The sequence below is a fragment of the Vulpes lagopus genome, chromosome 7, assembly GCF_018345385.1.
Source record: "Vulpes lagopus strain Blue_001 chromosome 7, ASM1834538v1, whole genome shotgun sequence".
NCBI lineage: Eukaryota > Metazoa > Chordata > Mammalia > Carnivora > Canidae > Vulpes > Vulpes lagopus.
In genome coordinates, this window is record NC_054830.1 from 78,256,595 (window position 1) to 78,399,383 (window position 142,789).

Below are 142,789 nucleotides of genomic sequence, written 5' to 3' on the forward strand. Positions count from 1 at the left end.
ACCAAAGTCACTTTTGACTGTGAAATATATCAGGGTTTTAGTAGCATTCAGGGGAGGAAACCAAATAACGCTGCATTGTTTGTAGAAGCCCCCTTTCCGAGACAGTAAGGGGCGGGGACACTACGGGAACTACTATGGATGGAAAAACCAAGTGCAGAGTAACATGCAGGCCACGCCACCGTGTGTGTGCGGGTGTGGGAGCGGAAGGGGGGGCTTCACGGCCGTACGTGCTTTAATGGGCTACGAAATTTCTGCAAACACGCAAGAACCTGATAACGAGTGGCCTCTTGAGGCTGGGCTGGGACACTGGGTCACAGGGTGCAAGGGAAACTCTTTTCACCATTACGCCCATTCGTAAAAACTCTGACGTTTTAAACCTTACAGGCGCTTTTCAAAAACACGACACTTGAAAACTCCTAAATGCAAACTAAAATTACGAAGCGCATCCTGTTGGGAGCGTCAATGGACCTGGAGCCCGCACGCCCAGGCCCGGCGCTACGGCGGCGACCTCGGGCGACCTCGGGCGAGCTCCCGCCGCAGGGCCCCGGGCCTAGGGGCGCGGGCTCGGGGCGCCGCTCCGCCGAGCCCACCCGCCGCGCGGGTCCCGGGCCCCGAGGCCGGCGGCGGCGCCCCGCGGCGGGGGCCCGGCCCATCAGCGGCCCATCAGCGGCCAATCAGCGGCCGCGAGGCGGGCGGGGGGCGGGGGGCGGCGCGGCGCGCGCCGGGCGCAGCGCGAGCAGAGGCGCCGCGGCCGTCCCGAAGCCGACCATGGCTCGCCGCCGCCCGCTCGGCCCGCTGCTGCTCCCGCTGCTGCTCCCGCTGCTGCTGCCGCCGCTGGCCCGGGGCCTGGGGCTCCGCGCGGCCGGCGGCCGGCTCCCCGCGTGCGGCCCGTGCCGGCCGGAGCGCTGCCCCGCGCCCGCCAGCTGCCCGGCGCCCGGGATCGCGGCGCGCGACGAGTGCGGCTGCTGCGCGCGCTGCCTGGGCGCCGAGGGCGCGAGCTGCGGGGGGCGGGCGGGCGCGCGCTGCGGCCCCGGCCTGGTGTGCGCCAGCCGCGCCGCGGGGGCGGCGCCCGAGGGCACCGGGCTCTGCGTGTGCGCGCAGCGCGGCGCCGTCTGCGGCTCCGACGGCCGCTCCTACCCCAGCATCTGCGCGCTGCGCCTGCGCGCCCGGCACGCGCCCCGCCCGCACCCCGGCCACCTGCACAAGGCGCGCGACGGCCCCTGCGAATTCGGTGAGTCCCGCCTCTGTGCCGCGGTGCTGGGGCAGGAGGAGAAATAGGGACCCCAGCCCCCGCCCCCCGCCCCCCGGAATGTGGAGCAGAGGATCCCTGCACGCACCGTGATCCGTAGAGCCTCGGTTCTCCCTTCAGAAGCAGTGTTTCCTACCTGGCCAGGTGCTCCAGGAGACTTGGGACAGGAATCCACATCCTGCCCCCTTCCTTGCCAGGCTCATGGAGATACAAGCCCCTGCGCTGGTCAGAATTTTGGTGAGCCTGCTGTCCCTTTTGGTACTTGCCTGCCGAAAGGCCTGCAGTTAGTGCCGCCTGCCATGGATGCCTCCAGCTGACCCGGGGGGGGGGGGGGGGGGGCGGGTAGTGTCCTACTGGGTGGAAGCTCCCCGAACTGGCACTGGGCCGTGCACGGTGGGGTTGATGAATGAAGAGGGAGGGAAGGTGAAGATGCTGGAGGAGGAGGCACTCCAGACAGGGGACTTGGGAATCACTGGGCCAGAACCCCAGGGTTGGGACCCTGCTAGGAGGACCTGAGGGATCTCCCACCCAGGACAGTTAAGACCTTTGAGGACCTAAGCTCTGAAAAGAGGATGGTGCCATCAGGGCCAGATCTGGATTTCGCAGGTCCAAGGCTCATATGATTTGAAGGGTAAAGGAATGGAAATGTTTTCATTGCTGGGTACCTAGAAACTTAAGGTTTATTAACATCCCAGTAAAGTCATCTATGGGTGCCGTTGTTGCCCAACTCTATATGGAATTTTTAAAACTCAAACAAAAATAGATTGAAAACATCAGTATAGGGATGCCCAGTGAAGCACCCTGATGGCCCATTAGGTTTTGGAGAACTGCCCCCGTCTACACTGCCTGGAGGGGGCAGTGGAGAGTTGGTGAGTGAGCTGGTGGCCAGGAAGTTCCAAGGAGTCTGGTTGGGGGTCTGGCCTGGGCCTCCAGACCCAAGTCTAGACCTAAATGCCCAAATCAGTGTAATGACTTTAGCTCCAACAGGAAAGCCTTAGGGGTAGGGGTCCACCTTTTCCAGGCCCTGGGTAATTTTTAGTATTATTTCCCACCCCCTAAGCATTCCAGGTACGTGCACTCAAGTACAGGAGACCCAGAGGGTTGTTGGGGATGGGGTGGGAAGGTTCCTATCTCTGGAAACACAAAAACAATGTGCTGCCCAATGAGGGGGCTGCAGCAGCCCCGGAGCACAGGAGAGTCACCGTTGGCTATTCCTGGCCAGGGCTCCCAGGAAAAAGAAGGGAGGAAAGAGCTGGCAGGTGCTTCCCGAGTTGCTGCTGGTTCCCTGAGCAACCTTGGGCTGGTCCCTGACCCTCTCTGGGCCCCGACAGCCCGGTGGAGCCACTGTTGAGGTCCCTTCCACTTTGAACCTTTGTCTCTGCCCCGTGGCATTTAAACAGTCCTGCCTCCTTCCTTCTTCTAGCTCCCATCACTGGAGCTAGAATTTTTTTTTTTTTTTTTTTTTTTTTTTTTTTTTTTTTTTTTTTTTTTTTTTTGCAATCTGCTTTCCTTAGCAGTTAATTCACAGGCAGTTCTCTTTGTCTCCAGACAGGCCACACTTTCACTCCACACGCTGGAGACACAAGAAATGCTGACCAAGTCCCCAGAATCTAGCCGGTGCTGATGGTCTCAGATTATTTCTCCCTGGAGTGATATTTTGTTCCTAAAACAGAGCCACCTTGAAGACACATAGACCAAATCTGCTATTGTGCAGAGGAGACTAAGACCTGGAGTGGGGGTGGGGGTGCAGGGGACACAGCCAGGATGACCAGTAAAGCCTGACGGGCATCCGGGACCCCGACACCCTGTGTAGTGCTCTTTCGGGACAGGACTTGATAGTGTTAAGTCAGGCAGGTGGTGGTTGCCATGGTTACCAGAGTGCGGCCAGATGGCAGATGGAAACCCCATACCCCTAATTCACTGAAAATTACCAAATGACAAGTAAATGTGACAGCCCCTCCACTCTGATCTATGGGCTCTGAGGCCCACCCCGGGCACAGGCCCCGAGAGTAAAGATGTTCAAGGGACTAAAAGGAAGGAAAGTCAGAAACTGCTTTTAATGATCTCGTTAGTGACAGGCATCAGGCCTCCCCAGAATTTAGCTCTCCTTCCCCACCAGCAACGATGTCATCTGCCACAGACTCAGGCACTCTTGTTCCATCTCTTTTCGTCCCGAAATGTGCTTGTGGCCCCTGCCTTCGTGTCCTGGTGAAGCATGAAGGTGTGGATAGGGACCTCTTTCCCAGCCAGTGAAGGGGGCATCTCCTTGTGTGCGTCCCTAAAGCCATCCTTTATTCAGACGACACAGCAGGGGTACTTTTTAACAATGCCCCTAGGGACCCCGGTGGAAGGGAAACAGGCTGAGTCATAGTGGCAGCTGTTCTGCTTCAATATTGTTAATAAAATCACCCCTCCTCGGCGCTCACCTATCGTTCTGCAAGCGAGCACCTGACTTTAATGGAATGAGACCCCCGTAAATATTTATCAGGTTCCAAAAGGTGCGGGAAGTGTTCTTACACATGCCTCTGTGGGGCATTTGGAAACCATTTGCAGGCTTAAATTCTGACCTTTTCCTATGCTCTGAAACTCCCCTGAACACCTAACAATAAGAGCAATCCTCTGATTAACACATTTAAGGAAGACTCACCCTGTTCGCTTAGATGAGGAATTCTTGACTGTTGAAAATCGCTCTTGCATCTCTTCTTACGCAGTTTTCAGAACACCAACCCCTGGGCCAGATCTTACTCCTCTTTTCTTTTTTTTAAGGATTTTATTTATTTATTCATGAGAGATACGCAGAGAGAGAGAGAGGCAGAGATGTAGGCAGGGGGAGAAGCAGGCTCCATGTAGGGAGCCCGATGCGGGACTTGATCCCAGGACCCCGGGATCACGACCTGAACTGAAGGCGGATGCTCAACCACTGAGCCACCCAGGTGCCCTCACTCCTCTTTAATAGAAAGGAGAATGGAGGCACACAGAGGGGGTTCCATGGAGCTGCTTGGCTAGCTCCTAGCTGAGGTGGGGCCTCAGCCTGGCTTTGCCCGGCTCTCTTCACACGGAGCCAGGCACGTCTAGCCTACTGGCCTCCTGATCAGGATGGGGCTGCAAATTGGCTACCCTTGAATCTTGAGGGTTTCTGGGTCTGGATCCACCTTCTGCGTTTCCCTCAAGGCTTGTTGCTGGCTCCTCTCTTCAGGGATAGCTTCACGAGGGGAAAATATCCGAGAGGAACCTTGAAGGACTTTTAGAAAATTCTTGGGGAGAGAGGGGAATGGGGAGGTCCTTAGGTGGGTGCAAACCTTGGCTGCTGGGCAGGTATGGGGGAGGGTGTGTGCCTGGGGCCGGGGGTGAGGCCCATAGAGGTTTGGGGCCGGGACATTGCCAGCCTTGAGCACCAGGCTGAGGGATGAAGCTTCGTTCTGTACTGAGTTAGTGGTTTTGTTGTGAGCTGTAAAGTGGCATGGTGTCGTTGCTGCTGTCATTACTTTAAAAGGCTGTGTCGTTCCCTGCGTGCTCCCTGGCCATTTGCTGACACGGGGAGGGGACTGGGATCCTGCAGGCAGCAGGTTGCTAGCCGGTTCTGAATGCTAAATCAGATAGGATCAGGGTCCCCGGCCAGTACCCACCAGAGTCCTGGGCCCCCGAAGCTTCACTGAGCTCTTGAGATCCTGAATCTTAGAAAATCCACCTCCGTTGACATTCCAGCTCCACTTAGAAATCGCAGCCTGAGCGAGACGCGTGTTACCAGGTAACCAGGAGAGGCTGCAAGCGCCACTTTGTGAGAGGGACAAAGACGGGGGCCTCGTGCTCAACTGCCTTTCATGCCGAGGGAGGGGGTGTGTGGCACGGGCTGCGGGGAGCCGGATTAAGCTGTTTCTCCTTCCACATCCTAACATGACTATTAGCATAAATTATCAGGGCTGTTCAATGCGTTGATGATTAAACTCTTTGGTTGTGCACTTCTTTGTACAAGCAGATGGGGTCCTGGAGGACGACTTTTGATATTCTTTCTTTCCTCGGCACCATTGACTTGAAAGGAACCTCAGAGGCTTTTGGGAAGATCTTTCATTCTAGCCTTCAAGGACAGATCTAGTTGACAGTGTGGGGGGGACAGATCACCACACACTAGAAAAATACTGTCGACCCCTCTCACTCGTATAGACCCACATGGTTAATAATTCAGTCACATCCATCCTCTCCCTTTACCCCAGAGCAGACTCGAGTAGCAGTGACTGTCTTCATTTGCAGACAAGGAGGAAATGGTTGATGACTTGCCCAAGCTGCCATGGTTGGCACCGGGACCCTGGGGCATTTGAGTTTCCCTCTATGCATGCCCAGCGCTACCTCTGTAGGTGCACATGTGGGTGACTATTCTATTACCTGATGGGTGGATCTGTGCCATCCCAGCTTTTCTAGAGCTGTTGCTGGCATGGACAGAAGGAAGCAAGTATTTAGCCAGAAAGAGCTAGAGATACAAAGCTGGCACATTCACAGACTGGGCCCACCAGGCACCATCCTTCCTCCTGAAATCCACATCACTTTCGTCAAACGCAGGTAGAAAGGAAAGCGCTGGCTCTTCCAGGAGTGTGGCAGCCCTGGCAATCGCTAGGTGAGAGGCTGTGCCTCAGGCTGGCCAGAAAGAAGGCTGTGGGCATGGGGTCTGGAACCTCTGGGCAAGGGCCCACCCAGAGGCCTGCTCTCCCGGAGGCCAGGAGGCGGTCTGGAGGAGGAGATTCCCCATGGGGCAGCACAGCCTGCCGTGTCCAGTTGCCTTTTATGGTTTGCAAGGGTTCTTAGAGCTCTTCCTCCTAGGGGGAGGGAAGGAGAGGAGAGAGGAAGGAGAGTAGACACCACAGAAGAAATTGAGACCAAGTCACAGCATTGCAGGTGTAGCAGAGGCAGGATTTGAACCTAGGTCTACTCTGCCTGTAGGAGTCATGATGTTGGGAGCACCCCAGCACCACACTCGAATGAGCCCTTGGCGACAGCAGGATTGGGAATGTCCTGCTAGTGTAAAAGACACATCACCCATTTAATAGTGTCTTCACAAGAGCTGTTCCCTGGGGTGGTTTGGAGGGATTTTCCCCCTTCCACCACCACCACCACCACCACCATGCAGAAGAGAGTAAACAGAGCAGGCCTGGGACTTATCCTTACCTTAGAAAGGCCTCTGGTCAGGTTGACCATGGCTGGTGTCCGGGAACTTGGATTTCAAGAAGGTTCCTGCCATTTTCACACTGATGCCTAAACCGTACAAACAACCCGCTTTATGCTGCACGCCTGCTCTTCTTCTGGGACCCTGGAATTTTGGTCAAGCAGAGGGTGCCCAGGTGACCTGCCCCCAACAAAATTCCCGGGCATGGAGTCTCTAGGGAGCCTCCCTGGCAGATGGCATTTCACATGTGCTGTCACCATTCACTATCGGGGGATTAGTTGTGTCCTGTGTGATCCACCAGGAGAGGCTCCGGGAAGCTCATGCCTGGTTTTCCCTCTTGACCCTGTGAGCTCCTTTTCCCTTTGCTGTTTGCTTTGTCTCCTTTCGCTGTAACAAATTATAGCCGTGTGTAAAACTGCTGAGGCCTGTAAGTCGTCCTAGCAAATCACCTGAACCTGGGGATTGTCTTAGGGATCCTCAATGCAGTCCCTAAGGAGCTCTTTCATATTCTGGAATGGAGTCCATACAGACCACATATGTTTCACTTTAAAACTCAGTGGAGAGTTGATGGGATCAGGGTGCCTGGGTTTGAGTCCCTGTTCCTCCAGGCCCTTCACCTTGCTGAGCCTTGGTTTATCTCATCTGTAGAATGGGGATAGAAGCACCTGCTTAGAAGAGTAGGTTTAAGGATAAAAGGAGTAGTGTACAGGGAAGTGTCATCCAAGTAGAGGACAAGACTCTGTGGGGCAAAGCTCAGAACCAGAGCCCTGGGCTCAAAGTCTCACCCAACCATTTAAACCTGGGTAGCCCTTGCTAGCTCCACAGCTGATGAAATTTCTGCAAAGATGGAGTGAGTTAATCCCTGGGAGCAGACTAGAGTGCCTAGCACACAGCAAGCTCTCTGAGTTAGATGGTGGCATTATTACCATTATTACTATGATGATGGTGGTGGCTGATTATGAGAAGCTATGATGGATAAAAATATTTTAAATTAAAAATCAGATAGGTTAATATTAAAACCAGATTCCTGTGACAAAGAGCAACATGAGGGAATTTTTTGCAGTAACTGGACTCTTCTAAATCTTGGTTGTGGTGGTGGTTACACGACCGTAGGCATTTGTCAAAACTCGAGAGTTGCACTCCACAAGGAATAAATGTGCTGTATGTAAATTTTAAAATCAATAAAAATGTGAACCTTACTTTATCATCAAAAGCCGGGGGCTCTTTTGTCAAGGAAGTGATATTTTCTGCCACAAGATCAGTAGCAAAGACACTGTTTCCACGACAGTCTTCAAAAGAGGGAGAGGGAAAATTTGAGGCACGAGAACATCGAAATGTGATTTACTGGTTTATTCGTTTAGGCCTGAGAGAGATTGATGAAATCTCATTTAAAATTTATGACTTTACATGAATGAAAGTAAAACATGTTGATTGAGTGTCCCTTTGGAATCCATTGAGGGCTTTGGAATAAGATAGGGTTCTGATTGTTCCCCCAGCGAGCTATTTGAGGAGTGTTGGGCTCCAGGGGAGGGGATGTTGGTGGGAGGGTGCGGATAAATTAGACTCTCTTTGTCATGTTGCAGATGGGGCCCCTGCTGGAGAGGGGGGTGTTGTGGTTCTTTGTGGCAGTTTGCAGGTGGCTGAGATGCTTCTGACAATGTTAGAAGCCTAGGGCCTTGGTTCAACAAGGGCACTTTGGCTGCACTCAGCGTTGTGGGTAGAGCCATGGTGCTTGGAAAGCAAACAAATGGGCACAACTGAGGAAGCTGGCTGATGAGGCTGAGGGAGGAGAAAGCAGTCCCCCCCCAGTGAACAGTGGGGATGTTCACTAACATCCCCAATCCAGGGATGTTAGTGTCTGGATTCCATAGAGGCCCATGGGGCACCCAGGAAGCTATAGGGCTCCAGTGAAGCAGCCCTACGATCAACATGTGGGATTTACAAGCAGGTGAGTTTTAGCTCCAGGTGAAGACAAACTTTCTTACCAGCAGGGCTCTCCTAGGATGGAAAGGCCTGGCTCTATAGGTAGTGAGCTCTCTGTCACTGGAGGCATGCAAGTGGATGGTAAACTGAACACATCATAGATGGTTAGGCACAGGATCTTGGGGGAGTTGGGGCCCTCCGGTTTGAAACTCTGGTTCTAAGACAATTTTCCGGAGGTTTTTTTTTTTTTTTTTTTTTTTTTTGTACCAGCTTGACAAGTCTGTGTGCAGGGGCCAGACCAGTCTTATTTCTGTGCCCTTTCACTTCTGGCCCTCCCCCTGCTCCTGCGGCCTTCTCCCTCCCTCCCCTGGCTCTCCTTTTTTATTGCAGCTGCACCCAGACAGGCAAGGGCCCCGTCCCTCTCCAGGAGAACACATGAGTCACAAGGCAAAGCCCCGGGAGCATAAACCCTGCAGTTTGTTTGCTCCTTCTTTGCCATGTGTTTCTTCATCTAGTCATCTGTTTACCAGACCTGCTCCTGATGCCCACTTATACGTCCTGGTAACTTAAACCACTACTCTCACACTCATCCCAGGGTAAGATCAGCTCAACAGCCCTGCGAGCAGGGGGTATGATCCCCATCTTACAGATGCCGAGCAGGGAGCATTGTCCTCACCAGGCCTCCGCACTGCATCTTGTCCTAGACGCTGCTGGGCCGGATGCAGGGGTGAGTCCCGCTGCTGTCAAGGCCAGGTGAGGCCAGGGGAAGCACCTGGACTGCCTGCCGGCTGTCATCCAGCAGGTCAGAGGGGTACAGACACCCTGGTCCTGGATTCAGACACACACCCTCCAGGTCCTGCGGGATGGGGAGCTGTCCCCTATGGACTTGGGGGGTCATGCATGCCAAGCAGAGGGGAGGCAGGCAGTGCGGGCAGGTCCGTCGAGGGCCTGGGTGCAGGGCCTGGAAGCTGAGGTGGCCGGACTTGATTCTTTTAGCGCCATTGCGAGCAGAGCACGTGGAGGGCACTGAGAGGAGGGCAGTGTGGAGTGCCAGCTGAGTACTTCCGACTCGGATACCCCATGGTCTCGGGCCCAGCCAGCCAGCACCGCCCCCCCTTTTCTGTAATGTTCTGGCAGCCTAGAGTGGCACTGCCTGGGTAGGGTGGTCCCAGGAGGTCGCCCCTCTCGGGGTGTCCTCAGACCCTGTGCAGGGGCTTCGGTGCCTGAGCTCTGCCCCAGGAGGCCAGGAGGCTGTGGGGAGGGGAGGCCCGTGGAGTCTGGAGTCTGTGATATGCAAACGAGCGTCTGGAAGGGCCCGCAGGGGGTCTCAGCTCGGGAGTGCAGCTGTTCCGCGGCCTAGTCTTTGAACCGCCCTCCACGTGCAAGGAGAAAAGCCCATCTGTCAGAAGGCTTGGCGTTGGTGAGGTGACACCAGCCCCTCCGTGAGCAGATGGCAGCCGGTCCCGGAAGGGGCCCTGGGCACGGGGGTGACGAGCCCCAAGCTCTGCCGCGACGTGGTGGCGGATTTGGGAAGTCGCCTTTCCTCTCCAGATCCCTGTGTTGCTGTTGGTAGAACAAAGGCGATGGGCGAGGAAGCACGCAGGCGGCCCCCCAGGTCTGAGGGAACCGGGGTTGGCCTGCGAGCCAGCTCTTTGTGGCAGCTCCTTGCTGCCGCTCCCCTCACGCGGGGCTGCGGGCAGGGTAAAGGTCGTGACCCCTTGTCATCCCTTGTCTTCTTCCTCCAGCTCCTGTGGTCATCATTCCACCCCGGAGTGTTCACAACGTCACCGGGGCACAGGTGTACCTGTCCTGTGAGGTGAGGGCTGTGCCCACCCCTGTCATCACGTGGAGGAAGGTATTTATGTCCAGGAATTCTGTGTGTGTGTGTGTGTGTGTGTGTGTGTGTGTGTGAGAGAGAGAGAGAGAGAGAGAGGAGATCCGTGTGCTTGTATGTCTGTATCTGTGGAACGGATGGTTTAAAAAAAGATATCGCACGTGTCACTCTTCTACCTCCAAGTGTATATGCCTCAGAACTTTTACCCCGGAGCTGTCCCCAGAGAGGGGGACTAGCCAGCTTTTCCTTGTGCCATTTGCTCCCTCGGCCCCTCAGCTGTCCAGAAAGTTCGCCGTTTATCTAGCCTAGATGCACTGGAATGAAGTTAGAGCCTACTTCACGGGGTCTGGGTTTTAGAAAGACTCTCCAAATCCTATTCCAAAACTAGATCTTCCTGCAGATCAATTTGTGAGAGGCTGGCGTGGGTCATAGCGTAGCTTGTGCACCCAGCTCAACAGCCCCGGAAGGGTCACGAAACTCTGAACCACTTCTGTGGGATAACGGTGGTGTCGGCATCGTTACTGTCCAGCAGGGGGTGCTGTCTGCACAGCACTTAGGTTTATAAAGCCACTGACGTGTTTTTACTGGGAATAAGAGGTGCTAGGATATGGCCTTTGAGTCAGTCGGAAGATGATGACAGTAAGGATGCTTTTTCTAAACCACCCATGGTTTTTCTGTCCTCTGCAGGTCACACAGTCTCCTGAGGGTACCCGGGTGCTGGAGGACCTGCCTGGGGACCACGTCAATATAGCCGTGCAGGTGCGAGGGGGCCCTTCTGACCACGAGGCCACAGCCTGGATTTTGGTGAGTATCTCATTTGTTTAGGATTATTGGCTATTATTGACTGGCCCTTATAAAGTACTGCTTATATTTCTATAGCACATTACACATTTCAAAGCTGGTTTTTTTTTTTTAAGATTTTTATCCATTTATTCATGAAAGACACAGAAACATAGGCAGAGAGATAGCAGGGAGCCGGTTGTGGAACCCGATCCCAAGACCCCAGGATCATGACCTGAGCCAAAGGCAGATGCTCAACCACTGAGCCACCCAGGCGTCCCCTCAGAGCTGTTCTTATCATTTTCTCGTTGGACCCTGCAATAACTATGAAGGAAGTTTAACCCCTGAGAACATAAGTGACCTTCATGGTGTTCAGAATTATGGCCCCGGAAAGCTATCCACATCCCAGTCCCCAGAATCTGAGGATCTGTTATATGCAAGAGGGGCTTAAGGTTGCAGATGGAATTAAGGGTGTTCATGACCCAACTTTAATAAGGGAATTATCCTGGATGATCTGGGTGGGCCTAGGATAATTACAAGAGCCCTTTAAATGCTGAAGAGGGGGACGCCTGGGCGGCTCAGTGGTTGAACGTCTGCCTTTGGCTTAGGGCGTGATCCCAGAATGCTGGGATTGAGTCCCACATCAGGCTCCCAGCATGGAGGCTGCTTCTCCCTCTGCCTATGTCTCTGCCTCTGTGTGTCTCTCGTGAATAAATAAATAAAATCGTAAAAAATAATAATAAAAAAATAAATGCTGAAGAGGGAGGCAGGAGGGAAGGAGCCAGAGTGATGCCAGCATAGGGGAGATATGAGCCACCATCTCCTGCTTCAGAGATGGAAGAGGAGAGCCATAAGCCAAGGAATGCCGGCAACCTCTAGGATGGGAAAGGCAAGAAATGGATTTTCCCCTAGGACCCCTTAGAAGAAGGCAGTTCTGGTGATACCTTCTATCCTCAAGAACTAAATATAGGGGCACCTGGCTGGCTCAGTTGGTGGAGTGTGTGACTCTCCATCTCTTGGGGTTGCGAGCTCAAGCCTCACATTGAGCAAAGAGATTGCTTAAAAATAAAATCTTTAGGGGCACCTGGGTGATTCAGTGGGTTGAGCATCTGCCTTTGGTTCAGGTCACGATCCCAAGGTCCTGCTTAGCAGGGAATCTGCCTCTCCTTCTCCCCTCCCCACCGCTTATGTGTGCTCTCTCTAATAAATGAATAAAATCTTAAAAAAAATAATATCTGTAATAAGATTTTTTTAAAAAAGAACTAAATATAATAAATTTGTGTTGTTTTAAGCCATGAAGTATGTGGTGATTAGTTACAGCAGCCACAGGAGACTAATAACACTCGCCCAAGACCATGTGGCCGATAAAGAGGGAAGTCAGCACACTGGTGCCCCACCCCCACCCACACCCCCACTGGGCTCTCCTATGCCACTTGCAAGCAGTTTCGCTAAGTCACAGGAACACACTGTATTTGAAAGAGTGAGGGAGTGACGGGACAGGGATGGGTGTAGGGCTAGTCACTCTACCCTTGAGCTTCAGGTTCACAATTGTACGAGGAGGGCTTTGGACTACAGACGATCCAGGGGCCCTGTGACCCAGTAGTCTGTGACTTACCTGCCAATCTCCTGCAATATCAGGATGATGATGCCCCCCTTCCCCCACGATAGGCGTGAGTTCAAAACGAAGTGCTGTGCGTAACGCCTGCCCAGTCTGCAGAGTGACCCGTGGTGGACAGAGGTGGTTCTACCAAGAGAAAGCAAGAGAGTAGAGAGCCAGTGTGGGCCTGCTCTTCCGGGGCGCGAGGACGGGCTGCTCTCGGACAGTGCCCACCTCATTTCACTCCCATCTCTGCAATGTTTGGTGACTCCTCCACCCGGCCCAGACACTCAGAGTGCCGTCGTGCCCATGGCTTTTTCAAATCAAGCACATTCCCGTTTATCACATGAACGGGTAGAGGAAAATATTATCCCTCTTGTTATTTTGTAAGTCTGTCTCCACTGAAAGCACTTACGAGTCATTCTTTGGTCAGTAGAGTTTTCTTTTAACTTGCTATATTTTCCTTGTGATGTATACCTATCACCTTCAATAAAAGGGCCGGGTAGCCCACAGTTAAAGGTGGGAATGCAAAGGAACCATTAAAATGAGAGCCCCAAGAGAGAAGGTACAGAGAATAAAATTTAACTCTTTAGGGTTAGGGTTAGGGTTACCCAAGACAAGAAGAGGAATAGCGAGCTCTAGCTGATTTTGAAAAATCAGTGTTCAGACATATCATTAGGAACTAAATAAGCCATATGTAACTACAGAAACTTGCCTGTTTTGTTTCTAGATCAACCCACTGAGAAAGGAAGACGAGGGTGTGTACCTGTGCCATTCAGCCAACGCGGTTGGGGAGGCCCAGTCCCAGGGCACGGTGACAGTTATAGATCTGAGTAAATACAACGCGCCCCGCCTCCCAGCTCCAGACGACCGCATGTGATGGAGTAATGTACGTGGTCTAAGTCATTTCTGGTATTTATACACCTGTCTCACAAGAGATCGAGGTGGCGTACAGTAACGAGGTGCCTGGGTGGCTCAGGGGTTGAGCTTCCGCCTTCAGCTCAGGGCGTGACCCCTGGGTCCTAGGATCGAGTTCTGCATCGGGCTCCTGCAGGGAGCCTGCTTCTCCCTCTGCCTGTGTCTCTGCCTCTCTCTCTGTGTCTCTCATGAATACACTTTTTAAAAATAATAAACTCTTTTATAAAATAAGATGTATAATAACAAAGAGGAAAACATACATAAATCAAGGAAACCAGAGGAATACCAAACGGAAGTAGGAACATATTGCAATTAGCAGATAGACTCTAGTTCAACACACCTACCACCCTGGGCTTCTCACACAGTGTGCAAACTCAAGAGCTGTGAACTCTGTGGGTGTCCATAGGTGGGGAAGACCAGGGTTGGTTTTTTTTTTTCCTGTTTCTGAAGCAGAAGAGAATATTTCCTTCAAGTCCTGCACAGAGAGCAGTGTGACGACGTGCCCACAGCGGAGACAGTCTGAGCATCATTTGTCTGTCCCCAGGTTCTTGCTGGCGGGCAGCTCTGCTGTCTCCAGGCCGTACCTCCCTGTCCTCAACACCGAACGTGCTCAGCAGCGCGTCCAGGAAAATCTGCATCTCCCCTGGCCCCAGGACTCTCAGTCCTTATTGCGCCCCTGGGTGAGAGCTGGGGTTGCATCTGTCCCCTGCCGACAGGTGGGCCATGAACCTAGGAAATCAGCCCCTTAATTAGCCGGCTTTTGCTGCATAACAACCCCAGAGCCCGCTGGTGCACAGCCACCAACGTGTATGTCTTGCTCACGTTCCTTGTCATGGCTGCCACTCGGCTGGCTGTGGCTCTGCGCCATGTGTCTTGTCATCCTGGCACCCAGCGGGAGGAGCAGCCCCAGCGTGGACTATGTCCATTCTTGTGGTGGAGGGAGTGTGCGAGACACTGAGCCAGGTACACAATCTCAGATTGTGAGATTCTGCTCAGGGCAGCCTGGGTGGCTCAGTGGTTTAGAGCCGCCTTCAGCCCAGGGCATGATCCTGGAGACCCGGGATCGAGTCCCACGTCGGGCTCCCTGCGAGGAGCCTGCTTCTCCCTCTGCCTGTGTCTCTGCCTCTCTCTCTCTCTCTCTCTCTCTCTCTCTCTCTCTCTCTCTCTCTCTCTCTGTCTCTCTGTCTCTCATGAATAAATAAAATTTTTAAAAAATAAAATAAATAAATAAAGATTCTGCTCGGATGTGGCGTATGTCACGTCTGCTTACGTCCCGCCACGCCCAGCATCAGTGGGGTAGAGGACCCTGCTCCTGTCACTGGAGCCCCGGGGCCAGGCACGCAGGACTTTGCTGTGCTTGTCATCCATATTCTTTCATATTTAGCCACTGTCGGTGTGTACCTTCTGTGCACAAGGCCGTACATCGAGTCTGCAGGGATGCACAGAAAAGCAAAACAGTGAACGTCACTAAGATACAAGAAGTGCAGTGTTAAGGAAGCGAGGGGTGTGCACGAGTTTGAGGCGAGAGAATCGGCTTAGAACCGGGTAGAACAAAATCACAAGGGGATCCCTGGGTGGCTCAGTGGTTTAACACCTGCCTTCGGCCCAGGGTATAATCCTGGAGTCCCAGGATCGAGTCCCGCATCGGGCTCCCTGCATGGAGCCTGCTTCTCCCTCTGTCCGTGTCTCTGCCTCTCTCTCTCTCTCTCTCTCTCTCTCTCTCATGAATAAGTAAAATCTTAAAAAAAAAAGAACCCGGGAGAGTAGGGGTGAGTGGCACCAAGGAAGTGCTGTGGATGAGGTAGTTAGAGCTGCTGGAAACGAGAGGGAAATAGAAGGTGGGAAATCGTCAAGTAGGAATTCAGGCAGGAGATGGTTCTTTGTTTTCTATGGATGCGTATTGTTATATGTTATTATGTTGCATATCAGGACTTTGGTCCTGCACACTTGTATGCATATATATATGTGTGTACATCTGTGTGTGTGCCTCTCTATATATTTCATGTTTTAAATATATATACAATTTTTGGGATCCCTGGGTGGTGCAGCGGTTTAGCGCCTGCCTTTGGCCCAGGGCGCGATCCTGGAGACCCGGGATCGAATCCCACTCGGGCTCCGGGTTCATGGAGCCTGCTTCTCCCTCTGCCTATGTCTCTGCCTCTCTCTCTCTCTGTGTGTGACTATCATAAATAAAAATTTTAAAAAATAAAAAATAAAAAAGTAAAAAATATATATACAAATTTTTAATGTATATATTTTTCAAAAACACACACACACCATGGTACCAGGCTATGAATGTAGTCTATTACAGATGAGTTTTCAAAAGGGAGCTACAAAGCACTATGGAACTTTAAGACCATCGCCACGCAGTTCTTCATTTTCCCCTGCAACATGCAGTATTTGCCAGCTCTTGCTTGCATACCTCCAGTAATGTGGAGCTCACTACCACCGACATCCATCTTTGGATTTTCCAGTAGTTGAAAGTTCTTCTTCGTGTTCAGCTGCATCCTGCCTCCCTGCAGTGTCCACCCAGTGGTCCCACGTGCACTTTTGCATGCCCCCAGTGCCCCTCTGGTCCTCACCAGCACTACCCCTTGCCAGGATGATTTAGAGTTCAGGATCATTTCCCCCATCTTCCATTTACCACGTAGTTGATTATGACAAAGCAGCTTCTTTCATCTCATGCTTTTCTCTCTTTCCTTCCAGGGTCTTAGAAACATTGATGACAGGATGTTGGAAAAGTCGTCATGGATCGTTTTCTTTGTGAAGATTTGGAGAAACCTGTGTTTGTAGATGACCCCTTTTATATGTTTTTACAAACTAGATGCCAACTAGATTCGTATGCAGATGTAGTTTTTAGCAGGACAGGCATTGGGAAACCAGACTGCATGTGGCTTTTTTATACTTTTGAAACGAATTGCTCTGTGAGAATTCTTTTGTAACTAATCCCTCCCAGGGAAGGTCACCTGGTGGTGTATTCGTAATTCTAAAGGGCTGGAACCAGGCCTGTGTCATCCATGAGTCTTTACTTCATTTGTCTGTGACTGATTAGCGTGAGTTGTAGGAGGAGGGGGTAGGGTAGTGTCCTCTGCCTTTCTCTGACATGCTGTGTGGCCTGGACAGGCCCTTCCCCTCTCTGGGCCTTTTCTTCTTCACCTGGGAACCTGGTGTTTGGACTAAATGTTCCTGGGTCCCTTCGAGCCGTGTCATTCTAGTGAAGTGGTCCTGTGGAAAAATACGAGAGGCAGAGTCTTCGCATTCCTTTTACGTGGCAGTCCCTCAAAAAACAGCTGCAAGGCTGTGGAGCTGGCCTCGGCGCTCCCTTTCCTGCCATTTCCCGCCTTAAAGAGATGAAGCCCTGGGTAGGACACGTTCCCTAACTCGGGAGCTCCTTGGCTGGATGTTTGGGGACCAAGATGTCCCCTTGTCCACAAGCCCAGCACTTTCTAACCAGGTGGCAGTGGCTTCTGGACATCAAGCGGAGGAAAGGGGGTCAGATGCTTCTTTCTCTGGGATTAGAGTGTAACAAAATAATTTTACTTGGAGATGTTTTCACCTTACCTCGGAATAAGGCGGGCTGGCTTGCTTTCTTACTTTTCCTTTCTTTTCTTTCTTTCTTTCTTTTTTTAATGGGAAGAGTATTTAATATCTGGGTGAAAAAATAGATCCCTTAAGTGATCAAAATTTTTTTAAGTCAGGACTGGGATCTCCCTTGTGTCTAGTCCTTCAAGCTCCTGAGCGCTTCTCTGTCTGTGGTCCATCCATCTCCAGGAAAGCAGGCAGGGCTGCGCCCCCTCTTTGCAGATGAAGGAACCAGGCTCAGAGAGGGAGGTACCGACCTAAGGACTGAAGGCCTCCAAGAAGGACCAGAACTCAGGGCACTTGGCCCTCCTGGGCCCCCTCCCCTGCCATGGTGCTGCTTCTCGGGCAATCTCATAGCTACATAATGGAAGGTTCTGGGGGGTTCCAGGGATTCTTAGCACTGTCCCACTCAGCTTTTATAGCACACTCCCATGCCACTCCCGCTGGGCATTACATTCTGGAATCCTTTTTGGAATTAAGTTTTCTGCCTTTGAGCCTGGCCATTCCATCTCTGAAACACTGGGGTGGCATCACCCTGATGTACAACATGGCAGGAGCATGGCCTGGGAATCCAGAAACATGAGCTCCATTTGGGAATTCATCCCTGGCTTGCTGCCCAACTGCAAGCAAGTCCCCTTCACCTCTGGACCCAGGTTTCCTCATTTCAATAAGAAGGAAATGACACTAGATGGGTGGTTTGCAAACTTTAAAACATCAGAACCCCTTTCTTTGAATAAGATCAGAGCTGAAACAGATTAACTGGAAGCTGTGCATGTCTGTTGGAGGTCGGGGCTGCAGGGGAACCCGCTCACATCCTCCCTACTCTGCACCCCCTCCTCTCTCCCCACCCCACCTTGGGGGTTTCTTATCCAAGGTCTGCAGCTAAGTCTTCTGTGATTTGAATAGTGAGAAGAATTGGTAAGGCACTTAGCGAAACTGTCAGGAGAAGTAGGGATGCTTTGGCCCTGGAGAAGGTACTAGAACAATCGCACATCTGCTGATAAATGCATTCAGCGAGATCGCTTGACTCCCCTCCCATTTGCCCAGTCACAGTTGGAGAGCTGGGTCTAGATGCCAAGAGCAGGGGGGCAGACGGAACGCTTGGTTGGCAGAGCTAAACATCAAAACCGCAGGAGGCTGGGTGAATGTTGTAATGATGTGCAAAATAATAGTGATCATCTCGCACTCTCTGAAATTTTCACCAAAACCAAAAAGACAGATTAACAGGATTGTTCCAACCTAATGACTTTTCAACTAGGAGAGTCCAGAGACATTCCCCCCTCCGTCCCCAAGGCCGAGAGGACTATGCGATGGCTGTTGCCCTTCAGAAATATGATGCCCCCAGAACCTGTGTCTTCTGCTCTGTTTTTATAAATGGTATGATGTCACATGACCCCTGCACCTAAAAATAAATGTTTTTAAGGACAGTCTTGGTGGTCTCTTTGTTCTTAGAATACTGCTGTGGGTGGGAGCAGGTCCCTCAGATACGTCTCCAACACCCCTGACACCCCTTGCCCTTTTCTTGCCCACATCAGCTACTTTGATCCGAATCCTCCTCTCCCCTCACACCTGGGCGGCCTTGCTCACAGTGTTTAACTAGTGCTAATTGCCTCCTGCCGGCCTGATCCTTCTAACTCCCTCAGAACTTGTATCTCCCACTGAATACTCATCCAAGTATTTCAGTCACTCAGAGACCTGTGCCCTCTGTCATCTCCCACATGCACACAGGGTGGTGTTTTCGAGAGGCCAGAAAGATGCAGACACTGGCAATATGAAGGTGGGTGGCAGGACGCCTGGGTGGCTCAGTGGCTGAGCATCTGCCTTTGGCTCAGAGAGTGATACCGGAGTCCTGGGATCGAGTCCCACATCAGGCTCCCGGCATGGAGCCTGCTTCTCCCACTGCCTAGGTCTCTGCCTCTCTCTCTGTCTCTGTGTGTGTTTCTCACGAATAAATAAATAAAATGTTTTTTAAAAAAAAAGGTGGGTGGGACCTGGGCCCTCAGATGAGACTCAAGTGGGGAGGGGTGGGATGAGGTTACAGTCCTGCCAGGCAACACAAGGTGTCTGCTTTGTGATCAGCTCAGGGGGAAGTCAGAGAAGACTTCCTGGAAGAGGAGGCATCTGAGCTGGGGATTGGAGTAGGTATGGGGAACTCTGAGCTAGGGCAAGAGCATGTGAAAGGAGCAGGGGTGGAGAAGTGAAGGGTAGCTTGTGAAGGGGAGTAGTGACCTGTGGTAGATGCCTGGAGCTGTAGTGGCAGGTGGGGGACAGTGGTTTTCGGCCACACCCCTCACTGCCATCCAAGGAGGTTGGACCTGAAGCTGCAGGAGGTCGGCAGCCTGAATCTCAGTCTCCTATTGCTAAATGAGTTATAACTGGGCTTAAGGGAGATCATTCGAAAGACAATGTTCAATCCCAAATGTACCCACTTCCCACCTTATACAAAACGCCTGATTTTTAGTCAAAATGGATTTTTTTTTCCTTCAGATTTTATGGTAAAATTAATTCTATGTCTTTAAAAAACATTGCCCTCCCTTCTCCCCCAGGGATGGATGACACAGGAAAATTTAATAAGAACGAGCAAATCAATCGACAGTGAACAGTCTCCTCTAATGAATTTCCTCGTTCCCAGCCTTTGCCAGGGTCTCCTGAACATTAAATCAGAGAATTTTTATTATGTGATATTTTAATTAATTGAGGGAGGCTAAAGTGGCCTGGCGTCTGGAGCTGAATCATGACTTTGAGACGTGGAGCCTGTCACCTAGGGCAGGACCGGAGAGCGTGGTTACCCAGCCTTGGCAGGGTGGGACTGGCCTCTGTCCTCTGGAGTGTGGACTTTATGAGTCCAGGCTACCTCTGAGTTCAGGCGCAACTGCGTCCAAAGGCTGAGGACAGTGTGCCTGGTGGCAGGGGCACAGGAACACAGAGCAGACATGCTGGGGGTCTGTGGAAGACACAGTCCAGTAGGACCAAAAAATCAGACCCAGGGGCGCCAGAGTGGCTCAGTCAGTTGAGTGTCTGCCTTCAGCTCAGGTCATGGTCCCAGGGTCTTGGGATCGAGCCCTGTGTCCAGTTCTGAGTGGGGAGCCTGTTTGTCTCCCTCTCTCTGCCTCTCCCCCTGCTTGTGCTCTCTCTCTCTCTCTCTCAAATAAATAAATATCTTTTAAAAAAAATCAGACCCTTTTCATTATATGCTAACAAAAAAGAGCCATCACAGAACGACACTAAATGAAAGGTGGGCATTATAAGCCCCAAGGGGCCAGAGATGGCAGATTAAAACAGCCAGAGAAAGCATCCCGGGGGAGCCAGGCCTTCAGCAGGGCTCTCAGAAATCGGGCTGACTTCAGAGGGCAAAGAAGTAAGGAGGAAGGAAGAGCAGGAGCGAGGCTGGAAGGGAGTGAGCGAATGGTCCATGAAAGGACTAAAGTCTAAAACTACGTACGTGAGGAACACCGTAATCCTAGTGCAGACCCGCCTGATAGCGCGATGTGTCAGGGCGAGCTGCCCGCTGCACGTCGTGGCCCTCTCCACGGTGCCAGCGGGTCCCTGTAACTACAGCTCCCTGCCTCCCCTGGCACCTCAGTTGGGTCAGGTCATTTTGGCCAGTGGACTGAATGGAAGCCAGGGCTTTAAAAAGTAAGTGGGGGGCATCTCGGTGGCTCAGTTAAACATCCAACCCTTGATTTGGGCTCAGGCCATGATCTCAGGGTCATGAGCTTGAGCCCCAAGACAGGCCCTGCCCTCCATGGGGAGTCCACTTGAGAGTCTCTCTCTCCCTCTTTGCTCACACATTCTCTCTTTCTCAAAAAAACTAAAATTAAAAAAAAAAGTAGGTGGGCCTCTTTCACACTTTCGTCCCCATTACCACCTGACAGGGAGGCCTCTGAGGCCCCACACAAAGGTTTTCACTTGGGTCTGTGGACCCCCTAGATGGTTTCATGGGGTCTATGAGCCCCTTGAAAGTGTGCAAAATTTTGTGTGGATGGGCATAGGTGCAGTTTTTTCTAGTAGCTTTCATTAGCTTCCCAAAGGAATATAGGACATAAAAATGGTTAAGAACCATTGTTGACAGGGGAGCCACCAGCTGCAAGGAACCTGTGCTTCTGAATCTCCATGTGGAAGACAAGGGCCAATTAACTAGGCACCTGCACTAGATTAGTGTAAGAGATTAACCAATTGGCCATCATTAATCATTAACCCTGGTTGACCATTGGTTAATTGCCTAACCAAGATTAAGCAAGAAATAAACAGTTGTTGCTTTGACCCCCTCGACTTGGGGGCTTGTTTGTTGCGGCACTCGTGTCACACTGGGACCCGTGGGAAGAGTACATGGCTGGGGGCCAGGAGACCTGTATCCAGGCCACACTCAGGCACCGCAGAGCCCTGTGGTCTAGCACTGGTTACTCGGTCCACCCTCTGCTTAAGTGAGTGGGAAGACCAGAGCTTCTCCGAGGCCCTCATAATGTGCCTTCTTGCTTTCCTTCCAAGGTCTTCCAACTCTGGGATCAATGTACAGACCTTTGGGGCTTAGGGGGATTTAGTGGTGCTCTCAACCTACAGTGGTCTGGCTTCTGTCCCTACCCTTCCACATGAACTACCCTTTCCAAGTCTCCAGGGACCCATGGCTTCAGCCAGGGGACGCTTCCGAGTCCTCTTACCTGACTTCTCGGAACCACTTGACTCTGCCTATGGCTCCCGCCTTTTGCAAACTCCTGCCTTCCTAGGCTTCTTGACTTCGGTCTCTCAGGTCTTCCTTCTTGGCTTCTCAGCTGCTTCTCCTTGGCATCCTTTATGGAATTCTCATTCTCCATGCACTCTCATCAGAATGGAGCTATGTTGTCCTCCCTGCAATTTGCTGTCAACAAGGCAGCTCCAGTGATCCTTTTAAAATGTGTCAGATCATGTCACTGCTCTGTTCACAACCCTCCGATGGCTCCTTCATCATTCAGAGTAAAGGCCCCAATTGGCACAGTGACCTTCAAAGCTCCATGTGCCCCTACCCCAGACCCTCTACCTCTCTACCTCCATCTCTAGCCCTTGCTTACTCCACTCTGGCTCCTTGGCTTTGTGTTCCCAGAATCTCCAGATGTGCTCCAGTCTCAGGCCCTTTGCACCTGCCACTTCCATACCTCTTCAGTTCTTTGTCATCTCTTCAGTAAAACCATCTCTGAGCACTTTATTGAAAACTACAGTTCCTTCCCCACCCCACCCCCCTCACTCATGTTCCCTATTCTCCTTCCCAGTAGGACTTTTCTCCACAAGAACCTTATCTACCCGATGGACTAAATGTTTCACTTATCTTACTTGTGGTCAGTGTTCCCCATCAGGGAGAGTGCACAGGACTCATGTTTTGCTCCCTGCCGTGTCCCAGCACCTGGAATAGCTCACCTCTGGGCTGGAGGATCTACTGCCCATCCTCACACCAGGCTCAGGTCAGCATCACTTTGGCATTGGCAGTAGCAACCAGCTCCAGGTCGACCCCTCAACCCATCCTCCCACTGAAGCATAACTAGCTTTAAAAACCAAAATACAATCTTATCACTTTCCTTGGGAAGCCCTCCTGGCTTCCCATTACTGGACAGCTTGTGACTTCCTTGCAGGGCCTCCAGCCCCTTTACAATGCAGCATCTGCCTCCTCCCAGGTTTCTGTTTTCCTCACACCATTCCTACACCCCCCCCCCACACACACACACACTTCCTCTCTCTCTGCTTGCTTACCTCCTTCTCCTCCAGCAGATCCCACGTCCCTCCCTCTGGGCCTGTCCCTTGGGCTGAGCTGGGTGCAGGAGAGAGTCAGGAGCCCTGAGCTGGAACCCTGGCTCCACTCACTGGCTGAACACCTCTGGGCCTCCACATTTACTTAGCAAGTGGAATGTCAATAACAAGTACCTTGAAGGTGGTTAGAAGCACTACATGAGATCATAGATATTGGAGGTGCCTTATAAATATAGTGTGGGCTTCACATTATTCCTTTCTTTCTGTGACCTCATGGTCTCTGTGCTTCTACTTATCACAGACTTTTCTCCTCTTCTGAGAATGGCCTCTCTGCCAGGCTGTGAGCTCCTGCAGGGCAGGGACTGTTTCATTCAATTCTCTTTTTCTCTTTCCCCACAATCTGCCCAGAACTGGCACCTGAGCCTTTTTTTTTTTTTTTTTTTTTAATCAATGACTAACCTGAGCAAATTGACTAACAGAGTGGCCACCAGAGGTCAGCCTCACACCCAGAATAGAACCAACCCAAACTAGAGCTCTCAAAAGGCCCAGGATCTGGGATCTGGGATCTGATCTAGAGAAGCCCTGGTGGATCCAGCAGAGAAGTAGGGTGTTTGCACTTGTTCAGCAGCTGCTGAACTGCTCTGGGCTCCTGAGACTTCCTGAGGTGTGATTAGATGCTCTGTCAGTTTGGCCCCCTTTCTGGGCCCTAGTGTATGCACAGAAGAACCTGAGTCCAAATGAGCCTCATGCTAAACCCCTCAGCTTCCACTTCCTCATCTAAAAAGAGGGTCACCCCACGGCCTCCTTTATGGGATTGTGAGGCTTCGGTGGCACGTAAAGAAAACTGGTAGAGATCGTGTTGACAGAGTAAGCGCTTGGTGTAAGCTTGTGGAATGGGTGCTGGCCCAGAGTCGCATCTATGACCAGGTGCAATTGTGTACTTAATGAGACCTGGTTCAACCTCCTGCTCACACCTCCTGCAGTGACAGCAACGAAGGAGGACAGAGGGGCCTTGGGGCTCAGCTGACTAGGAATCTGACCTGACTAGTCAAGCTCAGAATTTCAGGGATGAAGTGAAGGACCTAGAAGGAACCCCCACACATTGGGACACTCTCTAACAGTTCCTCTTGGCTTGGAAGTACCAAGAAGCAGATGACGATGTTGCTTGTTAGTTTGGGAAACCCCTGTTTCCTTCTTCCTCCCGCCTTCCCAGGCTGTTGCTCACTATGTAAATGTGCCAACAGCCTCCAGAGAAAAAGATAAAAGGTGCGCTTTGGGGGACAGTCAGGGTCACCCCAGGCTTAGACAAATGGTGCAGAAAGGAGGCCCTAGGAAAGGGAGACTAGGGACCTGAACAGACCCCGAGTTCACAGGAAGCAGGGTCGGGCCCACTCCTAAAGACACAGAACAAAGTCATCCCGATGCCTCAGTGAGGTAACAGGACATTAAAGGGATGACCAGGGCTGCGCATTCCCATGACTGGGTCTACTTGAGTGAACCAAGAAGTGTAATGAGCAACCTGGTCTAGAAAGATGGAAGACAAGGAGAGAGAGGATCGACATTGTTGTGGACCGTGGTCTGGCTGGCTTGGATTCACTCCCTTCTGATAGGGAATGAAGTTGGAAGACTAACAACAAATACACTCAACTCTGAAGTTTAAAAATCTGGAAACCAGGGCTCCTGGGTGCCTCAGTCAGCTGAGCATCCAACTCTTGATTTCGGCTCAGGTCGTGATCTCAGGGTCCTGGGATCAGCAGGTGTCAGGCTCTGTGCTCCAGAGGGAGACTACTTCTCTCTCTCCCTCTGCCCACCTCCACCCCTCCCTCACATGCACAAGTACTCATGCATGCTCTCCCTCTCTCTCTCTCTCTCTCTCAAATCTTTAAAAAATAAAAATAAATAAAATTCTGGAAACCCCTAGCATGTCAGAATGGCTGTGATGCAGGGCTCTGCTTGAGGGGTGGTGTGCCTGGTTAGGGGCTGGGGGAGAGTGTGGAACCCTAAAATGGGGACCCAAATGGACTTGTTCTAGGCAGGAACCAGGACTTTTCTCTGTGGGCTTTCAGACTGCACTTTGTCACCCAGCCAAGGGAAAACAAAAATGCAACTAGAAATATTGGGGAGGGAACTTTTGCACCTGGCTGGGGTTGACTACATGACTACTTGTGTCCCTTCTGTTACCTCAACTCTAAAATTTTCAGTTAGAAGAGAATATTGGCACCCAATGGACTAGATTGGCAAACAACGTATGAATATCTTTTATTTGATTTTTAATTGAAATTAATTCACATATCATAAAAATCATCCTTTTATGTGAATCACCGTGCAATTCAGTACTTTTTAGTATATTCACAAAGTTGTGTGACCATCACTACTATCCATTTTCAGAACCCTTCGAAACTTCCCAAAAAGAAATCCTATACCCATTAGCAATTACTCCCCATTCCCTCCTCCCGCAACACCTGGCAATCACTCATATACTTTTTTGTCTCTGGATTTGCCTATCCTGGACATTTCATGTAAATGGAATCATACAATATGTGGCCTTGTATGTATGTCTGGCTTCTTTCATTCCGCCTAATGGTTTCAAGGTTCATCCATACTATAATGAATGTCAGTACATCATTCCTTTTTTTATGGCTGAATGGCACAAGGAATATTCCATGGAAACATTTCATTTATCCACTCACTAGCTGATGGACACTTGGGTTATTTATTTTAAAGGAATGGTTTATATAAATGCATTCTTTGCTCACTTGTCCCTCAAATTAAAGAAAATCAGCAGCAAAATGAAGGGTAAGCAAGCAAAATAGCCAGCAACTGGTACTTAAAGGAAAAGCATTCTTGATTTTTTAGGTTAAGTCATTGAAAAATGGGGCCAAGATTTGGCACCCACTTAGTTTGACACTCCTAATGCTTTCAAATCCTATGTCTGAACTGAGTCCATCTACTAAGCCATTAGGTTAATCCATTGGGAAGTCCTCGGATCAGAAGCAAGAACTAAAAGCCACTGCCCAGATCAGTAGTTTTACATCTATTTTCCAGACACTCCCAAGATTTCATGGAAATAACTCCGGGCCACCAAGGTGGCTGGGGCTGAGGCGCTATTAGATAGGACTCCAGGTCTGGCCCCCGGCCCTGCTTTACCAAGAGCAATTCTCATTTTAATTGTTTTATTTGTTGTGCTTCCCTATTAGAGTTCATATGGAACAAATAAAGTGGGGACTGAGGCTAAAAAAACTATTTGGCAACCATGGTCTAGGTGATTATGGAACCTGTGGACTGGAGGGGGGGTCCCTGTGGTAGCTTCTCTTACGAGTTCTTTTGCGGAATCTTGATGGTAACTGTCTTCACCTCCGTGTAAGCCTTAAGCCCATCCTCCCCCAGTTCCCGCCCATTGCCAGATTCCTTAAACCCTCCGAAGGGCGTGTGGCAGGTGATAATGTTGTAGGTGTTTACCCACACCGTGCCAGCCTGGAGCGCCTGCGTGAAGTACATGGCCTTGTCCAGGTCCTGGGTGAACACGGCAGCAGCCAAGCCGTACCTGGTGTTGTTGGCCCTCTCGATCACCTCCTCTATCTTCTTGAATTTAAATAAGGGCTGCACGGGCCCAAAGATCTCCTCTCTGGCGATCTTCATGTCATCCTGCACATCACCAAAGACTGTGGGCTTGATGAAAAAACCGCGATCCCCAAAACGCTCCCCGCCGCACAGCAGTCTGGCCCCCTCCTTCTGGCCGAGCGAGATGTAGTTCAGGATTCGTTCAAACTGCTCCTTGTCCACCTGGGGCCCCTGCTGGGTGTCCAGCTCAAAGGGGTTCCCGACTCTTCTCTGCTTAGCCTTCTCCACGGTTCGCTCCAGAAATTCATCATAGATGGATTCTTGGACGAAGGTCCGGGAGCCGGCACAGCAGCACTGGCCCATGTTGAAGAACAGGGCTTCGTGGCACTGCGCCACGGCGTGCTCCATGTCAGCGTCGGCCAACACGACGCTGGGGCTCTTCCCGCCCAGCTCCAGGGTGACCCTCTTCAGGTTGGAGTCGCCGGCCGCCTTCTGGATCAGGTGGCCCACCTCCGTAGAGCCGGTGAAGGCAACTTTGTCGATATCCATGTGCCGGGCGATGGCTGCACCTGCCGTGGGGCCGTAGCCGGTGACGATGTTGACCACCCCCGGGGGAAAGCCCGCCTCTTTGATGAGGGAGGCCAGGTACAGGGCGGAAAGGGGGGTCTGCTCCGCCACTTTCATGACCACGGTGTTGCCAGTGGCGAGCGCTGGGGCGAGCTTCCAGCCCTGCATGACCAAGGGGAAGTTCCAGGGGATTATCTGGCCACAGACACCAACCGGCTCATGCCGGGTGAAGCAGAAGTGCTCGCCATCCATGGGGATGGTCTTGCCGTGCCACTTGTCGGCCCAGCCAGCAAAGTACCGGTACACCTTGATGACCTCATCCAGGTCCAAGGCGTAAGACTCCTGGAAAGGCTTCCCGTTGTCCAAAGTCTCCAGTGAGGCCAGGTAGACGCGATCCCGCTCCACGAGGTCGGCCAGGCGGTTCAGCAGGCGGCCCCGCTCTGAGGCATCCATCCGGCGCCACGGAGACCCCAGGCGGAAGGCCTCGCGGGCTGCTTTCACTGCCCGGTCCACGTCAGCCCGGTCCCCTTCAGCCACATGGCCAATGACCTCTCCTGTGGTGGGGTTGACTGTCGGGAAGGTCTTCTTGCTGGCTGCGTCTTGCCACTCATTGTTGATGAACAGCTGGTTGTAGCGGATGTCCGGGTTCAGGATGGGGCTTGGAAGGGCTGCTGCGGAAGAGTAGGGGGCGGTCCTGCCACGGAGGCAAAGCAACCGGGGCGCCAGGAAGCGCAGCATGCTCTTGACTCTGCAGGGGGACAGGAGGAAGCAGAGGGAACAGGTGAGAGATGGCCAGGTGGTCACACAAAGGCCCACCAGCCCGGACGTTCTAAGATGCCAGCGTAAAGGTGCCACCTCTAAAAAAATGGATTGTCAAGGGTATAAAGGCCCTATGGAACCTCTGGTCCAACGCCCTCATGTCCCATCTATCCTCCAGCTCACTCTCTCACCTCTTCTGGGTCTTGGATCAAATGTCACCTGCTCAGCAAGGCCTTCCCTGATTGCCCTTTACAAAATTTATAAAACTGCCACCCTACTCACCGTCAGCGCCCTGTCTCCCCCATGCTTTATCTCTCCCCACCTGTGACACCAAATAGTATATTTACACACTTATGTGTACTTATGTGTTTATTGTCTGCCTCACCCCAGTAAAACATCAACTCTGAGAGGTCAGGCATTTTTTTTCCTGGTTCATTCACTGCTGTGTCCCTGATGCCTCAAAGTATGCCTGCCACAGAGCAGCTGCTCCACAGCTAGTTGCTCAGTGATACGCATCAAAATTTCCACAAACACTGTTCATAGTTTGACCTAACAATGGGGAAGAAACCAAAGGGGTTGAGAGACAGACTTGTTCTCTGAGACAAGGGCTTGCTTCACTTCACCCCCGTGCCTCAGTTTCCTCTTATGTGAAAGGCCTCATGGGGCTACACTGAATGGGGCTGTGCACTTAAAAAGCTTGCCAGCCCTCGACCCCAACACATCAGAGCCAGCAGCACCCTCAGGAACCAGCCTAGCCTGGCCCTCCGGGGCACAGGTCTCAGCTTCTCAGGAGGGTAGCAAGTCTCAGAGCTGCTGGAAAGAAGGGCCTGTTTATTCTTGCCTAAAACTCTGAAACATGCAGACTTTATTAAAAACAACAGCTATAACATTTAAACAGTATATAAAATGTATTCAATGAAATGCATTTCATACATATGTATGAATACAAATTCATGTATGAATTTCATACATAGGTGTATGAAATTCCTAGATTCATTGAAACAGTTACTCTTCAGCCATATCAACCCCTCCACCTTCTCTGTCTCACTTGAGTCTTGACCCATCCAGCAGCCAAGAGGAATTGCACCTGGCTTCTCCACCCCAACCCTCTGCCACGGGGCATCCTGGAAAGCAAAGCCCAGCCAGGTGCCTCAGCTTCATACAGAGCAGTGCTGCCCCAAGAAAGCCCTCCCTTGAAGGATAGTTGAGCCAGCAGACCTGTCAAGGGTGCATGCAAGTTCCATTCTGCTCAGTGCTCTGTCCCATGCTGGGACAGAAGCAGCTTTGTCTGAATCTGGGTCTGAGGCCGGGAGGGGACCCAAGGGAGGTTAAGTGGAGGTAACCAATCCATGGGGAGGTGGGGGTGGAGGGGCTAAACAGAGACACAGTCATAGACCAAGGTTGGCAAATCTTTCATGCTAAAAGCAAAGGCTGTTCCTCTTCTAGGGGCTTAAATGGGGTCCATGGTTGGAGCCTTCACTTGCATTTGGAAGATCACTGCTCGCAGCATACCTCGCTTGACAGTCTGCAGGCCATTTTCTTAGCACCTAAGTCCAGGAGACTCCCAGTAAACCCTGGAGTGATCTGGGCAGAGGATCATGACCCCCATTCTGGAAGAAGACTGGGATCAGAGAGAGAGGTCAGGGACTCACCGAGAACACACAGCAAGTAAGAACAGGAGCCTCAGCCTGGATTCCCACAGTCCTAGTTTTGTTTCCTCCTGACTGTGGGCGATTTCTTCCGGTTCCCAGCACTAGTGCCCACCGCGCCAAGCACCAGAGCTCTGGACCACCCTGTACGAGTGGCACCAACGGCAAGAGCGGCTCCTCCAATGAGGTGAATTAATAAGTGACCTGCAGTAACACTGGCTGTTAGCAAGGTTACACCCTTTCTGCGGGGAGGGTGCCTTGGCCTCCAGCAAGAGTGGGGTGGATGCGGCTCTAGGCCAGATTGGGCTGGATGCGCGGGAGCCCTGAGGTTGAGCTAAGGGGGGAAGGTTTGCTGGGATCTGCGTCCTGCGAGCCCCACAGCAACCACCCGGCGACCCGGGTGCAGGCGCAGGGGTGTTAGCGTCCAGGGGGTCCCACAGTGCACGCCTTGGGGTCCCTGGGGGTCCCCCCTCCAGGGCGGGCGGGGCGGGGCGCGGCGTGGGGCCCGAGGGGAGGGCGCTGGGTACCTGCGGCCGCCGGCTGGTCAGCCCCCGTGCGCTCCACTCCGGTGCGCTCCGCTCCGCCGCTGCTCGCTGCTCGCCCGGGCCGCCTCCGCGCTGGGCTCAGCCGCCGACCCGGCCGAGGCCGCTCCTCCCGCTGGCGGTGGGGGCAGGGCCCCCCTCCTCGCTCCCGGCTCCCCCCACCCGCGGAGACTCCCCGCGCGGGCTGCGGCCCCCAGGCGCTCGCGGGGGAGCGGAGAGACCCCGGGGCAGACCCTCGCCGCCACAGGTAGGCTGCAGCCGGGCGTGTGCTTCTACAGCCCCTGGGGACCCCTCGGTGCCGCCCCCTCTCGTTCCCCCCCCCACCCCGCCGCTCTACCCCCTGCCCTGCCCCGTACCTCTGAGATGTTCTTTGTGTGCTTTTTAAAAATGCATTTTCTGGGGCCTGGGACAAAAAGAATATATGCACAACCTAGAAAACTTGGAAAAGACGGAAAAGATTGCAAGAATTTTTTTTTTTTTTGATTGCAAGAATTTTAAGGAATACCTTCCATTGACAGTTTTTCTGTCAATTTCTGAGAAGACTGTTAAAATGCGTAAGGATTGTGCAGAGCTACTTCTTTGCATTCCGTCATTCCTTGCTTCATGTATTAGGTACATAATATGTTTATGATCATTAAGACTTACGTATTGACCTTACATCATTATGAAATTACATTTTTGACCTCTGGGGGAAAAAACAGCTTCAATCCTTTCACCCAAAAGGTGCCATTTATCTTGCAGGTATTTTTAACTGTATTTTTTTTTCAAAAATTCATTTAATACAAAAGAAATTATATGGTGACCTCTATTCTGCTGCCTGCTTTTTTTCCTTTGCTTTCTTTCTATCGTTCTTCCTGTCTTTTTACTTATTATGACTTATTGTGAACCTTTTCTCATGTCATGTTAACTAAAAGGCAACACTGGCCTCTCCCAAGTGGCACAGAATTCTGTGATAGGGTAGACAGTCCATGGACACTTAGCTTGTGGCCATCTTGTTGCCATAAAGCCTGAATGCACATCTCTGACTCACTCGGCCTCCACTGCGCCTTCCCTCTGGTTGGAGAGGGTGGTGGGAACCTAAGAGCTGTGTTCCCACCCTTGTTTGCAGCTAGAGTCCTGTGCTAATAACTAGGTGCTTCTGATTTAGCGACACCCCTGCCAAATGTGGAAGGGGGAGGGTACTGTCCCGCCCCTTTGAGGGCATCGCTGACATGATGGCAGGTTTGAGGATTTTCTGCATTAGCCTTCCTGGTCCCTTCTCCAGCTTCCTGGATACAGGGTGGCAGCTGTGGGTGCCACCCCTAGACTCGGATCACCTGCTCTTTGAATCATGGCTGCAGGGCTGTGCCTGCAGCTAACCAGCTCCAGAGGTGGCCTCACACAGTAATGACACTGGTGGGCCACATCCATCTGGTGCTGGGACTCTGTCCTGGAGGTCTGGCTCTCCCTCCAGCCCTTCCAGCAATTCGGTCATCACCTGAATCAGTAGTTTCAAATCCCTGCTTCTGCACATATTGAGTATTCCTGTTTTCCTGCTTGAACCTGACTGACTCACATTATTGTTTCCTTAAGCTACATCTCTTTGGAATCTTTTGTTACCATGTCACCCTTAGCATGTTTACATCCTTGGACGCAAAATGTAGTTCTTTGCTCAAAGCAGCCCATCCCGCGTCTTGCCACGGCTATGTTCATGGCTTCCTCCGGCTCCCCCAGCAATGGTGTAGTCCCTTGCAGAGCCCTTCCGCCTCCCCCACAGCACATGGCCAACCCTGTACCCCTTGGGCACTTGGCACTCCATGATGGACTGACTTAATAATAATTCAGTCAATTATTAACAGCCTCATTGACAGAAGCAGTGAGTCCACAACAAGAGAAGTATCACTTTTCATGCTGCTAAGAAAGCTGTGGCAGGTGAGAGGCCAGTGGCAGACAGGAAGTGGCCCCATAGGGAGAGGTTGAAGGCTGTGTCCTGCGAAGAACAGCCGAGAAAGAACTGGTGTGTCCATTCCTTAGAACCCACGGGACAAGTTTGCACCCTCCAGATCTCCAAAGGACAAAAACAGGCATCTGTGGAGTGAGGGGCAGTTACAGGGAGCAGAGGAAGAACTTCCTGCCGGGCGCCTGGGTGGTTGAGCATCTGCCTTCGGCTCAGGTTGTGATCCCGGGGTCCTGGGATCAAGTCCCACATCAGGCTCCTTGCAGGGAACCTGCTTCTCCCTCAGTCTGTGTCTGTCTCTGCTTCTCTGTCTGTGTCTCTCATTAATAAATAATAAATAAAATCTTTTTTAAAAAAGAACTTCTTGACAAAGTAGAGCCAGCTAAGGAAGGATAGGAGGGGCTGCTTTGAAAGGCAGGGAACCAAAAAGAAAAAAAAAAAATAAAGGCAGTGAACCGCAACCCCCCACCCCCCATCACTGGAGGAATACAAGAGGAGATTGACAACCATTTGGCAAAACCCTATACAAGGGAGCACTAAATAAGGACTGAAGAAGACAGGTCTCTTCCAGACTTAGATGTGCATCAGAATTGCCTAAAAAGTATCCCCCCAAAAAATCCTAAAACCAAAAAAAACCCAACCTCACAATCTCTCTAGGTCTTACCTTCAGAGATTTTAAATTTTTAGGTGTTGGTTGAGACCCAGGATTTTTTTTTTTTAAGTTCTCCATATGCTCTTGGTATACAACTATATTTGGGGAGGACCGACCTATCTGCTCTTTGGGGATTCTGTGACTACCATGGATGGTTTTCAGAAAGGCACTAATCCAGTGAATGCTTTGTCTCTATCTATAGAGTCCATTCAGCATGCCCACCCTTGACATTTCATAAGCTGTGGCTGTCATCAGAACTCACCAAAGTTGTCCCATTGAAAGGCATTTGTAAAAGCATCCAAAAAGTTAAAAAGCAAAAACCTTCCACAATGCTTGACATTTATAGTTTAGAGACAAGGACACATGTGCCGTGGTTCAGGGTAAAAGGCATAAATTATTTTTGCGGAGAGTTGACTATTGTTCAGGAATGTTTTCGATTCAGCTTCCTAATTGGCAAAAAAAGATCCAGGCCTCTATAACGGATGTTGGGCCTGGAGCCACTGTGAGTGTTTGGACTAAAAGGATTGGAGGGGAAATAGTGAGATAACACAAGCCACAGCCAGGTCATTGTCAGCAAGGAATGTCACCCAGGGATGTGTTTACACTGGCCTGGTGGGAGAAGAGAAGCTATTTCTATCCTTCAGCATTTTGGGGCCTTATATGTCTAGGAAGTTACTAGAGAAGATTCCTGGCTCTGAGACAATGAACAGATGAGACAGATTCCGAACAAAAAGACATGCAAGCTGCACGGGGCATTTATTCTCCACGAGCCCGACAGGTGCCCCTGCTCTCTGCCTTTGAACTGGAGATGGAAACTGGGTCAAGATAGTGAGGGAGCTGCAGGGAATGAAAATTTAAAAATAAAAGTGGATGTAAAAGCAAACGAGAATAAACCCTTTGCCTCCCTGTCCTTTTCTCCTGAGTGAACCTCTATACTCTGTGAAGTTTACATTGTGTGAACACGACCAAAGTCTGAATGTTGTCAAACCAAACAACCAGCCCTGAGTACTGACCACTAATTCCATTTCCCTTCCACCTGCCTGCCTTCCTTCCTCCTACCCTCCCTCTGCACCTCAGGTTATAGTTGAGTAAACTGTGAGCCAAAAAGGGAGAGGGACTTGCCCAAGGACCCACAGGAGGTGTGTGGCCAGAGTTCAAGCTAAATCCCGGCTCTCGCACAAACACACAAATCACAGGGACATGGAAGTAGAATGTGGGGCAGCGCAGGGCATCTGTCGTTAAGGATCATGAGGTAGGGAGATTATACCGGATGAGAGGGGTGGGTGCAATGGAGTCACAAGGATCCTTATCGAAGAGGGATGGGGATATTAGCATCAGAGGAGATGTGATAGAGGCAGAGGGTGGAGTCATGCAGCCGTGAGCCAAAGCACGCAAGCAGCTGGAAAAGGCAAGGGAACAATTTTCCCACAGTGTCTCCAGAAGGAACACAGCTCTGCCAACACCTCCATTTTAGTCCAGTGACACACATTTCAGAGCCCACAGAACTGTAAGATAAGCTAGTATTGTTTTAAGCCATTAAGTTTGTGATAATTTATAATAGCTAACAAATGGAAAACAAATACATTGGCTCACTCATTTATAGCCCTTGTAGTCATTCGAGTTCATGGGCTCTGGTCTAGCTGGAGCAGGCCTAGTGGTCAACAGCCTTCCACTGTACAGATGCCACAATTACAGCGGACGTTGTTTCTTTTGCTCACCCAGCATTCCTCTGTTCTGAAAAGGGACCTTCTTCTGCCTCCACCCCAATCATATTTTTGAGTCAGAACTGCCCGTCATAGCATAGTCCATATCCTGGGGAGCTCATTAATCCCTGTTAACTATAAATGCCTTCTATTCTGCATTTCTAACAAGTTACTCAGGGATGCCAGTGCTCCTAGTGCCAAGACCAGGCCTCATACAGCAAGGGTAGAGTGTGAAGGACGAGCAAGGGGTAATGAAGAAGCAGGTGAAAGTTGCAGGTAACAGGGACAGGCATAGGCATAGCATAGGCCTTGAGATGGGAGAGAGGTCAAGTGCATTCAAGGAACTGGGAGAAGACAGACAAGAGAGGTGAAGGGGCAAATAGCTCTGGAAGAGGCTGGAGGTGTGGGGAAGGGGCCAGACTCTTCTGGAGGCCCAAGTAAGATCTCTGACCCCTGGGCCAGGCCCCGGGGATAAACCTAATGTGGTTCTATCCTGGAGTTCCTCTGCGCTTGACCCGACCACACTGCTGGCATAAACTACCATACACCTCTGGTAGAGAGTAGCTCCAAGCTCTGTGGAAGAACAGAGGAGGGACCCTGAGTTCCTCCCACCTGGGACCTCTCGGGAGATTACTTTTCAGCTGAAGTCTGTGTCAGTTAGAACTAGTTCAGACACAGGGGCACCTGGGTGGCTCAGTAGTTGAGCGTCTGCCTTTGCCTCAGGTCATGATCCCGGGATCCTGGGATCGAGTCCTGCATCGGTTCCCCGCAGGGAGCCTGCTTCTCCCTCTGCCTGTGTCTCTGCCTCTCTCTGTGTGTCTTTCATGAATAAATAAATAAAATCTGTTTTTTAACGATTTTATTTATTTATTCATGATAGACATAGAGAGAGAGAGAGAGAGAGGCCGAGACACAGGCAGAGGGAGAAGCAGGCTCCATGCCAGAAGCCCGATGTGGGACTTGATTCCGAGACTCCAGGATCACGCCCTGGGCCAAAGGCAGGTGCTGAACCACTGAGTCACCCAGGGATCCCAAATAAATAAAATCTTAAAAAAAAAAAAAAAGAAATAGTTCAGACACAGATCATTAAACAGTGGTTCTCAACTGTGACTACATGGTAGTAGCATCACCTGGACAGCTCTTTACAGCATCAATGCCTGAGCAACACTTCTGATCCCCAGTCAGAATCCTTTGGTGTTGTACAAGGTTGTCTAATTTTCCTCATTGTCATTTGGGTTTTTTTAAAGATTTTATTTATTTATTCATGAGAGACACAGAGAGAGAGAGAGAGGCAGAGACACAGGCAGAGGGAGAAGCAGGCTCCATGCAGGGAGCCGGAAGTGGGACTCAATCCCAGGTCTCCAGGATCATGCCCTGGGCTGAAGGTGGTGCTAAACTGCTGGGCCACCAGAGCTGCTCTTGATTTTGTTTTTTAGCTCCTCTACTGACTCCAGTATGTAGCTTTTTGTGGACTCCTGAAATTAGAGACAACCCAAAATAAAAGTGGCTTAAGAGAGAAGCAAACTTTTCCTCTCACTTCAAAGAAGTGCAGAGATGGGCTGTCTGGGGTGGATGGAGCTCTGCTTTGCCTTCCTTCCTACGGCACAGAATTCCACTAGAGTTTTGAGGAAGAAGGAGGCAAGTTGAAAGGATCCAGTTTGCAATTTAAAGATTATTCTGGTTGTAGTGTGTGTCTCTTCTAGATTCCTAGGGGGTAGAGATGATTCCAAGTTATACTACCCAAAACAGCAGGTGTCAAGAACTACTTAAGCTGGCTGCTGATGGGCACAGAGAGGTCATTATATTTATTTCTGTGTATACTTAAACTGGTTCATAATAAAAAGTCAAAAAACGTGATAGGATTATGTCACCAGATCATTAGAATCTGTCCTCCTGGATCAAAGGCTCTGCAATGGATCTGTCCCTTCGTGCCCCTCATGGGTGGGCCTGAGGGGTCTATGTCTTTATCTAAACGCACAGTTAATTATTGGACAGCAATCACAGAACAGGGCCAGGGTGGCACCAGGGGCAAGGGGATGGGTGTGTGTGACCTTGGGTAGCTTCCTTCTCCCAGCCCCAGTCCTCCCCACTGTCAAAGGAGGGGCTACAAGCTATGAGATGCACAGAAGGGCCATTGGAGGATCAGGGCCCAGGAGGTTATGGTTTGGCTGATAAATTGTTAGCAGAGTCCTTGGACCACAAACTTCGGCCCCACACATGTGCTAGTTGTAAAACCGTCAGTTGACTTTCCCATCCTGTTATCACCGCTGGTTCTAGGCTGTAATGAGGCAATGACTGAAGTACAAAATGTTGGCAGACGCCAAGGGTATTTTTACACACTTGCTGGCCTGAGATGCTGCCCTGCCGTTAGTGACACTTGGGGCAGATTTGCCAATGAATGTGCAAGGAAGGGCTTCCTAGCTCCAGGAACACCGGACCAGAGCAGGGGAGTGGGGACGAGCCACTGCTCAGGATACCCTTGCCTTTCTCCTCCTGCTTCCAAGACTGTTTCCACACTAATAAGCATCTGCTTCCATCTTTCCTCTCTTCACTCAGCATCTATTAGGGATGACCCTGGTGCAGAGACCCTGGCAGTGCAGAGATGAACCAGGCACTATCCCCGTCCTCAGGCCTTTGAGGCAGATTGGGAGGCACACAGATGTGGAAACTGGTGCATTTCTCTTACACAGTGTCTCTGTGAGAAAGCCCCAGGGTGCCAAGAGAGCAAAAAGAAACAAGAAATAGAACACGATAAAGCCTGGGAAGGTCTTGGGAGACTTCCTGGAGGAGGTAATACTTGATCTGAATATTGAAAGCTGAAGAGGGCCAGGGGAGAGATGGCATTTCTGGAAAGCTGAGTTATAGGTGCAAAAGACCAGAAACGAGGGGTGGCCTGGGTGGCGTGGGGAGCTGTGAGTAGTTCCTGCTCGCAGGTATTTAGGATGGGATGGGCAAGGTGGGGTGCAGTAAGAGAGCCAAGGCTGGATTGGGGAGGGTGACATACCAGGAGGGGTCTGAAGTATCATATCATGCTAAGGAGTTTCAATGTTATCCCGAGGAGACACAGGAGGACTTGTGACTTGGTTAGGTGAGAACCATTTCATTTCATTGGATCCTGTGATAGTGAGTGAGGATTAGGGTGAGTAGAGACATGCCAGTAGCAGTGACTTGTATAAAATGGGAGTTGATTTCTCTAAATAAGAAAAATAATAAAAAAAAGAAAAAGAAAAGAAAAATAAGCCCAGGGGGAAGCCCGGGTGGCTCAGCGGTTTAGCGCTGCCTGCAGCCCAGGATGTGATCCTGGAGACCCGGGATGGAATCCCACGTCGGGCTCCCTGCATGGAGCCTGCTTCTCCCTCTGCCTGTGTCTCTGCCTCTTTCTCTCTCTGAATAAATAAATAAATAAATAAAATATTAAAAAAAAAGAAAAAAGAAAAAGAAAAATAAGCCCAGAGGTAAGCAGTGCAGGGAGGCGATAAATGATCCTCAAGTATATGCATCCCCCCAACTCACCAATTGGTCATCCTTAGCAGTAAGCATTGCCTTTGTGGTTTGAAATAGCAGCTACTACATCCACATTTCAGGTGGCAGGAGGGAGGGAGGGAAGGATGAGGACATTTTAAAAGGCTCTGCTTTTTAGGAAAAGTCCCCAAAACTGCCACCATTTGCATTCTTTTGGCCAGAACTTCATCACATGGTACAGCTAATTATAACGAGGCTGGGACGTGCAGGCTTAATCCTGGTGGTCATTTGGAGAGATCCCATTTCTGTGGTTCTATGGGAAGACAGATACTGGGGCATAACCAGGAAGCTCTGCAACAGACCCTCCTAACTCTGCTTCAAAAACAAGCATTATCAGCTCCGGTGGACAGATAAGGACACTGAAGCTCAGAGAGTGAAAATGATTCACTCGTTAGTGGTGCACCTGAATTGCAAAACTTGGCTTTGATTGCCACAGTCTTAAGCACTAGGCAAGCTACTGGAGGTGACTGACCTGGGCTGAGCCTCCCCTCTCTGAATCTGGTTTCAAAGATCCTGCCACGCCTGCCTGAGTGGGTTATCCGGGAGAAGCAGCCCCTACCTGGGAGGACTACCATGATGGCTGATACTACGCTTCACCTTACAGAATCAGGGACAGAGCAGGGAGCAAGGGGGCCCTTGAGTTTCTGGTCCAATGTTGCCATTTTACATATGGGGAGACTGTGGCCCAGGGAAGGACTTCTCCAGGTCCTTCAGGGAGTCCATGGTAGGGAAGGAGGCTTGGACTAGCATTCATAGCAAGTCTTATTTATTATTCACCTGGTATCTAGTGTGGTGTTTACACAACCTTTTCATATAGGCTGCATCCTGGTTAAGGCCACAGATGCAAGTTGGGGAAATTGCCGTAGGGTGGAATAAGAAAGGTGTTTCCCATTGTACCTCTGTTCATAAGAATTATGGGGCATGGAATATTCCTTCCCCAGGACAGAGCAGTTATGTCTGCAACAATGGGGAGGATGGAACCACAGATGAGAGAGGACGCAAGATGTAGTGGGCAGAGACCTGGGCTTGGGGCCAGAGGCCTGGGTTCCATACTACCTGCCTCACTGTGGGCCCTCTGGGCCTAAATGTCCATATAGTGAGGGGACTGGGCTAGACCACAGACCCAAATGAAGTCTTACACAGAAGGTCAATGTCAGGGTGCCTGGGTGGCTCACTCAGTTAAGAGTCTGCCTTTGGATCTATACCCTAAAAACCACAGAACACTTCTGAAAGAAATTGAGGAAGACACAAAGAGTTGGAAAAATATTCCATGTTCATGGATTGGAAGAATTAACATTGTGAAAATGTCTATGCTACCCAGGGCAATTTACACGTTCAGTGCAATCCCTATCAAAATACCATGGACTTTCTTCAGAGAGTTGGAACAAATCATCTTAAGATTTGTGTGAAATCAGAAAAGACTCTGAATAGCCAAGGGAATATTGAAAAAGAAAACCAGAGCCGGGGGCATCACAATGCTGGATTTCAGGTTTTCCTACTACAAAGCTGTGATCATCAAGACAGTGTGGTACTGGCACAAAAACAGACACAAAGATCAATGGAACAGAACAGAGAACCCAGAAATGGGCCCTGAACTCTATGGTCAACTAATATTCGACAAAGCAGGAAAGACTATCCACTGGAAAAAGGACAGTCTCTTCAATAAATGGTGCTGGGGAAATTGGACATCCACATGCAGAAGAATGAAACTAGACCACTCTCTTACACCACACACAAAGATAAACTCAAAATGGATGAAAGATCTAAATGTGAGACAAGAATCCATCAAAATCCTAGAGGAGAACACAGGCAACTCCTTTTTGGAACTTGGCCACAGCAACTTCTTGCAAGATACATCCATGAAGGCAAGGGACACAAAAGCAAAAATGAACTATTGGGACTTGATCAAGATAAAAAGCTTCTGCACAGCAAAAGAAACAGTCAACAAAACTAAAAGACAACCTACAGAATGGGAGAAGATATTTGCAAGTGACCCATCAGATGAAGGGCTAGTACCCAAGATCTAGAAAGAACTTATGAAACTCAACAGCAAAGAAACGAACAGTCCAATCATGAAATGGGCAGAAATTTCACCAGAGAAGACATAGACAAGGCCAACAAGCACATGAGAAAATGCTCCGCATCACTTGCCATCAGGGAAAAACAAATCAAAACCACAATGAGATACCACCTCACACTAGTGAGAAGGGGGAAAATTAACAAGACAGGAAACAACAAATGTTGGAGAGGATGTGGAGAAAGGGGAACCCTCTTGCACTGTTGGTGGGAATGTGAACTGGTGCAGCCACTCTGGAAAACTGTGTGGAGGTTCCTCAAAGAGTTAAAAATAGACCTGCCCTATGACCCAGCAATTGCACAGCTGGGGATTTACTCCAAAGATACAGAGGCAGTGAAACAACGGGACACCTGCACCCCGATGTTTCTAGCAGCAATGTCCACAATAGTCAAGCTGTGGAAGGAGCCTCGGTGTCCATCGAAAGATGAATGGATAAAGAAGATGTGGTCTATGTATACAATGGAATATTCCTCAGCCATTAGACACGACAAATACCCACCATTTGCTTCAACGTGGATGGAACTGGAGGGTATTATGCTGAGTAAAGTAAATCACTCAATCGGTGTCCTTCAATCGGAGAAGGACAAACATTATATGGTTTCATTCATTCAGAGAATATAAAAAATAGTGAAAGGGATTATAAGGGAAAGGAGAGAAAATGAGTGGAAAATATCAGAGAGGGTGACAAACTATGAGAGACACCTAACTCTGGGAAACGAACAAGGGGTAGTGAAAGGGGAGGTGGGCGGGGGGATGGGGTAACTGGGTGAGGGGCATTGAGTGGGGGCACTTGGCAGGATGAGCACTGGGTGTTATACTATATGTTGGCAAATTGAATTCCAATTTAAAAAAATACAAAAAAAAAAAAAAAAAAAAGAGTCTGCCTTTGGCTCGGGTCATGATCCCAGGGTCCTGGGACTGAGCCCCAGGTTGGGCTCCCTGCTCAGTGGAGAGTCTGCTCCTCCCTCTCCCTCTAACCCTCCTCCCTACTTGTGTTCTCTCTCTCTCTCTCTCTCTCTCTCTCTTTCTCTCTCCCTCCCTCCCTCCCTCCCTCCCTCGTAGATAAATAAAATCTTAAAGAAAAAAAAAGGTCAGTGTCAATCCAGGTGAAAAGGAGCTGCTCCCTGGACCTCCCCACCCCCAGAGGACCCCTGAGGCAGCTCCAGGGGTCTCTGTGGCTCCATCATCCCTCCCAGCTCTGTTCCTGGGCTGAGGTGTCTAGGAATGTTCAGAGGAGAGGCAGCATAAAGCGACTCAGGGGCAGGAACCAGGGCGTGTGGCCTCCACCTGGCCTGGTGAGAATCCTTCACAGGATATAGAGGACAGCTGGCCAGGTCTGTCCTCCCAGGACCAACTTTTTGGACCAAATGACCTGCTACAAAGGAGGGTGGGTGGACAGATCAGGGATCCCTTTCTGGGCAGTGACTTCCCAGGGCTGTGAGTTTGTCCCTTACCCCACTCTGGTGTGTAAAGGGTGGGAGAGGCTCCTCAGGCAGACAATACTGTACCAGGTGGTGCTTGAGCCTATGGAGGAGCTAGGTGTGCCATTCAAAACCTGAACACCAGAAGTCCACACGGACTAGGAACATAGAGCCTGCTGGGCCAGGCAGGACTCCTTTGGATGCTGAGTCATGAGGAGGTTTGGGGGGGTCTCAGGGCAGTGGTTAGGAGGCCAGAGTAGATACAGGTAGGCTCTTGGGGGCTCAGACACTGGCTGCTTACAAATTGGTTGGTGATCATTTCATATGAAAGCACCCATATGGCAGTACTAGCACTTTTCACCTGGGAAAATGAATCCTGCAATGTCATTTATGACTTGAGCCAAAGGGGTTATCACTGTGACAGGAAGAATATGAACTAGGAGTGTTGTTACCCTGATTGTACAGGACAGGAGATTGAATCCCAAGCAGGGACAGAGACTTGCCCCAGGCCAGGCAGAGAGACCCTGGCAGTCAGGGCAGGGCATGATGGAGGAGAACCCCAAGTCTCTGTCTCTGCACCCTGAAGCCACCACACTATGCTGGTGGCCTTGGAGGTGTAATTACTGCCTGCTGGGGACAGATCAGTGCCTTTAATAGGCATGTTTATTTAAAGGGCTTCCAGACTCTCAACACCTAGAAGGAAAGAAGAGATAATTCAATCTTGTTTTCAAGCAAAAAGAAAAGCAAAGAGGAGGGGTATGAGGGCGCCGAATCATCCCCCAGTTGAGGGGGCCAGAGTCTCAGACTGCATCCCACCAAAGCCATCTCTGCCGGGGACAAAGGAGCTGCTGTACTGAGCGGGGCTGTTTCTTCTCCAAACCACATTTGCAAGCCTGTTTAATCATTGTCTTCTAATCAGCGCCACCATTCTGCGCTTCACAGAGCAGCGGGGGCTGGCAGAGAGGGCCCTCCTGCTCCAGATGTACAGGCTTCAGGCCCCACCAACAGGGGTCTGCCCCTGCTTCTTGTCTCCACTCCTGCTCCCGGGGCTTGCAGTCCCTGGGCTCCATTCCAAAGTGATCTCGAGCTGGGAAACTATTCCTGCCTCCAGCTGAAGAGCATTGAGGAGCATAGTAGAGGAAAAGCAATTATTTTTGAAAACTCGAGGTCACCCCCTCAGGGAGCCCTCAAGTCCATAGTAAACCGAACTCCTGGTTTTAAAACCTGAAGGATTTTTAAAATCTTCCTCTGCCTGCCAAATAGGCTCTACCCTTTCTGAGTATGCGTAAATGGGTAATTTCTTACAACCTTAAGGCATGCTGGGAGCAAGATACTCACGCAGGTGACACTGAACCAGGTGCTTGGCCTGTGCTTTGAGTGGCATGGGAATCCCATGAAGCCAGAGAGATGTCTGATTAGATCCTGCCTTATGTCTCCCTGGAATTTGAAATGCTTGATTTAGGGACACCTGGGTGGTTCAGTGGTTGAGTGTCTGCCTTCGGCTCAGGGTATGATCCCGGGGTCCTGGGATCAAGTCCTGCATAGGCTCCCTACAGGGAGCCTGCTTCTCCCTCTGCCTATGTCTCTGCCTCTCTCTGTGTCTCTCATGAATAAATAAATACAATCTTTTAAAAAATGAAATGTTTGATTTAAGTATACCTGAAAATGTCACCATATTAGTGATCTACTGAACCTTTCTATTTATCCTGAAAATTTTAGAAGTGGATAAGGTAGAGGGTGCTGAAAGATATCTGTCAGATTATTGAAGTATAATATTACTTAACATTTGTTGAGGGCTTATCCTGTGCCAGGCACTTTACACATGTTGCCTGGTCAAGGCTCATCACACCCACATATAGGTAACCGACCTCTGATTTCTATCTCCAAGGAGGAACAGATTTAGAGGGGTGTTGCCTGGCCACACGTTAGAATCACCAGGGGGTTTATAAAAACACCGATGCCCAAGTTCCACCCCAGACCACCTGAGTCAATCTTCAGGGATGGAGCCTGATCACGGGTATGATTTGAAGTGTTCTGGGTGATTCTAATGTGTGAGCAGAGTTGAGAAGATGGTGTTGTATAATCTGCTCAAAGTCGCCCAGCTAAAGAGTGGTGGACTCTAACCCAGCATGTCTAACTCCCCAGGCCTCATCTGAATATACCGCTAATCAGTGTCATCCGTTACCTTCTCAGAGGAACTAGGGATTTAGTTTCTTTTCCCCTTAACAACAAAGGCATATGTGAGCCTGAAACCTCTAGCAGCTCTGGAAGCAGATGTGTTTATTTCCTGCTCTAAATCTTCCTGATTGTACCAAATGAACGTGACACAGTGTATTAATTTGCTATTGTCCCCTGATACAAATGGCCACAAACTTATGGTTTGAAACAATGCAGGTTTATTCCCTTACAGTTCTGGAAGTCAGAAGTCTGAAATCAGTTTCACTGACCAAGTCAAGGTGTCAGGGCCAAACTCCCTCTGTTCTCCCTCTAAGGGAGAATCCATCTCCTTGCTATTTTCAGGGTTGTTTTGTTTTATTTTGTTTTAAGGATTTTATTTATTTATTCATGAGAGACAGAGAGAGAGAGAGAGAGGCAGAGAGAGGCACAGGCAGAAGGAGAAGCAGGCTCCATGCAAGCAGCCCGATGCGGGACTCGATCCCAGGACCCCAGGATCATGACCTAAGCCAAAGGCAGATGCTCAACCACTGAGCCACCCAGGCGCCCCGTTTTCAGTTTCAAAACTGTTTTTTTTTTTTTTTTGGCTCCTTGGCTCATGGCCTCTTCCTTGATCTTCAAAGTGAGCAGCACAGTATCTGCCTATTTCTCTCTCTCTTTTTAAAATATTTTATTTACTTATTTGAGACAGAGGGAGAGAGAGAGACAGAGACAGAGCAGGAGCAGAGAAGGGGGGGAAAGGGAGAGGGAGAAGCAGACTTCCTGCAGAGCAGGGAGCCTGACAGGGAGCTCGATCCCAGTACTCCGGGATCATGACCTAAGCTGAAAGCTTGACCGACTGAGCCGCTCAGGTGCCCCCTTTTATAAGGATCTGCCTTTTATAAGGACCCTTGTGACTGCTTTTAGGGTCCACTTAGATAATCCAAAAAGTCTCCCCATTTTAAGATCTTTGGCTTACTCACATCTGCAAAGACCCTCTTCCATTTTACAGTCAGCCCCAGGGGCATGGTATGCGACTTTATAATCTGTCCTTGCCCCTGCATTAATCAGCCCACGGCTACAAGGCAGCTGACTTAAGTGAAACCAGAAAAAATCCATCATAAAGGAAAGAGACGGGTCAAAAATCAGGGAAAAACAAAGCATTCCGCTGACAATAAAATGATGGAAAGGGGGCCCATCAAGGTCTCTCACAAACAACTGTGGTAAGATCTAATATTATCGGGGCACCTGGGTGGCTCAGTGGCTAAGTGTCTGCCTTTGGCTCAAGTCCTGGTCCTGGGATTGAGCCCCATGTGGGCCTCCCTGCTGGGTGGGGAGTCTGTTTCCCCCTCTACCCCCCCCCCCACTTATGCTCTGTCTCTGTCTCTCTCAAATAAACAAATAAAGTCTTTTTTTTTTTTTTAAAGGATCTAATATTATCTGGGACCTCTAGAGAAAATAGAGACAAGCTCCTCAATTTGTTTTTTTTAATTTGTTTTTATTGCAGTTCGATTTGCCAACATATAGTATAACACCCAGTGCTCATCCCGTCAAGTGCCCCACTCAGTGCCCGTCACCCAGTCACTCCATTCCCCCACCCACCTCCCCTTCCGCAACCCTTTGTTCGTTTCCCAGAGTTAGGAGTCTCTCATGGTTTATCTCCCTCATTTTTCCCACTCAGTTCCCTCCTTTCCCTTATAACCTCTTTCACTATTTCTCATATTCCCCATATGAATGAGACCATATAATGTTTGTCCTTTTCTGATTGACTTACTTCACTCAGCATAATACCCTCCAGTTCCATCCACGTCAAAGCAAGTGGTGGGTATTTGTCGTGTCTAATGGCTGAGTAATATTCCATTGTATACATAGACCACATCTTCCTTATCCATTCATCTTTCAGTGGACACCGAGGCTCCTTCCACAGTTGGGCTATTGTGGACATTGCTGCTAGAAACATCGGGGTGCAGGTGTCCCGTTGTTTCACTGCCTCTGTATCTTTGGGGTAAATTCCCAACAGTGTAATTGCTGGGTCGTAGGGCAGGTCTGTTTTTAACTCTTTGAGGAACCTCCACACAGTTTTCCAGAGTGGCTGCACCAGTTCACATTTCCACCAACAGGGCAGGAGGGTTCCCCTTTCTCCGCATCCTCTCCAACATTTGTGGTTTCCGGTCTTGTTAATTTTCCCCATTCTCACTGGTGTGAGGTGGTATCTCATTGTGGTTTTGATTTATTTTTCCCTGATGGCAAGTGATGTGGAGCATTTTCTCCTGTCAAGCTCCCCAGTATGGTCTTCTTAGCCTAATGAAGGTGTTGCCTCAGGTAAAGCTGTTTATTCCTTTGAAGGAAGGCTCAGAAAAGCCAGGTGTGGGGGCAGCCCCGGTGGCTCAGTGGTTTAGCGCTGCTTTTGGCCCAGGGCGTGATCCTGGAAACCCAGGATTGAGTCCCAGGTCTGGCTTCCTGCACGGAGCCTGCTTCTCCATCTGCCTGTGTCTCTGCCTCTCTCTTTCTCTCTCTCTCTCTCTCTCTGTCTCTCATGAATAAATAATAATAAAATCTTAAAAAAAAAAAAAAGAGCCAGATGTGTTGTCAAGTGCTCTTCTGCTAACAGAGGAATTTGAGGGGTGGATCCCCTCACCTCTAGAGATTAGGGGTTAGGCTAATGTTGCCCTCTAGTGTCTACAATAGGGGGCGACCAGAGGTCCCATGTTGAACTAACCGATCATTGGTCCTACACTAACAAATACGCTGTCTCGCTCTAACAGCTTCTGGAGCTGCATGCATACTTATCTATGGAAACCTCTTGAAATCTGGTGGAGAAACAAAAAATAAATAACAAATTGGTGGTAAATTTCAGGCAAAGACCCTCACGGGGAGATACCCTCATTCATACTTCTATTCGGGTTCAAAGCCATCTGTGATTCGGCTGACGGCAACAGGAGTGAAATCATGTTGGTTGATATTAGTTTGGTCTGAATGAAAATTTGGTTAAGAAAAAAAAAATGCTGTAGCATGCTACCCAAGAGAGCCCCCGAAGAGCCCTGGCTCATGGCACCCACACCCTGCCCACCTTGCGTAGCCCCATCCCGCACACGTGAGCGATGGTGAGTGATGGTGCCGTGTCACACCCGAGATTAGATCATGGAAGACTGAGGCGTCTGTCTTGGGCTTTTTCTCTCTGATCTCCTCCTCCAGGGAAGCACGCTGCCATATGAGCTTTGGGGACACGCACCTCTGACAAGCTGTGGCGTCCTTTCAGGCTGTCAACATCCCATAAGCGCACTTGGAAGTGGATCCACCAGCGCAGGCAAGTCGTCAGGGGGCTGCCAATGGCTTGGTCACAACCCCATGAGAGACTTGGAGCCAGAACCAGCCAGCTAAATCATTCCTGGATTCCTGCCCCTCAGTAACTTGTTTAAAAGTGCTAAGTCTGGGTACGCCTGGGTGGCTCAGCAGTTGAATGTCTGCTTTTGGCTCAGGTCCCGATCCCATGCAGGATGAAGTCCCGCATTGGGCTTTCTGCGTGGAGCCTGCTTCTCCCTCCGCCTATGTCTCTGCCTCTCTCTGTGTGTCTCTTATGAATAAATAAATATTTTCAAGTGCTGAGTTTATTTTCTTTTTAAGATTTTATTTATCCATGAGAGACCAGAGAGAGCAAGGCAGAGACACAGGCAGAGGGAGAAGCAGGCTCCATGCAGGGAGCCTGATGTGGGAACTCGATCCCGAGACTCCAGGATCACGCCCTGGGCCGAAGGCAGGTGCTTAACCGCTGAACCACCCAGGGATTCCCAAGTGCTAAGTTTAGGGGCAATCTGTTATGCAACAATAGAGAATGAATACAGCTGACTGTTCTGTCTCTGTTCTAGAACTGGCAATTTTTAGTTCCTCCAATGGGACATTTTGCAAAATTCCAGGTAACTTGAAGCATTTTGTCTATCTTTCAGAAGTGTGCAGTGACTGATTTTTCTCTTTTATAAATGTTCAGCCATTGACCTCTGTGTTCCCAGATTTTAATATGAAAAAAAGGCAAAGAGAAGATGACTTGGAATGACCTAATACCAAAAAATGGGGATTGGCTGGTCAAGGCACACAGCTTATCATCACTGGTGCTTCCCTGACACAGGGGCAGTGGAAAGTGGCTAGAACCTCCTTTATCAGGACAGACCATTATATCCCAGGTGACTTTCTTTCTCTCTTTCTGAAAACCTGCATCTTCCCCTCCACTCCTCACCCCCCACCTCACCTTTGCCTTGACCTTCACCAGGAGCCTTCAGTTTGAAGAACTTACTGTAGTGTTGGGAATCATCTTTTCTATTCCTGACCTGGGGTCTCGCTCTATCTGCTCTCCTAACTTGGCTTCTGGATACCTCTCTTCCTTGCTCCTGACCTCCTTTTCTCAACTGCACATTGACTGCAGTGAAGTGACCCTGACTCTCTTTCCTTAACATTTCCACCTCTCCAAGTCAAGGGAGCCTCAGCTGGAGGTCAGAATCAGAAGGAAAGCAAAGGGATTGGAGTAATTCACACCAGGGGGTGAATGGCTGATAGCTCCATAACTGTAACTGTAGCCCACCCCCAGGACTTAGCCTTAAAAACAAAAACAAATAAGAGTGAATCATGCTGGTGACATTTTACATGAACTGAAGAAGAAAAAAAAAGGAATTACTCTGGTACTGAGAAAGATAAAGGGACCAAAAACCTTCCCCATAGCCTGAGATAGACTTAAAGCTCTGGGACCAGAGCTGAGGCTGAATCAGCTCTGCCACTGACAGGCTTTGTGGCCTTAGCAACTTAGCAATCTCTCTGAGCTTCAGTTTCTACACCTGTAAAAGGCTGTGATGACCTCTGTATCTCATTTGTAATAAGCTACAAGCAAGCCAGCACAGGTGATGTGTCCAGCCAAGTGGGTGACCAGGTGCTAGATTTCCTTTCTTCTTTTCCTCTTTCCACCACCGAATGTGGACTTCTTCCACCGCCGGCCCCAGCCCTAGGATCTGGTGTGTGGGCCACGAGCGAAGTGGACTGCAGGAGGAAAGCCAGATCTGTGCTGGCCACCAGGATGGGGAAGGTAGCAGATGACCTTCTTCCCAGAAGCCCCTGGCCCCACATGCCCTGACTGGGTACAGATGGTGGAAGCTGAGGGTTGGCTGCAGGACAGGGCTGGCGGCTCCCAAGTATCACGCAGGGTGGAGGGGGAAACAGCTTTCCTTTAAGGCAAGTTGGCTCAGCCCACTGCTTTGTTTAGCTTCAAACATTCAACTTCTCATTTCTATTTGAAAATCTGCATCTGATGTGACGTCCTGGCAGCTGGCGAGAAATGTGGGGAGCTGCATCTGTGTGTACGTGACAGCCTAGTCTTCTCTGTGCCTGGGATCACATTCAATCACTCATTCATCAAATATCCAGTAGGTGCTTACTATCTGTGCTAAATGCTGGGATCCAGTTGATGAACAAGACAGACATGGTCCCTGCCCTCAGACTGTAGGTTCATGGAGGGGAGGGGCCACCAGTAGCTCATTACCCAAACAAAGCACACAGGTTGGTGTATGGTTGGGGGCGATGGGTGTTCTCAAGGACTGGAATATGCTACCATCAAGGTGGGTAATGGCCTTTAACCAGGTAGAAGGGGCTGGTGAATGTGTTTCTGTTAATCCATTCATCCAACAATTATTTACATCTACTCTGCCCTAGGCATGTGTCAAAGCCCTCAAGGGAACGTCGCCTTGCCTACCAGGAGCTCCTTGAGGGATATGCAGACGTGTGATCATTCTCCTCTGTACCCTCCATGCTAGACTCAGGCTTGGTGATGCAATAGGGACTCAGATACTGAGCCTGGGATGGAAAGCTATGCAGAAAAGCAGAGAATCCTTCCTGGCTGAACAGAGATTTGAGGAAGGGGGAGGGCCCAGATTATCACTAGTATTACTGTGAACTTGAGGACCTGAGAGATTCAGGTTCTAGCTCTGGTTGTCTTACTCAAGAGCTGTGTGACTTCAGCCAAGCCCTCTCCCTTGCTGCTCTTCAGTTTCCCCTACTGTACAAGAAAGGGGTTGGAACAGTTCAACATCTGGGTGAAAGCCACAGAGCCCAGGACAATATCTGGGACAGAGCAAGAACGATTATGTCGTTTGTCAGAGGGGCCAGATGCAACCAGAGTTGGAGACGTGAGTCCTGCTTATGACAAACAGTACTAAGCAGTGCTGTGACACTCTCATCCTACCTGTTCATAATCAGGGTGATTTTGTAATCGGAGGAACACAGCATAGTTCAGTTTATAGTGATTCTTGGATCATTGAGTCTGACAGGCAAATTTCCCCTTAAAGCTTGAGGTTAAGTATATTTTCAAGTGATCATAGTTCATTGGTTTGTTTTAAAGAACAATTACAGTAGGGTGATAGGTACTATGGGACCTATAAAATAAGATCCTAGACTCTATCCTTGCTTCCAAAGACTAGAATGTAGAAAGGAAAAAGTAGTTAACTTTCCATCAGAGACACCTGGCAAATACCACCTCGAATGAGTAATCAAGGAGAACCACACCAGTGATGGCAGATGTCACCTGGTATGTCGTGATAAGAAGAGCACTTCACCTCTGTTATATTCTTCCCATAAATCTATAACCTCAGTCTAAGCATGAGAATAACATTAGCCAGGGACACCTGGGTGGCTCAGCAGTTGGGCAGCTGCCTTCAGCTCAGGTCATGATCCCAGGATCTGGGATCCAGTCCCTCATCGGGCTCCCTGCATGGAGCCTGCTTCTCCTTCTGCCTATGTCTCTGCTTCTCTCTCTCTCTCTCTCTCTCTCTCTGTCTCTCATGAATGAATAAATAAATCTTTAAAAAAAAAAGAGAATAACATTAGCCAAGCCCAGATTAGAGAACATTCTCTACTGGGCCAGAACTTCTTGAAACTGTCAGGCTCATGAAAAAATAAAGAAAGATTGAGAAACTATCATAGCCTAGAGGTGACCACGAGGAGACAGGACAGCTAAGTGTAACACAGTGCCCTGCATTGGGTCATGTCGCAGTAAGAGGACATTAATGGAAAAACCGGTGAAATCCAAGTAGAGTCTGGGACTTACTTACTAGGTCTGTACCAATGCCAAATGTCCTTGTTTTGACATATGTACCATGGCAACATGAGAGGGTCACAAAGGGGAAAACTGGACAAGGGCTATTTGTGAGCTCTTTGTACTATCTACACAATTTATTTTTTCTGTAAAACTAAATTTATTCCAAAATAAAAACTTTATTTTTAAAAAAGGAAATAGATGGGATCCCTGGGTGGCGCAGCGGTTTAACGCCTGCCTTTGGCCCAGGGCGCGATCCTGGAGACCCAGGATTGAATCCCACGTCGGGCTCCCGGGGCATGGAGCCTCCTTCTCCCTCTGCCTGTGTCTCTGCCTCTCTCTCTCTCTGTGTGACTATCATAAATAAATAAAAATTTAAAAAATAAATAAATAAATAAGGAAATAGAAACATTTTAAGACTAAAATAAAAGCATTTGGTAAAATGGAGGGAAGGATGATTAATAGACAAAATACTTTCCTTCTTAGAAAATACCATACTGGGGTGCCTGGGTGCCTCCATCAATTAAGTGTCTGCCTTTGGCTCAGGTCATGATCTCAGGGTCCTGGGATGGAGTCCCTTCTCGGGTTCTCCACTCAGTGGGGAGTCTGCTTTCTCTCTCCACCCGCCCATCCCTCCCCTTCCTTGTGCTCTCTCTTTCTCTCTCAAATAAATAAAAAATCTTTTAAAAAAGAAAATGCCATAGAATAATTTGTTTCGTCCTAGTTGATGGGGTTAGGGTTTTTGATAGTTAACAAAATTCCTAAGGGAATGAAACCAAACTACAAGGATTTATGTAAGGTGCTGCCTTATAACCTCATGCTTCGGCTTGGTGCTGATATAGAGGGTTGCACAAGATGAACTAAAAGCATAGGAGGAATCACTAACTCTGGAAGGGTCGCAGAAGACTTCCTGGAGGAAGGGGCATTTTGAATAGTATCTTAAAGGATGTATAGGGGCTATCAAGCTAATGAGAAGGAGTAAGGATAAGAATCTCTATAACTATATTTAATAAATATTTATTGGTTACCTACTAAGTGCCAGCCACTAGGCTAGGCTCTGGGGGTATAGCTTAAACAAAACCAAGAAATGTTCTCTGTCCTCATGGTGTTTTGTTTCCTGTTACCCTCTGCAACCTAGGTAATTACATGGCTGTAATTATGGAGTGGATGTGGATCTTTAGGTATGTGTGTTCTAGAAATATCAGCTACTGGGGCCTGCCCTGTCACCATCCTGGCTTCTAAGGGACACCACTCCATGTTAGGCTTCTGCTGCACACAGCACCATGTTTTTACCAGACTGGTTTGCCAGGTATGTGATCTGTGCAATTACACAGGACACTTGGGGTTTTTTCTGCTGTTATCATCTGGAAATGCTGAGTAATTTTACCTTTGAACTTGCGTTTTGTAAGTGAAGTCCAATGAGATAATGGAGCATGCATGTGAGTGGGAAGAGATATACGAGGTAGCAAGGCTTGCACGTGTGGGCTTGGCCCCACGGGGACGGTGAGCAGTGCACACAGCAAGCAGATGGCCTGGCCACTGCGTGTGCATACGCAGTACACCTGGGGTGGTCTCCGGTAACAGTAGGACCTGAGGGGGCAGCCAGGGCTGGGACATGAGTTCAGATTGCTGACAGTGAGGGTAGTAGCAACAGCAGAAGCAGCAGTGCTGGCAACAGCTGAGCCTCACCAGAAAGGAGACTTCAACTCTGAGATATCAACCTTTGCTTGATTAGTCCTTGCATTTATTGAGAGGCTACTGAGTGTTAGCTTCCGTGTTTGATAGAAACTCTAGTTATGCCCCACAAGAAGTAGAAGGAATAACGGGTTTTTTTCGTTAATTTTTTGTCTCAATAAAAAATATTATATAGCAAATTTGGAAGAAATAAAAAAGAGAGGAAAAAAAAAGACTCAGACTCAAAACCTCAACAAATAACTACTACCATTATGGTGTACTTTTTTCTAGACTTAGCTATGCACATTTTTACAGTGTTTAAACAATATATAATATATATTTTAGCAAGTGAATATACCACATTAACTTTCTTTGACATTTATGTGGTTTCCAATTTTTTGATAAGACTTTGCTTTACATCTTTGTGTATAATTGTACTTTTTAATAAACTCACTCATTTCAAAAGAACATGAAGTTCTTCATGAATATCAGATTATTTCCTAACCCAGAATTTCTGTTCTTTGTTGGCTGTGGTTGCTTTAGGCGAGTCATTCACTCATATGTTTGGTTATTTCAGCACTGACTTGTCTCTAGCTTTATAACAATACATTTAATAACTCTGATGAGATGGACAAATCCCTTGGAAGACACGACTACCAAAGCTTCACTCAGGAAGGAATAGATAACAAGAATGGCCCTGTGTCTGTTAAACAAATTGAATTCATAATTGAAAATCTTCCAACAAAGGAAACTCCAGACCCAGATGGCTTCACTCGTGAATTCGAATACCACCTTATTCGAGCAATGAAGAATACCAACTCTGCACAAATTCTTACAGAAACTAGAAGAGGAGGAAACACTTCCCAGTAATTTTATAAGGCCAACATTTCCCCAACACCCAAAGCAGACAAAGACATTTCCCTCCCCTGCGCCCATGAAAAAAAAAAATGAAAAACTATAGTCCAATATTCCTTATGAATATAAATGCAAACAGCTTCAACAAAATGTTATCAAAGCAAATCCAGCAGAACATACGAAGAATAATTCATAATGCCACATGGGGAAATAACCTGCATGTCTTTCAACTGATGAGTGGATAAACACGCTTAGGTGCATTCGTACGATGGAATACTGCTCAGCGGCAAAGAAATGAACTACGGATACACACAACATGGATAAATGTCAAATGCATTACAGTTAGAGAAGGTGCACGCAGAAGCTATATACATTACGTTTCTATTAATATGGCTTTCTGGAAAAGACAAAATTATAGGAACAAAAAACAGATCACTGACTGCCAGTATGAGGACAAAGGGTGACCAAAGAAGCTCAGCACAGGGGAATATCTGGGGTGAGAGAATAGCTCTGTGTCTTGATTATGGTGGTGATTATAGCACCATGTGTTTTTTGTCAAAACTTGGAATTCTCCACGAAAAAGCATACATTTTACTCCATGTAAATAATATCCTAATTAAAAAAAATAAGAAGGCCAATATCTGCTTCCATTTATGACATTCTGGAAAAAGCAAAAAAAACAAAACAACAACAACCATAGGGACAGAGGCACTTGGGTGGCTTTTGTTCAGGTCATGATCCTCAGATCCTGGGATTGAGTTCTGCATCAGGCTGTCTGCAGAGAGCCTGCCTCTCCCTCTGCCTTGCTAGGCCTCAATAATAGTTATAATAATAGCACTTACTTCATAGGAATGTTGGAAGAATCAAATGAGATGGTCCATAAAGAGTGTAGCACAATGTCAGACACACAGCAAACATTCCACAAATGGCACCTATACGCTCAAGTCCTATCTGTCCTGACCTATGCAGAACTGTACAGGGAGATGAAGGGTTTTGGGGCGGGCATCTGTGACAGGACAAATAATGGGTCCCCAAAGATGTCCATGTCTATGGCCAGAGACCTTGCAAATGTGACAAGGATCTTGACATGGGAAGATTATCCTGGAATATTTGGGTGGGCCCAATGTAATCACAAGAGTCCAGAAAAGAAGGAGGCAGGAGAGCCAAAGTAAGAGACAGAGATGTGACAACAGATGCAGACGTTGGGCTGGTGTGGGGCCATGAGCCAAGAAAAGCAGACAGCCTGTAGTCTCTGGAAAATGTAAGCCAACAGATTCTCCCCTAGAGCCTCCAGAAGAAATGTAGTCCCGCCTACTATTTAGATGTCTGACTTCCAGAACTCTAAGAATACATTGTTGGCTTTTTAAGCCACTAAGTTTGAAGTAATTTGTTATAATAGCGAGAGGAAACAGCATCTCAGGTAAAAGGATCCTGTTTCCCAGATCACTGGGACTGAGGGTGATACACTGAACAAGTTCTTACAATTAGGCCTGGCTAGGACCATAGAGAATGCAAGGCCCCAGCAAATGAGGAAGCTTAGAGTAAGGTTTCTCCCCATCATGATCTGATCATGGGCAGGCTGCCTCCCTCCTGGCCCATGGAGCCACCGAGTGGAAGCTCAGTGACCTTGCCTCCGTACCAGAGGATGAGTCTCTCACCCCGCACTATGAAACTACTTGCTGCCTAGGGGCTGGCCCCTGAACAGAGTTCCTGGCTGAGTAGATGCCTGACCTCTCCTGCTCTCTCAAAGTCCATCCTGGAAACTTTGCCCTGTCTGTTGCCATAGGACCAGTCTGGAATTGGAGATGATCCAGATTCTGCTTTCTTTGAGGGAGCTTTGGGGTGCTTTCTTTTGATGTCCACTAGAGGGTACTGTGTACATGTATATAGGAGACTCTGAACACAAATTTGGGCATCCTCTCCTGCAAACACTCTAGTAGAGAAACATGGACAAAGACATCCCCACACATGTCCCTACAGTCACACACATGGACACATATAAACCCACAAATCATCACACACATAGCACTCACTCACACAGAGGGATAGATGTGTATATATATACCAGCATATGTGCATGAAAATATATACTCATGAACACAGTTACATGGCCATAAAACACAGAGACACACAATGTACGTGACCACATATATTCAGAATCATACGGATTCTTCTATGCATACACACACACACACACACACACACACAGGATCAATCTAGACATCCATGTAGCCAATTTTGTATTGGCAGACGACACACAGTCATGTATGCAGCATCATAAATACATATTCAGACACACAGACCTAATCATGATCACAGACAGGCACACACATTTAAATACCAACACATATGCACATACATGCACACCTAGTCTGGGCCTTTGTTATCTTACTTTTGTGGAAAATTAAGTCCCTAGAGGGATGATTACCGTTGTGATGTTTTCTAAGGAAAACAGTGAAAATGCCAACTTCATGATCCCAATGGAACTGTTTTATTCGCTAAATGTTAATGAAAGGCAGTTCAGATAACAATCAGTTTTTACACCGAGACACCCTAAAACACACTGGTTAAAAAAATACTAGAGAAATTTCAATAGAAAAATCAGGATAAACCAAAATATCATGTTAAGGTAAATAAGTCCAAACAAGTCCTTCCTTCTCAGAGCAATAAAGAAGCATGGAGCCTTTGCAAATGATTATCAGATGGCCAGGCCTGGAAATTTGCCTTCCATAAAACAAAGGCATTAAAATAAAGGAAAAGATAAAAGAAGGAGAAAGGGGGGAAAAGCCTATAAAAGGAGCTGATTTGCTAACAACGTTGTATAGCTGAGAGAAGTCAGCTGTCAGAAATGCACACCACTCCGGCAGCCAAGCCCTGGCACAAAACAGGTGAATGCTCTCTGGGCAATGGGCAGAGGATCAAGCGGAGGTGTGAATGGCTTTGCACAGACATACGCTGTCCATCTCTGTGTCTTTTTCCACAGAAGCCTTGTAGGCAGGGGAGACAGGCTCAGCTTCCAGGTCAGGACACCCAGGCCAAGTCCTCTTCTGCTGTCCCCTTGTTGTATGATACTGGCAGGTCCAGCCCATCCCTTGGCCTCAGCCTCCCCAGGTGCACAGTGAAGAAACTGGCTTCTCTGATCTCTGCAGGTCCTTCCTCTTGGGACACCTTACCATTACAGGTCCCCAGTGCTATCTTTCTGAGACCCCTAATCTTTCTGATTCCCTTGGCCAGAATCTTTGCGAGTAGCTTGATTTGTGCATTTAACAAAGTGCCCGTTCCAGCCCATCAGTGCGATCCCAGTGAACAATAGCTCAGGAATAGATAAAAGGCATTCATCAGGCAGCCAGGCCCAATTATCATGTCACACTGAATGAATGTATTTTAAAATCTTTTCTGACAAGAAAATGTTCCAAGTAGATACCTTCAAATTAGCTGGAAAATCCAGAAAATTCGCTATTAGACCTTCTTTGAAGAGTCTTTATTCCCCCCTACTGTTCCAGAGGAATTCCTTGGATATTATTAATTCCCTCTAAGAGTATGACCTTGTGCCCCCTGCTGGGACTGGAACACTTTGTCTGCCTGACTTCCCTAGAGCCACGGCAGAGATGATACACACCACGGCCCTAACAGGGGATCACCTGTCCATCAATTTCAAGTGTCAGATGGGCTCTCTGGTAGAAATTCAGTTACATTCAATTCCACCAACATTTACAGAGCATTTTTTTTCTGTGTCTGTGAGCCCCGTGGTAAGAGCTGAGTTCCATCCAGCTCTTGTCCTTGAAGGGACACTCCACGAACAGAGATGTGCTTATAAACAGACACATGTCAGGGGGAGGTCGTGTGGCACAGTGGAAAGCCAGACAGACTACACTTTGAGGCTTGATTCGGCTACTGGCTGTGTGACCTTGGGCAGGTGACCTCACCTCTCTGAGCTTTGCTTTCCTTACCTCGAAAAATGGGAGAAATGATACCTAACTCCTGTTAGGCTGTTGCTCCATGTCATGGGACATAGACTGTCCCTCCCTCTGACCTAACTATGGTCAAGACCCGGTGTTCCAATGTCATCTCTACCTCCTAGGGTCGAGGGGTCCCCTGACCCCCTCTCCATTCACACACATCAGTATTCCTGCTACTTTATTTTCCATTTCACGTTGCAGATGGCTCCATTTGGCTGTGGTCTGGGAGAAGAGATTTCTCTAGCCTAATGAGAAATTGCATCAAATGCAGCAATACCTGGAACTTATGGCTCTGATGTGGAGCTCTGGAAAGGCAAAAGCAGCATTTGGAGGAGAAGAGATTGCTTCAGGGAATTCACTTCCAAATGAATATAGAACAACCTGCTTTGGTTTCTTCATATCACAGGTTTGTGCAGGAGCAGACTGCTAATGAGGAGAGATTTTTTTTTTGACCCTCAAAATTTCAGGACTAGAGGGGACTCAAGATGACCTAGTTCTTATTTTACAAATGAGGAAACTGAGGCCTAGAGATGGGAAGGCACGTTCCCAAAAGCACACAGTGAACCTGCAGCAAAATTAGGCCTGGATCCCAGAGGCCCTGAGCCCTCCCCCTCGATTCCCCCTTTCATTTGTGTCACAGACCATCACCCAGGGGACTGGAGATGGGCTTCTCTCTCTAGCTTCCCTTCCCTGCTTCTAGAGCCCCTGGCCCGGGACCCCCCCTGGCTCTGCCCTGTCCTGACCCTATAGGCCCTTCCTGTTCTCAGCTGGGGTCATCCATGTCTCCTGAGGGCGTTAGATCCTGCCTCCAGCAGCTCTGTGGACCTCCCGGCTGTGGGAAGAGTTCAGCCACCATTCCCGCAGTAAGAAGACACCCAACGAATATGAGTAAGGCCTGGTGGGGTGAGAAGACACACTGGGGAAGGCTATACAGGTGACAGCTTTTGTCCAGGGGAAGAGAACTCATTTGCCACCAGGTATCTGGGAACTTGTACCGGGCTTAATTTACTTCACAGTCTACAAAACACGTCCACATCCATGAATGGATGGGCTCATCCATCCCATTTTATAGATGAGGCTCTGAGAGTGTGAGAGTGTCACCTAAGGGTTCCAATGTCAGAACCATGGAGTTGAGATTTGACCAAGTAAGCCTTCCAGGGAAGAGAGGAGCTTGACATCAACAAAGGGGTCATTTGCATTTATTTTCGCATTCACCCTGGTCAGAGGGTTGATGCAGCTGCTGTGCCTGGGGAAGAGCAAGACACCTACCTGCGTTCTCGGTAGTTACTTAACTGGTAGCATGTTGCCTGGTACTTTTCCCCAACACCTCTTTTTCGTTTTACTTTGACCAGGGATATGCAGAAGAAACAGTCAAACACGCTGCCTCCAGGACTTCCTCAATACCCAGGGAAGTGGAGAATGCTCTAAGAGGGGATGCCCAGCTTCTCCTCCAGCAGGAAGGACGAGGAAGCAAAGGACAGGCAGCAAAGGGGTGGGGAAGGGCATGCCAGCCAGAGGGGGCACATTGGAAAAGGCCTGGAGGAAAGAAGGCACGTGTTCAGGAATAAGAGCTTTGATCTGGGTTCAGCGTGGAAAGTGCGAGTGCCCGAGGGGGAGAGATGAGGTTGTCACAGGGGATTGTAGTGAGTGGTCTTGACCATGAGGATGAGGGATGTAATAATATCTAAGAAATGGGGAGCAGAAGGATTAAGAAATGTTCTGATCTGTAGGTGAGCTGATGGTTGGATGGACAAGGGCAGAGATGAGATGAAATCCATCCACCAAACAACCACTCAGTGGGCAAGTCCGGACCAGGTCCGGTGCCAGGGTCCGCCTGCCCTGCAGAGATGGGATGCCTTAAGGAAGACACCCGCGCCCACAGCTCCGGGCCAGGCTCAGGCTGCCTGCCTTTGGATGTCTCTACCTCAGACTGTATCTTCTGAGGCAACACCTTCATAAGGCAGCCTCAGAGGCCCACAGCTGCCAGATTTCTCCTTATCTGTCTTGTAAACACAGATGTTTTACTACCTTGTCAAAGGACCGCTCTTACAGCTTGCCTTGGGGAAAACAGAAATTTCAACCCCTTCAGCATCCTGAAAAAGTGCCATTGTGAGGTCTCTGGCTCGCATGCAAAATTGTGCAAATCTCTCCTTTGAAAGCAGTGGTGGGCCCCCCCTGGGGCCTCCCCTCCTTCCTGTGGTAAAGGCCCATCTGGGAGCTGGCTTGGAAAGCCTCCTCCTCTTGTTTTCTGGTCCATCTCCCCACTAGCTTGACGCCCCCAAGGGTGAGGACCACCAGGGCTCACCGGTTCACCCACAGGGGAGTGCCCTGCACCAACCTACCAGTGGGTGTGGCCGCTCAAGGAATGTTTGTGGAATGAATGAATGAATGAATGAATGAGTAAATCAGTGTGGGAGCCTCCTTGACCTGTCATCCTGGGATTTCCAAGCGGTCTGAGAGACACAATCCGGAGGCTGTAGTCTTCCTGCTTTCGGCAAACCCTTGACTCCACTAGAGCAAGAATTTGCTGGTGGCTCCAGGGTTTTACAGCTCATCTCTTTGCCACCAGGCTCAGGGGTGGACAGGGATTTCCCATTCATCACTTCAGATCAGAAGACAGAAAGGGCTGAGAGTCACTCCCAGAGGACACACATTTCTCAAGGACAATTGAGTCACTTGATTCACATGACAGCTGTTGTCTGGTTAAATGCCCACCTCCTATCACATTCCAGATAATGATCCAGAAGACCCAGTTCCTGGGACTGACGATGAATGACTGCCAAGGTCAGAGGGTAACTTCCACTTGGCTTCTTCATGGCCGCCTCGGAAAGGCAGTGGGAGTGTGGGAAAGAGAGAATTAGATATTGTGCCAGATGGACTTGAGTCCCTCCAGCCCCACCACTCGGTAGCTCTGTGATATAGACAGGTTCCTTGACACCCCTGTGCCTCAGCTTCCTTTTATGTAAGAGGGGAGAAATAATACCTGGGATCTTGGGGACTATTGTTGGCGCAGTTGGCAAGACATGCTCAGGGTAGTTGGTTCCTGTCCGGGGTTCCAGCTTTGCCTCCAGCTTCTGAGCCATTTCAGCTGGGTCTCCCACTCATCACCTGTAGAATAGGAGTCTGGTGAGGGTTAAATGAAATACTTTACAGGCTTCTAAACTGAGAATGGGTAGGTACTGCAACAGGACTAGTATTCTATTTTTTCAAATTGCTCAAACCAGTTGCTCTGCCAAATGTGAAGCACATCAGCCTCAGGACTACGGTTCGAGCTCATCCTATGGGTCACATCACCTCTCTGAGCAGGTCAATGGGTAGAGCTTAGGGTGTGTGACAGTAATGGGAATCTGGGGTGGTGATGATCAGGGGTGTGGTACAGGAGATGCTGCTAGGAAAATGATGAACGAATGACTGATTTCAGGCTTTATCCAGGAGGTGATAGGAAGCACATAAGGTCTTTAAGCAGGAATAAGGCAGGATCAGATCTATAAATTAGAAAGAACATTCTGATGGCCTGTGTGGTTTGGGGAGAGTGAACTTGGAGCAGGGAAACTTGCTAGGCCTCAGCTAGCAATGCGCATTGGTCCCAAGACCCAAGTGAGGGATGGTCAGGCTAGCACAAGGACTGTTTGACTCCAAGGTCTAGGTCCATGGCCACAGCACTTTGGTGCCTCACTCATTAATTAGAAATATGAGGAAAGACCTCTTGCTAAGAGCAAGGCTGAAGGTAAGAGCATTAACCTTTTAGAGGAGGGGTTAAACATCATAAGCAGGAGGCAAGAAGTGGTTGAACACAGCTTCACCCCTGAGCCTCTCAAATGGCCAATCTTCGGCTTGGTAACGATTTCTCTGAAATCATTAAACAGGTGAGAGGGAAAAAACGAGTCCTATGAACAGATTTGTACTTTGCTATACTTGAGTGCATGTTTTTACAGAGGCCTTTCTTTTTAAGGTCACTTTCTTCCATTTAAGAGGGACAATTATCCAGGTAATGGAGTGGTACTTGCCAGCATGAAAATCCTGCAGCCCCTGGTGTCTGTCTTCAGAGTCTCATCCTGGGATGCTTTGGGTAAGGGAGCAGCAGGATGACGTCCATGGAGGCCAAGATTGACCCCAGCCTCACTCTGTCAATATATTCCCCCTGGCATCCTCAGCCTTGGCGCTACGATGACTGGAGTCGATATCTGCTGTAATGTGTTTTGGTCTCATTAACATGGACTGGATTAAGCAGCCGCATGGGCTTTTCAATTAGGAAGACAAGTTTCTGACGGTGTTTACAAAGGGATTAGATCCCTGCTTAGCATGTGGCAATCCTTGCCTCTCTTTCCTTCCTTCCTTCCTTCCTTCCTTCCTTTTTCTCCCTTGCTCATTCCCTCTCTCCCTCCTCCTCCTGCTTTCTCTCCCTGTTTCTTTCCCTGTGTTCCATGAACAAATGGGTTTGCTCCGTTTTTCTTTTGGGGATATTTAGCCAGATATGCTGGTAAGAGTGGGTGGAGTATGATTAGGATCATTTAACCATCCTAGGTGACATCTAATCCAGCTGCCCTCCCACAATTGGTTCTACTCCTGCCTTTGTTTACACACCTCCCACCCCTGGGAGCTCACTACCTCAGGAGCCAGCCCATGTCACTGTTAGAAGGTTTTGACCACAGAAAAATCTTCCCAGATCTGAGCTGTCAGCATCCCCAGGAAAGAGTTTCCCCTCACACCCCAGGCCTGCTTTTCAAGTCCACAAAAGCCCAGCAGCAGCTGCCACGAGTCTGGGATGACCTTTGTGACAGAGATTCAGAAATCTCATGCTACAGGGTAGTCTCCCTCTGTGTGAACACCTCACTTCTCTCAACGGCAGCTCCTTTGCATGAACGCAGGCCCCGCCTCACACAGGCACATGTGCATATAGTTTCAATCATACTGTAAATAGCCTTTTGTTCTCTTTTTTTAAATTAAAAATATACCATAAACATTATTCCATATGGTATGCCCACTCTTCAAAACATAACTACCCTTTTAGGCATTTCAGAGTATTTCATGTGGAAGCATTATGGCTTGATTCACCATCTACCATTAAGGGATGTATCCTGCTTGTTAACATTTTTTCACAGCATCTTTGTTCATTTGGCTTTTCCCTTCTATTGAATGATTTCCTCAGGAGAAATACACATTAGCGAGATTCCTGAATCATTTGTCTTGATTTGATTTTTGGTACACATGGTTAGATTACTTTATAAAACGTCCATGCCAATGCAGGTTGCCACCTCAACAGCTAGTGTTGCGTTTTTGCTAGAAACCTCACCTGGATTAGGTACCCTTTTTAAATATTTTTCCTATTTTATGAAATAAAGCCATCTTGTTTTAACTTGATGCCTTTTACAACTGATTTAAAAAAAAAGAAAAATGAGGAAAAGACATCTTTCCTTGGTTTCGATTGCTATTTGTCTCTGGAGGGAAGGGTCTGTGTGTACCCTTTGCTCATTTACATATTGGGGTATTGATATTTTTCTTAGAATTTCTCATGAGCTCTTAGGTTGTAAAGACATTAACCCCTAGTCTGTCCCCGTCAGATTTCCCCGCAGCACTTTCACGTTCATTTTAATGACGTTGTTCTTGTTTCCTGCCTGGAGGAGCTCACTACTGGGGACTGGGAAATAACTCTGGGCACTGACTGCCCAGCCCCCACAAATGGCACCTTTGAGATGCAAAAAAAATATTAACAAAAGCACCGTACTAAGGGTTCTGAGGATATCTTCTCTAATCCTCAAAGCAACCCTGGCAGACCTATGCCTATTTTACTGGTGAGGCAGTGGAGCTCAGAGAGGTGAAGTACCCCGTTTCAGGTCACACAGCATGGGTGCTCACAGGGGCTAGTGAAGGTCAGCATTGTCTCTAAGTCTGCCCGCCCTCTTCCACAATACCAGCAGCCTGCAGAGAAGTAAGAAAACATCTGCTGCCAACATCTCCAGGTTTGTGACTTCAAACTCCCCTGGCAGAGGAGAGAATTACCATATTTGGGGGCAATTTACATCAAATTACCATGCACCAGCCAACAGCTGCCGCCTGGAGCAGGAGGCTGGCTGCACGGATACGATCACATTTGTACACACGATAATGAAAACCCACGCTTGGGCCTCCACATTCTCCCATAAATATGGTCATTATGATCTTGTTGGCATTGCTTGTTGAATTCCATCTTGCAAATTGTTTCCTGGTTGCCTGGGGGAGCTGACTTGGGCTCTTCTCCTCCTTTTCTCAAAGATGCGACAGTGCTTGGGCTCGCCCACTCTCCTCAAACTGTCCTCTGCCACAAGACTGAGGATTCTCAGGATGGTCTCTGCCTAACCTTATGAACGTTCATCAAGTGTCTGCTGCATGCATGGTGTGTGTGTGTGTGTGTGTGTGTGTGTGTGTGTGTGTGTGTGTGTTGAGGCGGATGACAGGGTTCTGGGGGCAGGCCCGGTCCTTCGTTGTACTTCTGCACTAGATCTGCCCAGAGAGCGTGAGAGACAGGAGCGTGGTTTAAATCCAAGATAAAAAAGGATGCTCTGTGTCCCCTGCTCTGGACCCTGAAGCAAGGGCACCCGGACCTCCCTGTAGCACCTGGATGGGGACGGGCAGGGCAGGCCGTGGGGCTGAGTGCTGGCATGTTCCATTTTTTATAGTTAGGCCTTCCTAATTGTAAATAATACAAATCCTCTTTGGCTAACTGAAGGATAGGGGCGTGGGGGCAGGGAGAGGATTCTGAGCAAAGACACAGGAATCGCATAAAATCCGAAGGCTAGATCAAGTGATGCTCCAGAAGGACTAGAAACAGGAAGTGGAGAGCTAATAGGAACCCAGGGTGCCCTGTTTCTCCACCTCTTGTCCGCTTCTCTCTGCAGAGGATCTGATCTTCTCAGCCTGCAGATGCACATCCCCTGCTTCTCTGTGTACGTGGTACAACATGACACCCAAAGTGCACTGTTCAAATGTTACAAGGGCGGCCATCCAGAGGAAGTTCCCAGGTCTCTCTGGTGTTCTAAATTGTCCCAAAGAACTGAGGGGTGCCTGTAATGATCTCAGCATGGGTCCGATGCTCCTCCTGGCTCAGTTACCTGCAGCGAAGAGGGTGGGCTCACTTCATAACACAGGGCTGTCAAGCGTCCACGGTGTGCCCTACCCTCAGTCTAGCACTTAAAAAATAGAAGATTTATCTATTTATGTTGTGGGGAGAGAGTCAGAAGGAGGGGGAGAATCTCAAGCAAACTCCCCACTGAGGGCAGAGCCCAATGTGGAGCTCAATCTCAGGACCCTGAGATCATGACCTGAGCCCAAACCAAGAGTCGGACGCTCAACCGACTGAGTCACCTAGGTGCCCCAAGCACTTTTTAATTAATTGAAATGTGTATAGAAGTAATTGTAGATTAACATGAAGTTGTAAGAAACAATGCAGAAGGAGGTCTTGTGTACTTTACCCTGTTTGCAAAACTATAGTGCAACCAGCATATTGACATTTTTTTTAATAGGTGTGTTTTTTTTTTTGTTTTTTGTTTTTGTTTTTTTTTTTTTTATGTATGATAGTCACAGAGAGAGAGAGAGAGGCAGAGACACAGGCAGAGGGAGAAGCAGGCTCCATGCACCGGGAGCCCGATGTGGGATTCGATCCCGGGTCTCCAGGATCGTGCCCTGGGCCAAAGGCAGGCGCCAAACCGCTGCGCCACCCAGGGATCTCAGCATATTGACATTGATGCAACCTGCCAATTCTACTCAGACTTCACTGGCTTTTACTTGTACTCAATTTTGTTGTGTGTGTTACGTTAGGTCCAACACCACAAGGATCCCTTGTGTTGCCCTCTGAGGTTGGCTAAATAATTCCATCACCACCCCTCTGCCGCAGAGATACCTGCACCTTATCCCTGGAAACTGTGAATGTTAGCTTCTATGGCAAAAGGGACTTTGCAGGCATGATGAAGGATCTCAAGATGGGGCAATGATCTTGGATTATCCAGGTGGGCCCTAAATGTGGTCACAAGAGCTCTTGTAAGACAGAGGGAAGGTCAAAGGAAGAAGCAGAAAATACACTGATAGACATGAGAGTTTAGAGTGATGCTAGGAAGGGCTCATGTATCAAAGCACACAGGCAGCCTCCTGAAGCCTGAGGGAAGGTGAGGAATGCAGTGTCCTCTAGAGCCTCCAGAAGGAATATAGCTCTGTCACAGCAGTGACATTAGCCCAGTGAAGCTGATTTTGGATTTCTGGTCTCCAGAACCACAGGAGAATAAACCTGCATTGTTTTAGGCCACAACATTTCTGGCAATTTATGAACAGCAGCAATAGGAAACTAATATATCCTTTTACAACTACACTCACCTCTGTTCCTGCACCCTTGGCCCCATCAGCAACAACTCATCTGTCCTCCATTTCTAAAATTTTGTTATTTCAATATGTATTTCAATATATTATATAGATGGAATCATATAATATGTAATCTTTTGGAATTGGCTCCCCATCCCATTGCCCTCCACTCAGTGTAATTCCTTGGACATGCTCATTCTTTTTTATTGCTTGGGATACGCTCATTCTTCTTAATTGCTGAGCAGTATTCCGTGGTATGGATGTAGGTCTAGCACTCTCCAATGCCTGTGCGTTTTATCTTTATTACTAGCTCTAATTAAGGATATTTTGATAACAGTCTCTAGATGCAGGATGTAGGAAGGAAACTTAAAAGTCATTCCATTTTCCCTACTACTGTATCAGATACCTGAGTCCCTTCTAGGGCTTGCCCACCATGTACCCACCAGCTTCGGCTTGCATACCTTCTCTGACCAGCCGCTCACTACCTCCTGACAACACCTATTACAATAACTGTGCAGTTGTACCAGAAGCTCTGGTCTTGAGCTCAGCAAAGTGTCTCTCTTAAGGGAATGTGCTGAGAGGGGGATGGTGTCAGACCCAGAGAACCCCCTCAAATGAGAGCAATTTCAGCTGGAAAGAGACCTGAAAGGGAGTCAGCTGGGCACTAACCTGGGCTCCATTCACATACCCACTAACCTGGACATCTCCCTGCCCCATTCCGGCTCTTCTTCCTAGGAGCTTCATGCCTCCTGGCCCACAGCCAGGAGTCCCTACTCCATGAAATCCTCCTCCCCATTTTGCTCCATCCTCCTCTGTCTTCTGCCCCATGGCTACCTCCATGGGGAAGGAAACACCATCCTGCCAGCTGTTTGAGGAGAAGGAGCCAGCCCAAGAAGGAGAGGCCAAAGACTCACGACAGAGAGATGGAGCAGAATGGAAGGAACAGGAATCAGAATCTGCTGCCCACCCAGGCGATACACTTTAACAAAAGGGCTTCCTCTAGGCTCTTCCCTTTTTTCCTCCCTTCGAAGGGGGGAAGCTGGCTCCTCACAGGCCTAGGCCTTACTCTGAACTGTCCCCACCCCCAGCCCGTTGCCTGGTGAGAAGCACCCTGGGGATTCTTAACAAAGGCATCAGGGAGCTAGAACAAGAGCAGATCATAAACCACCCTTTGTGCTGCCAAGCCCCCCTTCCCATCCACACACCCCTGGGCTCCCGCAAACACTTCCTGGCTCGGGCCCAGCACTGGGCCTTCTGGTGAGAACCCCTCCCTGGGAGTGCTGCCTTCTGGGCAGCTTTCTTCTTCGGGACTGAGCTGTCAGGAGCCTCCAAGAGATTTCAAGACAGCTCCCCTCCTCCAAGGGATGCCTTTGTCTTTGTCTTTACAGAGGAGGTAGTAGCAAGGGTTTGGAAGAGAGGGGAATGAGGCTGGTCCTTACCCCCAAGGAGCTCATGACTGGGGAGGGGGCAAGACAAGGATGCTTTTATACCTTTACTGCAAAGGGGAGCTTTGGGAGCTCAGAGACCTGAGAGTTCACTGTCTTCTGAAAGGTGGTCAGAGAAGGCTTCATGGAAGAGGCAGCCTTTAGGCTGTCCTGGAAGGACAGTGGGGTTAGATGGGCAGAGATGAAGGGGAAGAGCATTCCAAATGGATATGGGAAGCACCAGCAGGAGGTGGTCTAGGATGCAGGCCCTTGAGGGGGAGTGTGCCGGGAAATGGGGCCAGAGAAGTCACCTGGGCAATTGGATTGTGAAGTACCTGAATGCTGGAGAGGTGAGGGCCATTGCTCAGGTAATGGGGAGCCACTGAAAGCTTTTGAGCAAGGGAGTGACTTGACAAGAATGATGGCTCTGGTCACCTGAATGGAGGATAGATAAGTCGGGTGAGATGGAGGCAGGGAGAGCAATGAGGGGATCCTGGGTGGCCTGGACAGAGGAGGGCAGCAGTTGGGGTGGAGAGAAAGGTGTGCACGTGAAGATCACTTTCAACAGAAGGCAGACCTTACAGAACGTGGGACTGACTGGAGGAAGGTCAAGGAAGAAACAGCAGTCAGGGATGACTCCCTTGCAGAGGTTAATTGAGTTAAATGGAGAACAGGAGGGTGTGGGGTGGCATCTTCTGAGCACAAATGTCTGTGTCCCTAGGGATGTCTGGGGCCCCACATATGGGTCTGGGAAGGTGGCTCTGCCCTGGGAAAGACTTTATTGCCTTCAGCTCCCCCCGTGATCTCTCAAATGCATGTGGAAGCTAGGACAGGCATGTGGAGTCTGCAGTGTGAAGCAGGGCTGGTGTTCTATAGCCAGACAGGTGGAAGACTTGAGGAAGAGAGAAGGAGCAGGTGGGAGGTCAGCCACAGACCCCCCATGGGATACGTGAAAGAGAACACTACTTGTCTTTCCACTGAAAGATGATGCTGACATTGACTTTTCCAGCATTCGAATGTTGACAGAGCCCCTCTCATGTGCCAGATAAGTGGTAGGACCAGGGTGGGTCCCAGCCCTAGCCCCAGCCCCTGCCCTTAAGGAAGTCTCAGTCTAAGCAGGGAGGCTGGTGTGGACATAATGGACTCCAATACGAAGGCCCACAGTGCTCAGTGCCGTGAGCAAGGGACAGAGAGTGACAGGTGAGGGAAGGAGTCCTCAAGGTGGCTTCATCCCAGGGGCGTGGGGTAAAGAACAATTGCAGGAGAGGACTGAGCTTTAAACAAAGGCATGAAGATAGATTGGAGTCTATCTGCATGGACTGGTACCCAGAGGATTTGAGGTGGGAGATGGGAGGGCAGTGGAAGCGGTTCTAGAAAAGCAGATTGAGGCAGATACAGGGGACCTGGGTGCCAGCTGGGGGTGGGAGACTGTAGTGCAGGCAGTGGCAAGGGGCAGTGGGGGGAGGCAGGGAGAAGGATGATGGAAGAGTTTCATAAAGGCAGAGGCTGTGATGGTTGCCGGGCCCGAGAGGTCACTGGGTCCCAGCCACCCGCCGGCCTCCCCAGGACCTCTCAGTTTACATTACTGTCTGGGTCCTGACTCCTTTATGTTACATTTTTGGATCACCCACTCATAAATCCTCAATGTGCCTGGGGCTGGGAGCCCTTGAACAGAGAGCAGCTTTGATTTAAAGACAGAAATGGCAGTAAAGGAGAAGCAAAACTATCCAGAGAAGAGCACAGGCTTCCCCTGGGGGCAACAATGTAATTAAAATGGGGCCGGCTCTCTTCCTGGGATGGGGAAGTCTGGCCCTGGCTCTGCGAGGCTCTGAGAATCTCCCTAGAGTGCTGACAAGGGAAGATCACCATGTGCCACCTCCGTCCACTGTGCCAGCACACTTCCAGATCCAGGAAGAAAGGCCAACTCAGAACAGCCCAGCTCCCTGCTGTGGTAAGCAGACTTCTAAGACAGCCTCCAATACTCTCCACCTGCTAATAGTCATGTCTTTGTGTAATTCCCTCCCCTAGGGTGGGAGTCTGGAGTGACCGAGTGACTTTTTCTGATGGATAGAATGCAGCAAATATGCGGGTTGTCACTTCCATGTTTAGGGTACAAGATCATGACTTCCTTCTTGCTAGCAGACCCTATTGCCTTTCTGCATGCTTTGAAAAGCAAGCTGCCATAATGAAGAGGCCCCCATGACAAGGAACTGAAGGTGGTCTTCTGTCCACAGTCAGTGAAGAAATTAAGTCCTCAGTACAACAGCACAGAAAGAATTGTATCTTGCCAACAACCACATAAATGAGTTTGGAAGAAGACCTTTCTTCCCCAGGTGGGCCTCAGATGAGACCACAGATTCTGGGCTGACACCTTGATTCTAGCCTCATGAGAGACGACGAAGCAGAAGATAGAGCTAAGTCGTACCTGGATCCCTGCCCCACAGAAACTGTGAGAAAATACTGTGTACTGCTTTAAGCTGACAAATGTGTTCACAGCAGTAGAGAACTCATGCACACGCTGATTTAAGTTGGTCAATTCCTTGCCCTAATCTCAATATTCTCATCTGAATAAATGGGCTGAATTGATACTCACGCCAAGGGACTGTTGCAGAGATCAGAGACAATGGCAGATGGGAAAGAGCTCTGCAGACTGTAAAACGCTGTGTGCACGGAATGCATTTTTGTGAATAATGATTATCTCAGTGAAGGGTTAAAGAGAACATGCTTCTTGTCTCAGCTTCTTAACTGACATGACAGGTGACCCTGTGTAAGTCAGTTAACCATGCTGTCCTCAGTTTCCTTATCTGTAAAATGGGGTTGCTGGGAGGATCAGCACCCTGAGGATGCAGGGTGCTAATGGGAGATAAAGGAGAGGAGGGAGTCCTGGGGACAATGTGCACATTGGCTCACCGACACCTTTTCTCATCTCTACCGGGTATTGGATTCTGACTGGGTAGCCTTTGGCCTTCTCACGGCCTACAGGTGAGGAGCTCTCTATACCCTCCTGCGCCATAGCCCGCTGGGCAAACCAGAGCCATAGGCCCAGGGAGACAGTGACTTACTTGCTCAGGATCACACCGCCAGTTGGTGAAGGAGTGGGAGCAGAAAGTGGGTCTGACCGACCTCAAAGCCCATGAAAAAAATTAGCCTGCCAGAGCTGAGGTTCTAAGGCTGAACTCATTACTGCTCCTTGAAAAGAGAGGATGAAATTTCAGAGTTTAGCACACTTTAATCCTGGAGATTTTAGTCCAAAGGATGACCTTCTTGCCTTGTCAGAGCTTGAATGTATTCTGTTCTATACAATGACAGAGATAATGACAGATGCAAAAGAAGAGTCCAGTTCTGAGAGCAATGATAGGAGAGGCCTAATTGAGATAGGTGAGAGGTATAAGAGAAGACTTTTCTTTTTTTTTTTTAAGATTTTATTTACTTATTCATGACAGACACACGGGGGGCGGGGGCAAAGACACAGGCAGAGGGAGAAGCAGGCTCCATGCAGGGAGCCCGATGTAGGACTCGATCCCGGGTCTCCAGGATCACACCCTGGGCCGAAAGCAGGCACTAAACCACTGAGCCACCAGGGCTGCCCAAGAGAAGACTTTTCTGAAAACAGCTGAGATCTAAAGGATAGCTAGGAATCATCCAGGAAGAGTAGAAAAATAGAGTCACCGGAAGAAGAAATAGCATGTGCCAAGGCCCTGAGGCAGGAAGGCATAGTATGTTCAGGTGATGGAAAGGAGGCCAGGCTTCTTGGAGCTCAATGAACAATGGAATGGTAACTTAAGGCCAGAGTGAATAGTGTCTTTTTTTTTTTTTATGTGAATAGTATCTTAGAAGCCTTAATAAGCAGTTTGGAGTTTATTCTGTGTAATTCAACTGTCATGATAAACAGGCAAGACTGCTGGATATGAGGTGGTGGGGTGGTGGGAAGTGACAGTAGGGGTTTGGCTGGAGATGGTGCTATGTCCTAAGATTGGATGAGAGGTAGGGGAAGAAATGAATAAGGTAAGAAAGCACCAAATGCCTTTGAACAGGGCAGCTGTTTGGTTTTCCTGGGCAGCTTTGCACTAGGGAGCTTGCTTCAGGTTGCAAAAGCTCGACTGTCAGAAGGCATGGCACCCATCCATGAGCTCTCCAAGGTCCTGTGCGACTGTGTCCCCAGACAGAGGCTGCTGAACCCTGGCACATCTGGTCCAGGCTAACACACCTATTGTGACTGGCTGAGGGGCTCCAGGGGCAGGATTCTTCTTTTTATCCCTGGAATAGGCAAAATAACACACACACACACCCCATGTCTGTGTCCTAATCTCTGGAGCCTGTGAATATGTTAGGTTACATGGCAAAGGGGAATTACAATTGCAGATGGAACTCAGGTTGAAAAACTACTGATCTAAGGAGGGCGAGGATCCTGGATTACCTAGGTAGGCCTAACGTAATCACAAGGGTCCTTAACAGTGGAAGTGGGAGGGCACCTGGGTGGCTCAGTGGTTGAGTGTCTGCCTTCAGCTCAGGTCGTGGTCCCAGGGTCCTGGGATTGAGCCCTGCATTGGGCTCTCCACAGGAAGTCTGCCTCTCCCTCTGTCTAGGTCTCTGCCTCTTTCTCATGAATAAATAAGTAAAATCTTTGGGGAAAAAAAGAGTGAAAGTGGGGGGGTAGGAGAGAGGTCAGAGAAACAGAAAGACACGACATGGGAAGAACTTGACCACCCTTGTTTGCTGGTGTCGAAAATGCAGTAAGGGGTCATAAACCAAGGAACACAGGTGGCCTCTTGAAGCTGGAAAGGGCAAGAAATGGATTGTGCCCTAGAGCCTCCAGTAAAGGAGCACAGCCCTGATCATGCCTTGACTTTAGCCCAGAGAGACCTGTGTCACATTTCTGTCCCGCAGAACCGTATGATAACCATACATTTGCGCTATTCAAGCCACTAAGTGGGTGGTAATTTGTTATGGCAGCAAAAGGAAACTAATGCAGTCCCCTTTTCCCCCAAGGGCAACCCTGAGGCATGTGGGGACCACCTCTGTGCTGATGAACAAAAATATCTTCCCCAAACAGGGGTGCAGTGGGATCTGGAGTCTGGGAACTTGAGCTGTCGCTGTGGCTTCGCCATCTAGATGTGAGACTGTGAGCTGGTCCCTTCCTTTCTCTGGCCTCAGACAGGACTGGGGCTAATAACTGCCCCCTTTGTCACCTTGCAGGGGGGACAGCACTCTGCAAACCATAAGGTGGTGCACTTGTGTAAAGGATGTTCGACAGGGTGCAGGAATGAGAGCCGAGGAGAGGGAGATCATAATCCCAGAAGAGTAGACATTCCAATGAGGAGAGAAAAAGACATGGGTACAAATTAGAATAAAGTAGAAAAGCCACTGGGAGCTGTGACTGGAAGACTCCAGAGCCAACACTGGAGGCTGGGCAGCCCTGAGCATGTTCAGGGCAGATGCTGAGCTGCCTGACTGCACCCAAGCCTGGGGCACGTGAGGGAGGGCTGGCCCTGAGGCTGGAGCCTGGCCTTGCAGGACCTCTAATGCCAGGCAGGGCAACCCAGACTTAATTCTGAATATGGACCCTGGGGAGCCCTCGTGGGGCCCCAGGAACTTACTGGAAGGCCACACAGGGGTGGGGGCACAGGACCACGTAGGAGATTGAGAGCAGAATCCCAGCCTTGGGCAGGTGTCTGTGGATGCGTGGATGCCCTATTTTGCTTTCCTGCCTCCCCCAGCGACTCTCTCCTCACCAGCCGGGAGACCTTGACAAATCCTTGCCCTCTCTCTTCTCAGTCTTTCCTCTCATAAAATGGGCGTTGTGAGGATCACACAAGAAAACATGTAAAACACTTGCTGTGAACTCCTTGAGTGCTACCCAAACCACCAGGCTCCCTTCTCACTAACCAGCGACTTCCCACTCCGTTCAAGTGGACGTTTTGCACCCTGTCTTTCCCCCAACGAAAGCAACTTTTCTTTTCCGTTAACCTGTATATCCTGTTTCTGATATCTGCACGGAGCACCCCCACGTTCTTCAAAAGACGTGTTTGGAAACAAGAAATTGCTAGAGAGATGATTCAGTCTTTGGCCTCAGATTGTGTGTGGACATAAGCAGGCCCATCTGCAGAGCCTACACTGCCAAATTCTGTCACTCTTGCTCCATATGGTCCATGCACCCCCCCTCCCATCTTTCCGCCCCAAAGCTGCGGTCTGTGCCTGTCTCTCACTCCACTTGGTTGCTACGCAGAAAATTCAGCAAGAGGCGTCTTGACTCCAGTGGGTGGGGCTGCTAAGGGACCAGACCAGTTGGTGGTGGGGAGGGTATTGCTGGGCTCCCTTTGGCCCCCTCACTTCTTGCCCACGTAGGGCCAAGTGTAGAGTCCTAGAGCTGAGAGGGACCGAGAGAAGCTGTGAGCTCCTGCTTCAGAGGCAGAGTTAATTTCTAAAACGTTCACCAGTCCAATCCCCTTGTCCCAAAGCAGAATGGTGAGTCGCGGCCTCTTCCAACCACATTCTTGCCTGTGGGCAGCTTGATGTGTCATCGGAAGACCCCAATGCACGTCAAGCTGTGTGACGTTGGTCATTGGTCCCCCTTTCCTCATTTGTGACCTGTGAGTAGTGACTCCTGCCTTGTTCATGTCATAAGTTGGTTGTTGGGTCTAATAAGATAACAATTGGGAAAGAGTTTTGTAAACTGTGGAGCAGCAGATCTCAAAGTGTGGTCCCGGGCCAGGAAGTGCAGCATCGCTTGGGAAGTCATTAGGAATGCAGATGCTTGGCCCTGTGGCTGACCCACTGACCCAGAAAGCCCTAGAGGTGGACCCAGCACTACAGGCTTCCGCAAGCTCTCCCAGTGACGAGGGTGGGGATCACCCCTGTGGGAAGCTGGGCACAGGGACAAGACTGTCCCCACCTCATCAGCAGTGTAGGTCAGGCAGTCCCCTCAAGCATCCAAGGGCCCGTGTGCCACGTTGGGCTGCATAGATATTTCATCACAAACGGTTTATGGTTTCAAGATCTGCATGATCTCTCATGCGGGCAAATCCATTTCAAAATAAATTCATGATGTTCATGGTCAGATTGAAAAAGCAACTTCCCAGCGAGATGGAAAAACTCTGGGTGGCAAACTCAAAGCCTCCAGGAGCTAAGCAGGGATGTGAATGAGGAAGAGGCTGGGTGGGATCGGAAGAAGCAGAACCTAGCCTTGCTGCAGAGCTCAGACCCTACCTAAAGCCATTGAAGAAAATAAACCCCTGAACTGGGCCAAACAAAACACTTATGTTAGACAGATCTGGTTCAATGCCTGCCAGTTTGTAACTGGTGTAAATGTTGAAAAAAAAAAAAAAAAAGATCTGGTCTTATGCATTGGCCATAGGCTTAACTACCCTGGAAAAGTGTTTGGCACACAGTTATGATTCCTAGGTTCAGCCTGGGCTAAACATGGTATGATTTCACTATATCAGTCAGGTATTCATTCTGAAAACACTATCTTCTAGGTCCTGTGCCGAGGTTTGTCTACCCAAAGCTGAATCAGACACTATCTCTATCCTCCAGGGAAGCCGGACGTAGCTGTGAATGGCTCCATGGCACCGTTTTCCAGCACTCTGTGGAATGCTACTCAATGAGATAATGAGTGTTCCATGACAAAAGTGGTGCAGGGTTAGTTAAGCATGGAAAGCACCAAGTTAAAGTTGAACCTATTACTTCACTACAGGACTTCTCAGAGCGTATACTTGGCCCATTAAATGACCTCCGAATATCTGGGCCTGTCTGGGGTCTGTGACCAGGACCTAGATGTCCTGACCTGTGCTGGGGTTGGTGAATGAGCAGATGTGGATGAGTCAGGGACCCAGTTATACTTAAGCCTGGGGAGCCTCATTCCATGGGCCTCCTGATGAGGAATGGGCTGAGGCCCTCCCTTCACTGGGGGAGGGGGTGGACAGTCCTCGAGGGTGGACTTCACTTTCTGGAAGGAGGAAAATCTCATAAGGGTTGAATCCAGGGGCCCCTGGTCCCAGTGCATTTGAGAAATAGGGCTGTGCTATGCTGGGGAGGAGGAATCCACAGGAGAAAAGGGAGAAGAACAGTGAGCGTCTCATGCAATGGGACTGCTGAAGCCTACTCCTATGGTAGTTTCTGGTTTTTATTACCAAAAAGAGAGAGAAAGCAATTCCGTGTGTACAAACAGAGCTTTATCTCCCTCCTCCAGTGTGAGCTGCTGCTCTGCCCAGGAGAGTAAAGAATCCTCAGACAGAGCCTACAGTTACATTAACTGCTGCTTTTCAACCAAGGCTGGCTCTGATTTCTATGAATAAAATTGAGAGGTTCAGGACAGATCTGAAAACCAATCTGCCCCTTTCTCTTCTCAACCCTCCCTACTCATTGTCTGGCTTTCTCTCTCTCTCTCTCTCTCTCTCTCTCTCTCTCTCTCTCTCTCTCTCTCCCCCCCCCCCCGATATATGAAGTCATCACAGTTTGGGACTCAATACCACTTTGTTGTTCTGGAAATCCCCATACTGAAGGTAGAATGAATTGCACTTGGTCAGGAATAATCTTTCACAGAATTAGGGTGGAAGCACATTCGTAGAAAAACACCAAACAGAACAACAAAAAACCTGAACTCTCCTGAAAGCATCATTCATGAAGATCACCTCCAAGAATTAACTTCTCAAACCAATAAAGATTAAGTCTAAAAGTGTCTGTTATGACTCCCTTTATATGTTCAGCTTCAGATACCCAAAGTACTTGTACCCAAAGTAGAATGGGTGGGAAAATCCCACTTCTTGATAAGTCAAGTCCTATTTAAGGACTCGGGGTAGGAAAGTTTACTCTGGCAGAATCCGAAAAAGCTGGGAGCCAGGAAGAGGAGACATATAAATACACACACACACACACACACACACACACACACACATACACACACACATTTATTTCACCCACAGTGTGCTCAACATTCTGCTGGGCATTTCCATATGGTTCTCTCACTCATAGTATCTCCACAATGACCCATATTCTCTATGCTCTAGAGAGTCAAAGGGACTTTCTCAAGGCCAGATGGGAAACAAAGGGCAGCTCTCAGAGTTCCCACCTATTGGTTTTAAAGCTAGTCTGTTCTGTATCTGGGATGGACCTCAAAAGATCTAGGTATTTGGAGGATGGAAAGAGAGAGAGGTTTCCACTTGAAGGAACAGCAGGTAGTGCCTGCTGCTGCCTGTCTTTGTGACAGAAGGGAGAGGGATTCTCCCCACAGACGGGCCTGGGGATTTCTTTCCTTTGCTTTGTCCTCAGTCTCTCTCCTTGGCAGCCCCTGGTCTGTCATTTTGTGGGGGATACGCCAGCCAGCAATCTAAAGTCGTGCTCCCAGACCAGAGAAAACCAAACTAGACCCTACTTCCCAACAGTGTGCAGGATATATACCCCAAACGTCATGGAGATCTGCTTCTGCAGAGCCTCGTCAGCAGGGACAGACATGATCCAAGAGCGGGGCTCACATTTCTCAAACATTTGGAGGAGGTAAGAGACCACAGAGAGCTCTGGCTTCAATCTGGCCAAGACTATAGAGAGCATCTGTTTTACGTGGATGTCTCTTGCTTTAATTCTTGTCCTGCTGTTGGTCTGTGTTGAAAGCAGGTCTGAACTTGTGGGAGCATCCGACAAGCAGATGAAGGAAATGGGAGTATTTTTGTAGGCACCAGAACGTTGGGTTTAGAATGAGGGAGACCACGGCCCCACCTTGGCCACTGCTAGGACATCAGGATGCAAGTACAACCAGCACCAGAGTAAGTCCTCATGGCTGGCAGGTGACTTTTTGGGTCAACAGGAATGATGCTGCCAAAACACCTGTTCAACTAGGCAGTTTCCAAGGTCACAGCTGCTATTTTTGTTATTGCTTAGCTAATCAAACATTTCCCGAAGCACCTTTCCTTCTGCCATGTTAATAGGTGCTATATTATGGAAAAGGAGGTGTCTCTGATAAAAATAAGTTTGGGTGGAAAGCTGAGTCAAAGAAAATTAATTAGATTTCTTTAACTAGAAGACTTCTCAGAGCCTTAAACTAATGTGCTTTATGAATCTCCGAGAGGCAAGTAGTTGGTAGCATTCCCCAAATTTCCTGACCATAGATTCATTTTCCCTTCCAGAGCACCTCAGAGGAGGAGTGTTCTATGGAGCACACTATTGGAAAGGTGGTTTTCATGTTACACTCTGCCTACTTTTGTAAGAACTGACATTAACCAAGCCATGGAAAAAGAGGACGTCACAGAAGGAGATAAAAGGGAGCATGGAGTGTGGACACCTCCAGGCTGCTGAGAGGTTTCTAAAGGTAAAGGCAGAAAGGGAAACACTGGGCTACTCTAACAGCTATTGTTTCCTGTTTCCTGAGATGTTTTCTTCCCAGCCCCTTCTGTTAATCAATGCTCTCCCTCCAACCTGAGTTATGTATATTTAGGATTAAATTTGGTTGCAAAGAACAAAGGCACCAAATTGGTGTCTTAAAAAGGCAGAAGGATATTTTTCTCTCACAAAAAAATGTAAAGAGAAGACAGCTGAAGACTGGTAGGGCAGAGACATGGGATCAAGGACCCAGGCTCTTTCTTTCTTGCTCCTCTGTCACATGTAGTTTCTATTCCTATTCTTCATGATGTAGAATGGCTGCTGGAGCTCTAGCCATCACATCCACATTCCAAGCAATAGAAAGGAGAAAAGAGGGGCACCTGGTGGCTCAGTCAGTTAAGCTCCTGATTGCAGCTCGGGTCATGTTCTCAGGTTTGGGATCAAGCCCCAAGCTGGGTTCCCTCTCAGTAGGAAGTCTACTTGTCCCTCTCCCTCTGCTCCCCTCTCTCCTTGTGCTCTCCATGTCTCTTTCTCAAATAAATAAAATCTTCTAAAAAGGAGAAAGAGAGGAGAAAAGGACACCTCTCCCTTTTAAAAGCTTCCAGAAATACCTCAGAACGCTGCTTCTTACGTCTCATTGATCAGAAGTTGGACACATGGCATATCTAATTGCAAAGGAAACAGGGAAATCTATTAACTGGGGCAGCAATATGCCCAGCTCAAAAATGGAGGTTCCAGCACAAGGGGAGAATAGATATTGGGAGAAAGAAATGGATTGAGCTCTGTCACACATCAAATATTATTCTCCTGGCTAGAAAATTTAGGTCAAGCTGACCAGTCTGAGCTTTGCCCCAGGATGATTTAGTGTGAAGCTGGAGGGGAATATTCTATTTCTTCTATGGTTACGGAGCTGAAGGGAGTCTGAAGGTTTGAAGTGCTGCTCCCCAGCACGTGGAGAAAGCAGGTGCAAATGGGGAGGACAAAGCCAACGTGCAGAGGGACTGGGGAGGAGACTGGAAGAGGTGTCAATTGATTGATGGATCCCCAGGTCCAGCCATCCCTGAGACAAGCCTCCCCCTGTCTCTCCTGGTTACATGATCCAATAAATCCCCCTTTTTACTTAAAGTGTTTCCACTTGGGTTTCCATCACTTGCAATAAAAGAACACTAGCTACTAAAGTTATCACCTTTCATTGCTGAGAGCAGGGACCACATGGATCACTCTTCTGGCAGGGAAAGCTTTTTCCTGGAACTAAATCACAGAAGGACTTTATTGCCTGATTTCATATTGAAGGACATAAAGTAACATACTTACATGCCTGCACGTCTGCATGGCTCTTTACAGTTTACAAATCTCCTTTACATCCATTAGTTCACCTGAGTTTCAGTCTCTCTGAGCCATAGGCTTTACTTTCCCCTGTCCTAAAGATGAGGACCCTGATGCTTGGCAAGATAATCTGGCTCATCTACTTGGTTGGGCAGCAGTGGTACCACTCACCACTCAAGCAGTGTTTCATGTGCAACCCTCTGTAAGGTGACCATTCTCATGTGACCATGAGAATGGTCACAGTATGGAGGGAAACAGAGAACATGGAGCGGATGAGCTAAGAAAGCCTGGCCCACATACCTAACTCAGTGCTAGACTTTAGAGTGAAATATTGGAGAATGGGCATGACCATAGGATTGTTTCAAATACTGGTTGAAATAAAATCATTTTCAGACCAATACTGAAAAGGTTTACCACCAATAGACCCTTTCAGGGGTTAAATGTAAATGTTCAGTGACTGTATAAAATACTACTAATAATCTGGAAGATATGAAAATAATGTAGGACTAAAATGCTGTGCAACAAAAAGACATGAGTGCTATGATGAATGAAATCCAAGGTCTTTGCATTATTTGGGAAGAAGGTACAGGAGCATTTGGGAGGCTCAGCCAGTTAAGTGGTTAGGTGTCTGCCTTCAGCTCAGTTCATGATTCCACATCAAGCCCTGCATCAGGCTACTTGCCCAGTGGGGAGCCTACTTCTTCCTCTCCTTCTGCCTGCTGCTCCCCCTGCTTGTGCCTCTCTCTCTCTGTCAAATAAATAAATAAAATCTTTTTTAAAAAAAAGGTACAGATAGTGATTAACTTGATATTGTCCAGTATGCATATTAAAAAGTCAAGGGCAACCAATAAAAGAAGAAATAGTATGTATCATCTTTTGAAGACTGGAGAGGAAATACGTAATAAAAGATTCAAGCACACTGACAGAAGGCCAAAGGGGGTGGGGGGGAGAGAAGCATGGTAAATCTAAAGCATTAAATAAGATAGTAGAAATAAATTTAAGAAAATTAATAGTAACCATATCTGTAAATAGACCAAAGCCTCTGATGAAAGAATAATATTTCTCAGATCAAAATTCTTATAAAAAGCCATATACTATGTATTCTGGGCAAATATGGACCAAAATCAAAGTGGTATAGATATTTGGATAAAATACACAATAGTGTCAAAAGTAGTTTTAGGGATAAAGATGGTCATTACATAATAATAAAAGGGACAGGGCAGCCCGGGTGGCTCAGCCGTTTAGCACCGCCTTCAGCCCAGGTCGTGATCCTGGAGACCCAGGATCGAGTCCCACATCAGGCTCCCTGCATGGAGCCTGCTTCTCCCTCTGCTTGTGTCTCTGCCTCTCTCTCTCTCTCTCTCTGTCTCTCATGAATAAATAAATAAAATCTTTAAATAATAATAATAAAAGGGACAATTAATAAGAAATATAGAAATTCTCAAATTACAGAGACAAGTCTGGTGAATTGAAGGGATAGAAAGATGGCCAGTATGGCTCTGAACTGCCCCCATCTTCTCTCACTCTATAACCTCTCTCAATGTCATCCACCTAGTTTGGCCATTGTAACCACCTACAAGCAAGGACTTCCAAGAGCTCTTCACCAGACTTTGCCTGCTGACCATTCCCATCAGGATTCTTTGCAGCTCACACCCAGCACACCAAAGCCACATTCCTCATCCCCATCTCCTCCACAGATATACTCTTCTTCCTGTACTCCTCTTCTTTCTGAGGCTATCATAACCAACTCATTACACAAGCTAGAAAACCATGAATCTTCAAGTGGCCCACAGCCGAATGTCCACAGGCCTTCGCATGGCAAATCAACATGGCAAGCCAAGTGGCATTGGGAAGAGGCTTACAGGAGAGGAGGAACCATATTCCTTTCATTTTTGTTAGTTTTTCTGATAACAAATAATCCCAACAAAAAGAGGTAGATCTTAAAAGTCATTCAAGAATCCAGTTCCTAGGGGCACCTGGTAGCTCAGTTGGTTAAGCATCTGCTTTCAGCTCAGGTCATGATCTCAGGGTCCTGAGAATGGGCTCCCTGCTCGGCGGGGAGTATGGTTTTCCCTCTTCGTCAGGCCCTCCCCACTGCTGATGTGTTCTCTCTCTATCTCTCTCTCTCTCTCTCTCTCTCTCATGCGCTTTCTTAAATCAATAAATTAAATCTTAAAAAAAAAAAAGAATCCAGTTCCTTAAAGACAGTCATTCTAATAATACACTACACATCCTGTCAGACCTTTTAAATACATATATATCTACAGGTATATGTATATTTTAGATTTTTGTCAATTATGAATCTATTAATTGTCTAGTTTCTTGCTTCTTTCATTTAATATATCTTGATGTCTTTTCATATTAATTCTTTTTTTAACATGTGCATAATATTGCATTATGTGACTATGTCTTATTTCATTTAACAAATATCCTAATGGACATAGAAAATGTTTCAAATTTATCACTTGTACAAGCAGCCGAAGCGGATCACCTTGGGTGTGTATCTTTGTGCATTTGAGTGAAGAAATCTGCAGAATAAATTTCTAGAAATGGAATGTCTGGGTCAATAGATAATCACATTTTAATCTTTGATGGATTCTGCCAAATTGCCTTTAAAATGTTCTCTCAATTCACCCCCTTCCCAACTGGGAATGCATTTCCCTACCATTGCACTAACATCAAGCATGATCCATTTTTAAAAGTGCTCTGCCAATCTGAGAGTTGAAACATATTTTTGCTGTTTTAATCTATATTATTTCATTAGTTTATGTACTGTGTTTTCCTATTTCTTTTTAAGTGACTTTCTAATTCAAGTCTTCTGCACATTTACTGTTCTGTTGATTTTCTTTTTTTTTATTGAGTAGTAGAAAGTTCTTTATATATTAACACTATTAACCTTTAGTATGCCATAAATGTTGAACATGTTTTTCCTCAATTTGTCATTTGTACTTTTGTTTTATTTATAGTGTCATTTGCCTTACAGAAATTTTAAATATTTATGTAGCTAAATGTTTTCTGTCATGATTTCTGGCCTTATTTTCATTTTACCACTTTGTTTTTAATGATCTGTTAATGATTTTACTCTCTAGTTAATCATGAGTTCTTCGAAGACAGAGGCTACCTCTTACTCATATTGGTAGATCCCTACTTTAGAAATCACTCACCCGGGGATCTCTGGATGGCTCAGCGGTTTAGTGCCTGCCTTCGGCCCAGGGCATGGTCCTGGAGTCCCGGAATCAAGTCCCATGTCGGATTCCCTGCAGGGAGCCTGCCTCTCCCTCTGCTTGTGTCTCTGCCTCTCTCTCTGTGCCTCTCATGCATAAATAAATAAAATCTTTAAAAAAAAGAAAGAAATCACTCACCCCTCAGCCTTGGCTATGATAAGTACTCAATAAATAAACACATTTTAAATTTTTATTGAATTGACAGAGTTCCTTTTGCTATAAAATAAGCAGGCATGGAAAATTTAATTCCAAGATTGAGGTTGAGGGAAAAGCTCCAAGGTAAGTTTGGCCTGCAAACCAAAATGCATGGTGTATTAGAAAAGTGTAATCTCAGTCAATATGTGGAATAAGGTCAGGGTTCAATTCAGCTGGTAATAGAAAATTATTAAATAGATCACAAGAAATGTGTTCTATCTGTTTCATTTTAAAAGCTTATTTTTGTCACTGAATTATCTGCTTTCAGAATCAGAGTTTAATATGAGAGTCATAGTTTAATATTAAAATAGTCACAGTTTAATACAAAAAGCCAGAATTTAATATAAAAATAATAAAATAGGGAGTGCAAATGATAATCTGGATCCCATGAGAGCCATGTGCCTGATGAACCACTTTGACCACATTAATGACCCTGTGTCTACCCCTAGCTGGTGGCAGCATACACTAATTGCTGGACACATAAGGAAGAGAGCAGAAAGAAGAACCTTAAGTGAAGGACTGAAGACCTCAAGGTATAAAAGACTATGGCTTATATTCTTAATGCTGCTTCATCAAAACTTGGGAAAGTCATGCAACTCTGGGGGAAATCCCCTGGCCTCAGTTTGGCGATTTTAAAAACAAAGAGGTCACTAAGTAATCTTGGCAGCTCCTTCCAAAACAGAGGTCCTGGGAGTCTATGAACATCTTTCTGTAAAATGGTTTCCAGGGCCCTGCCTTCATGGGATTCCCTTGCGATTTAATCAGAGGTGTGAAGGCAAACCCATCGCAGCTGTTACCAGCTGTTCTGTGAGGCTGCTCTGGGAGCCCCCAAGAGTGTCAACACCGATGTCTGTATGAGTTAAATTAAATTCCAGGGTCTGGTGTGAAGCTGGAACGGGCCTTGATGTTTTTATCTGTCTGCTGCTAGGTCCCTGCAGGGCCTATTGCTGCAGCTGAGATAGCATGAGAGAAGGGGAATGGAGTGGAAGGGGCAGTCTTCTCTCTTTTTTATTTATGTGTGATTCACAACATTTTATTGTATAAATTAGACCCTGGTCACTTCCTAAAAAGACTCAAAATGATTCATTAATTCACTTGAATAGCAGGTAGTAGTCTGTGTCTGCTCTGTGCCAGACTCAAAGCTAGGGGCTGGAGAGACAGAAAAACATGGAAAAAACTAATACTGTCTCTTCCATAGGACTAAGGAGGCCTTGTATATACAAAAGCTATGAGGACAGAGGAAGGAGTAAGCAATTTTGATAGCCCAGTTATGGATATGGTGAGGATCAGAGTGGAAAGGGAATGAGTACCTTCTAGGAGGCAATATGGCATAATGATTAAGAGCCTGAGCTCTGGGGCCAGGGTCAGCCTCTCTGAACCTTAGTTTCCTTATCTGCAAAATAGAATCGTAGAACTTCCTTTCCTGAGTTGTTGTGAGATTAAGTGAAAAATGCATATAAAGCACTTAGCATTATGTCTAGCACATGGCAAGCATGTAACACATCATTGCTATTCCTGTTGTTATTCTGTGATCAGTCACTAAGATGGGCTTTATCATCAAATATTGCATTGTATTCATTTTACAGATAAAATGAGGTTCAGAGCACTTATGTAACTTTCCCAAGGCCACACAGCTTGGAAGCAAAATTCTAAGTAACTTCAAAGACCATTCTCTTTCTACTGCTGTGATGCTTCAAGGTTTCCCAGAAGACCTGACATTTGAATTGAGTGTTAAAGAATGAAAAGATGTTCCTTTGTGGAGGTTAGGAAGAAGGACAAAGCATCAGGCAAAGTAAACAGCATGTGCCACTAGAGCACAGAGCAAAGATGGAATGAGCTGTCTGAGGTTGGGGTGGTGGGGAGAAGCTGGTGAAGCTCTGGGTTTCTGATGCTTCCTTCAGTGAAGGATGGGATGGAGGACATGAAAATAGACCAGATAGGACACTCAGTGACTCCGCCTTGTTCTCTGCCCTCCCTGACGTTGAACCCTCACAGCAGGTGGGAATCAGAACCAATTCTGACCTTCAGGGTACGTGGTCTTATGGGCCTGGTGGGTCCCTGGTTCCCATCTGACCAACACTATGATCGTTGCTGGAGCCTCTCTACATCCCTTTCTCCACTGTATCCTACTCCCAGGCCCAAGAGGCAATTGTGTGTTAGTGTGTATTCTTGCTTTTAAACCAGCAAAAGGGGGAATCGAGATAGGGAGGAAAATCTCTCACACTCAGACACCAAACCACTCACCAGGATTTGCTTTATGGACTGCTGATTAGGGAAGACCTGAGTAGGACTGGGTTCTGGTTTTGGAGGCGTTCCTAGTCTGGTTGGGGAGACATAGAGCCAAACTCAACATTTCTGACAAGCTGGCCTGAAAGCGGGTCAGGACTTACTTACTCAGGTCAGTGACAATACTAAGGGCTGGTCTGTAGAGGAGAGTTTTAGCATCCTCTTAATCTCTAACAGCCCTTTCCATTCTTTGATGCTCTTTCAGTTTTTATAAAGTGTGTTAAAGTATTTTTGGTTAGGTAAAATCATCTGGGATAGCCAGAATTCCAAGATGACACTCGAAGACCTTCATCTTATTTAATCCCCTCCCCTTGGAGTGTGTGGGTGGCACCTACAAATATGATATCACTCCTGTGATTATGTTATGTTTTATGGCAATAGGGAGATTATTCTGGGTGGTCCTGACTTCATCAGGACATCCCTCTAAAAGCAAAGTGGAGCATTTTCTCCAGCATAGAGGGAGAAACCAATGAGACATGTTCCTGCTGGCCTGGAAGAAAACAAACCGCTGCCAGTTAGGGAAGTCTCTAGTTGCTGACAGCAGTCCCCAAATGATGGCTGGAAAGAACACAGGGATCTCAGTCTTACCACCTCCAAGAGTTGAATTTGGCCAACAACCTGAATGAGCTCTGAAGTGATTCTTCCCCCAGAATCTCCAAAAAGGAAGGCAGCCTAGCTGATGCCTTGATTCCAGCAGATCCAGGGCAGAGAATTCAGCCACTCTCCTTGCGGACTTCTGACCTCCAACACTGTGAATCTGACAGATGTGGGCAATTTGTTACATAGTAACAGAAAACTACTACAATGCTTCCCATATACAGATATAAAAGGAGCATATGTCCAATACTTTCTTTAACTCACTAGTTAATGAGGTACTCTGTAAGCTGTTACAACCAGTTCAAAGGAGGAATCACAATACCACCAAGCAGGCTATCAGGAATGTTGAAATAGATACAAAAGTAGTCAATATCCACAAAGCAATAATCATTTGCAACTCTAGTGGACAAAATTTATTTGCATTTCTATGGGTAGGAATCACCACACGGCTATCAGCTTTCTGCAATTTATAAAGTTGTAAAATAGCTCAAAACAATGACAGGAACAAATAAACTGAAAGAAAAGATCACCTAGGAGGACTAGATAAGAATATCTAGAGGTTACTAGAAGGACATCCAGTAATCTTTACTGCCCAATTTAAAAGACTTTCACAATTTTTCCTAAGTGGTATGGAAATGCGGCTTCAAGATAGGTCACTGCTGCCACACACGCATCTCTTCCCAAATGCTGCCACCACTGTAATTCTACTGCATAGAGATTGTGGAGTGGCCATGGGCTGGGGTCCAGTGAGGTCAAGGGCTGGATGAGTTGGTCATATCTGTTATCTGGTTCATGATTCCGTCTTCTCCCAAGACTCCAGTGGCTAAGGTAGAACTGGTAACAGTTACCCCCATCATGTTGCTAAGGAAACTGGGGCCCAGGGAGGAGGGGTCACGCAGGGAGTCAGTGTGTCAGGGCTTGTTTCTTCATGCACCATCCTCCTTATCCTCAGGTGGGTTAACTTTCTGCCTCCCTTCCCCTCCACTCCCCTCCCCTCCCCTCTTTCCTGTCCACACTGCAGGGCCTCGCACCTGACTTGGGGATTAGCCAAGACCCCATATGCCCCATATCTAGCCATCCCAGGCTTCTGTAGAGCCTGCCTGATGCAGCAGCCCCCAGACTTCAACCACCCTTTGTGCACTGAACACATTTACGTCTATGTTCCTTTCTTTCGCTCTAGCAGACCGACAGCCCCCAGAATAGTGTTCAGACATGACTTGCTGAAACCTGCTGTGCCAGGGCCACCTGCTCTGCCTCTTGGGCTGCCCACCCCAGCCACCCGCCTCTGTTGGCTTCCCACTGGCACTTGGGCTAGGAAGTCATCTGGGAGGCCAGGCATGCCAGTCTGCCAGAGCCTTTTCCCAAACCCTGCCTTTGACTGGTGCCAAGCACTAGTGCAGGACAAGCCACTCACTGATGCCAGGTCGGGCAGCTGGCTGGCAAACTGGCCACCTGCTCAGTCTACAGAGCATAAAGTTTTTGTTTTGCTTGCTTTTCAAACCCTAGAGCTGAGACTCAGAGCTCAGAGGGTTGGAAGGGAAGCTAGTCCAGCCCTATTCCATTCAGACATGGTCACTGCAGCCCAGAGAGGAGATGGGCGCAGAGAGGGCTGTTCTCATCATCTGGGAGCCGGATCTGCCAGGTCGGGGGTGGGTGGGGGGGGTGGGGAGGGAAGCTTAGTACTGAATGCTCTAGCTGTCTGCTCCTTGGGGGCCCTTGTGGGTACAGACCACAGGGGAGCAGCTTGCATCTTGATCGGGACTTTTGGATTTGCTAAAGAGGCAGAACAGCTGGGAAGTCTGAGTTTTGGAACCAAGCATCGGCTCAGTTGTGTGACATCAGTGTCTTGGTTTTATTGCTCCTCATTCCCTTCCCTGTTTCTCTCGATGCCTCATGCTCCAGACCCATGAAGGAACCACGTGCTATTTCCCAGACACAACATGTTCTTCAAAACCACTAGGCCTTCCAACATGCTCCTGCTGCCTGAGCTGCCCTTTTCTGACTCCTGCCTGTTTTAAGATTCAGGCCAAGCTCCATGGGCCAAGCTCTGCCCCTTCTTTCCCTGCTGCACTCCTGCTCCCTGCCAGAAGAATTCACCTGCCTCTATTTGCAATCCCTTGACCTCTTTTCAGAACCTGCAATACCTGGTTCCTCCTATTTTGCACCTGTTTATACCTCCTTTAGCTTGTGAGCTTCTTGGAGATGGCAGGCAAACCTTACTCGCCTCTGTAACTGCAGAGATGTTTGTTTGTCTGCAGAGATACAGTCTCTGCCAGATGTTTGCGGGATATGGACTACATTTGGAAAACAAAAAGGGACAAATATCTTCAGTGATATTTACTAAGGATTTAAAAAGCATCAAGTGTATTTAATTATGGAGAACCATATGGAAATAATACAACTAAGTTTAGAAATTTACCTTGGTTAAAAATATCACAATACAGAAATGATCTTAAGGACAACTGAATGAATTATTGATCTTAAAATGGAATCTCATTTTAAATATTTTAAATACATCCTATTTATTGGAATGGTAATAACTTTTTAAAAGGTCCAGATGTCTTGCGCAATTCTTGAGCATGAATATTTTTGAAATGTGTTAAACTTTTTTTTTTTAAAGAGAGCGAAAGAAGGAAAGAAAGAGAAAAAAAAAAGAGGGAAGAAAGAAAGGAAAAAGTTGCCAAAAAACAGCCCTTTGGGGCATCTGGGTGGCTCAATGGTTGAACGTCTGCCTTCGGCTCAGGTCATGATCCCAAGGTCCTGGGATCAAGTCCTACTCCTCCTTCATGAACAAATAAATAAAATCTTTTTTTTTTTAAACAACCCTTCGATATCCTTCATGAGACTTGTCATACTCATTACGCCATTGGGGCAAATGACGCCACCTCTCTGAGTCTTAGCTTCCTCATCAAAAGCCAGAGCTGGATGCTGTAGTGAGAGAGGCAGTGGGTGTTGGTGGAGGGTCACTGCATTGTCTTTCAATTACCCTGGACCCAGCAGTGGAGAGAAAGCATGGTCTTTTAGCAGGGAGCACAAAGTTACTAGCAATGAGAGAAATGTAGGACAAGGAGTTTGTTCTAGAAGGGCTTTTGATGTCAAGCCCGTCTGAAGTTGAGAAGCCTTTGGACATTTGAAGTCAAGTCTCTCTCTTCTCTGAACTTCAGTTTCCAAAATGAGAAAGTTGGACCCAATGAGTCTAAGCTCATTTCCCACTTCCACAGTCTGTGAACCCGCATCTGGCAGGCTGATTATAAAAAAGCAAAATAATAATGTCAGGGCTGGAGAAAGTTCCAGTGGCCAGGCTTTATAAGAGATGTCTCCCTCTTTCCCACAATCCTCCCCAAGCCCCAGAACCAGATCATTCGGCCAGCTGCCGGTGACCTCTGATCACCCCCTCCACATTTTGGATCTTTTTTGTCCTTTGTGCCTGAAAAATCATTCAGTTTATCTTTGACCTGCTAGCACGCTCCTTCTATGTCAAAACAGCTGTTGGAAAGTGAAATGATTGGATCTAAGCAACTGGAGAAGAGTTGTTTTAAGGCTGGAGCCCCAAGAAATGCACACGGCTCCTTTTGTGGATTATGTTACAGTGCATCTGCAGGTCTTCGTTATTTCTAATTAGAAAGTATTCCTAGCTTAACATTGTCTCTTGTGCAAAGGGTAGGATGGCTGGAAGTCCTGAATTCATGTTGTAGTATGGCTGGCAAAGGAAAGGATGCTTCTGCAAGGGGACATAAATGTCCAAACTGACGGCCTCAGGAGCCAAGATTTACAAATCTGAGCTCTGAGAATGCTGTGGGTGGTACCACTCTCACTGCACCTACAACCTGTGGCTGAGTCATATCCCTCTTTTCACATGGGTTTCTGCTCAACTGTACCTCCCTATCCTGGGCATTAGGTGTTTGTGAGGCAACCCAGACCAAGCATGCTAAGTGAGACTGTGACAAATGGAGGTACAGTGAAGCAAAGGTGATGCCAAGAGGAGCTATCACAAGATATTTTGACAAGTTTGGTGTATAAATATAAGCAGGACTTCTGAGGACCCAGGTGAGTTTTCCCTACTTGTGTCCAGGAGGTAATGGGACCAAATACCCCATAGACTGGTATTTGAGACCCATAATCTTTTGACGGCAGAAAGGAAACTGAGGTGTGAGCCGTGACTTGCTTCAGGTCCCACAGCTGGTCAGAGGCAAAGTGAGGGTGGCAGCCCTGGGTCTGGCCTGACGGGCTCCTCTCCTGGCCCTGCCATGTGCCCCCCTGGGGCTTCCTTTTCAAGCCTCAAGGCAGAGCAGGGCCAACAGGAGCACAGAGTTCATGGAGCAGAGGGAATGTACTATTATCTGCAGAGCCTAGAATCTTGGGCCACTTAGGAGGAGATAAGGAATAATGAGACTCCTTGGGCCAAGAAACAGACCAAGCTGATGCCTGTCCATGCGTGGGCAGGCATGCCACATATCTGGGATCAATACACATTTGATGTGATTTCTGCCATCTACTTCTTGGCAAATGCTGACATTGGCAAGGAACATAGGGCCAGGCAGAGGAACGAGGTCTGGCCTGGGTTGGTGGACCAGGGTGCTTAGTGTGGTTCTCTCTCTGCCTATTTAGTGCTGAGTGCCTGCTCCATGCCAAGTGGCTTTCGGGTATGTTGTCTCATTATATCCTAGTACTGTGTGCTTCTGTGGGTCCAGGGTGTGGACGGTACAATGGAGTCCTCCTTAAAGCTCCTCTCATTATACCCACAAAACTGTCATGTAGGGGTTGGCTACCTACTTTGAGATCAGCTGGCTGAGGCCCAGACAGAAGAGTGTAACCACATACATCCTGAGGGCTGTGGCCAGGATTCAAACCCAGGTCTGTTGGACTCTTGACCTGTGCCCTTTCACCCCAGCACTCTGCCTCTCAAGGAGAAAGCACCAGAAGGTCAGGCCTCTTCTTACTGTAGATTCTGTCTCTGAGAGCACTTAACAGCGTTTATGGCTTTGACAGCCAGAGGCTGAGCAAGGTCAGACACCAGAGACAGGCCGGTCCCTGTGGACTGCAAGACAGATGGTTGGGGGAGAAAAGGGTCAGTAGGGAGAGGACACCTAGAGAAACTCCCAGGGTGCTGGGGGCAGGAGCAAGTCCCTTCTTACTCCAAGGGTGCCCGTGTTGAGGGTGCTGAGCAAAGTGGGTGAGGTCAGACTCCCCTGTGCACATCCACCAGGTGTGTCAGCTAGTCAACCCTAATTATAAGTCCATGTGCTGCCATGGCAGCTGTCAAGACTACAGCGCTGAGCTGTAAGAAGAAATAGAGTGAGTGTAGGACATCAGGGCATCGAGCCAAGTGGATGGAGCAGCCCTCTGCATGCTCACCCCTCTGATGGCACAACCCACTGCCACTCTGGCCCTCAGCCTTAGTAGGACCTCTCCTGGAGCCGAATCCTGACGACAGCCTGACCACTTGATTACTCCCTCCCTCCCAGCCGGGGCAGTGAGCCATCCAAGCTCCTGCCCAGGATGGCAAAGGAGGAAGCAACTTCAGTGAACGGGAGCTGGAAGGGCATGGCCAGGGTGCCATCATATGACACTGATGGGAGGAGGGAGACGAGGTGTTAGAGGACTCCAGAACAAGCCTTGGGAGCCTAAGTGGTACACAGAGGATGGCTTTCCGGGGTACGATTCCCCATCTCGACATTGGTCTCTGGCATTTGAGGTTCTGAAGCCTGGAGATCAATGAGGTCCCAGGTCAGTTTCCCCTGAAAAGCCCCATGGTCCATTGACTGTATCCACTCTTCTGCTGTAGGACTTGGGGAGAGATAGAACCACAGAGGACAGCTATGATTCATCAGGAACCCTCAGATTGGTGGAGCAGATCAAAGAAACCACAGGTGACTAGGACTTGTGCTTCTGGACATAATGAGCCATGGTGTGGATGCTGCCAGCTAGGGAAGGCAGCAGCCAAGCTGGGCAACGGCGCTTACAGGGAAGCTGTGGAGTAGGAGGAGAGGGAAAGGAAGAGCAAGGGAGTGGGCAGGGAGGGTAGGGGACTGGAGGGGCTGTGGTTATGGGTAGGACAGTCATTTCTTGGCAGACCTTGGTGATGGGGAAGGTGTAGGGAGGCTGGGGGCAGAGACGGGACCATAGTCTGCCCTCCCTCCAGAAGAAACAAAGCTTCTCTTGAAGAGTGAATCTGCTTAAATGCTCCCTCTTAGCCCCCTCCCACTGTAGGTTTTAAGGGCTGGGCCTGTCCATGTGGGCAAGTTGAGTTGTGGACTGCGGTGAGCGAGAGGGGCAGCTGGAAGAAGACTCATCAAGCACCAGGCCAAGGAGAGTGCCAGCCTCTGGAAGACTGGCCTCTTCTCAGGTACTTCCTTACACTGAAGCCCGGGGCAGTGACGGATCCCAGCTAACTGTGGGTTAAATGGGAAAACCAGGCCCACCCCTACTTTTGCTGTTTAAAGGAGAAATTGTAAGCCAGTCACACAAATCATCAGCATTTATTTCCTGGTCCTAGGTGTCACTTATCTTGGTAGAAAGGGCAAAGAGTTGGTCAGACAGTTTTGAGCACAAAACCCCTTCCCTAGAAATGGATCTGTGGAGCTCCATGAGGGGACGCAAAGCTGCATAGATGGTCAGTTTAGCTTATAATGCCTCCCTCTCCCCCCAAAAAAGCCAGCTCTCTCCCTCTCTGCTGAAAAAAGGTTTAAAGTTTTTAAAAAGTTTAAAAGTGTTTAAAAAAAAAAAAGATGAGGAAGAGGTAGAAATGAACAGACCATGAGCAGTGAAGCTCAGCTGGCTCTAGCACTCTCATTTCCCTAAGCCCAGGGACATAGAGGGAGAGAGGAGAAAGGCCAGGAAGACTCCAGAAGATGGATTAACACTGTTCATGCTTAATACCTACCCGGTGTGCTGTGGAGGGGTCTTGGAAGGACCTCTCTGGCCTATCCATGCCCTGGATCCCAGAGAGCACGAGGGGTGGGATAGGAGGAAGAGTGGGTCAATAGGAGCAGCAGAGGCCATCCTGTCTTGTTTAGACTCAGGATGGACTTAGATCACAGATGAACCAGAAGCATTGGGGAGCGAGGCAAGGACGCCATTCCTCTTATTTGGCCACAAAATCCCCAGCAAAGGGCTGCTCTTCAGCAACAGAGGGCCTGACAGAGATAGAAGCCCAGTGATCTGAGCTGAGCTCAGCCTGAGACAGGGGCCCTCTCCTGATGAGTCAGACAAGGTGGAGGGGACCTGAACATGTGCCTCCATGTCGCTGCTACCTTATAAGTCCCCTAGTGTGTCAGGGAATCTGCCGTAGGTAGCTAGGTATTGCTTAGTGTGAATATTTCTAACCAACTGGAGCAGGATCTGACATCAGAACTATATAATGTGTTTTTGCTTTATCTTAACCAGATTTTAGACAAAAGGTTTCTAGAGATTTTGGAAAGAAAACAGAAGGGGGAAGGGGTGGGGGCAGGACAAATGTAAGAGAATAAATCCCTGTGTTGGCTTTGGTCAAAGTGAGCACAGACCATCTAAACCATCGCTTTCCACTTCTCAAGGCTGTAGGTAGTAGAGGGAAGCATAGGTATTCTGACCTTAGGCATGCCTAATATGGTGGAATTATGAAAGAAACCGGTAATTACAGAGATGGTGTCATTTTTTTGTATTACTAAGTTGTTACCAAATGTCCTACTAAGTAGATTCCTCTGGCTCAGGGAATATGTTACTAAGTTTTTGACTTGTGAAAGGTAAAGCCAAGAGCATTTTTTGGAGTGAAAAATTTGAGACCAAAAGGAAACAAAATTTCTCCATATTAGAAAGCAATAGGAATTTCCAATTTATTAAGAGTGTGGAGAGGAGGGAAGGTCTCAGTAGGGAGAAGTGGGTCCCATCAGCAGGGCAGTGTGTGTAGAAGCCAAAGAGAGAGGTGGCTTGAAAGAGCCTCTCTGTGGCAGGATAGTCAATGAACTGGAGCACCAGTAACATCTGGCAGGTGATTTAAAGTTGTTTCTTATTCTGTGATGTCATTTCAGGCTTTGTGTTAGTGGTGCTTCGGGGAATGATAGAGATGGGGTACAGGGACTGGAGTTGTCCAAAGGGTGCTGGAATATGATGAAGACATGGTGTGATGGTTGACTTTGCATGTCAACTTGGGTGGGCCTCAATACTTAGATCAAACATGCTTCTGTGAAGGGGTTGTGTAAATGAGATTAACATTTAATTAGTTGATTTTGAGTGGAACAGATTACCCTCCATAATATAGGTGGGCCTCATCCAGTCAGTTAAAGATCTTAAGAAAAAGACTGACCTCCCTGAGAGAAGGGAGAGTTTTGCCTGCAGACTACTTCCAGATTCAAATTACAACACATCCCTGGATCTTCAACCTGACAGCTTACCTTGTAGATTTTGAAATCAATCTCTCTCTCTCTCTCTCTCCCCATAGACACAGACACAGAACACACACACACACACACACACAACCTGTTGGTTCTGACATAGTAAAGAGGTAACCAGAGATGGGCAAGTGGAAGCTATTATGGAAGTTTGGAACCAGAAATGGCAGGCTAAAGTAAGGAAATGTAAATTCCCCACCCCTCATATAAAAATCTTAAGAAATATTCAGGAGGGAACCAAGTTTCCCATCAAAATCAGGCTAGAGGCATGTGAAACAGCTTCCATGTAGGAAACATGCCCACTCCAGGCATGGTTGGCAGGAAGGGATTTGCCCCGGGGCATGGGGTGCTTCCCCAGTCATTGGCAGGGGTTGCAGGAGTAGGCTCCAGGCTGGCCTCGAGGAAGAACCCTCAGGACAGCACAGAACACAACACAGAACTGAACCCCCAGCGTTACAAATGTCTCTGGGAGCACCACTAGGGCTCTGCTTGCAGAAAAAAGCCAAAACTACCATGGTTGCTAGTGCTGCTGCTGCAAAGATTCTAGAAACCAGACAACAGGAGGATAGGCAGGGCACATGGCTACAGGGAAACTCTGTGTTTCCTGCTTGCTGGCCAGAGGGGAACAGCAAGCGGCAGGTAGGAAAATGGATCTTCCTCACTCCGCTTCCAAAACCCACACAAGTGCACTGAAAGGATGGCACCTGCCTCACACCCACAGCTCTCACCACGACAGGGTCTGGGAAATGTGGTCTTGAGCTGTCCAACCTCTCTGGCTAGGAGGGCAGAATGGAGGCTGAGCGAGTCCCTCCACGGGATGCCCCGGGGAAATGCCCTGAGGCACGTGGGAGGCTGTGGAGCAGGAACACAGAGGGGTGAGGCCCACGGCAACAGGAGTCCCATCTCCGAGCACAGGGCCATCCGGGACGGGGCGATACGCCGCGACTCAACCGTCCCTGCCTTCCTAGGTGCGGGGCATGAAAGAACACAACTGCTGGAAGCAAGAAAACGTTCCTTGCTCTCGTGTGGAAGACGGAGAGCATTAGCCGGAGATGGGGCATTTCACTCCAAATGCAGTTGAGATCATATCTTGGCTTTGTTCCCTGAATCCACACAGTTATTTGTATTCCAGCATAAAATTCTAACACCCAGGACCTGGTTAACAAAGGCGGCGCGCAACGCACGCCCCCAGAGGCCAGCCAGATGGAAAGCCCAACGGAATTTCACTTTGAAGTGTTCTGTGTTATCTGACTCATTTGCAAAAGAAATGAGCTTTATGGGGTGTTCAAATGTTTCCAGACATAACCAGTTGCCCCCAAGCGAGAATAAAGTTATAATCTCTCCTTCACCTTGTGCATAGGCAGGCGGGAGTGGGCACAAATGTACACAGGCCCTTGGATTCTGTTTCCTCCCCAGGCTCCACAGGGGGTGAGCGGGAGGAGGAATCAAAATAAAAACACCTCAGATCAAGAAATGATGGATTTGTTTTTCCCCCACTTTGACAGTAGAATCAGAATGACTGTATGGCTGATCTAATGAATTACACACTCATTTGTCATCAGGATAATGCAAAATAGGTGATGAAATACACTCAGACAGCCTCCAAGGCTCCGTGGTGTCAGGGACCAGCACAGAGATTTGGGCTTCCACCTCAGCCCTGCTGATTTCCAGCTGTCTGGTCCTACAGAAGTACATTCTGCCCTCTGAGCCTCAGTTTCCTTTCCTGTAAACTAAGCATAAAAATGTTGATCTCACAGTATGGTTAAGAGGAGGGTGTGAAAGGGCTTCAGAAACCACAAAGGGCTGCTCACACATCACACATCCCTCCCTCTACACACCTAGTGATCCTATTACCCCAAACCATGTTGCCTTCCCTGATTCAAGGAGTAGCTTCCTCTGCTCTGTCCTTGTTCGTGCTCTTCCTTCTGCTTAGAAAGCTTTCTCCCGCTGATTTCTCTACATCCTTGCCAATATCCCCTTTTGGGGTGTGCTGCCCATTGCTCATCTGGGAGGTGGAAAATAGTGTGAGGTTTGATTCTCTTCACTTCTTGCTAACTTGGCATCCCTGGGTCCCCAGAACATTAGAACCGAAAGGCCTCAGGGATCATCCAGTCCAATTCCTCACTGATGACATAGGGAAACAGAGGCCCTGAGAGGCTGAGGTGGATGCTCCACCTGCACCAGGCACCTCAAGGAGCCCTGTGACACCTAGGCCACTTGGAGGTACCTGCATTGGTAACTTCTTGGGCCTCTTCTGTTTTCTTCTTTGTAGAAGTCAGGGTTCTCCAGAGAAACAGAACCAATAGGATGGATATGGAGACTGGCAAGTCTAAAATCTGCAGAGCTAATGTCCTATTTTGAATTCCAAAGCCAGTTCACTGTTGTAGAATCAGGATGAGCTGATATTCCAGCTCAAAAGCCCTCAGGTAGAGAGAATTCTCTCTTGCCCAGGGAAGGGTCAGCCTTTATTCTATCTAGGACTTCAACTGATTGGATGAGGCCCACCACCATAGAAAGAGCAATCTGCTTTACTCAATCTAGTGATTTACTTATTTATTTTTCTACACTTTTATATTTATTCTTCAGTAAGTTCAAATCCTTGAGGGGTGTAGCATCACATGGATTCTACAGTCAATGGCTTCAGCAGGAAGGTTGTTTTAGAGTTTGGCATAAATCGTGCCACTGTTTCCATGAGCATGTGTTACCTTTCCCCAAATTACTCTAGTTTTGTTTGGTTTGCCACCAGGACTGTGTTCTTTGCTTTGTGTGTATAAGCACATCTCTCACCTAGATAGAATTCAGTTTCAACTCAAGCATAAACACCCTCAATATTAAGAAGAGTTATGTATTTCGTCTGGTTCTGGAGACTTGTAGCCAGCAAAAATGGACTTGGACCACAGCCTTCTAGATATGTTTGTTGTTTTAGGAGTTGTGTTCAAACAGGACTCTACAGGCTCCGAGGTGGTGGAAAGAGAAAGACCAGTCTAGTGATTTAAATGTTAATCTCATCCAAAAACACTATCTCAGAAACACCCAGAATAATGTTTGACCAAATATCTGGGCAGCCCACAGCCCAGTCATGTTGATGCATAAAACTAACCATCATATTCATGAAAGTTGAAAATCTTTCAAGGTTTAAATAGGTAGGAGTGTAACACAAGGAACTCCTACCTAGTTAAATAAGTAGCAGTGTAACACAAGGAACACAAGGAGTGTAACACAAGGAAAGAGAGGAGATTTGGACTTTTAAAAAAATATTTATTTATCTATTCATAAGAGACACACACAGAGAAAGGCAGCGACATAGGCAGAGGGAGAAGCAGGCTCTTCACAGGAGTCCGATGCGGGACTCAATCCCAAATCCTGGGATCATGACCTGAGCTGAAGGCAGCTGCCCAACTGCTGAGCTACCCAGGCATCCCTGGACTTTTTTTTTTAATTGAAATATTTCTAAGTGAGATTTTCCATTTAAGATGGCACTTGGTTAGTACTTCCCCTTCCCACACCCCCCATATTGTTGGTTATACAATAATGAAGACAAATGCACAAAGACTAACGTGGACAGAAACTTACTCCCTAAATCTGAGAGAACACTTGATGAATGATAAGACAAGTAAAGTAGAGAAAAACCTTCACAGGTTCATCTCAGGAAACAGAGTTACTTAAAACAAACAAGAAGTCCCTCCAAACCTCCTCCAACATCCAACCCTTGAAAAACCTACAGTCACACAAGAACAGTAAGGGCTGCTTTGGGGGGTGGCTGCAATTTCAGCAACCACACTCAAATACCATCTTCCTACTTAAATCATGCCCAGATCTCAAAGAAAACAGCCCTGTAAATCTCAGGGGAGATTAAAGCAAAGTAAGATATTATTCACACCCACCAGATTAGGGGGAAAAGCCTGACAATACTAGGTATTGGGGGGAGAATATGACCTCAACAATAACCTTCACATCTTGAAAGCTAATGGTAAATTCTCTGTCATCATCCATGACTTACCAATGGCACTTGAATGTTTTCTCATTTTGGAAAGACTTTCTTTATTTGGCTTTGGGGAAATCACTCATCCAGGTTTCCTCTGCTGGTTGCTGCTTCCCTGTCTTCTTTTCTGGCTCTTCTCCCCCAACTTATTACCACTGACATGCCCTGGGGCCCATCCGGACCTTTTAGTGAAGACCTTTCCTCACTATCCACACTGAGTTGATCTCCTTGGTCTCTTTTTAGATTTAACACCATCTAAATAATGCTAATAATTAGTTGCTAATAATTCCCAAGTTTATATCCACACCCAAAATTTCCCTCCAGTGCCCTCCCTTGGATTTCCAATGGCCAACTCAACATCTCCACCTGGATATCTAAGAGTTGTCTTGCACTTCTGTTGTCCAAAATGGATGTGCCAGTCATCCCCCAGACTGTGCTACCCAAACATCCCTCTCTCAGTAAATGGCAACTCCATCTTCTAGTGGCTCAGGCCAGAGACCTCAGATTCCATTTGGACTCCTCATAGCAGATGCAGTTGGCTCTACTTCCCAGATCTGATTTTTTTCTCTCTACCTTCATTGAGACCACCGGGTCCAAGCTGCCATCTTCTCTTGTTGCCGTTTTCTCTTGCATCACCACAACCTGCAATCTAGTCTCCTTCCTTCTATCCTGGTCTCCCTACAGTCAGCCACACACTCCCTGAGTGGTCCTCCTAAAATGTAAGTCAGATCATGGCACATTTTCCCTCAAAGCCAGCCATGCTTGTCATTTTTCACTCAAAGCCAAAATCGAGGTCTTAATAATCACCCACAAGGTCACTGTAACTGGCTGTTATCTCTCTAACCTTACCTCCTACTTCTCAACATGTTGGCACCTCTGCTGTACTCCAAAGCCTCCAGTCACTCCCATCCCAGGACCTTTACTCCAGCAGGTCCCCAAATACCCATGTGGCATACTCCCTCACCTCCTCAAGTCTTTGCTCAGCATATCTTCTGATCCCTGACCACCCACTTCACCTCCTCGCTCTCCTTACTCTGTCTTGTTTCTTCCTTTACAGCATGTCCCACTTTCAAATGTACTATGTAATTTATTTATTTATCACATTTGTTGTCTCTCTCCCCCACTGACATTGTCAGGAAGAATTTCAATCAAGATTGGAACACAGGTAAGGAAAGGGAAGGCCAAGCAGAAGCCAGGTTTTTAGTAACAAGACCAGGCTGGTGAAGTCCCCACAGCTACCACCAATGAATCCCAGATGTGCCATTTGTACAGTTGACAATAGGACTTGGCCACTGCTGCTGGCCCTACTGGACCTGGAAACTCAGTGTGGCCACCATTCATGGCTGGAAGTAGATTTTTAAAGGCTCCTACTTCTTTATCTCAATAGACCCTATCTAAGCCAGCTGCACTGACTTGGCTGAGCCTGGGCCCCAGCAGCAAGAGAGGCTGAGAAAGCAGGTGTTAGGCATCCTCAGTGCCAAACATAGAAATGGGGTTCAGGCACTGAACAGCCAAGAGAAATGTTTACCACACTGGGGGATACCAAGGATATGAAAGAAGCCCAAAAAGTTCCAGAAAGTTGGGATTAGTAATAATCTAGTAAATCACAGCTGTTTGGTTGAACAGAACAAATTCAATAGGATACAAACAGAAAAGAGGTTGATTCCTCCTACCTGCTATCCCTTCAAATTGGTTCTGTTTAGGTTATTTCTTCTCCAACCCTTGGATGAAATCTCTGGTGTGTCCCACAATGCTTCCAGTCATCCTTGGATAAAACAAAAAAGCCAAGAAAACCTCTACCTTCAGTAACAAACACTGTCTCATCTTAGTAAGGTAAATGTGCTCTCTCTTCAGTTAAAGCTTCTCCCTTTCCTTGCTCTGGCCAGACAGGGCTGGGAAGCCTGTGAAACGGGAGGTGGCACGGAGCATCTCTGTTACATTTCCCCTCCTCCAGCCTCCTCCACCCTCAGCCTCTTAACCCAAGGCTCCTGATCCCTTCAGATGGGGCCCAGAGGTAGCGAATGTCAGGGGTAAATACACAATCTGAAGTGGCTGTGGCTTCTAGGGTCAATGTTGGTATTCTCTGGCACTTTCGCTGCTTTTGTGCCACAGAAACCTCCCCACCTGGGACCCTGCAATTATAATCTCCAGGACAGGATAAAGCTTGTCTCTATTTGCTAGCTTACATCTCCAACTGATTCCAACTGACTCCAAATCTGAACCCTGGACTATCTGTGGTCCATCTCCCCCACATTATCTTTGTTTGTCCATCAACCTTCCAAAGAGACTTTTGGGGCAAAGTCCTTATTAAGATGGCCCCAGCCCCAGTCTCCCCATGTGACCCACAGTAGGTCCTTGAGAAAATGCATGCATCTTTGATCCTTTCTGTTGACAGAAGTATGACTCATTCTTTATGCAGTCTTCTTTGTTCTTGCTCCTCAGGTGGAAGGCCTTGGCCTCAGGTCTTTGAATTTTCCAGGAGTCACTCATTCCAAGTCCACTGCTCCCAGACTCTAAGGGACACACATATGGAGAGGAGAGGGAAGCCTTCCCAGCCTCCCCCAGGTGAGGGAAGGGTAAATGCCTCCACCAACTTTCTCAGAGAAATGTCTTCCCCCAGACTCTTCACTCTCAACCTTGAGGTGGATACTGGGCTAAGGTGGTAAAACTTAGTTTCCAGATGCTTCATTATCAAGACCTGTAGAGATGGTCTGGCTTCTCACTTGAGGACGTGGGGGTTTTATTCTCAGATTTTGAGGCTTCAGCCAAAGTGAGAAGGAGTCCCTATTATAAAGAATTTACTTTAATAATAAGTTTTTAAATAGGAAAAAATTGGAAATAAAAATATATTCCACATAAAAAGTAAGAAAAATGAAATTATATATTAAAAATTACAGTTGATTAACATTGTCTAGAGAAAATTTCATTGTATATTTTTTAAAAGAAACTAAAAATTAGTCATCTAAGCATTTAACTCAAGAACTTAGAAAAAAAGCAGCAAAATAAGCATGTGGAAAAATAGTAAGAAGAAAGCAATAAAGATTACAATAAAACTGAACACATTCAGTAACAAGAACCCAATACAGGGATTAATAAAACCAAGAGCGTTTCTTCCAAAAGCCCAATAAATTATACATACTTCAGGAAAAAGTAATCAAGATGAAAAAAGGAAAACAGAAAATGTGGCATTAAAATTAAGAAGGGTGACAAAACCAGATACTGATGAGATTTTACAGTGAGTTATAAGAGGACATTATGTATGTCTCTATGCTAAATATCTTTAAAACTGGGATAAATTGATAATTTTATAAGAAAATATTAGTTGGCAAAGTCAATTGAAGAGAGAAAATAAAAAACTATGGAAGGAAACAACACAATTATTAAGGACCATTACCAAATAAGGCTAAGAGCTCACGCTGTTTTATGAACAAATTTCTCTAAACCTTTGAGAAACAAGTAATTCCCATGCTGTTTAAACAGTTCCAGACCAAAGAAAAATATGGAAATCTTCCCAACTCCTTCTACAAACCCAGCATATTCCTGATTCCCAAGCCTATTGGAGTGCCACAATACAGAATGCTTGCCCACAGATTTTTTAAAACCCCAAATAAAGCAATAGCAAATAAGATTCAGAAGCATATTAAAATGATAATACAGCATGCCAAATTAGGTTTATTTCAAGAAGGTAAGAATGGTTTGATATAAATCTATTGATATGGTTCCTTACAGTAATAGGTCAAATGAGAAATACCATATGATTATCTTTAAAATGCAACAAAAGAACACAATTCAACCCCTATTCCAAATTCCGAATACTCTCAGTAAACTGGGAATAGAAAAATATTTCCTTAACTGAAAGGAGTATTTCCTACCAAAAGCTGCTATCACACCCAGAATGAAATGTCAGACACATCCCTGTTGTGGGCAGGAACAAGACATGAATGCCTGTGATTACCACTCTCATTTAAGAGAGGACAGATGATTGATTCTTAAACAAAGGGTATGAATAGCACAAAGAAGGAATCAAAGATAATATCTGCAGATTATATAATTTTCTAGCTTGAAAATCTAAAGTTATCAACTTAAAAATTCTACTATTCATTCTACTATGGTAAAATGAATGAGAATATGCAGTAAGGTGATCAAAAAAAAGAATCAATCACTTTCAATACATTAGCAATAAAAATAGGAGAAAATATAGAGGATAAAACAGCCCACTCACAATAATAGCAAAATATAAATGATCCAGGAATTAATGTAACAAGAAATTTATGTGACAAAGACTAATGCTTCACTGAGACATGTAAAGACAAATAATGAATAAATAAATAAATGGAAAGGCATATCTACAGCCTCTGTCTATGGCTACACAGGCTGAACATTTTACAACTCCAGTGTGAATGGCACTCTCTGGAGTTGTGCAATATGATGGCCTTGGACATATCATGATCCTGGGTGGAAAGATTCAGTAACGTAAAGTTATCAGCTTTCCCCAAGTGATTTTGTAAATTTTTAAAAATATTTTATTTATTCATGAAATACAGAGAGAGGCAGAGACACAGGAAGAGGGAGAAGCAGGCTCCCCACATGGAGCCCAATGTGGGGCTCCATCCCTAGACCAGGATCACACCCAGAGCCAAAGGCAGAAGCTCAACCACTGAGCCACTCAGGTATCCCTGAATTTGTAAATTTAATAAGATACCACTTAAAATCCAGCAGAACACTTGAGAACTTAGGAAATGATTTTGAAGTTCATAAATGTGCAAGGATAGTCAAGAACATTTTGAAAAGAAATAGTAAATGAGGAGACTTACACTACTGGGCATTAAAACATATTCCAAAGTGAGCCCCCATGGCTCAGTCAGTTAAGAGTCCCATTCTTGATCTCAGCTCAGGCCTTGATCTCAGGTTCATAAGTTCAAAGCCCTGCATTGGGCTTCACACTGGGTATGGAGCCACTTAAAAAAAGAAAAAAGAAAACCATATCCCAAAGTCACAATAAAGAAAACAGGGAGGTATTGATAAAGAAATTTGGTACATCCAGCTCAATCAATGAAAGAGAGTAGAGTCCACAAACAGATGCAAATTTAGGTGCCAATTTAGTATATGATAAAGGTAACTATTTAAGCATGTGTGCTGGGATTTGGGGGAAATTGATCACACTAAATTGGTGTCAGGACTACCAGCTAATCATTTAGAAAAACAGAAGCATTTTATATAGCATAGACCAAAATAAATTGCATTTGTAGACTAGCTCTAAATGGAAAACACAAAATGACAAAATATTAGTGGACATTGATATTTTTCTAGGTGTCATTTAGGACTCTTATTCAAGACAATATCTTTATTAATAGCTTAGGGATGAACAATCATCAATCATTTTTGCTGTTAGAAAAAAACATACAAAACTCCTAAATATTCCTAATTTACAATTTTCTATGCAAATGGAGAAAAAGTCTTGTTGAAGCTCTCATGAAAGAGCAGGTTATAAAGAGAAATGTGAACTTTATTTTAGAGGACCATATAGAACTTTTTAAAAATCAGCTTCATTGAGGAATAACTTACATACAATAAGTTAGCAATTTTAGTTGTATGAGTTTTTTTTTAAAGATTTATTTATTCATTCATGAGAGAGAGACAGAGACAGACACAGAGACATAGGCAGAGGAAGAAGCAGGCTCCTTGCAGAGAGCCTGATGCAGGACTGTATCTCGGATCCCGGGATCATGCCCTGAGCTGAAGACAGACACTCAACCACTGAGTTACCCAGGTGTCCCTATTTGTATGAGTTTTTAATTAAAAATTTTATTGAGATAATTGTAGATTAATGTGTAGTTGTAACAAATATTACAGAGATCCCACGTAAATGTTACCGAGTTTCTCCCAATGGTGATAACTTATAACACCACAGTACAATATCACAGCCTACATATTGACACTGATAGCATCTACTGATCTTATTTAGATTTTACTTGTACTCATGTGTGTGTATACTTAGTTCCACACAGAATTATCCCATATGTGTAGGTTGGTGTATTCACCAGCACAATCAAGATATTGAGCAGTTCCATCACCATGAAGATCCTCCCATTGACTTTTTATAACTACACTTAATATCATCCCCTACACACACACACACACACACACACACACACACACACAGTTTAATAAGTGTTGACAAATAAATACAGTCATGTAATCATCTCCACAATTAGACTAGAAAACATTCCTATTATCCCAAAATGTTCTCTCTTGCCTTTTTGCAGTCAATTCCTTCCTCTCATTCCTCACCCTAGCCAACCATTGGTCTGCTCTATTCCTGTAGTTTTACCTTTTCTAGAATTTCATAGAAATGTAATCAGCATGTTTTTGAGATTTATGTGTGTTGTTGAAAGTATGAGTAGTTCATTCTTTTTATTGCTACTGATTGCTACTAGCAATCTTAGCAATCTAAGTATGAGTAGTTCATTCTTTTTATTGCTACTAGCAATTGATATTGCTAGTATCCCATTGTATGGCTATGTCACGTTTTGTTTATCCCTTCATCCATATACAGACATTTGAGTTGTTTCCAGTTCTTTATTATTATGAACAAAGCAGTGAATATTCAATTCTTCATCTGAGTGTTTTCATTTCTCTTGGGTGGATACCTAAGAGTGTGATTGCTGTATCATATGGGAAGCATATGTTTTGTTTTAGATAGTTTCTAAAACTGTAGTTTTCCTTCTTCAAAGTCCAATCTGGTATTAATAGCATCCCATGTGTTTTTTCATTTCAGATACTGTATTTCCCATTTCTAGAAATTCCATTTGGATCTAAAATTTTTTTAACTTCCATTTCTTTCCTCTTCGTGGCCACATTTTCCTCTACCTTCTCAAACATATGGATCATGATAGCTATTTTAATGTTCTTTGCTAAACCCACCATTCTCTATCATTTCTTGGTTTGTTTCTACTGATTAGTTTTCCATCTGGTGCTGCGCCACATTTTCCTACTTGTTTGCCTGCTTGACGATTTTTTATTAGATGCTGGACATTACATATTTTACGTTGTTGATTGCTGGATTTTGTTGTATTCCTTTAAATACCATTGGATTTTGTTCTGGAGTACAAATCAGTTGGATCCTTTTGAGACTTACAGAGAAGCCTTTAGTCTAGGGTTAATTTTGCCTCTATTAAGGCAATACCCTTTTGAAGATTCTGTTCAATGCCTCAGTCTATCTACTCAAGCTGATGGGAATATGAAGAATTCCTAGCCCCATGTGAACTCCAGGAAACTATCCTGCCTACTCTTGCCTGAAAACAGACATCTTCACTTAGGACTTTAAAGCATAACATTAAAGGCAGAAACTGTTAAGGAAAAGAGTTATAGATTTGACAACATAAAAATTTAAAGCCTCTCTCTTGGTTTCCTCTTAAATTCACTTCAAGTCAGCTGTTGTTTCTCATTAATTTGAATGCCAGTTGGTAGAGGGAGAATCAATGGGCCCTGGGTCTGGAGCCAGCTCTGCCACTCACCGTGCAACCACAGAGGAAATTCTCCTTTCTGGGCCTCAGTCTTCTGATCTGGAAAAGGGCGGGGTGCTCCCTGAGGCACTTTCAGCCCCAATACCATGAGCCCTGGCCAGATAGTACCAGCTTCTTGCTCATCTCTCTGCCTCCATAATAACTGACGCTCAGGGCCTCAGCTCCCCCTCGAAGCAGCCTTCTTATTTCTATTTCCCTTTTTAAATATAATTTAGTTTTTATTTGATTTATGGACTTGGTCCCAGTCACTGAACTTCATTTGGCTTAGACGGCTTATTGATTTTCAATAACGGTGGAGCAGAAGAATAAAGAGATGACAGCAGCACTTGGCTGCAGATCCGGGGCCAGCTGAGAGAGACAGGAATTAATCATCTCCGGGGTGATCACTCAGGCTGTCCCTGGCAGGACAGCGACCCAGGGAGCTTGGCCAGCCTAGGACAGCCCAGCAAGCCACACAGTGATTGTCTGCCTCTGATAACATGAGCTCACCAGACTTCTCTGCCTCGGTTCTAATTCTAGCATTACCTGATGTAAGTCAATTACCCATCCAGCATCCTCATCTCCACAGAGGGGACGATGAAACAGTTCTTGAGGCTAGCCAGAGAGAGGCTGTGTCATTTGGATCAACAGGGAGGAGCAGATGATTATGTACAAACGCGCCAACATTAAACAAATGAATGGAAAGATAAATAGACGATGAAAGGTGAAGGGGATGCAGATGTGCCGGGTATGCTTGTTGATTTTGGCGTGGCTTCTCCTGGTTGCCTGTAGCAGCTGAAAACAGCAAGTTTGATCTATTTTTACTTCCTTAAAGAAATGAGAGAGAGACAGAGAGAGAGACCGAGAGAGAGAGAGAGAGAGAGACAGAGAGAGAGAGAAAAGCTTTCTTTTGTCTCTGGTCCTTTGCATATGCTGTTTTCTGCACAACATTCCAGCCCTCTCTCTGTGTGGCCATTCCTGCTTCTCCCTCAGGTCTCAGCTTAATTGCTACCTCCTCTGGGAAGCCTTTCCTGATTCTTCCCACCCCCGACTCTCTCAACTCTCTCTTTCCTGATTCCCCCACCCTTGGTGGCCCCCAGCCCATGCTCCCCCCAGGTTCTGTGTTGACCCTGTTAGGACATTCACCACACTGTATTGCAACAGTTATATTGACTATGTTGTAGTTCACTGTTACAGCAATAGCAAGGGTCTGTTTTCTTTTTCTTTTTTTTTTTTTAATGGTCTGTTTTCTTAACTATATCTCCTACTTAACTCCCAACTCTGTGAAGGCAGGGACAATGCCTGTTTATTCACCCAGTGTCCTGGTATATAAGAAATAATAAATATTTGCTGAATGAGTGAAAGCTAAAAAGAATGATTTTCAAAGGTACACAGTGACTCAAAGAATATTTATTGGCAGTTAATTACATATTAACATTGTGGGTAGGTGTTGAAATCCGTTAAGTCCTTTACTTAATCTTCTCTACAACTCTTTAATTGTATGCATAATAAAACACTCAGAGAGGTAAGGTGACCAGCCCAAGGTCATGTAGCCAGACTCTGGCTAGGCCAATTTAGAATCTGGGTCTCCTGATTAATAATTCCAGTTCTGCTAGGGGAACTCGACTGGTTCCTTCTCTTCCAAGGACCCCATAGTTTTCTCCTCTATATGATGAGTGAGTTGAACTAGACCAGTTCTTAACCTTTGAGAACTGATGAAAGCAATGAACTATAGCCCCAGGGAAATGCACCTATGCCCTGAAAAAATCACACTCGATTTCATGGGTTCACAGACCCCCATAAAACCTAGCTTCAGTCCTCAGATTAAGAACCCCAAGCTCACGGATCATAAAGACCTTGCCAGCCCTCTCAGTCCTCCACAGTCTATGATTCACCCACTGACGTTGGTTTTATGAAGTGGCAAAATTCTTCCATTCGTTTTTCAAAGTCTCAACCCCACCTCTCCTCCCTGCCGGCTGGCAGCAGCTCCTCCCTGCTGTGAGACCCCATTAGCCCCCAAACCCCAGGGCCCTGCCAGACAGCAGCTGTCACACTAAGTTCTGGTCCTGATTTATTCTCCATGGTGTCTCTCTGGATGAGAAGTTGTGCATAACAGCAGGACTCAGCCCCTGGTAGAAGAAATGGCCAAGTTCAATCCTTAACAAATAAAACCACTGCTGTTCAGTAATTCCCATGGTTCATGAAAAATGTGATTCCCTTGCTGCAGCAAATGTGGAGGGTGGGAGACGTAAAGGCGCTCCCACTTTGGTCTATGGAAGAAACCGTAACAATATAAATCAGTGAGATAGATAACCTTCTCCTCTATTCATTATCTGGGCTGGCCAGAGCTAATGTGTTTGTTTTTTAAATCCCCTGTCATCAGCCCTTCCCCCTCAAGAATAGCAGCACTATCCTTGTCTGAAATCCACCAGGACACTGCAGCAAAGAAACAACTTTCAGTTTCTGAAGATAATACCAATTCTCCAGGATTTCTAAGGCCAGGCCAACAATTTTACCCCACAGGCCAAAGAGTCTTACCTAGGGGCATCCAGGATGGGGAAGACACCTGGTAAAGGTGCTGGTAAGACTGATGGCACCAGTTCTTTTGGGTTGGAAAGATCATTTTGGCTGTGCATGGGGATGCACTGGGGGGACTGGGAGAGATGAGGATATAGATGAGGTGTGGTGAGGAGAAGCATGGTGCGGTCAGGAGAGAGGTCTCCTCTTATACCTTTGCTTTCTCTTATTCCCACAATGAGGATGTCTATTGAAACTGTGTGTAGATAGGATACTCTACTACTCTGAACGAGAGAGTGTCCAAGAGATGTGAGTGGAAGCTGTTGGGTGGAGCTTATTGGAACACTTTTTGGAAAGCCCTTTTGCCCTTCTTCACATCTTCTTTCTTCCTATCTAGAATGCAGATGGGATGACTGACATGCTGGAGCTGCTGAATCAATGCCAGACACTGTCTGCTCTTGGAATCAGCATGTGGGAAAAAATCTCTGCAGAGTATCAAATGGAGACGCTAAATAGAGAGATAGGTGGGTAAATCTGGAGCTGGAGTGTCAAGGGCATATTACATGGGAGTGGGTGAGATGATTCAGAGAGTAGATAGATAAACTTCATTGATTGATTAGCTGATAAAAAGAGATGCTCCTGGAGAACACCAACCTTCAAGGAAGAGGCTAGAGGAAAGAGGCTGCACAGAAGGAACAGCCAGAGAGAGAGGGTACCTGGATCCTATGGCGTCTTGGGAGCCAAGGGAGTACAGAGGCTTGGGAAGTCTGAGTGGTCAGCAGTACACATGACAGAGAAGGCCAGTGGCTGAGATCAGAGAAGGGGACTTGGTGGCCATTCTCACACGTCAATGCCAGTCTGCCCAAGGACCTCATTGTGCCCTCCAGGCCCTGCCTGTAAAACTATGGGCACCTCACAGGCCAGCAGCTCCCAGGAGTCTGCACAGACAAGACAATGGAAAGAGAATACTTCCTTCCCTGACACTGTGACCAGGAGATTTTGGACATGATTACTGCAGTGTTTTCTCCCTGCCTAGTCTGAGTTCAGATGCACTTGATCTTATTAGATTTGATTCTTCTTGGCTCAAAGAGCCTGCAGCCTTATGCTCTGTGGGCCTCAGACCACTCACTCAACAAGTTGAAGGCAGAGCAGAAGCTAGAACTCAGGTCTTCTGATTACAAATCTGCCAGGCCTCAAAACCCACGTGGAACATTTCCTAGGTCTGGCTTTTAACAAATGCATTGGGGGTTGGCATGCTGCCGATGTTTTGCTGGCTCAGGGTAGGCACCAGGATATTTTTTGCAAATTGGGTACTCTGTCATGTAGAAAAACATCCTTTTAGGGGGTAAAACATCTGGAGTTACATTGCATGAAAAGAAACTGAAGACCAGGTTACACAGCACACAGTTCTCCCCATCTTAATAATGCTCAAAGATTCGGAACGTTCAGCAAATCTGTTGGTTGTTGTTCTTTCAATGTTTCCTTGGGGAGGTGCCACTAGTTTTTTTCTGTCTTGTTTAACCCAGTAGGATTCCTAGGGAAGGATGTGTCTCCCAGAGCTCGAACAAGAGCTTCATGAAAGCTCCAGATCTCACAGATTATATGTCACAAAACAAGCTTCTAAAAATAGAGATTGCCTGGCAAGAACATGGGTCTTGTCCTACTCAACCCAACCCCACAGGCAGCCTTTATTTTGATACCAGCCCTGACAATATTAATATTTGGGGGCTTCTGCTCAAGGGGATAACTGTAGTCAGCAAATCTAGCAATGAGTAGAAGACTGGTCACAGAACAGAGACATGATGAAAGGCGGAGCTTTGCAAGGCTCTGAAAGCTTGGGCAGAGTGCCCAGAGATTTACAAAGTGCTAGTCTTGGAATCAGACGCCCAAACTCTAGTTCTGATTCACCAATGATTGTCTAGATGCCTTTAGGGAGCCTCTTCCACTCTCTGGGCTTTAGTTTTTACATCTATAAAATAAGGGTGGTAAATTCCAAAGTCTACCTACTTCAGAGTTGCTGTTGAAAGCTGTACAGGGGGGGCCTAGGTGGCTCAGTTGGTTAAGTGTCATGATACCAGTTGGTCAGGTCATGATACCAGGGTCCTGGGATAGAGCCCCACATTGGGCTCTCTGCTTAGCGGGGAGCCTGCTTTTCCCTCTCCCTCTGCTGCTCCCCCTGCTTGTGCACACTCATTCTCTCTGTCAAATGAATAAATAAAATCTTGGGGGAAAAAAAGCTGTACAGATGTAAAGCATCAGCCCATAAAAAAGGACCATCCTCTGGTGATGGTGCTCTGGTGAAGAATATTAAGACAGTCTGTGGTGGTCTGTGAGCAGCTATGGAAGGCTCTTCCAGGCAGAAGCATGTGTTTTCCTTTGGAAAGGACTCTTCTTATTGAGGCCATTCATGAAGGTGCTCACAAGGACTGTGTGGGCCACTCCTCAGCACCTGACTTTAATTGGGAATCAGCCCCTTCCCTTGACTCATCAACACACAAGATCAAGCTTCAGAAAAAGTGTGCAAGACAAATACTTTAGCTGCAGTGGCTACAACTGATGGCCTCTGCTTGATGTGATTAAATCTCCCAAAATAAGAAAATGGATTTGGTGGTGGGCTCGTGTCCAGGGAAATTGACCTCATCTTCACTGTCACTTAGGTTATTGCAGGTGCTTCTATGAGCAGGAGGACAAACCAATCTCTTGTGTTTAGAAAACATCTTGCCCCTTGGGAACTTCTGAATCTTGTTTGTGAGTGTGTGCACATGAATGTGCATGTGCATGTACATGAGTATGCATCTGTAGGGCTGTGCATTCGGGTCTGTATGTATGTTCATGAAGGCATGTGTGTGTGCTTATGTGTGTGTACATGTTTGTATCTGTGTGCTATGCACATGCATGATGCATGCACGTGTGTGTGTGTCCAAGTGTACATACTTACTCTCCCTCACAAGGAGGGAGGTTTATCCAATTGCGCCAGGGCCAGGGAATGATTTAATAAGCCCTGGGTCTCCTTGTCCAACATGCTGAGCTATGGAAATGGCAAAGCCTTTCCAAACCTGAAAGACGGATTAGTTCATTTTCAGGTTTTGCCATGAATTGGTGGTTCCTGGGATGGCTAATGGCTCAGAGAGGGAGCATTTGCATCCAGCAGTGTCAGAGAGGCTGTGGGATTAGTTGCTAGGGGGTGATTTAGGATAGCTATTTGGAAACATCTACCATTTTCCAATAATGCTTGAGAAATTGCCTCTCCTGAGAAATTTCACAAGGGCCTGGAACAGCGATGAAGGAGGCCAGGGAAAATGCAGATTCCTCTTGTGTGAGCAGTACAGCTGCAGGCCTCCAGAAAACCTGATATCCCAGATACCTCTTGGCAGATTGGCGGCATCGATTGCACTGTTGCCTGCCCAGATTTGTGCATGTGCTGGTCTCCCTGCACCTCCCTCGGGTCACCCCCCCAACATCTATCTGATGAAATTAGTATTTGAAATACAATAAAGTGATTAGTTCACTTGACTGTGACAAACATATTTAATCTTCACCGATCGATAGTGTCAGAAAACCAGCACCATTAGTTAAATTATCCCCTGGACTCAGAGAAGCAAACAGCCTAATTGAAGAAGGCAAACACCAAGGCCTCCTTTCAGCCCAAGCACGTCCTACCTTGTGGGTTTGGAGAGCTCTGGTTTGAACTTTAGCCATAATCTGACTTCTCTTCAGCCACCACTGTCTGAACCCACTCTGGGCCTCAGTTTTCTCATCTGTCAGTATAGTGCAGAGATGGAGAGGAGACTCTGGAGTAATGATATATTCAAATCAGCACTGCTAATTAGCTGACCATGGACAAGTGATTTAACTTCTGTGCCTCAGTTTCTTCAACTGGGGATGTTGGGATACGGATGTTGATACTAGCATATGGGTTCTAGAGACGGGCTGGTGAAGAGGCCTGGCCTGGGTTTTCCCCCTAACTCTGCAGTGCCACAGTTTGACCACCTTGGCTCCTTCCCTCTCTCAGCTCCAGTCTCCCCATCTGTAAATAGTGGAAAGTGAGATTCCACAGGCTCCTGCAGCCCTAATGTTCCATGAACCTGGGAGCCTAATGTTCTTGTTGATATACATGGGGGTTGCTAGAAGTAAGCCAGGGGTCGGAAGGCTAAGTGATCTCATAGCCAAGGGAGGATGCCTTTGGAGCAACATAATAATTTTTTCGTATGTGGCAGGGTAGAGGATGGGGTTAATAGCACAGGGAACCATGCTTTCTAGGTGTGAAGTGAAATTGACTCCATTTCGTTTCAGCCCAAGAATCCTCAAAGGCCTGATATCCACAGTGGGTCCGCTGGTGCCAGGGAAAGGAAATGTCTCATCCACTCATCCAGTGTTTGGGAAGCATCATCTCTGTGGCAGACCTTGTATTGGGAGCTAGAGATACAGGGGAGGACCAACCCCAGCCTGTGTCCTTTGTCTTCAGGGACTGAGCCACATGAACAACCACCTCCAATATGATGTTGTATTAGTTTTCAATGGCTGCTGTAACAAGATACCACAAACTTAGTGATGTAAAGCAACACGCATATATTATCTTGGTGCAGGAGGTCAAAAGTCTAATTTGAGTCTCAGTAGGCTAAAATCAAGGAACTCGGGAAGACTGTGGTCCATTTTGGAGACTGTGACAGAGAATTCAATTATTTGCCTTTTTCCAGCTCCTAGGGGCTGCCTGCCTTCCTTGCCCTACCATTACTTGACCTCTGCATCCATTGTCACATACCTTTTCTGCCTCTCACACTCCTGTCTCCTTCTTATAAGGACCTGTATGAGTAATTGGACCCACCTGAAATAATCCAGGCCATTCTCTCCATCTCAATATCCTTAATCACACCTGTAAAGTTCCTTTTGCCATAAGGTAATATATTCAAAGGTTTCAGGTTTATTCTACTTACTACAGACATAGAAGTCCCAAAGCTGGAATAAAAAGACAAGGAGTCAGTCTTCCCAGGAAGGTTTGAAAGTACCATTAGTAGAGGTCCTTGACACGTAAGTAGGATTTGGGCTTCTAGAGTAGGAGGAATGTTCTAGGCAATAGGAACAAGAGCAGCAAAGGCTTGGGTGGGAGATGGTGTGGTATGTTTGGAGAACACAGTGGGTAGAAATGAGCAGTGAGGCAGGAGAGAGAGGCAGAGGCCAGCACGGGAAGGCCTTGTATGCACACTTCTGTATGGGGACCCACAAAAGGGCTTTAGACAAGGGGCAGTCAGGTCAGACTTGAATTTCATGAAGATTATTCTGGCTACAAAGGGAGTATGATAGGAGGAGGTAAACTGAGGTCAGGGGCTTCAGGGTGGAGGCTGCTATGGAGATTCTGAGATAATGACCTAAGTAAGATACTGGTGGGGTCAGAATTCTCAGAGGCCACAGGTGTGATGCTGGCACCTAGCACTGACTGGGAAGGGAATATGAGGCATACACCACCCCCAGGGCTCTGGCTGGGGTGAGGGTAGAGAGCAGAGCCCAAGCCCCTAAGAGAGGCCTCTTGTCTCTAAGTGCTTTCTTCAATCTTGGGGTGCTGCAAGCTGCACACACATATGCCCGTGGTGACTGAGGCGGGGTCCGCTGTCCCTCTCCGGACCTGGCAGCTGCTCCCCCCACAGAACGGAACACCGATAGATGCTCAGCTGCCACTGGAACGTTGCCTGGGCATTTCCACATGCTGCAGACCCAGGCCACCGCGCCCTCTGACGGGGGGCATAATTTATTCTCTCTAGCACTGATTGTTGGAGGGAAATCCTCCTGTTTCCAACTACTCTGTGGGTCAGGCTGATAAAATGTTGGACCGAAGGTAATTTCCAATGAATAAAATGTGTTGGGTGTGGAGTGTTATTAAGAGAGAACAATGCCCTGAACAAACACTTCCTCTAAGGAAGCCTTCAGTGAAAGGGACTCAGCCCCGAATCCTGCTCTGGTTCCTCAGGCTGGCAGACTTGCAGAGCTCACCTGGAAAGGACTTGGGAGTCACCTGAGCGCATTCCCTCCCTTCAATCCATTCTGCAAGAAACAGGACAGTAGGGTGGTCAGGCCACAAGCTAGGGAGTCTCACAGTCCTGGCTTCTATGTCTCAGCTCTCCCACTCTTCAGCTAGGGACCTCAGCAAGTTCTTCAGAATTCCTGTCAATCTTACTCCTCTTACAGTACCAAGGGAAGCATTAAACCTTTGCCCTCCGCATCACTGGGGCGTCTCTTGGACATCACTTGGGCTTTAAGTTCTCCCCTTAGTAGGGATCCACCTGGGGAAGGGGAAGAGCAATTAACACCTTTCCAATCCCTGGGAGACTGGCCCTGCCTCCTGCCAATTACTGCATCAGGACCCACCTGCTCTTGAAAGTGGTGCTCAATTATCAGGAATAAGTGTGAAGGCGAAGCCCAGAGCCTCATTACCTGCCTCTTCATCAGCCTGTAGGGGAGGGAGAGCTCCATCCCTGCTCTGCTACGCTGGAGGATCAAGGAAAGATGAGGATTTTCTGAGTGTTCATCCACCTGCAGGAAGGAAGGGCATTCGCTCCGCATTGTCAAAGGAATGAGACAGAAGCTTGTGGTTTTTTTTTTTTTAATTGTATGTGCACATTTCTAGCAGATAATGCATTTAGATATTTGCCTGTGTTTCTTCTGTCTTTTCCCTCCTGTTTCCAAGAAGAAACCTGGCCTTTACTCTCCATGGACTCTGGAAGAGCTGCTTGCAGGCATCAGTTCCCACCTGGCCTTTGTTTTCCAAACTCTGAGTTGCTAGAGGGATTCACACAGGGAGGCAGGGAGAGAGGAGCCAGCTGTGAGAGCGGAGATGCCCCAGCAGAGCTGTGAGAAGCTGGGGCACAGACCCACTTTTCCAAAATGCCAAGGGAGATGGCAGTCCTTGGAGGCGATGGCTAAGTGCCCACAAGGCGGCTGGACTCTGTCCTCACAATACCCAGGTTCAGAGACCACAGGGCAGCTGGTGGTGAACACCTACAGGCCAGCAGGGCAGCCGCGACAGACAGGCTGGGCTAGGGGCCATTATCCCCTTCTCCCTGCAATTTGGGGGCCCAGGGAGGGTGAGGTGCTCCGCATTTTCTGAAGTGCCTGAGTCTGAATGTCCCGGCATCCTGGCAGAGGTAGGGAAGAGGTGGAAGCTGTGAGTGTGAGTTAGAAAAAGTGAAATACCCTGATTTGTCTTACTGATTTAGGTTTTGTGGGGTTTTTTTAGATTCATTTATTTACTTGAGAGAGAGAGCATGCATGGGCCGTGAGGGGGGGAGGCAGAGGGAGAGGGAGATGGAGAGAGAAACCTAAGCTGACTCAGTGCAGGGCCTGACCCAGGGTTCGATCTCACGACCCTGACATCATGACCTGAGCTGAAACCAAGAATCAGACACTTAACTGACTGCACCACCCAGGAGCCCCTGATTCAGGTTTTTGAAAGAAATACAGGCTATGAGGGATAGCAAAAGGATAAGCCACCCCAGGCTCTGGCTTAGGTGATTGGGTGTCTATATGAAAATGACTAGAAGGAAATTCACTAAATCTTTGGTAACAGATTTCTAATGAACGTTTTCTAATAGGATGTTTTACTTCACTAATAATAAGAAAAAAAAAAAACAGAATTGATGTACCACACCTTTAGTGGCCCCTTTAGAGGCTGCTCTGCTTCCCCCGTGGGATTTAGGGAGTAAGGGAACTGACGTGACCATGAAGCTCATGCTGCTTGCTACACCATGGACAACAAAGTTTTTTGTCTCTGACCCAGGAGTCTCATATCTTTTGCCACCCTCCATGTAACTGTAGCAGGCTGGTTTGCTAGCTTTCAAGTAGGGGGAAATCTCAGACCTTCACAGTCCTTGGCAGGTTTACATTCAAAGGAAATATTGAATTTTATAAAATCAGTTTCCCGTTTTCTTGACTTTTTTTTTAAAGATTTTATTTATTCATAGAGACAGAGAGAGAGGCAGAGACACAGGCAGAGGGAGAAGCAGGCACCATACAGAGAGCCTGACGTGGGACTCAATCCAGGGTCTCCAGGATCACACCCTGGGCTGCAGGCGGCGCTAAACCGCTGCGCCACCGGGGCCACCCCTTTCTTGAAGTTTTATAAAACCAGGAATGAGGCTGGAATTTGTTGAAATGGGCGCCACCCTTTACACCCATCATCTCACTTATTCCTCCCTATAGTCCTGTGAAGTGTGTGTGATGAGCCCCATCTTACAGATGATGAAACCAAGGCTCAGAGGGGTGAGGGCATTTGCCCAGAATGAACTAAATTAGAGGCTCATCTATTCTAATTCAGCCCTGGTGCCTCTATCTCAGATCCCAGCAGTGCAGAGAGCTCAGAGCAGCCTTGAAGCTTACTCTGTGGCAAGACTCTACGAAGCAATAGGTGTTTCTATAGCAACCAGCTTCCCAAGGTCCATATCAATGCAGCAAACCTCAACCCTAAACCTGACCCTAAAGTCCCTAGGCTACAGTTTTGGGGATTATTCCCAGGAAAATATCCTTCTGGCCTCTCCTTGGTGGAATCAATTCAGAGAAAGAGGAGACCTCAACCTGGTAACCATTGGAGTTGAGAAGTGCTAGAATGTATACATCCTCCTAAAATGGTTAACATTGCCATGATGGATTCAAGCAGTAAATACAAATTGAAGACCTAGCATGTGCCAGACATTGTTCTAGGTAGTAGGCATAACAGCAGTAAAGAGGACATAAAACCTCTCTACTTTCACAGTGCTTTATTTTCAAAACATAAATATATAATCTAGTAGAGACTAGGCATAAGTGTCACAAGCAATAACAAACAAAACAAAGAACAAAAACAAAAGAGGATAAGAACATAGAGAATGAAGAAGGGGTGATGGTGGAGGTCAAGAAAAGTTTCTCTGAAGAGAAGAGGTTTGAGCTGATATCTGAGGAAAAGAGGCAGTGAGCCAGATAACCACATAGAGGAAGAGCACTCCAGACAGTGGGGACAGCAAGTGCAAAAGTCCTGAGGCAGGAGTGTGCTAGCATAACTGAGGAGCATGGAGCTGGCTAGGTGGCTGAAGAGAAGTGACCAAGGGTGAGACCAGGTGGAGATGAGGTGGGACTTGGGGAAATGAAGATGGCCTCCCGTTGAGGCTAGGCAAAATGGTGTTTATATCCTGAGGCCTGTTGTTTTCCATTTTTGAGCTTGAATTTCTTTACCTACTGCATAAAGCCAATGACATCTTCCCTGATGAGATAATGTATCTAAAACATGATGTCCTGGCTTCTGCAATTATCATGGATTTATTATTGTTTAATTTCAGTGTCTTCTCCTTGTCATGCTCTTATTCTTGCACCACTAGAGTTGGATGCTGTTGCTGCAGTGACTTTGAGCCTCTGAGCTGGGGCACCGGCGGGGTGGAGGGTTGAGCCTTTACCAGTAATTACTGCTCCTGGGAAGCCCTCTTGGCTCTGCTCCACACTCAGCATGGTGAGGACGACAGCCACTTGTCAGAAGCCTCCCAGAGAGACCACCTGGAAATGAGAGCAGCCCTGACCGGGGGAGCCGTGCTGAAGGGGGAAGGGAGTGCGGGCCCCTTTGTCATTAGGCAGCCAGAGCTGGAGGGATCGCTCCGGTTTAAATTAAGGATTTAATGAGATGAGGCCAAATTAGATGCAATTAAAAAGACACTTTAGAGCTGGCAGCCAACCAAGAGAGGCAGTAATGACTTTCCTAGAAGGGAATCCCACAGGCGGGGGGCGGGGAGGACCAGGAGGGCTTGGTTTTCTACTCCTGGAAACATCCAGGGTTGGGGGATGGGAGGATAAAACAGAATCAGTTATTGACAATGCTGGTGCCCAGTAAGGGCTGGCTAGCCCTCAGATGTTGGCCCAGGAAGGGCCTTTGAGAGATTGCCAAGGCTTATGGTTTCCCACTGGGATTTTTAGTGCCCACAAGGATCCAAAGAAGACCTTTACTAACTTCACGAAGCACTGTCTAAATATACATCCTAAATTATTTTAAATCTTGAAACAAAAATGTAGTGCATGCTTTCAAATTTTAGTTCATGGGGGCTAGCCAACATGCTGCACAGTGAGATTCTATATTACCCCCAGGTTGAAGCTTCCACGGTGAGCCTGGGCTCCCATGTGGATTCAAAGCAGATGCCCCATTGCTTGGGAAGGTCGCTTACCTGCCTCGCTGTACTGCTCTCATTGGGTGAGTCCCTGTGTCCTGTCGTCCTAGGTGATTCACGTATAGCGCCCAATTAAATGTCTAGCACAGTCAGAGGCCTGTTCTGGGCATCGAAGATGGGCTGCAGAGTAACAGGGGAGTGGGTAAAAGTGCCGGAAGTCTGAAACTATCCTGTGGGGACTATTGCTGAGTGGAAGTTTAGGCACTTCTTGTTTGATCTGATAACGAGCTCAGTATGGTCCCACGGTTACTCTGCTTACCATTCTAGATAATATGTTTTGGAGAAGCTTGGATTTGACATGCAAAACAAGATAAATTTGCTTGGAAATTGTGAGTGAAGAGCTGTCAGAGATGGGCACTGACACGTGAGGTTTTCCTTAAATGACAACCCTGGACACCCTTCAAACTGCATTTGAAAAGTATTTTTCTACCAGACAATGAATATTTAAATGAAGAAAACTATTCATCATCTCTCTCCAAATTTAATACTGTTTAAGGAATGAGAGCAGGACTTAGGTATTATTAATAATTCAACCCTGAAACAAAATAATTGCCTATTAGTCCTCTTGAAGTTTCTGGATCAATTTAATTGGAGAATGTTCTGAGATTGGAAGGTAAAGTGTTTTGAAAATCTGTTACCATTTGCAACTACTATTCAGGTTGGAACAGGATTTTAATAATACAGTGAAACCAAATCTAAATACTGAAATAAATTGGATATTGATACGGATACTGGATTGCAACTATTATTTATAATGCCTGATTTCAAATTATTTGGGTTACTAAAATAGCCTCATTATTCTCATTGGTTGACTTTATAATAAGTAGTGCTTATACATTAGAAATGAAACATAAATTTATAATGTCACTCTTGTCGGTTTTAGGTAATGGACTTCCACTGACAAATGTGTTTGAATATTACTGCTGAAACAGTTGGGAACCACTAACCTAGTCCAACCCTATGGTGATACAATTGAGAAACGGACCCCAGAGAGGAACAGAGGTTTGTTCACTCAGGACAGCAGAGTCAGCAGCAGGGCTGGGCATAAAAGGGGGATCCCCTGACCTCCAGCTATAAAGAGGCCCAGCTCTGCCTCCTGCCTTCACCTGGTCCACCCTCTTCTCTCTTAGTGGGACCCCCTTCCTCCCTCTACCATCCATCCTTCTCCATGCAGTGCTAATCTGTAACTAAATTCCCTCCTTCAAATCCTGGGGTGGATTAGAACACCTAGGACTATAAATTATAAACTATTATAAATAATAGTTGCAGTTTAAAATCCTTCTCCCTGGAGCCACCATGTCACATGGGGGAGCCTGGTGGTCTACCATCAGGGAATGGGGAGACTGAGAAAGCAGAGCACCAGCCCCCAGCCCCACTCCAAACAGAGATGGTGAATGGATCATAGCACAGTGCTTGAGCACAGAAGGCTCTGACACTGGGATGCCTGGTTCAAAGCCCACCTGACCCTCTAACCAAAGTAAACCAGGTATGACAATACTGCCTGCCCAGTAGGGATATTGTGAGAACTTAGGGAATCAATCCATGTAAGGCACTTGGAAACTAGCCACTCTTAGCCATTATTATCTGTTTTATAATAAGGGATTGATGTAAGATGTTCTTTTTTCTAAAGGATTTGGACGCTAAGGAATGTAGGGCAAAAAACTGCCTTAGAATATAAATCTAAAACATTTTACCCTGACAATTGAAGTCTTTAGCCTTCTCCATCCCTCTTCACCTGCCTTTCTCTGTCTTCTCACTGCCCCCAAGGTAAGCCCCACCACTCAGCCCCCTCTTCCCCACCCTGTGCCTTTGTGAGTCCCACTCCCTTCACACATGCCTCATCACCTGATCTCACTAGGCCTACCCATTAAGCCACCACTTCCCGGAAACCATCCATGGTAGTGGACCTTGATAGTGGCAACTCCAGAATTTCTACAGGAAGGGTTAATGGCCGCAGCGTACTGGGGCGTGGAGGCTGATTTCTGTGCCACACAGAGTAGCTTTGACCTGATCCAACTGGGTGCTCTGGAGTGTAAGTCACGCCTCTGGGTTGTCCTGTCCCAAGACCAGGGAGCTGGGCACCTGCCAGTCATTAGCTACGGGAAAGCTAAATTCCCAGACACTTCGGTCTGTCTGCTCTTTGGGGAAGAGATTCCTGGTAGCCTGGGGCCATAGAACGGGAGTCACAGGTATAGGCCACTAGAAGCAAAAGAACACAGGATTCAGGGGAGGAGGGCAATGTACAGACTGGTAAAGGGCCTCTGAGGGGCACTGGGTGGAGCCCCTCCAGCCTCCACCTCAGAGACTACACCATCCCTGTATTCAAGGAGCTCACAGAGGGGAAAATGCATATGCTGACAGGTAAGTTGAGATTCATAGATGATCTGGGGTGATTAATTGTCTTCAAATCCCCAAAGATCACCTACGAAGCGGGGAGTTATAAATTGGGAATTGAAGTGTGCTTTGCACTGGAAGGGACTGACCTCACATTATCAAGCTTCATTTGCATCTCTCACTCCCCACCTCCAAGTTAGGGCTGCTGTCTATGCTGTTGCACTTCAGGACTGTTAAAACAAGGCAGGAATCACAGGGTTTTGGTTCCCCACAGACTAATTGCAAGCCCAGGATATCAAAACAGACTGATTTCCCCAGGGACATGGACATGTTATCATAATTCTGACACTCTCCTTTTATCCTACAACTCTGACAGAGCCAGGGTGCTAATCAAGTCACTTCCTATGCAAATCCACACTCCCACCTTTGGTTTTCAGGGCAGTGGAGATGGACACTGAGGAGGAACTGGGGATAGGGCTGTGAGAGGGCTGCAGCTAGGTGACAAAACTGACAGTCTGTGAAGAGGGGGCTCTGTCTTCCCAGTTGATCCTGAAACCCAATCCTAATCCTATGGAAAACTCATGGACTGCCATAGCTGAAGAGCTTTTGGTCTCTAAGTCATGGCTTCCAAATGGTGCTCTTCCAACCAACACAGCAAGAAGGGACCACGAAGGTCCCCAGGAGAGAAGAAGCAAACAACGTGCCCCAGTCTTAAGTGTGGCCTTCCATATCAGAGGCCACCTGAAAAGGTATCTGCAACTGGTAAAGAGTCCCAGATGCACTGACTTGGCAAAGCCATTCCTCTTAGGCTACAGAACCCCCTGGACAGAGGGCAAGGGGGAGTCCAACAAGTTGGACAAGAGCCTGGCCTGGACACAGAGCTCCTGATTCCTAGTTTAACTTCCTTTCCTTTACTGCCTCCCACTACTCCCCATCCCCAAGTACCTCTCACCAAATCTGAAATTCAGAGCATGAGGCCTGGAAGAGACCCAATAGGTGATTCACTGTACACCTCCTCCTATCAGATGCCTTGGTGCTCTCACAGCAAATGCTCAGCCAGCCTTAATCGGATCCATGCAGCCATGGAGAGTTCATTGTGTCTTGTGCTGGCCACTCCTGTCTTCGCATAGCTCTGTTACAAAAGTCTTCCTCCTATTTTTCCCCAAACTGTCTGCTGCTCAACTTCCTCAGTCTGCCTCTGGGGCCCCACAAGACACAACTGTTCCCCTCTCCTGGAATAGAGCCCTTTAGATGGCAATAATAGCAACCACCAGTTTATTCCTCAGAAAAGATTTCTACTAGTCCTTTCCACTCAACTGCCACCTTATGGGCCGTTCATAGTAACAGTCAAAATTCTTCACTGCTTTCTTATTCATCTGATATTTTCACCTTCACTATGGCTCCTGTTCCACATGAGAACATGGTCCAATATGCACAGCAAGGATCCTAACAGTCCATTTAACAGCAGCAGCCAACAGAAGTGCCAGAATTTGCTTAGGATCCCATAGCACAGCTGGACTCCAAAGTTTCCCATTTTCCTTAGGAGAATATTTGGGTGCTGAGTCTCAGTGACTGTGGAGCTCTCATTCTCTCATCTAGCAGGTGTCCCTGGTGCTTCCCTTAAGGGCCCATCCAACCTTGCAAGCCCCCTAATTGGGGTGACATTGAAAAGTGTGTCTGGCTCCTGTGGCTGTGATATTTAAATCATCTGAGCTCTATGCAGTAGGGTAGGGAGGTGGCTACATGGCTCTGATCACCTGGGACCCAGACTCTGTGAGTATCAATTCCCCTTCCTGAATCACGTGGGCCCCGGTGGTTAAATTCCACATAGAGAGCTGGGCCTCTGATGTCTGACCTTCAAATATAGGGCAGCGCTGGCCGGCGGGAGACAGCTGGAGCCGCTTACTCATAATGCCAGCTGACTCATTTTTTTCATTTGCTCAGCCAATTGGTGGGTGAATTAATTAAGTGATACAGCCAGAATGAACAGCTACAGGCTTCACTCTGCCAGCCTTAGCATCGTCTTGTTTTGGACTCTTTAGATGGATGCAAGGAAGGAGGGAGCAATGGCTTGGGACTTAGGATAAACTGTATTTGAATCCCAGTTCTGCTATAGCAGCTTGGTTGTATGGCTTTGGACAAGTCCCTTCCCTGATATGAGCTTCCGTTTGCTGCTCTTTACAGTGAAAGGATTGGATTCAGGGAGTACAAGGGGGTGCTTTTCAGGATATTGCTCTTTGTAGCCTTGTGCAAGAATGAGCTAGATAAATGATAAACATGGATGCAGAGGTTGCAAGCTGATGGCCTAAGAGTTACATCTGTTCCATGAATGTGTTTTATTTCATGATCATACTACTATTCAAGGCTATGTTTTTACTTTGAATGTGTTGAAATGAGAAGTACATGTTTAGTTTGGCCTCATCCCCAACATTCCCTATTTTCCTATACCTAGTCTCTTTTGGGACCAATCTGGCCTCTGAAGACAATTGAGTGTGCAGCCCTCAGGGCTGGTTGAATCATTTTCTATGGACAGGATAATAACAGGGAAGACAATAATAGCCACTCTTGTTTTATGCTTCCGCTTTTTCCATCTATTGAAATATTTGGCGTGATGCTAGAGTCTCCAGGCAATTTCACAAAATCTCCAGTTTGTTATTCTCCATCCACATAGAATTGTGGTGAGGCTCAAGTTGGCCATGTGTGGTAGGGATTAAATGCTTGCCAGCATGATTGTAATTTAGAGATGAAAGCTAAATTCACCTTAGTGGATAATTGCTTTGTTTGGGAAAACACACTATCAGATCCTTGTTATCTAAAGGCAAGGCCCAGAGCTTGGTTTTGGGGAGTGGGGGACGGTGGTAAAGGTTGTGATGGATGAATGGAAAGAAAACTGCTCCACGTAATAAAGTAAAATTAGGTCATACTTTGGTAGAGAGTTTATAAAGTTAACTGGTTCCAGATTTCTTGAAAGCTCAAAAACAAGATTGGGGGTGGGTGGGAAAAAGACATAAGAAAAGGCTTTTGTCCTCAAACAAGAATGAACCTGAGCAGCATAGACAAGGGAAGTATAGTTAGTCAGTGATTCTCAAAAATGTTAAGTTAACAAATGTCAACACACTAGATTAAGAATCACCAAATTAAGGGTTGTGATTCAAATCCAACTCATTGCTCATTTTTGTATTGCCTGCAAGGCAAAAATGGTTTTTATATTTTTAAATGGTTAGGGAAAAAATCAGAATATTTTGTGACATGAAAATGATATAAAATTTGATTTTCAGTGTCCATAAAGTATTCTTGGAACACAGCCACACTCGTGTTTACATATTCCTTACAGCTGATTCTGCACTATAATCACAGACTCGAGTAACCATGACAGAGACTGTGTCCTGCTGACCAGTAAACAATCACCTCAGTAAATGTGCTTAGAGCTCTTGGGAGAGGAATGGGGAACTCATCACCCTATAAACTTGTTGGTGTTTTGGGATCATTCCTCTTCTTCTGTCAGTGGGTTCCAGGTATGAAAATTGGTTCAGATCTATGAACTGAGAATATAGGAAGAATTTGCACAGAAATGGCACCTCATACGGGAAAGGAAAAGAAAGAACAAGTCATCAGTCTTGGACCTCAAGTAGCTAAAGGAGAAAATGTGTTTGGTGTCTGCCACATATTTGCATCCTTCAATGACACTTTTGTCCATGTCACTGATCTTTCTGGCAAGGAAACCATCTGCTGTGTGACTGGTGGGATGAACGTAAAGGCTGACTGAGATGAGTCCTCTCCCTACGCTGCCATGTTGGCTGCCCAAGATGTAGCCCAGAGATACAAGGAGCTGGGCATCACTGCTCTCCACATCAAACTCTGGGCCACAGGAGGAAATAGAACCAAGACCCCTGAACCTGGGGCCCATCAGCTCTCAGATCCCTTGCCTGCTCAGGAATGAAGATTGGGCGGATTGAGGATGTCACCCCCATCCCCTCCAATAGCACCCGCAGGAAGGGGGGTCACCGTGGTTGCCATCTGTGAACAGGATTCTTCAAACTATTTTCTGTTAATAAACTGCCTTTGTTTAAGGTAAAAAAAAGAGAGAGAGAATATACATGCCTTTTTATGGAGCAGCCATCCATTCTCAGCCTTCTGCTCCTCTATTCTTGTCTTCTGATTGTAGATTTCAAGCAGTGCCCTGGTTGGCCCCTAGGAATGTCAACTTAGCTCAGGCTGCTGTAAGAAGATGTTGTAGACGCGGTGGCTTAAACAATAGACATTTGTTTCTCACAGTTCTGGGGTGGAAAGTCCAAGATCAAAATGCCAGCTGGTTTGGTTCCTGATGAGAGCCCTCTTCCTATCTTACAGATAGCTGAGTTCTTATTGTATTGTCATACAGTTGGCGGCAGGAGATGGGAATGGGAGGCTGCTCTACTCTATTCCTCTTCTTATGAAGACACAGAGCCCAACATGGAGGCCTCACCCTCTTGACCTTATCTAAATCTCATTACCTCCCACAGGCCCCACATCCTAATATCATTGCATTGGGAGTTCGGGTTTCAACATATGAATTTGGGGAGAAAACAAACAAAAAGTCCATAAGAGATGCACTGCTCTATTAACATCTCCACAACTTACAGAGGTTAAATCCCATTTAACTATTTCTTCAACTTGGCTGATTGTTTTCATATTGGGGCTCCTCTTCCTGTGGTGGGGTGTTGGGGGGATAGCACTGCCACCTGGCCTCTGTTACTTCAGGGTCCATACTCCCCATGGCTGTCTACAAACCTAGCCTGTGACCACCTTTCCTACTATCAACTCTGGCTGGCGCACAAGAGCCACCAATCTGCTTATCAGCACAAAGGTAATGGTTCGGTGAATGGCAATCCTTGGGGCTCCCATGGAATGTAATCCCCTGGTGGGTCTTCTGGCCTAACATGAGATACCCATTCTAGTATGTCCACCTCCCTGAGCCCTTCTATCCCTCCTCTATCATCTCCCAGGACAGCTCAGGATTTCCACCTTGCTCAGAGTGGCCATCACTATTGCCAGGCATTTTTTTTAAAAAAGATTTTATTTATTTGAGAGAAAGAGAGAATGAGAGAGTGAGGGAGGAGGGGCAGAGGGAGAGGAGACAGTGTCTTAAGCAGATTTCATGCTGAGCACAGAGTCAGATGTTTGAGCTCATGACCTTGAAATCATGACCCTGAGATCATGACATGAGCTAAAACCAAGAGTTTAGCACAACTGGCTGTGTCACCCAGGTGCCCCTATCACCAAGCTTTTAAGACCTGTTCCAACAGTGATTTTGTCTCAGACCTTGGAGTCCTTGCCAGCATGTGAAATCTTAGTGTCCTGAAAAAATGCCCCCAAGTCAATAAATTCCCCAATTTGGTCTCATGTTCCAGCTGATATTTTGAGGTACTTGTCAAGTACCTTCAAAATCCAATCCCAGGGCTACTCCCCTGGCTTCCTCTGCACTGTGCTAGCTAATTTTCTACCTTGTCCTTGGGACTCACCATGTCCCAAAACAAGTTATGCCGGGATATAACCCTAGCTATCAACATGACAGTCAACTGAAGAAGAGGGGATAGCTCCTGTGGACAGGGTTCTTATTCCCTTGAGGCCAGAAGGCATAGAATAATAGGTTTCCTGAAAGGAAGAAGAGCTAGCTCCTACTATAGAGTAGTTGGCCACCTCTGTAAGCTCTAGCGGTTCAGGTATGTCAACAGTAAAAATTCTTGAGGATACTACCCAGGAGTTTCCTCTCTTGTTTCAAAGTTTGAGGTTTTCCTAGCCAGAAAGCTTTAGCACAACAGACCAACCTTGGCTGAGGATTTAAACATCTATGGCCCTCCACAACTCTATCAAGTCCTAACTGCTTTCATTGCAAAGATAAGAATTTCTTTGTAATTTACAAATTACTGGCTCTCGCACTTAACCTTTAACTGTTTGTTAACTGTCCTCAGGTTCTTATTATCTCTATGCAGATCCCTAAGTCACCCTTGTGAGATCTTCAGCAGCTGGGTAATCACCTTGTGCCAAGGACTATCAGAGCCCCAAATGCCACTTGAGATGGGTCCTCCTTGACACAGTCAGCCAGTGAGTGAGCTAGGCTCCAAATCCCATCATCTTACTATCTGCTTTCTCATATCCTACCTCTGTTAGTTCAAGTCCTCTAAGAAGTAGATACCAATGGAGGGTTCCATGTACAAGGGAATTATTAGAAGAAACACCTGAGAAGGACAAAGGGGGATGGAGTAGAAAATAAGCAGAGACTTCAGACAATGACCCAGGTCTGCCACCTACAGAAGGAGAGAGGGGAGGAAGATTGCCAGGAAGAGTGTCAGACTCCAATGAAGTTCTGAGAAGGTCTTGGCCAGCACCTTGGGGAGTTCCCAAGCAAAGACGAGAGGTGTCCCATGATGGGAAGAAAGGGGCCAACACCAGTATCCCAGCTGTGTTCAATCTATGCTAAAAGCAGCCCTAGGGAAGGGAAGTGTGGCCTCAGCAATGATTGCCATGATGGATTCAAATGTAGGGCAATGGAGACTGTCAGCCACACTTCCTTGTGCCCTCCCCAAAAGTTCTCTTAAAGAAACCTCCATGGCCACTGCTATATCTCCATTAGCTTGTCCCACCTTCTTTTCAATGCCACAAAAATTAGTTTACTGACCATAGAGCCAGGCAATGGCATGGAGTCACACAGAATCTAATTGAGCATTATTTCAAATTTTACTGCAAGTGCTATCCCTGTCAGAAAGGAAAAATAGGGAAAAAATAGAGAATTCAATTAGGTGTTGAATAAAGTGAAGAAAGTAGATGCAACACAGTTGGTGTGTGTGTGTGTGTGCATTGCAGACTCAAATCAGATAAATAATTTAGGTAATGGTAAAACATGCACCTAAGGGACTGGGTTATGAGTACAATTCCCATTTGAACACTATGGACTTGAAATCCCCTGGTGTCACATTAAAAAGTACATGAGAGGTATCACCCCAGGATGATTATGTTTCTAAGTCTCTAGCGCCAGCCACAACCTCTGGACAACAAGCAGTGACTTCCCTCCAAGGTGGTAACTAGAGCATGGCCTTGAACAAGGGGCCAGAAACCTCAGCTCAACTGAAATAAATATTCCTGGAGTGGAGACCTCGATTTTAGGGTGGATAAGAAAGCAGTCCCCTTTGTGAAAGGAGTCTTTTTAGACTCTGGAAGGTATAAATTAAATATAGAAATAATGAAGTCCATTAAACTCATAATATTAATACATTTGTATTTAAATTTAGGAATGATCTGTACATATTTGGTATTTGTCGAGTTTGTGATTTGTTAAGAGAATTTGGCATATCTAAGATTACACTCTGTAATTGAGTAATTGATTTTAGACTTGTGATTTTAAATTAAAATTTGTAAGAGAATTTGATTAGTTTTGTAAACAGTATTGGAATGTTTATGAGAAGCTGAGATTCACCATATTGAGGAGTTTGATTTATTAAATTTACAAGAGTAATTTAGGTGTTTGGAAAGGTTTTGCTCGTTAGATCAGGCACACAAAGTGCTCTGAGAGAAAAAAGGATGCATCAAATTTATAAACATACTTTAAAAGCTTAAAGGAATCCAATAAAATAAATTGTAAATGAGACTTTTTAAGGGAATATGGATTTATAATGAGGACAATGCAGTTTGAAATTAAACTTAGAGGCTTACGTTTTAAAATCTGATTTTTTTCTGCATCAAAAAAAATTATGGTCAACAAGAACTCCTTCTAACACTATATCTAAAAAAGGAGTCCATCATTGCTCTCCACCCCAAACATTGGTTCCTGAGTAGTAAACAGCACTGCCATGTACTCAGGTGTCCAGATGAGGATCCTGGGGGCACTTTGCCCTCCTTTCCTTCCTCTGCATGTCTAAATAGCTCCCTGTTACTTATACCTTCTTCATGGCAAGGGATCTGCCCTCCTGTCTTCCCTTACCCCTTAGGTCTCACTCCCCCAGGGTACTCGTACACCTCAGGGGGCCTCTTTGCCTCTGGTCTCCTCTCCTTTCTTTTCCTTTGAGAATTGCAAAGACACTGCTAAGAGGAGTAGGGAGACTCAGCCTGCCTGACTCTGGCTGCCTTTACATCTGCTGCCCCTCTGGTAGCCCAGAAGTCTGCAGAGAGACATTCTCTGAGTGCCTTGTCCCTGAGTAGCAGATGGTCCTTCCAGATCTGAGTCGCAGATTCCTGTTTAAAATGGCAGTATGCCTCCATGAGCCCAGTTACTGAAGACTACTGTTGGTGGTCACTGGGTAGGATGTGTGTGTTAGGAGAGGTGCAGCCTCCTTTCTACCCATCTGCTTCTGCTGCACCTCTGAGTTGGGGTAGAAGCCCTGGAGAGGTTGAGGGTGACAACAGCGACCTTCTCTGGGCCTTCCCCTTGCTGATCGCTTTCTTCTAAGGATCCTGTCACCTGACCTAACTCTAAACTCTTAGAAGGCAAAGCCCTATCCCTGTCTCCCTAAAGGCAGAGATGGGCATTGACTAAAGGCCAAGAAGCAAGGAAAGGACTCTACCTTTGTAGCAAGAACATGGGAGCAGGGCAGGAGCCCAAGTCTAGCTCCACGGTGGGCTTTCTTTGTGAGCCTGAATAAACCATCTCCCTCTCTGGACCTGGTTTCCCTGTCCCCTACAAAGTGTTGGAGACCCCTTTACCCAGCAAAGCCACTTGGTGTGTTTGAGGAATATACTCACACATGTGCACAAAGAGACCCAAATAATGGCAGCCTTGCTAGTAACAGTGAACAATGTCTATGTCAATGTCAATCAACAGAAGCATCCTTGAATAAATCACAGTATACATGGAGACTGTGTCTGTCAGGGTAGTCAAAAAGTAGAATTTGCTCTAGTTATTTTCCCCCTACAATATTCTCTTATGAAAATTTTCAAATATACAAAAAAAAATTTTTTTAATTAGAAAGTGAAACGTGCCTGGGTGGCCAATCATTTAAGTGTTTGACTCTTGATTTTGGCTCAGGTCATGACACAGGGTTGTAAGACTGAGCTCTAGGCAGCCCCGGTGGCTCAGTGGTTTAGTGCCGCCTTTGGTCCAGGGCATGATCCTGGAGACTCGGGATCAAGTCCCATGTCGGGCTTCCTGAATGGAGCCTGCTTCTCCCTCTGCCTGTGGCTCTGCCTCTCTCTCTGTCTCTCATGAGTAAATAAATAAAATCTTTAAAAAAAAAAAAAAAAGACTGAGCTCCAAGTTTGACTCTACGCTCAGTGCAGAGTCTGCTTGAGATTCTCTCCCTCTCTCTCTGTTGCCCCTCACCCTGCTCATGTGTGTGTTCTCTCGCTAAAATAAATTTAAAAATTTTAAACATCTTTAAAAAATTGTAAAGCAAATACTCATATACCTACTAAAGTGAACATTTGGCCTTAGTTGCTTTATCATATATCTATCCCTCTATCCATCTGTCTATCCATCTTATTTTTTGATGTATTTCAAAATAAGGTGCAAACAGCAATATGCTTTACCCAGAAATACTTCAACATGTATATAATTAACTAAAGTTCCATATTTGTTTACAGATTTAAGGTAAATTTTCATGTAATCAGATACACAAATCTTAAGTCTATTATTCAATGGATTTTGCCAAATTCGTCCACCTGTGTAATCCAAATCCCCATCAAGATATATATTACCATAAAAAAATACCTTCACTCCCAAAACTTCCAGGCCCCCCATGCTAACCAATAGGACCAAAATTACTTTTTTTTCCCCAATCTCCACTGCCTCCACCTCCACTGCAAACGCTGTTCTGATTTTTTTCAGTAGGTCTTAGTTTGTCTGTTCTAGAACATTCTATAAATTGAGCCCTGCTGGGCAAGATCTCTTTCAGTCTAATGTTTTCAAGACCCACCCATCTTATGCATTGTGGTTTGTTTCTTCTTTTTGGTAAGTAGTATTCTATCTATGATATGGGTAATCCACTGTTTGCTTGTCCATTATCCTGTTGATGGACATTTGGGATATTTCTGGTTTTTGTCTATTTGTGAATAAAGTTGCTATGAATTTTTAAAGACTTATTTATTTAGCTGAGAGAGAGAGAGAGAGAGAGAGAGAATGAACAGGAGGGGCAGAGGGAGGAGAGAGAATCTTAAGCAGACTCCACACTGAGTGCAAAGCTGAAAGTTGAGCTTGATCTCACGATCCTGAGATCACCACCTGAACCAAAACCAACAGTCAGATGCTCAACCAAATGCATCATCCAGGTGCTCTTGCTATGAATTGTTTTTAAACAAGTGTTTTTGAGGTCATAGGTTTTCATTTGTCTTGGGTGAATACCTAAGACTAGACTTGCTAGTTTATAGGGTAGGTTAATGTTCAGATTTATTAGAAAGACCCAGGGCACTGCTTGAGACCAAACCCCACCGTGATCAAGCCTGTGTACCCTCCCATCCTTTGTGCTAGTGCAGATGCTGGCCTGCTGATGCCATCACCCTACCTTCATGGTGAATTTTCTCTTGGGGGACCTCCTCCCCATTCATCCTTATCATCTGGCCTTGGTCTGGACCCCTCCAAGTATGCTTCAGTGATTGTAACACTCAAGGGGAAGGGGTAGGTCTCTATCCCTTTTGTTCCAGAAACCCCTCCTTCCTTATAAATGTCCCTATCTCTCTCCTAGGAACCTCTAGACTCCAACTGATTCTAGGGCCCAAATGAGCCCAAATGTTCCATGAGTAGGGCTAACCACCCATGGATACCAGACTGCATTCTTCTCAGACCCATTCAGAGTGGCTGGGGCAGGGGTAGAAAACTGGACTCCTTGGGCTCTAGTCCAAGGCTGCAAGACCAGAACCAGCATCCTGGCCTCATCTCCCAATGAGGACTACGAGGGGTCACCAAGAGATTACTAGTGCTCTCCAGCTTGGTTAGATCAGCCTTCCCCTATGCATATTATAGCACAGGTATTAAGAGTACAGACATCAAGCATGGACACCCAGATTCTAGTCCTGACTCTGTACTTCTCAGGCATTTCTTATTGTATCTATTATTATTCTATCACTGAAAATTTTCCAATATATTGTAAAACAGAGAGAGGAATCTCTGCTGAGCTCCTTCTCTTCTATACAACCTGAATTTCATGCCCTGGATGAGATAACCCCATCTGAGCCTTAGGTTTCTCATCTGTAAGGAGCCACAGGCTAGGCATTGGGGGGCAGGGAAGCCCAGGTGAAAAGAAACACCTCCTGTCACTGAGGGCCATCTGCTCAACCTTGAATTTGCACCAGATTCACAGTTATCATTTATAATCCACACTTGGGCTTTGGGAAGAGGGTGGCCACCCAGGAATTATGAACCTCCTTTACAGGGAAGGAAATTGAGGCTGAAAGCAGGGGATCTGATCTACCTGTCACATCCCTAGGCAGGGACTCTCTATGTGTTTGTCCAGCTGTTGAAACCAAGAAACTTGGTTTCTTCATCTGTAAATGAGTATTCTGAGAGGCATTATGTTGTTAATAATGAAATATTATTATTATAAGGCACCGTGAGAATTAAAGGTACTCAGGTAAAACACTGGTAAACAAGGTGAAACAGAATGCCTGATAGCAGATATTACATCAACATTAGCTACCAAGAGGTTTCCCTTTTAGTCCAGGGGGCTGGGCCTATGCCCCTGTGTACAGTTCCTCTCTCTACCTCTCCCTTCCCCCTCTTCATCCCTCACTCACACAGCTGGTCCAAGGATGCAAGGTGCTCAGGAACTGTTTGCTGAATGAGTGAATGCATGAATGCACTTAGGTCCCTGGAAGCCTCGCCTTGTGTGGATGCTAGACTTGAGAAGAGGCAAGCCTGGCTGGTCTAGGTCAGGTATTCTAGAGCTACCCCTGTCTGCAGCCACATGAACATGCATTTCCCAAACCCCTTCCTGCTTGCCCTGACCCTGGCACGGTGAGCTGCAGGCCTGTGTGGAGCCATTTCTCCACAGATCATGGTGCCTCTCTCACTGCCAGCCACAGAAATCCCTCTTTGTTAAGACTGTTTCCGAAGTCAGACCTTCTCAGTCAGGACACTCTTCAGTTAATGATGTCCATGGAGATGGTGACAAACCTGCAATGCACAGGCTTGCCCCAGAAGTCAGTCCAGGGAGAGCAGTTGGCCGGGGGGTACTGCACAGTGGAGTGGAACAAGGTTAGCAAGCACATCCCAAGTCTTGTGTCAGAGTGGAGGAGCCTTTGCAATCTCCCACAGCTGCCTCCTTGTATGGAGGAGAGAGGGGAGACTGGCCAGAGACCCTGTCACGGGGAGTCAGGCCCAGGCAGGCCCAGAATCTAGCACTGTTAACATCCCTCTCTCCCAACATAACACAGCAAGTCTCACACTTGAGTGGGCATTATAGTCACCTGGAGGCTTGTTTAATCAACAATTGACAGGCCCTACTCCCAAGTCTGGAGTAAGGCTTGAGCATTGGCATTTTAACAAGTTCCCAGATGATGCCAATGCTGCTGGTTGGGGACCACACTGAGAAACTCATTGTTTTTTTGGGGGGGTGGTGGTGACTGGGTGGCTTAGCCATTTAAGCGTCTGCCTTCAGCTTAGGTCATGCTGCCAGGCTCCTGGGATTGAGTCTTTCATCAGGCTTCCTGCTCAGTAGGGATTCTGTTTCTTCCTCTGCCTCCCTCTCCCTCTCCACCCTGCTCATGTTCTCTCTAGCTCTCTCTCTCAAATGAATAAAAAAAATCTTTAAAAACAAAACAAACACATTGTTTTAGGAAACTGCCTTATGCCTAGGAAGGGGGAGTGGAGCCTAAGAATATGGTGCTGAAGAGGTAGAGATAGTAACTGCCTTCTGGTACAAAATAGGACAGAATATAAAAAACTCAAAGTTTCTATGATGGGCAGGCCTCAGGAGAGGGCAGCACGGGGTGGGGAAGGAGGACAGGGTCCTGGGAGGTTCAGGCTAGAGCAAGGCAAGGTGACTTGGGAGCAAAACTTAAGGAGACACTCCCTCTCAGGTCTGTCCAAGTGCAGGATCAGCAGCTTGAGGGGGAGGGTCTCTTTATTTTTTTTTAATAAATTAATTTTTATTGGTGTTCAATTTACCAACTCTTTAAATGTGCCCTAGGGCCCGACTTGCTTCTCCCCAGCCCCAGCTCTGCCCCTGTTGTCCTGACAAAAGCCAGCAGCAGTGTCACTCGTGTTTTCAGAAGCAGGGCATTTAAAGGCCTAGGTCAGGAGGGGGTATATGTGTGTGAGACAGAGATAAGACCAGGAAAGGTGGCAGAGAAAGGAGGAGCATACTGTGCAGCACAGACTCCATTTTAATTCAAAGGTGCCTCCTGGACTAGCAGCATTATCTGCTGGGAAGCTTTAAAACATTCTGAAGCTCAGGCCACACTCCAGAAACTGCATTTAGACAAGATCCCCAAATGACATAGCCCAGGAACACTGGGGCTCACCTGGGAGTTTTTTAAAAATACTGATGGCTGGGTCCTACTACCAGAGACTTTGATATAATTCTCCCAGGTTCTGCATGGACACTAGGTTTTAGAAACCTGCCAGGTGTCTGAGGGCTACTGGTGTAGATAGCATCAGTCTTTAGAATTACTATTGAAGGCAAGATACTTAGTAGAACTCATATAGCATTTTAGTGTCTGGGGCATGAGTTCTAATCCTGACTCTGTCACTAACTAGCTATATAGCCTTGGTCAGGTTACTTTCTCTCTCAATTCCCTCAAAGTAAATGGGAGTATTAACAACCTCTCTGGATCAATATATTTGTGATTATTAGAGTTAAAAGGGTCTTGGCTAACATTTAGGTCACGTAACCTCAATTTTACCATTGAGAAAGCTTAAGACCTCCCTGAGCCTTGGTTTCTCTATTTATTAAATTGGACATTGGCCACTAAGGGCCCTTCTCCAAAACATGTGCATGTTTCTGCCTTTGCATAATAGTTCCTTCTGGCTGCAATATCTGCTCTTCCTTTCAGAATTCAACACTTCTACCTCCTTCCCCAGGCATGGCTCAGGGTTGTCTCTCCCCAACACTCTCCACTCTCACCCTTCTGAAACTTTAGGCTTCAGCTCAGAGTTTACTTCTTACACAGAGCTTTCACTGGCCTATCCAATAGAGAGAGAGAGAGTAGGCTCCATGCCTAGCATGGAGCTCAATGCAGGGCTCCAACTGACAACCATGAGATCAAGACCTGAGCTGAGATCTAGAGTCAGACACTTAACTGACTGAGCCACCCACGCACCCATGGCGCAGGATTTTCTGTCTAAATAGTTGTCTGATTTTCAACCAGACTTTAATAGTCCTGTGTGTACCTTGTATCCCCAGTAGGTGTTCACCAAATATGTGCAGAACCTTGAATAAGTGACAGCAGGAGGCTGTGTGATCAACAGATCTATAGCTAATTCTTGCTCCAAACTTATGGCCTTTACCAATTTAATTCAACTCAAAGTTTAGAAGGGAACTGAAGCATGAGGAAGACCTCTTTAATTTAGGTCTCTTCCCTCCTGACATTATCCTCAATTACCTAACTGCTGGAGGAACATAGTTTTCTGGATGGCTAAAGATCAACTGAGTTAGAGACCAAGGCAGAGCTTGACCACAGTGTGTCAGGGTTTACAAAACTTTGCCATCTGTGGTCTCCCCACTGGGAGGATGATGAGGCAGGCATTATGGCTACCACACTTGAACCTGAACTAACAAAAGGGCAGGCATCCTGTCTATTTTGTCCACTGAAATTTCCTTGGCACATGGTAGTTGCTCAATAAGTATTTGTTCTGTGAAGGAATCTCTTGTCTCATAGATAAAGGAAAGGGAGGCTAAGAAAGGCCAGGTAGTTTCTCCCATGTTTACAAAGCTGGAGCTTCAGAACTGAAGGATCCCCTGGGCATGCAATTTTCTTGGTGCACCTTGGTAGCTCAGTTGGTTAAGTATCTGCCTTCAGCTCAAGTCATGATCCTAGGATCCTGGGATTGAGCCCCACATTGGGCTCCCTGCTCCTTGGAGAGTCTAATTCTCCCTCTCCCTCTGTCTGCTGCTCCCCTTGCTTGTTCTCTCTCTCTCTCTCTTTCTCCCTCTCTCTCTCTCCCTCCCTCTCTCTCTCTGTCTCTCTCTCAAAAAATAAATTAAAATCTTAGAAAAAATAATTTTCTTGCTATGTATATTCCTTATAAAAAATGGAAGCAAGCTGAGGAAACTCAAAATCACTTTTAATCACATTGCCCAGAAATAATTAATGTTTCCTATGAATATATGTTTTTCTAAAATATCTTCACGTAGTTATTCCTTGTATCTTTCCCCTGCTTATTATTTTGTGCACAGTTTCCATGTCATTCAGTATTCTTCCTCAACTGTGACTTTAATTTTGGGGGGAGGTCATGGATCTCTCAAAAATCCAATGGAAACACATACCCTGTCCCCCCAAAATGTACATCCCCAAATACACACCAGTCATGTTGCCAGGCAGAAGGACAGGCCCAAGTTTACCAGTTCTTTAGATGTTTCTAACAAGTTGGAAATCCACTTCTCATGTGAAATCTGGTTTCTAAAGTTGGCCAGAATAAAATTATTAAAAATAAGAACAAAACAAAACAAAAATAAATAAAAAATAAAAACAAAACAAAAATACAAGCAAACTCATGAGAAGCCTCAGTCTGTTCTGGGGCAGCCTGTTTATAACCTCTACTGGGCAAGACCAAAGCCACAGCTATTTAGGGCTTATGATCAGACCCAACTCATGTTTTCAGTCTTGGCCCACCTTCTTACACAGCCAAACCCCTCTCTTTAATTCCCACTTCCACACCTTAGCCCGTACTACTTCATACATGAAACGTCTGCCCCAAGCCCCACCCCTGCCACCAGCATTGTCCAAATCTCACTGGAATCTATGTAAGGCTTTATGGGTCTACGCCTCAACACTTGCCATACTCCCTCTGTTCCAGTCCTCTGCTGCACTGGGAAACCCCAGGGATGGAACGGTTTGAGTCATCTCAGTGCCCCCCACCACAGGCCCCCAAAAGAGCCAGGCCAGAGCATATGCCCAATAAACACTAGCATGGGTGACACAACGGGCAGCATTCATCCCCATGCAAGTGAATTCCTCACTTGGAGCAGAAGGATGGATAATTACAGCCTGGCTTTAGCAATCTGCTATGCATTCACCCCTCAGGGTGTGTGAATTGCTGTGAAATTCTTATCAAGGGGAGAGTGGAGAGTGATTCTTAAAGGGAAAGTTAAAGGAAAGATGAGAAAGGAAAAAAGCCCTTACAGCTCTAGAGCCAGGCCTGTGTTGACCTTTGAGTCAACAAAGGAGGCAGAGCCAGATTGGCCACGGAATGCCCTGGTGTGATGTGGGGTAGGTGCCTTTTCCCTTCTAAATAGTAAGGAGCAAAACCAGATCACTTTCTAGGGCCCTTCCTTTTGTATGATCTCAGAATAAGATCTGGGTGGCAATCAAGGGGATTTATAGTGTTAATAAAATCTGGGTGTTATAGGGGCTGACTTTTCTGTTGGTCTCTGATGGGGTTCCTGCAGGGAAAGGGTAAGGCCAGGAATTACTGCCCAGAACCCACTAGAACAGCTGCCCCCATTTGCCTTGGAGGTGATCATTTGGTGAAGTCCGGTGAGTCTCAAAATGCCTCTAGGCCAATGGAGATCTGGCTACTGGGCAGACCCTAAGATTCTTCCTGGGGCAGTGAGAAGCAAGGCCAAGACAGTATTTACAGAACCTTGAACAGGCCACTAAAACTCCTTGAGTCTCAGTTTCTTTATTAGCAAGATATGAACAATAAATCCAATTCTAGGTAGTTGAGATTAAGACATTTAAAAATCCAGCACAGACCCTGACACATGGCAGGTGTCTAATAAATGTTAGGTCTTTGTCTCACAAGCCACACTTTGATACAAACAGGTCAGCCTTTGGACACAGACCCAGGCAATTCTGCAGACTCCAAGAGCCTGTTGCTGTTTGGGGCTTTTTTTTCCCTAAAGACTTATTTATTTACTGGGGTGAGGGGAGAGAATGCAAGGGAGGAGGGGCAGAGAGAGAGAGAGAGAGAGAGAGAGAGAATCCTCAAGCAGATTCCCCACTGAGCAGGGAGCCTGACTCATGGCTCGAGTCCAAGACCCCAAGATCATGACTAAGCCAAAATCAAGAGTCAGACGCACAATGGACTTGAGCTACCCAGGGTGCCCAAAACCTGATTTTATTTTCAACTGAAAGACCACAGCCCCACTCTGATAAAGCTTTAGGGGAAATTATCCCAGCAGGGCAAGTGGGCATAGGATGGTGAATACAGGAGGGAGATTTTAAGAGAATCTGGATCAGGTGGTGAAGGACCTGAAGTGCCTCACTGGATGTGAGATTATGAGTCCCAGTGGGCTCTGTCCAAGGAGCTGTCTCAATTATCTGGAACCACCCCTAAGTGAGCAGGACCTGGGTTCCAGGGGTCAAAGGCTAACGGGCAGAGCCCCAGACTCTGAGCAGGGACTTCCAGCTGGCACCTCACAATGGCAAGGACTAGTGACCCCATGAGGAGGGGCACTGGGTAAAGTGAAGCTACAAATGGGGAACTGAGGCCCACAGCCACTGGGGGAAAGCACTCAGGGGCAGGGGTAGAACCCAAGTTTCCTGAGCCCTTCCTGGGCACCCACTGCCTCCCAGGTAGAAACCAGGAGGCATATTGGAGTAACAGCTCCTGCACATAGACCCAAGAGCTGAGAAAGGAGAAACCACCCCAAGTATGAGGTCAAACGTCACCCCACCAGGCACTCTGCTCACCTGTGCCATGGTGCTCCTTGCCTTCTAAATAAGCCCTGAGTGTAGCAGCACTGGCTTCAGTCTTAAAAATTAATTACTAGACTCCTGCCTACTCTTTTGTTTTGGGGTTTTTTTTTTGAGAATACTTTTCATTTTTTAATATGAGTTTGTATATGTTCAACATGCTTGTTTCCTTTTAGCCTCTCCTTTGTCACACTGCACTACTTGCTCAGCAGCGGTACCTTCAGATTATAATGTAATGCCTGGGTCATAGTAAAATTTCAAGAAATGCATGTTAATAGAAGGCCAGTTCCTTTTGTTTATGAGCACATTCTCTAGCCAGGCCCTGTGCCAGGTGCTGGGGGTGCAGAGACACATCTCCCTCACCCTGGATCACCACCACCAGTACTTAGCACCTTTGGACTCCATGCCTGGCTCCCTTGATTGGGAATCCTTGAGGGCAGACCCCATATATTATTCCAGTCTCCATGGCACAGGGTCCAGCTCAGAGCAGGAGCTCAGAAAACATGGGATTAGATGAGCAGAGAAGCAGATGCTTTGACCCCAATGCAAAAACCTTGATGAAAACCAGAGCAGCCAATAGCTAAAACTGCTACAATCTCTTGGTGTCTGTCTCCATCTCTCTGTGTCTCCATCTCTGGATCTATCACTTTTCTTCCCCCACAACCTTTTCTCTCCCCCAATGTCTTCCTCTAGTTCATAAATATGCTTACACTTGTTCTCATGGGTTAGCTTAGAAATGAAGATAAGCTCTCAGTCGTTTATCTAATGTACCACTAAAATGATTTGTGACAATAATCAGCATGAAATACAGTTGACAAGGGTAAAACCCCACATAGTGGAAATTCTCATTGACTAAAAATTGACAAAAACATCAAATCTTCTTGACATTGATTTGCTAAATATGGCCCAGGAAACTCGGGCTTGATCTAAATCGTGGCCAACATAAGAAAAACCACGATGGCAGATGTTATCATGAGTCAATTGGGAAAAAGACTGATTGATAAGCAAGTCTTCTTGAACAACAGCCTTGATTGAAACAATGTCAGTAAGACTGAGAAGAGATCAACTAAATTGAAGAGAAAAATGACCAAAGAAATCAATGAACTTATGTTGCTTGCCTTGAAAAATACTTTTCCCATAAAAATTAATCAATGTTGATATAATTCTTATGAAAATATTGATAACAGCAGAGTCAACTGCTCAGGCCTGGGGTGCAGTAGAGACATGGATGGGTGGGTTTGGCTTACTTGTCTGCTATCTCTTCCTACTTACTCTGCGCCCCCAACTGCTTGCCACGAGTTGGCCCGGTTCTTCCTGATTTGTAATCATCACTGTCCTACCAGTGGTTTTTGTACTTCCAAAGGAGTTGAGTTTTTATACTAATCGCTGCCTTCTTAATCAATTAATGAGACTTAAAAGGCCATTTATCATTGGAAATTGCAACCGGAATCACCAGAGCACTACATCGGTCCACAGATGCTAAGGAATTGCATCGTACATTGATAATTGTACCCTGGCTTTAATGAGATTCTTATTAACATATACATTATTAATTAGACCATTAATGCAGATGTCATTTTGAGTCACACCAGGATTCCCGATGGCTCACATGGTTATTAAACCTCACTAATTTGCAGGAGGAATTAATATTGTATTAAAGGTTCTCTCCACTGTGTATTTTAAATTAAACGCTTGCTTTCGAATCTTACCCACAGCATCCACCCCCTACTTGTTAAAGAGAGGAATAAGAGGGAAGCGTTTCATTCCAAGACCTGAGAGCTTCCTATTTGGCAAATAACTTGGTGTCTGTAAGTAGATGGGGAAGGAAAAGCAGAGAGAGTGAGGAGGAGAGAGGAAGGCCCTCCCTCTCCACCCGCCACCCCTTGGCAGGAATCTACTGTTCTCTGATTAGCAAGGTTTCCTAATGCATCTAAAATAGAATATTCATTTTTTTCTTATAATAAAGTATCACTTATTCATTGTAAATAATTTAGGAAATATACATAAGCAAAAAGGAGAACATTTTCAGAGCTCATTCTCTCTGCACTCGGTAATTACCACTCTGAACATTCTTATATGCTATTTTAGTCTATTTTCTCTATGCTTAAATAGACATCCTTTTACACAAAGAGAATCATACTTTCTATATCCTTTTAAAACCTTCCCTTTTAACTTCATATTTTGTGAACACTGTTCCATATCAAGAAATGTTCTAGAGTATCATTAGCCATCACTAGAGTGATGGAGTATCATTATACATACCAATAAACTTCATTCTTTAAAATGGCCATGGAATGGTCAGCTTGATGCATCAACGTGGTTAGGCTATAGTCCCTAGTTATTCAATCAAACTCTGATGTAGATATTGCCATGAAGATATTCTACAGATGTAATTAAAGTCCATAATCAGTTGGCTGTAAGGGAGATTATCCTAGATAATCTATGCATGCCTGATTCAGTCGATTGGAAACCTGAAGAGCAGAGTTGAAGCTTCTCTGGAGAAGAAATTTTGCCTGTGGACCACAGCCTCCATCCATGCCCGAGTTCCAGCTTGCCTTTCCGGATGGTCTGTCCTATGGATTTCACTTATCTACCAGCCCTCACAATTATGTAAGCCAATGCCTTGCAATTAATCTCCTAATACATTTATCTCTTACTAATGCTGCTTCTCTGGTGGAATCCTGATACAGGCTGCATGGGATTTTACCATATAGCTATATCATAATTTATTTAACCAATCCCCCACTGTTGGACATTGTGCTGGATGGCCTTGATGTCAATTTGACACTCTCACTCCTGTTTCAGGCTGGAAATGCACTTCCCAGTTCACTGTTTCCAGAAGGTTCCAGAATAGCAAAGACTGTTAATTAGAGGAACCCATGCAAATTTTGAAAGGGAGAAGCTTTAGCTTCCCTTTAGGGAAGCCATTTTATTGGGAAGGCATGGTTGTCAGCCATGATGACAGTGTCACCAGGCAGTTTGGACAGATATGGTGGCTTTGCAGATCTCCCCATGAGCTCCCACTCCACGGCCTCACTTTGGCAGCCAGATGCATGCAGCTTCTCAGACTTTCCCACAAGCTCATCTTTCCCACCTGCACCACCTGTGCTTCAGTTGGAAGTGGTTAGCAACTGCTTCTTGAATCCTTCAACTTCTCCCTCTAGAACCTGGCTCCTGTGGCTACTCCCAGATTTGTGTAAGCCCTAACTCCTGTGTTAAACCCTCTATTCCTATAATACTTGTAAAAGCTCTGTGTTCCTGACTGAAATCACTAGTAGTTCGGGGGAACATGTCCTTAAAACAGGAATGTGAAATTCTTTCACTAAAATTGGAATTAAAGATGTTAATGACTCCATTGCTGCATCATGGTAGTCCATGGCACAAAGTGGCCAAAACATCTAAATTATATTAAATTATTATTACTTGTAGTCATCTAAAGTATCTGTAAAAAGAAGGTCAGGTAGCCAAAGAGCTGCTGCAATAGAACATTATGTTGGAAGTAACGATAATAAGGACAGTGGACTACTTCTAATTGTGCTGACGAATCGGAAAAAAAGAAAACGGTGAGCTCAGGCTTTACGTTCCCCTCACAGCCTGAGTAAGAAAAGATAAAGCTTAGGTGACTGCCCTGAAAAATTCTTCAAGCTCACCAAATTTGCTGATCTGACCATGTTCCCATCACTTTGAAATAGAAGGCCTGATAACAGTGGGATGGCCTTTTGAATTTTATGGCACCAGCTGGATAACAAGCCTTTGTAAGACTGGGGTAATGTCCTACAGAATGAGGTATTGAGATATATGCTCTAACTCAGTAACCAATGTATGGTACTGTTTCTCCCACAGCCAAGAGTGGCTCATATCACTATTACCCTTAATGATGCACTAGCAACATATTTGTTTCCATCCCTGTGGCTTTGGGCTCTCTGGCATAAAAGTCTTTGTTCCCAAGGGAAAATTACTTCCATCAATGGACACATAATGCTCCATTCTGCACTCACTGGAGTGATTACTATACAATGGGGGCTGCTGTAGATTAAATGTTTGTCTCTCCCCCTCTCCAAATTCATAGGTTAAAATTAATCACCCAAAGTGATGGTATTAGGAGATGGGACTGTTGGAAGGTGATTAGGTTCTAAGGGCAGAGCCCTCATGAAAGGGATTATAAAAGAGACTCCACAGAACTCCCTGGACCCTTCTACCATCAAAGAGTAAGTGAGCTCTCACCAGACACCAAATCTGCTGGCACTGTGATCTTGAACCTCCCAGCCTTCAGAACTGTGAGAAATAAATGCTGTTTATAAGCCACCCACCCAGTCTCTGGTATTTTGTTATAACAGCCTGAACACACTAAGACAAGGGCAAAGAGGAGTCTTTCTGGGACCCAGGAGATTTTCTGGATATTTCCTAATGCTTCCATGTCCTGTGGTCAAAGTGGATGGAAAACATCAGCACAATTTAATGACATAGACTCTTCAGGAATGAAGGTTTGAATTATCTTACCAGACAGGGAAACATAACTAGCCAAAGTGCTTGCTAAAAAGCAAAAAAAAAAAAAAAAAAAAAAAAAAGATTAAGGAATGTGTAGTAGAAGAGAGAAGTCAAGTCAGCTACAGCAACACAACCAGTTACCAAAACGAGAACCATTTGCTTTCTTGTTTCTTGCTTACTTTGATACATTTACGAGTATTACGAGTATTAACTTCTTTTTCTGCTTCCCCCCTCCCATTCTTTTGCTGGCTAATATGAAGTATATTAATAGTGGTTAATCCTTATATATCTGTATTTAAGGTACAGGGTACAAAAAAAGAAAGGGTGAAGGGCACCTGGGTAGTTCATTTGGATAAGCTTTTAACTCTTGGTTTCAGCTCAGGTCATGATCTCAGGATCATGAGATTGAGCTCCACATTGGGTCCATGTTCAGTAGAGAGTCTGCTTGAGAATCTCTCTCCCTCTCCTTTTTCCCTCCCCCTCCCCTACCTGCTCTCTCCCTCTCCTCTCTCCCTCTCTTTCTCTCTCTCTCTCTCTCAAATAAATAAATAAATAAATAGAAGTCTTTTAAAAAAAAGCCAGATGCATAAATATCCAGAGACAGATAAAATGACCTATGTGATTTTGTGTTTCCTCTTTGGAGGGGATGGATGGGGAGGACAGTCAGCATGTCTTTAGATATATAAAGAAGAGTGCCATCATTTTAGGTGGGAGTGTGTTATTGTTACTATCTTTATTCAGAAGTCAGTTTTAGGTGGAAGGGATTTGCATGAATGCCAAGTTGACAAAGGGGTGGACTTTTCTGGATCTTCTTGGAACCACTGCTCCTGCATAAGGCTGGGAACTACATTTCCCAGAATTCCCTTCCCTGTGCAGTTTGTAGAATTACAGTTTGTCAGAGGGGAACTCATATAAGATCTGGAAGACAGAAGTGAAGCAGAAGCCATTTTTCTTAGGACATCACGGCAATGGCTGTGGTAGCAGTCAGATGTGGTGGCTTCACCGAGGGGTCCCATGAATGCTCACATCATGGCTCCTCTTGGGTGGCCAGACACACTGGGTTCCACATACCCCCCACCTCTCCACCATCCCTATCTTCAGTGTGAAGTGGTTAGTCA

General features: G+C 47.0%; 3 protein-coding genes, 3 long non-coding RNA genes and 1 pseudogene across 10 annotated transcripts; 6 read left to right on the forward strand and 1 right to left on the reverse strand.

Annotated features, from left to right (window-relative positions):
* The first annotated feature begins 462 nt into the window (after positions 1–462).
* Positions 463–18,524, forward strand: IGFBPL1 (insulin like growth factor binding protein like 1). The gene is made up of 5 exons (XM_041762455.1): positions 463–1,231; positions 10,073–10,182; positions 10,849–10,965; positions 13,269–13,427; positions 16,163–18,524. Exons 1-4 carry the CDS (start codon positions 463–465, stop codon positions 13,416–13,418), a joined length of 1,146 nt encoding a protein of 381 aa, XP_041618389.1. The 3' UTR covers positions 13,419–13,427; positions 16,163–18,524.
* A 6,463-nt stretch (positions 18,525–24,987) lies between these two features.
* Positions 24,988–29,986, reverse strand: ALDH1B1 (aldehyde dehydrogenase 1 family member B1). Of its 2 annotated transcripts, XM_041763053.1 has the most exons (3): positions 29,817–29,984; positions 29,293–29,493; positions 24,988–27,629 (listed from the first exon to the last, which is right to left on the reverse strand). In XM_041763053.1, exon 3 carries the CDS (start codon positions 27,617–27,619, stop codon positions 26,066–26,068), a length of 1,554 nt encoding a protein of 517 aa, XP_041618987.1. In that variant the 5' UTR covers positions 27,620–27,629; positions 29,293–29,493; positions 29,817–29,984; the 3' UTR covers positions 24,988–26,065. The 2 variants fall into 2 exon arrangements, with proteins under 2 accessions (XP_041618987.1, XP_041618989.1); XM_041763055.1 differs by lacking the exon at positions 29,293–29,493 and having other exon boundaries at positions 29,817–29,986.
* On the forward strand, positions 29,600–46,847 carry LOC121495190 (myosin heavy chain IB-like). Its single transcript, XM_041762456.1, has 3 exons — positions 29,600–29,636; positions 29,766–30,078; positions 46,492–46,847. Exons 1-3 carry the CDS (start codon positions 29,600–29,602, stop codon positions 46,532–46,534), a joined length of 393 nt encoding a protein of 130 aa, XP_041618390.1. The 3' UTR covers positions 46,535–46,847.
* A 319-nt stretch (positions 46,848–47,166) lies between these two features.
* LOC121495511 lies at positions 47,167–53,532 on the forward strand. 4 transcript variants are annotated; one of them, XR_005989006.1, is made up of 5 exons: positions 47,167–47,474; positions 48,604–48,701; positions 48,988–49,858; positions 51,504–51,674; positions 52,617–53,532. It is a non-coding gene; the product is annotated as an uncharacterized LOC121495511 (long non-coding RNA). The 4 variants fall into 4 exon arrangements; XR_005989005.1 differs by having other exon boundaries at positions 47,171–47,210; positions 47,304–47,474; positions 48,604–49,858; XR_005989004.1 differs by having other exon boundaries at positions 48,604–49,858.
* A 3,525-nt stretch (positions 53,533–57,057) lies between these two features.
* On the forward strand, positions 57,058–81,507 carry LOC121495512. Its single transcript, XR_005989008.1, has 3 exons — positions 57,058–57,259; positions 76,724–76,905; positions 81,332–81,507. It is a non-coding gene; the product is annotated as an uncharacterized LOC121495512 (long non-coding RNA).
* Positions 81,508–107,309: 25,802 nt separating this feature from the next.
* LOC121495513 lies at positions 107,310–118,227 on the forward strand. Its single transcript, XR_005989009.1, has 3 exons — positions 107,310–107,441; positions 117,010–117,112; positions 117,973–118,227. It is a non-coding gene; the product is annotated as an uncharacterized LOC121495513 (long non-coding RNA).
* A 4,623-nt stretch (positions 118,228–122,850) lies between these two features.
* LOC121495510 lies at positions 122,851–123,645 on the forward strand (annotated as a pseudogene).
* The last annotated feature ends 19,144 nt before the right edge of the window (positions 123,646–142,789 follow it).

Coding starts and splice junctions, on each gene's coding strand:
- IGFBPL1 (XM_041762455.1), top strand. CDS start 463: ATGGACCTGGAGCCCGCACGCCCAGGCCCGGCGCTACGGCGGCGACCT. Junction 1,232..10,072: donor CGACGGCCCCTGCGAATTCG/GTGAGTCCCGCC, acceptor TTCTTCCTCCAG/CTCCTGTGGTCATCATTCCA. Junction 10,966..13,268: donor AGGCCACAGCCTGGATTTTG/GTGAGTATCTCA, acceptor TTTTGTTTCTAG/ATCAACCCACTGAGAAAGGA.
- ALDH1B1 (XM_041763055.1), bottom strand. CDS start 27,619: ATGCTGCGCTTCCTGGCGCCCCGGTTGCTTTGCCTCCGTGGCAGGACC.
- LOC121495190 (XM_041762456.1), top strand. CDS start 29,600: ATGCGCGGGAGCCCTGAGGTTGAGCTAAGGGGGGAAG. Junction 29,637..29,765: donor GGTTGAGCTAAGGGGGGAAG/GTTTGCTGGGAT, acceptor TCCCCCCTCCAG/GGCGGGCGGGGCGGGGCGCG. Junction 30,079..46,491: donor GCAGACCCTCGCCGCCACAG/GTAGGCTGCAGC, acceptor CTCCTCCTCCAG/GGAAGCACGCTGCCATATGA.